Raw genomic sequence first — 144,179 nt, 5'->3', positions numbered from 1 at the left:
CTCAGTCTTTATCCAGCCATGTATGTTCAGCTCACACTGCCCAACAACCAGCCTCTCCTGCGCTGGGCACAGGGTTTCCATCACCAAAAATCTCTCCTGGCCACGCACATCGACGCTACCACCTAGAAAGCACAACAGCGCCTATACTTCTTCAGGAAACTAAGGAGATTTGGCATGTCCACACTGACTCTAACCAGCTTTTACAGATGCACCATAGAAAGCATCCGATCTGGCTGCATCACAGCCTGGAGTGGCAACTGCTCGGCCCAAGACCGCAAGAAACTTCAGAGAGTAGTGAACGCAGCCCAGTCCATCACACAAACCTGCCTCCCATCCACTGACTCTATCTACACCTCCCTCTGCCTGGGGAAAGCGGGCAGCATAATTAAAGACCCCTCCCACCCAGCTTACTCACTCTTACAACTTCTTCCATCGGGCAGGAGATACAAAAGTCTGAGAACACGCACGATCAGATTCAAAATAGCTTCTTCCCCACTATTACCAGACTCCTGAACAACCCTCTTATGGACGGACCTGATTAATACTACACTCCTGGACGCTTCACTCAATGCCTTTGTCTATATATTTACATTGTGTACCTTGTGTTGCCCTATTATGTTTTTTCTTTTTAGTTTACTTTCTTTTCATGTACAAATGATTTGTTTGAGCTGCTCACAGAATAATAATTTCACTGTACCTCGGTACACGTGACAATAAACAAATCCAATCCAAATCGAGGGAGCAATCTGCTTCTCTTGCGTTGGTGCACTGCATTTCCCTCATAACACTGATAAGTGCGAGGTGATTCATTTTGGTCGGAGAAATTTGAATGCAGATTACAGGGTCAATGGCAGGATTCTGAGTAATGTGGAGGAACAGAGAGATTTTGGGGTTCATGTCCACAGATCTCTGAAGATTGCCACTCAAGTGGATAGAGCCGTGAAGAAGGCTTATAGTGTGGTAGCATTTATTAATGGGGGGCTTGAGTTTAAGAGCTGCGGGGTTATGTTGCAACTATACATGACTCTGTTGAGACCACATTTGGAGTATTGTGTGCAGTTCTGGTCACCTCATTATAGGAAGGATGTTGAAGCATTGGAAAGGGTGCAAAGGAGATTTACCAGGATGCTGCCTGGTTTGCAGGATAGGTCTTCTGAGGAAAGGTTGAGCGAGCTAGGGCTTTTCTTTTTGGAGCGAAGGTGGATGAGAGGCGACTTAATAGAGGTTTATACGTTGGTGAGGGGGATAGATAGAGTGGACATTCAGAGACTATTTCCTCGGGTGGATGTAGCTGTTACAAGGGGGCATAACTATAAGATACAGGGTGGGAGATATAGATATAGAATTTACAGTGCAGAAGGAGGCCATTCAGCCCATCGGGTCTGCACCGGCTCTTGGAAACAGCATCCTACCCAAGCCCACACCCCCAGCCTATCCCCATAACCCAGTAACCCCACCCAACACTAAGGCAATTTGGACTAAGGGGCAATTTAGCATAGCCAATCCACCTAACCTGCACATCTTTGGACTGTGGAAGGAAACCGGAGCACCAGGAGGAGACCCACGCACACACGGGGAGAACGTGCAGACTCCGCACAGACAGTGACCCAGCGGGGAATCGAACCTGGGACCCTGGAGCTGTGAAGCAATTGTGCTATCCACAATGCTACCGTGCTGCCCTCGAAATATAGGAGGGATATCCGAGGTAGGTTCTTTACTCAGAGAATGGTTAGGGTGCGGAATGGACTGCCTGCTGAGATAGTGGAGTCAGACACTTTAGGAACCTTCAAGCGGTTATTGGAGAGGCACATGGATCACACCAGAATGACAGGGAGTGGGATATCTTGATCTTGGTTTCGGACAATGCTCGGCATAGAGGGCCGAAGGGCCTGTTCTGTGCTGTACTGTTCTATGTAACACAGTGGCATAGAAAGGTGACAGCACAAAACAAAGGCACTCAACAAATTGTATCTGTGCCAACTTTCTGCAACAGTCACAATCCCCTGTCATTGGCCCTGAACTCTGCAGATATTTTTCTCCTCAAAAGATACGAACAGATGGCCAAGGAGCTGGAGTTGGCTATTCAGCCGAGTCTGCTCCATCATTTAATAAGGTCATGGCTGATCTGATAGTAACAGATAGTTGTCCAATTCTCTTTTCAAGGCATCAATTGAATCTGCCTCCACCACATTTTCGAGCAGTGCATTCATGATCCCACATGCAGCACAGAATGTTTTTCTTCACATCGTAAGACATAGGAGCAGAATTAGGCCACTCGGCCCATCGAATCTGCTCCGCCATTCAATCATGGCTGATATTTTCTCATCTTCATTCTCCTGCCTTCTCCCCATAACCCCTGATCCCCTTATTAATCAAGAATCTATCTATCTCTGCCTTAATGACACTCAGTGATTTGGCCTCCATGACATTCTGTGGCAAAGAGTCCCACAGATTCACCACCCTCTGGCTGAAGAAATTCCTCCTCATCTGTTTTAATTCCTCCTCATCACCTGAGGAAGGAACTGTGCACCTAAAGCTAGTGAGTTGAAACAAACCTGTTGGACTTTAACTTGGTGTTGTAAGACTTCTTACTCTGTTTTAAAGGATCGCCCCTTTAGTCTGAGATTGTGTCCTCTGCTTCTAGTTTTTCCTACAAGTGGAAACATCTTCTCCATGTCCACTCTACCCAGGTCTCGCAGTATCCTGTAAGTTTTAATAAGATCCCCCCCTATATCCTTCTAAACTCCAACAAGTACAGACCCAGAGTCCTCAACCGTTACTCATACGACACGCTCTTCATTCCAGGGATCATTCTTGTAAACCTCCTCTGAACCCTTTCCAAGGCCAACACACCCTTCCTTAGATACGGAGCCCAAAACTGCTCATAATACTCCAAATGGGGTCTGATAAGGGCCTTATGTAGCCTCAGAAGTACATCCCTGGTCTTGTATTCTAGCCGTCTCGACATGAATACATTGCATTTGCCTTCCTAACTGCCGACTGAACCTGCACATTAACCTTTTGGTTTTACATTTTGTTTTTGAATTTAGAGTACCCAATTCATTTTCTCCAATGAAGGGGCAATTTAGCGTGGCCAATCCACCTACCCTGCACATCTTTGAGTTGTGGGGGCGAAACCCATGCAAACACGGGGAGAATGTGCAAACTCTACACGGACAGTGACCCAGAGGCGGGATCGACCCTGGGACCTCGGCGCCGTGAGGCTGCAGTGCACCTGCACGTCAACCTGAAGAGAATCTTGAATAAGGTCTCCCAAGTCCCTTTGTGCTTGTGATTTCCTCAGCATTTTCCCATTTAGAAAATAGTCTAACCTCCATTTCTCCTTCCAAAGTGCATAATCTCACACTGTTCCTCATAGAACAGTACAGCACAGAACAGGCCCTTCGGCCCTCGATGTTGTGCCGAGCAATGATCACGCTACTCAAACCCACGTATCCACCCTATACCCGTAACCCAACAACCCCCCCCCCCCTTAACCTTACTTTTTAGGACACTACGGGCAATTTAGCATGGCCAGTCCACCTAACCCGCACATCTTTGGACTGTGGGAGGAAACCGGAGCACCCGGAGGAAACCCACGCACACACGGGGAGGACGTGCAGACTCCGCACAGACAGTGACCCAGCCGGGAATCAAACCTGGGACCCTGGAGCTGTGAAGCATTTATGCTAACCACCATGCTACTCATTGTATTATTTGCCCACTCTCCTCACCTTGCTCAGCATTGCTTATTTTTCTAATCACTTTAAATGAATGCCTTCTGTTTCTAACTATGCCCTAAATATATGACTTGCTAGATCAAATGTCTATTGCAGATCCTTAGTTTTAATGTGGTCAAGTGCCTTTCCATTTGAGAACTGTTCAATAAAGTTATTAGAATTATTTTTAGCTAGAGTAACACGTGGAGCAGTGGAACTACGGCGCTGAGGACCCGGGATTGAATCCCGGCCCTGGGTCCCTGCCCGTGTGGAGCTTGCACATTCTCCACGTGTCTGCATGGGTTTCACCCCCACAACCCAAAGATGTGCAGGTTAGGTGGATTTGCCAGGCTAAATTGCCCCTTAATTGGAAAAATAAATAACAATAATTGGGTACTCTGACCCCCTGACCCTTCTCCTCCCCCCCCTGACCCTTCTCCTCCCCCCCGACCCTTCTCCATCGGGCCGGAAAGTGGAGCTGAGTCCACAAAAGATCAGCCATGATCTCATTGAATGGCGGAGCAGGCTCGAGGGGCCAGATGGCCTACTCCTGCTCCTAGTTCTTATGTTCTTATTTGTTGCTTCCTCACCAATCAGTTTTTTCCATTATCCTGAAGTGACCTTATTTTTATCGGGAGTTCACTGAAGTGTGTTCCTAACTTCTCATTATCTAAATTTCTATTCACCACTTTTCTGTACACCTGACCCAGTCCATGACTTTCTCCCTCATTGTCTAAAACACATCAGCAACTTCTGTATAATCCTGGTGTGTACATTTCAGTCTAAATCATTGATATATACCGGAAACTGTGGAGCCCCACTGGAAACAGACGTCCAGGCATCATTCAGTCCTGGATGTGACTAACAGCAGCAACAACAGCTGAATCCAAACCCTGCTGTTGCCTGTGAATTTGCTGATGTCTGTTCAGGTTGTTTGACTGAGTGAATCTCCTCCCACACACGGAGCAGTTAAACAGCCTCTCCCCAGAATCGCTCCCACGTGTGGGCCACACGGTACACAGTGGTTAGCACTGTTGCTTCAAATCTCCAGGGTCCCAGAATTCCCAGCTTGGGAATTCACTGTCTGTGCGGAGTTTGCACGTTCTCCCCATGTCTGCGTGGGTTTCCTCCGGGTGCTCCAGTTTCCTCCCACAGTCCATTAAATGTGTAGATTAGGTGGATTGGTCATGTTAAATTGCCTTGGTGTCCAAAAAGGTTAGGTGGGGTTATGGGTTAGGTTGGAGGTATGGGCTTTAGTAAGGTGCTCTTTGCAAGGGCCTGTGCACTCGATGGGCCGAATGCCCTCCTTCTGCACTGTAAATTCTATGATTCTGTTTCAGTGTGAACTCGCTCGTGTTTCTGCAGATTCGGTTTACCTTTAAATCTCTTTTCTCAGTCAGAACATTTAAAAGGTTTCTAATCAATGTGACCAAGTCGGTGTGTCATCAGGTGAGATGACTGAGTAAATTTCTTGTCACACACGGGGCAAGAGTACGGCCTGTACCCAGTGTGAACTCGCTGGTTTTGCAGAAGCTGGGATGAACATGTGAATCTCTTCTCATACACGGAGCAGGTGAATGGCCTCTCCCCAGTGTGAGTGCGTTGATGTGACAGTAACTCCTTTCTGCGTTTAAAGCTCTTCTCACAATCAGCACATTTAAACGGTCTCTGATCAGTATGAACAAGTTGGTGCTCCAGGAGGTGGTATGACTGAGTGAATCCCTTCCCACACACGGAGCAGGTGAATGGCCTCTCCCCAGTGTGAGTGCGCTGGTGTCTCAGTAAACTCATTTTACTTTTAAAGCTCTTCTCACAGTCAGCACATTTAAAAGGTCTCTGATCAGTATGAACAAGTTGGTGTCTCAGGAGGTCTGATGACTGAGTGAATCCCGTCCCACACACGGAGCAGGTGAATGGCCTCTCCCCAGTGTGAGTGCGTTGATGTAACAGTAAATCCTTTCTGCTTTTAAAGCTCTTCTCACAGTCAGCACATTTAAAAGGTCTCTGATCAGTATGAACAAGTTGGTGTGCCAGGAGTTGGAATGACAGAGTGAATCCCTTCCCACACTCGGAGCAGGTGAATGGCCTCTCCCCAGTGTGAGTGCGTTGATGTAACAGTAAATCCTTTCTGCTTTTAAAGCTCTTCTCACAGTCAGCACATTTAAACGGTCTCTGATCAGTATGAACAAGTTGGTGTGTCAGGAGGTATGATGACCGAGTGAATCCCTTCCCACATATGGAGGTGAACGGCCTTTCCCCAGTGTGAATACGTCGATGAGTTTCCAATTCAGATGGGTAATTGAATCCCATCCCACAGTCCCTGCATTTCCACGGTTTCTCCATGGGTATTGACAAGTTATCAGGTGCAGGTGGGATCCAGATTTGAGGTCACTGTCAGATCAGCCGTGATGTTATTAAATGGTAGAACAGGCTCACGGGGCGGAATGTCATATTGCTGCTTCTTTATTCCTTTGGTCCGAATGTCCTTATGTCTCTCCAACTTGGATCATCAGTTGAAGCCTGAGTACGGTGTCTCCCTGATGTATATGCTGCAATTTAATTTCATGCTTTGTGATTGGTTAAAGCTCAGTTCCAGCTAACGGTGGAAAATTACTTAGATGTCTGTGTCTCGGTGCTTTTCCAATCACAGTGATTTTCAAATTTTTTTCCAAAAGACAAAGCAGACAAACATTTCTCCTTCCACATTGAAAGGCCGGTCCTGATGAATCAAGTGACTGTCAGATCTCGACATGATGTTTGCATCTGCAAATATTCTGTAAAAGGAGATTACATTGAAATATTGTGAATATATAAGACACAAACAGGCCATTCTGTCACAGATTCTGCTGCTGTCAATACTCGGCACACATCTCCGACTGTCACACCTATCAAATCTCAGCCTTTCTCCTGATTTTCAATTCCATTTTCTCTCATGTGCTTGTCCTGTTTCCTTTTGAAAACATCTCAGCATTTTCCTCAACTCCTTTCCATGGTAATGAGTTGCACATTCTGAACTGTGATAAATAATTTTGTCCGTATTGTCCACTTGGACTTATTCGTAACTATCTTGTATTTATGACTTGTTTGTTGAAATGAAATGAAACGAAAATCGGTTTCAAATGAAGTTACTGCGACAAGCCCCTAGTCGCCACATTTCGGCACCTGGTAGGGGAGGCTGGTACGGGAATTGAACCGTGCTGCTGGCCTGCCTTGGTCTGCTTTCAAAGCCAGCCATTTAGCCCAGTGTGCTAAACCATGGTAATCTCTCACATTGCCCCCCTCCATTTAATCTTTCCTGGGAGCTTTAATATCTCATGTTACAAACGTCATCACTGTCAATGCAGGATAGAATTCGCAAAGAGACAAACCTTTCCGTTGGGTTCAGTTTGTTGTGTGCAAATTCTCCACTTCCAATATCCTGTAAAAGGAGTTTACAAAAGCCATCACTGTCAGTCCAGGATATAAATTCTGATCAGGCAATCGTAGTTTTTCTGGAACATTTTTTCCTTTCTTGTTCCCCCAAAGCTGTAAATCCCCATCCCACACACTCTCCCTCTTCCCTGGGCTGAAATCCAAACCCATCTCACCATCTGCACCATTTCCTTTTTTCCTCCCTCTCCTCTGCCTGGGTTCAGTTCTCCAGCTCCTGTCCGCTGACTGACAATAAAATCAATGGGTCTTATTGGGAGTTTGGGGCCTCCAGCGTGTGTTTTGTGAATCCTCCCGGCCCACCACCCAGGGTTTCCTTCCTTCCCACAGATCAGAGTCCTCACTGATTTGAGTGCAAAGTATAAGCTCTTATTTATTATCTCCCCCCCAAATCCTCCCCCCCCAAATCCCCCCCCAATCCCCCCCCCCCATCCCCCCCATCCCCCCCCCCCATATCCCCCCCACCCCCATCCCCCCCCCCCCCCCCTATCCCTCCCCCCCCATATCCCCCCCACCCCCATCCCCCCCATCCCCCCCCCCATATCCCCCCCACCCCCATCCCCCCCCTATCCCCCCCCCCCATATCCCCCCCACCCCCATCCCCCCCCATCCCCCCCCCCCCATATCCCCCCCACCCCCCCCCCATCCCCCCCCCCCATATCCCCCCATCCCCCCCCCCCCATATCCCCCATCCCCCCCCCCCATCCCCCCTCCCCCCCCCCATCCCCCCCATCCCCCCCATCCCCCCCCCCCATATCCCCCATCCCCCCTCCCATCCCCCCCATCCCCCCCCATCCCCCCCATCCCCCCCCCCATATCCCCCCATCCCCCCCCCCCATCCCCCCTCCCCCCCCCATCCCCCCCATCCCCCCCCATCCCCCCCATCCCCCCCCCATATCCCCCCATCCCCCCCATCCCCCCCCCCCATATCCCCCCATCCCCCCCCCATCCCCCCCCCCATCCCCCCCCCCCCCATCCCGTGATGTGAACCACCCTCCAGTGTGTGAAGCAGGATGGTGCCCGTTAACCTGGGCCTGTTCCCGGGAGGGAGGGAGAAGCTCCGCAGCTGCAAACCAGGGAGCTGACAATGATGGTGAAGGGTTTGCTCCAGCTCACAATGCCCGGGGACTGATTGACGGCGGATTCAGACCAATAGGAAGAGTGGGCGGGGCTGGAAGACCGAACAAGAGTGACTGGTCCTCCAGCCAATCAGAGTGAATGGGAGGCGGAGCAAAGCCGGGGCTCTCGCTCCCTCCGCATCCACCCGGCCCTGTCTCGGGGAAAAGCCCGAGCAGCTTTCGCCGGTTCAACTGCTGTATCCGAGTTTCGTGTTTGGGGCCAACACGGTGTTTTTATGAAGTTTCCTGACCCATCCGCCGCCTCCATTCCTCCCTCATGACTCACCCGATCGCGATGTGACCGACTGAGGGTTTCCGCCCAACTGCTGGAATCCTGAGTTCTCAACGGTACTGCGCATGCTAGAGCTCACGTGGGAGTCCGGGCTCAGCCCCGCCCCTCATTCACTCCGATTGCTTGGAGGACCGCCACGCACACCCCTTTCTTCCTATTGGTCCAGACCTGCCGTCAATCACTCCTTGTGCATCATGAGCTGGAGCATGCGCAGTGCCAATGCTGGACTCGGCCGGGTGGGTTCACTGAAACCCTGTGGAGGTGCCAAACCCCAATAAGAAGTTTCCGCACCCGGCTTTGCATCGAGCGGGGGGACAGCTGCAGCCTGCTCCCGGTTACAGGCCTGAGTTAACGGCCGCCGTCTTTATAGAGGCTGCAAACCTGCAGGGGGCAAAACATCAGAGATAAAGTTTGTTCTGAAACCAATGGGATATTGTAAAACAGGAGGTCAGGGTTACAGTCAACAACAACAACTTCTTTTATTTAACACCTTTAACATCATAAATCATCCCAGTCAACTTCACAGGAACATTATAAAACAAAGTGTTGGGTTACGGGTTACGTGGGTTTAAGTAGGGTGATCATTGCTCGGCACAACATCGAGGGCCGAAGGGCCTGTTCTGTGCTGTACTGTTCTATAATTCTATAAAAAGTGAGACACCCAGACACAAAAGGAGATATTAGACCAGGTGACCAAAAACCTGGTCAAAGAGGTGAGTTTTACAGAGTATGAAAGGAGGTACGTTAGGTGGAGACGGGGAGGTTTAGGGAGGGAATTCAGTGCTTGGGGCCGAGGGAACTTAAAACCATGGCGGGGTAATTAGAATCGGGGGTGTACAAGAGTCCAGGATCAGAGCTGTGCAGATATCTCAGGGGGTTGTGGAGCTGGAGGAGATGACAGACACAGGGAGATATGAGGCCATGGAGGGATTTGAAAACAAGGGTGAGAATTGACTGGGAGCGAATGCAAGTCTCGGTGTTGCTTTTATAAAAATTGTTGTTTTGAGAATGTTGGAATCAAATATATTTGATTCGATGTTCGAACTGTCCATTTATTAAATGTCCATTTATTAAAAACAAGGCAACATAGTCTAAAATGTTTCACCTTGTATAAGTTATGGAATGTGATTCACCCTAATCTCGAACGGCGTGAGAACAGGAGAACCTTCACTCCTGCCACCTCAGTGCCATGGATCCAGCCCTTGTCCTTGGAGAAATGTAATGAAAAGTGTTTGTCTTATCAGACTTCTGTGTTACTTTAAAACTATGTCAATGAATTTGCAGAATATGTGTTTTTTTAATGCTTAATTTTAAAACTGGGGCTTAATATTTACGCTTAAACAGCTATCTTTTACCTATATTAGGTATATTTGAAATACCTGGCTTCTACAGTTCGGCCCTTTGATAAATCGAAAGATCAAGTGAGATATATCAGAATATGATAAAAGACATTATTAATGTGACAGGATAGGTAAAAGCGCAAAGAATAACTCATTCATATTGTCATTGCAGTTTTAAACAATAGAATGGACACTTAGCATTGCAACAAGCATTTCAACAATAATCATTAAAATTCTTAAAGAATCATTATTACAAAATAACAATAAATTAATCAAATTTGATTCTACTGATTCAGTATTAATAAATTATAGAATATGTTAATAATACAGTCAAATAATTGATTGATCAGTAACATTTCAACAATAGTATTTCATCTCAAATTCATCAATTGGGGGTGCAGTAGAGTTAGTGTGAATCATTCTGACAGTTGGTCCCCTGTGTTTAGCAAATAGTTCTTTGATACACTTAGCCCATTGGTATGTTATGTAAATGATGAACACAGCTACACAGGAGAATAGATTTTTGGATGTGAATCTGGTACATTTACAAAGCCAGTCAAATAACTGAAAATGAGTATTACGGTTAACATTTTACAGATCTTAACATTGATATACTGATTTAAAATTGATATCATGATTACAAAATTCAGCAATAAACAATTAATAATAATTTCATGGATACAAATAAAATGATTATACAATAAGAAGTTGAACATATGATCTAGTAATAAATGGTAAAATGATGATCAAAATTGATTATGTAATTTATTAATAAATTATTAATAATAATTCACTAATAAATGATAATGAAACTTTGTATTGGATGTGAATTGTCAAGTCTTTGACATCTTTTGGATTATACATAAAAGCTGTTGAAAGGTTTAATTTTCTTGCAGAGACAAAAAGGGGCGTATAGGGTGGATAAATTGGAATGATGCCATTCTCATCTCTGAACTTTTTATTATATTTGTCACTCAAATGGACTGGGAGTAAAAGTTGGATTGCTGCCAAATTCCCGTTATCAAGTCTCTTAGAACAATATGTTCTCTCTATGGATTTGCTTTAATCAGAGTTACTTTTCTGAAGTTTTAATTTCCAAGCTAATTCTAAACATTTATTTTAAAATATCAAACACAATAACTTATTGAATATATAACTGAACCAGTTTTGTGCTTTATCTTGGTTTTCTGTAGATGAACTAGTCGATTCTGTTAAAGGAAACACAGCTAACAAGATATGTTAATTTCTTAAAATTAATAAAGCAACATTCAGATTAATAACAGTTTTCTCAAGTTGACAGTTCTTGGCAACTTTTTAGCGATACGTGACTTGTCCCGTATCCCTGTAGCCAGGAGGCTGGCCTTCATCGTAGACCAGTCTGCAACCGTGAAATCTGAAACTCGCAAAATGGCCATCTTCAACACGAGAAAGAAATCTTCTGGAATTTTTTTTTCAAGTGAATGCAAGGCTTGGATTTATCGTTAACGGAGGAGAGGCAACGATTGACATGCCTTTGTTAGCAATTGAGGTTTTGGACTGAGGTTTGGGTAGGATCAAGTTTAAAGCTGCAAACAGTTCTGGTGGCTGTTTGGTGCTTAATTGGATCATGGCCAGCAGCATTTTGTGGTCGGTCTCAGAGTAAGATAACAGTTTGTTCTGGGGTAAAAGTGTCCTTGAGAGATAGTTCATTTGGCCAGACCCCCCTTGTGGAACCTCGATCAGTGTATTCATTGTTTTCATGTCAGTAGCAGCTTGCAATAATGTAAGATTTGATTTATTTATCACTGGTACACCTTAGCTCTTAGTTAACATCATTTTGAATTGTCCGGTTAGTGGCGCTGTTTACTTTGGAGAGTTCAGCTCATTTTTTAAACACAGATTTGAAGTCTTTTGTGCTGTTAATTTGTCTGTCAGTAATTTGTTACGACATTCCATGGTGTCCATGTCAATTTCCAAAATACATTTTTCCTCAAGTAACTGGCAATTTTGACTTTTGATTTGCTCAGTTTCTGTTTGTAACTGTTGGTAGTTTGACTCTGATTCAACAACTTGATGTTGCAATTCTGCGATTTGAAAAGATAACTATTGAACCTTAAAGGTTTAATTTTCCAACAATGTTTTAATTTCATCATAATGCTCAAGTTTGGATTTTGCATCTCGTAATTCCTCAACAACTGCAATTAGTTGATCTTTAGTGGACTGAAGCTCACAATCGAATTTTGTTTTTGCATTTGTCTCTTGATGTTTTTGGAGCTGTGCCATTACTGCAAAAGACCATTTCATACATCTTCCACCGTTTAACCGTGTGGTCTTACCCCATGCCTTCTTGATATTATCAAGGGACCACTGTCCTTTGGGGCTATCATATTTTGATTCAATTTTTGTGGCAACTGCAGACAGTCCAAATTGTCTACAAATCAAAGATCCAAGATCATCAATAGAGACATCCGATACAGCACGACCTCCCTTGCACGTTGTGGGAAGTAGTTCTCTTCCATTTGAAGGTTCTGAATCTATTTTAGGAGCCATGTCCACCATAAACTCAGCCTTACACCCAATATTTTGGTCGTCAACTCCTTTTGCATATCTGTGTACACTACCGTGACTATTTTTTCAGTCCCATTTTATTTTAGATTCAATGACCGGCACCTGATTGAATTAACAATCTATAAAAAGGTCCTTTCTAAGGGGTCGAAGCACTGCTTGATGCGGCTATAAGAATGGGTCAAAAATATATTTCTTACCCCATTCTAGCTGTTTTCTTCCTGGCTGGTGCCTCCCCTGTTTGCCGAACTACACCAAATTGATGGATTTAACCATTCGGTTGTCAGCAGCACTTTGAGATTACTGGAACTCAGCAGAAATTTCAGTTAAAACTTCTCAGGTGCAAATAGGAATTGTTTATTTGTCTTCTATTGATTACAATTTGAAAGTTATTATGAAAGGCAACTCGTAGACAATTTGAAGCTTTCAAAGAATCACAGAAATTATCTTCTTGCTGAGGCAAACAGCTTGACAATAACTTTAAAAGTCAAAGTCTGAAAATGAAATATGAATACAGGAGGCAGTGAATAGTTCAGATCAAAGTATAGATGATTCAAAAAGAGAGAAAGAAATCCAGCTAATCTTCAGCTTCAAACCAACACCACTCACAAATGGCCAAACAAAACTTTTCAGTTATACTGTTTCATATCTGTCTGAAGCCATCTAATCACACCCCAATATAATCCTAATTGGTTTGGGTTAGACTCAAACACATCTGATTTTACGGCAAGCCGTCCATCTTTAATATGTAACATTAGTTCTAATTGTTTCGTATCTGCATACTTGTGTATGTTAAAGAATGCAATATTGTGCTTGATCAAGAACACAAAAACTGGTTTTCTGCTGGCTTAGCTATTATAACAATAAAGCTTTCATGTCTATGGCTGTTGCTACGGGTCCTGCTCTGTCCTTGGACACTGACTTGAAAAATGTATTCATTAAATCAGTTAAAGTGTTTGTTTTAATCTAGTAAAGTGAATTATGCTGGTTCTATGAAACAGTTATGTTTTGAGAGTGTTAAAATCCTTAATTTAAAATGGGTAAAACTGGGGCTTAATATTTATCCTAAATAACTATCCTCTACCTATTAGGTGTGTCAGGTAACAGTTGACTTCTACAGGTGGCATAACCGAGTGAATCCCTTCCCACATATGGTGCAGGTGAATGGCTTCTCCGCAGTGTGAACACACTGGTGCCGAAGCAGGTGGGATGAACGAGTAAATCCCTTCCCACACTCTGAGCAGGTAAATTGCTTCTCTCCAGTGTGAATGTGCTGATTCAGTTCAACAGGATAACTGAATCCCTTCTCATAGTACTCACATTTCCAAGGTTTCCCCACGTGTCCTTGTGTCTCTCCAGGTTAGATGAATAGTTGAAATCTTGTCCACACAGAACGAGCGTGTGGTTTCTCTGCAGTGTCAACGGTGCTGTTTCCTTCCGTGTTCAAATTCCAATGTTGATGTTCAGATAGTGACAAATTGGGCAACTCTATCAGATCCCAATGATTTGGTTTCAGTTCCCTGACGCTGATTTAAAACAGGGAAAAGGGAGTGAAGAGAACCCACAAAACCACAAAGGCAGGTTTCAAATTGAGCTGAATCAATCTGGTCATTTGTGGGGTTGTCAGTCGGAAATAGCAACCATGAAAGCTGCTGGATTGTTGTAAAATCACAACTGGTTCACTAATATCCTTCAGGGATTTGCACCTGCCACCCAGTCTGGGCCGACACAAGTCTCTGGCTTCTATGAGAGGACAGCGAGAGAGGGAGTAGGAGAGTGAGCGGGGCAAAGGACAGGAATCTTGTGTATCTACAACTCAACCAGAAATTCCCAAACCCTTGGCCCCCACAAAGATTATTGTTTAAGTAGCAAAATTTTAAAATTCTCACCCCTTTTTTAAAATCTGTCTCTGGCTGTGACCTCCATATCTCTGACAATGCCTGTGATTCCACAACCCTCCCAAATCTCTGCACTCCTCTAATCCCGGTCATTTAAGTATTCCAGATTTTAATCGCTTCACCACTGGGACTGTTCTTTCCAATCCTCAGAACCCAATCTCTGGAATTTCCCCTAAACCTCTCCAACTCTGAGCCTCACTTTTATCCTGTACGGTACTCCTTAAATCCAATCTCTTTAACCAAGTTTTTGAACATCTGTTCTAATATCACCTTATGTGGTGTTGCTCGTTCTGGGTGAGTGTGCTTAACACTCAATTTGGCTCTGTTTCATTCCTTAGCTCTGGAGTCGCCAGGTATCGTTAAGATACCGCCACAAGTTTCAAGTTCAAACCAATAACTCCATACACCAGTTAGTAAGTTCAAACAAGACACGTTTACTATAATAGTTATCTACTAATTATGCATATAAAACTACAAGACTAGGTTAATCCTACCACTAACAGGTCAATACTGGAATAAGGGAACTGCCGATCAGGGAACAACGGCCTCTAGCTTTGTCCTGGATCGCAGGCTTCCAATCGGTGTGGACTAAAAGGGTCAGGAGTGTCTACTCTCGTAGCGTGCGTTGTGTGACACTTACTTGGTGGTGGCTGCTGACCAAGCCTCCTCTTCTCAAGGTCTTCTGCTGCAACGGTGATCAAGGAGAGCGCTGGCTAAGAGGAGCTGGTCAAGATGAGGCTGGCTGAGAGAGCGAGCTGGGGTCGGGTCTCTGTCTTATACCTCTCCCAGGGTCTCGCGCCCACCTGGGCGGACCCTCTATACACCCGCAATCGATTGGGTCTCTTCCCAATCGATTGATTTGAATTTCCACAATAACGGGACAGTCCCTCGATCACTGGGCAGTTCTTGGGGCTTATTGTTTTGGACTTTTCTTGGCGCTGAGAAGTCTGGCCTTCTATTCACTGTAGCGATTTGAGTTAACTTGTTTCCATTGTACCTGGGAATCACCCGGTATCGCCTCATTAGTATGCTAACTTATTTTCTTTCACAGTGCTGCCTGGTTTCTGCAGCAGTCAGAATACACAAGTGCTTTTGCAACATTGATCATAGAATTTACAGTGCAGAAGGAGGCCACTCGGCCCATCAAGTCTGCACCGGCTCCTGGAAAGACCACCCTACCCAAGGTTAACACCCCCACCCCATAACCCAGTAACCCCACCCAACACTAAGGGCAATTTTGGACCAATCCACTTAACCTGCACATCTTTGGACTGTGGGAGGAAACCGGAGCACCCGGAGGAAACCCACGCACACACGGGGAGGATGTGCAGACTCCGCACAGACTGTGACCCAAGCTGGAATCGAACCTGGGACCTTGGAGCTGTGAAGCGATTGTGCTATCCACAATGCTGCCATGCTGCTCACTTTCCCTGCATTTTCCCTGCATTCTTTGTAATCTTCCATTTTGTGTTGGGCAGTGGCCACCCCAGGTGGCTACAGTGGCTAATATAATCATAGCAAATAGGAGGAGGAGGCCATTTGGCCCTTCGAGCCTGCTCCGCCATTCATTACGCTCATGGCTAATCATCCAACTCCTTGGCCTAATCCCACTTTCCCCCATATCCTTTGATCCCTTCGCCCCTCGTGCTAGCCGCAGTGTCAAATGTTGGTTTGCAATGTTCAAAGCGTGATAAAAGGGGCGGCACGGCGGTGCAGTGGTTAGAACTGCTGCCTCATGCCGCCGAGGACACAGGTTCGATCCCGGCCCTGGGTCACTGTCCGTGTGAAGTTTGAACATTCTTCCTGTGTCTGCGTGGTTCTCACCCCTACAACACAAAAAGATGTGCAAGGTAGTGGATTGGCCTCGTTAAATTGTCCCTAATTTGAAAAAAGAATTGCGTACACTAAATTTATTTTTAAAAAGTGCAATAAAAATAAAACTTGCCATTGATCTGAACAATCTGATGCGCTAATAGCTACACTAACAATCAATTTAAGATAATCAGTCCAGCTCGTAACATGATTCACTGTATTTTGCTAAAAGCGACATGCTTTCATATGCAGGCACCAGTTCTCTGTAAACAAAAGGAATATGATCAAGCCTGGCAACTTTATTTGAATTACCCGAAAGCTCAAGGAACCTGTAGATTCCTGTTGATTTCTCTAGTCATGTTTCAGCCAATGAGAGTGCACTTGCGAACCAATCAGCACTCTTGACTCCTGTTGTATTAATTACGATCATTTGAAATTTGGCATTTTTCAGCTTGTCCTGATGAGTACAAAATGAAAAGCTTCAGCAACATTTCTCTCTTTTCAACAATTGTAATTTCAGTGCTAATAAGTGACTTAAGTTCTTTTAAGTTCCTTGAGAATTAAATTTGATAGTGGTGGTGTCATTGTGAAGAATGTGTAATTCGGTAAGAATCAGCAAGGATTAATCACCACTTTCTAATTGGAGATGTGAATCAGCGGAATCTTAGAGACAGTGGGGCCAGTTTAGCTCAATTGGCTATACAGCTGGTCTATAATGCAGAGCAGGTCAGCAGTGTGGGTTATTCAGGAAGGTCCGCCTTCTCAACCTTGCCCTTGGCTGGAGGTGTCATGATCGTCAGGTTAAATCACAACCAGTCAGCCTGTGGTCATTTGGATGACTTTACCTTTTACCTGGAGACAGTGTATTGTAGAGTTTGCAGCAAAGGTCCATTTTGGATTGAAGGAAAAGTTCATAAGTTTATTATTAACAAGTTATTCTTGAAAGTTCCTGAATTAAAGCAAAAAAAAATCACAGATGGTGCTTTTTAAAAGGAGCATTGCAGCCCTGACAATTAGTGACAGATCCAGAATATTAAACTCCAGCCAGTTGTAGGGATTGTTAATTTCAGCAGAAACAAACCAAATATTGTCAGATTATCAATCCTGGATGTGATTAACAACAGAATCCAAACCCCGCAGACAGTTGTGAACTCGCTGGTGTGTCAGCAGGTGGGATGACCGAGTGTATCCCTTCCCACACTCAGAGCAGGTGAACGGCCTTTCCCCGGTGTGAGTGCGCTTGTGTAAATGCAGGCTGCCAGACTGAGTAAATCCCTTCCCACACTCGGAGCAAGTGAATGGTCTCTCTCCAGTGTGAGTGCGTTGATGTGCAGTGAGGATTGATAACTGCCTGAAACTCTTTCCACAGTACGTGCAAATGAATGGCTTCTCCTCTGTGTGAATTCGCTGGTGTGACTGGAGGCTGGATGAATTAGTGAATTCATTCCCACACATGGAGCAGGTGAATGGCCTCTCTCCAGTGTGAACCCGCTTGTGCGCACTGAGGTTGGATGAAGACCTGAACCTCTTTCCACAGGAAGTGCAGCTGAATGGCCTCTCCTCAGTGTGAATTCGCTGGTGTGACAGCAGGTTGGATGACAGAGTGAAGCCCTTCCCACACACAGAACAGATGAACGGCTTCACCCCTCTGTGAATTTGCTGGTGTGACCAAAGACCGGATGGACCAGCAAAATCCTTCCCACACAAGGAGCAGGTGAACGACTTCCCCCCAATGTGAACTCGCTGATGTGCATTGAGGTTGGATGAACACGAGAACCTCTTTCCACAGGTAAAGCAGCTGAACGGTCTCTCCTCTGTGTGAATACGCTGGTGTAACAGCAGGTGGGATGAGGTTGTGAATCCCTTCCCACACTCGGAACAGATGAAGGGCTTCTTCCCAGTGTGATTCTGTCGATGGTATTCAAGCAGGTATGGATAATTGAATCCTTTACCACAATCATCGCATTTCCATGGTTTCTCCATTTTGTTAGCCCCAATGTGACTGCGTTGATGAGATTCCAGCCGGGATGGATAATTAAATCCCTTCCCACAGTCCCCACATTTCCACGGTTTCTCCATAGTGCTGGTAGCCTTGTGTCTCTCCAGTTTGTACAATCAGTTGATGCTTCATTTACACACAGAGCACATGTACAATTTCTCCCCACTGTGAATGGTGATATATTTTCAGGCAGTGTAACTGGTTAAAGCTCTTTCCACAGTCAATTCACTGGAACACCCTCACTCGGGTGTGTGTGTCTCGGGGCTTTTCCAGTCACACTGTTGTTTCCACAATTAGTTCACTGGAACTCTCTCACTTGGGTGTGTGTTGTGTGGGTCTCGGGGCTTTTCCAGTCACACTGATGTTTGAAATTTTCATGCAAAGACAAGCAGACAAACATTTCTCCTTCCACTGTAAATGCCAACAGTATTTCGGTCCTGATGAATCAAGTGGCTGTGTCAGATCTCGATGTGAATTTCTGTAAAAGCAAAACTAACTCTGAACAGACAATTCAAGTTTCTCTGGAAGATTTTTCCTCTCTTGTTCCCCAAAGTTGTAAATCCCCGTCCCACACACTCTCCCTCCTCCCTGGGCTGAAATCCAAACCCATCTCACCATCTGCACCATTTCCAAGTCTCCACTCTCAGCGCACACAATGATGGTGAAGGGTTTGCGGATCCACAAAGTGTTTCCAAATCCTCCCACCCACCGCCTTGATGCTGCCTCCGCTTCTCCGTGACAAACAAGGGCCGAGGCATCAATCACACTGCGCATGCTCCAAGCTCTTTGACACTGCGCCTGCGCACTAATGTGCAGCCCACAGCCGGACTGCGCATGCTCTGTCTCTCAATGCACCCGGAAGTGATTGACGGCAGCTCCGGACCAATAGGAGGAGGGGGCGGGAGCGGCTGGTCCTCCAACCAATCACAGTGAATGAGGGACGCAAACTAAAGCATGCGCACTGCAAGTAATGGCGATTAAGATGTACTTCTCTGGCGAATCCACACACGCGAAGAGAGATTGTCGGTACGGAGGGTGAGAAGGATCGGACAGCTCGGCGGGAGATTTCTTAAACATGTTGTGTAAACCGAAAGGCAAAAAAGCGGACAAACCGGGTCAATTTTCCACGAACAGGGCCGCAGCGCCTCATATTCGGCCCATGTTAACGGTCACCATCGTTTTGGGGGCAACAAGCAGCAAGACGCATGCGCGATCGCCATCTTTTTTAGGGGCAATGTTTTGAATGACTGGGCGGAGCTTGTTACCCATTGTTCAGAATACAGACAGCCTGTCCATCAAACTGCATTACCCTTTGAGACCCAAGGTCTGATTTATGAAGCAGAGGAGGAAAGAGAAATAAACAAATCCTGCCCTCCGGATCCCAGTACCTCACGGGACGCCCTGCCCCTTGTGTTTAAAGATCTGTTCAGTCACATGAATACCAGGGGAGACACTCAACCCTGAACAAAGAACAAAGAAAAGTACAGCAGGGACAGGTCCTTCGGCACTCCAAGCCTGTGCCGATCATGATGCCCTGGTTTACTCCCTTATCGTGGGCAGGATTCTTCCAACCCTGGGTTGGTCTGGAGAATCCCCACGACCGGGCCATGCCCCCTTGGCGCCATTGGTGCTGACGTGGTTGGCCGGCGCGGGCCGCTCTACGCGGCGGCCCGACGATTCTCAATTTTTATTCCTGGACTGACAGTGATGAATTTTGCTTTACAGGACGTTGGAAGAGCAGAATTTGAAGGTGGAAAAGTCAAACCAAATATCAGATCAAAATCTGACAGTCACTCCATTCATCAGAACCTAAATGTAAGTGTCTTTCTTGGATAGTTAAATCTAGAGACAATAAAGGAATGTGTGTGAACATCAGAAACATGAGACAAGACTAAGTCGGGTGATGTGAATGAGATAGAAACTCATTCAAGGCCGTGGCAGTGATATGTGGTCGGAAACCGAGCTGTGGTTTCGGAAGAGTCATCTTCCTCCACAGATGCTGCCTGACCTGCTGAGTTTATCCAGCATTTTCTGTTTGTACTTCACATTTCCAGAGTTTTTTACTTTTATTTTAGTGAAATATTTTTCCATGGTTGTAAACAGTCTGGTTCAGCTCAGACTGTTGTCAGGGATAGGGATGGAGTCAATGCTTAGGGTATGGAACTTTTCGCAGGGACTGAAGACAATGATTTCAAACTTCTCATTATTTCATTGGGAGAAATTTCTGTTCATCCAGTACAGGATGTCAGATACAGTAAGAAGTCTTACAACACCAGGTTAAAGTCTAACAGGTTTGGAATCACTAGCTTTCGGAGCACTGCTCCTTCCTCAGGTGAATGAAGAGGTGGGTTCCACAACCACATATATAGACAAAGTCAATGATGCAAGATGATACTTTGAATGCGAGTATTTGCCGGTAATTAAGTCTTTACAGGTCCAGATGGCGCAACTGGAAAGAGGGATAATCACAGATTAAAGAGGTGTGATTTGTCTCAAGCCAGGTCAGTTTGTAGAGTTTCTCAAACTCAGGCCAGATGGTGGGGGGGAGGGGGGGGGGGTGTGAATGTAATGTGACATGAATCCAAGGTCCTGGTTGAGGCCGTACTCATGGGTACGGAACTTGGCTATCTTTGCTCTGAAAGTTAATGATTCGAAACAAACTTGTTGGACTTTACCCTGGTGCTGTAAGACTTCTTACTGCCCACCCCAGTCCAACACCGGTATCTTCACATCCGTGGCTGTCAGATAGATCAGGACAGTGTGTGTCTTGGACTGGAACTTGGAGGTGATGCATTTCACATACACCTGCGATCCTGATCCTTCTCAGTGGTGAAGGTTGAAGATCTGGAAGATTGTGTCAAAGTTCTAGCTGAGCTTTAGATGCATACAGTCAATCACCTTTACCCATTCTGCTCCCAGCTTTCTCTCTCCTCCAAAAGAGGCTGATGTCTAATCTACGCTCCGACCAGTTGACAGGTTCTCTTCCCTGAAGGACATGAGTGAACCAGTTGTGTTTTTATGACAATGCAGCAGTTTTCATGGTCACTTTCTCCCAGTGTCGGCCCCACAAATAACCAGATTCATTCAGCTCAATTTCACAACCTGCCTTTGTGTTTTTGTGGGTTCTCTCTCACTCCCTATTTTCTGTTTTTAAACAGTTACACAGGATATGAGAATGCAATGATTTCAGTGGGGAATCTGAAACCATTCATCACATCAGGATCAGACAGACGCCCAATTGATCGTAACGTGAATGAGACTGGAAATTGAAGATGGAAGGAAAAAACACCGTTCACATTGTGTAGAAATCGTGGAAATGTGGAGACTGTGGGAAGGGATTCATTTACCCGTCTGCACTGGAAACTCATCGACGCATTCACACCGGAGAGAGGCCGTTCATCTGCTCCGAGTGTGGAAAAGGATTCACTGATTCATCCACCCTGCTGACACACCAGCAAATTCACACTGACAAGACATCATTTAAATGTCCAGACTGTGGGAAGTGCTTCAAAAGTTCCAGGAATCTGATGCTGCATCAACGTATTCACACTGACGAGAGACCATTCAGATGCTCTCATTGTGGAACTGGGTTCAAGCGATCATCACAACTGACAGTACACCGGCGAATTCACACTGGGGAGAGGCCGTTCACCTGCTCCGAGTGTGGGAAGGGATTCACTCAGTCGTCTGATCTGCTGAGACACCAGCAAGTTCACACTGGGGAGAAACCATTTAAATGCCCAGTCTGCAGGAAGTGTTATAAAAGTTCTGAGGATCTAATGTACCATCAGCGCGTTCACACTGACGAGAGACCGTTCAGCTGCTCTCACTGTGTGACTAGATTCAGGCAATCGTTTGAGCTCACCGCACACCAGCGAATTCACACAGGAGAGAGGCCCTTCACCTGCTCCGATTGTGGGAAGAGATTCACTCAGTCATCCAACCTACTGAGACACCACCGAGTTCACAAGTAACTACAATGATTGAATTTTGTTGTTAATCACATCTAGGACTGAACCATGTTCATTGGGGTCTGTTTCTGCTGATGTTGTTAAACCCCAGCCCAGTTAACAGCCAAGTTACTATTCTAGATAAATGTTAAATAAATCAACTTTGTGTTAAGTACACTGCGTTGCGTCTTTTTAATATCTCTAACTCGCATTAATTCCTTTTTGAAGGGCTCTTGTTCTTCCCTGTCTCCCATTCTCACTTCCAACAAGTGTGAGGAACTCATGGAGCTACAGAGACAATCCGATCAGCTGCCTCTGCTGCTTCCCTCCCTTCCATGAGCCCACCAGGGTCAGACTTTTGTTTCTGAGCTCTGAACTCACACCTTTCTCCAGTTTCTCTGCCATCCTCTGTCGTGCCCTCTCAGTGCTCTTGTCCATGAGTTCCACCTTCTGCTGTATTGACCCTATTCTCAGGATTACTGATCACCCAACTTCCCCGTGTTAGCTGATAATGTCAACGGGTCTCTCTCTCTTTTGGTACTGTCCCTCTCACCTTTAAATCCACCGTCATTATCCACCTTAAAAAGGATCTATTCTCGGCCCCTCCTATTTCCCATCTACACGCTGCCACTAGGTGACATCATCCAAAAGTACCGTGTTAGTTTTCACATGTACACTGACAACACCCATTTCTACCTCACCCCCATTCCTCCACTGTTACTAAATGATCAAACTGCTTTTCCCATATCCAGTACTGGATGAGCAGAAATTTGGATTAAAAATTGGGAAGGCCAAAGTCATTGTCTTCAGTTACCAGTATAAATTCAGTTCCCTAACTACTGTGTCCATCCGTATGAAGTAATACTGGAATAGATTTCCCTCAGTTTGTCAAGCCAGGAATCTTTATTTTTGAGCAAGACAGAGAGACACACACACAGCTATTCTTGTAATATGGAATACATTTCTGATGATTTTATTAGGTTATTAGTCAGTGATTTCTGACAGATCTTCCCACCTTGAAGAGGGATTATCCTTATTAACGTCTCACAATCTGATTTCTGTTTCACCCAGCTCTTTCTAAACTACAAGCTTTTTTTCCTAATTTCTTGTTACATTCCATAGATAACATCTAAAGTTCCTGAAATGATCAGAAACAGCAACACAAACCCTTGAGCTGCAACCTAGACTACTTGTAAAAAGATTTCCAGCAAAATGTGATCATTATTGACTGTGATTTATCCTCCCCACCTGCACTCCATCTCTCACAATTCTAGATTATTGGCATCGGAAACACATCCAGTTCAAACAAAGGTTCAGGCACAAATTTCAAAGATTCTCCAGCCCCCTGTTCACCTGCATCCACCTTGTGAATATTTTCTAAATCCAGATCCTATATCCCTCTTCACTTTAATTTCACTCCCTCTGATAGATTCCAGTGAGTTTAATTCTGTCCTGATTGTTTTAAAGTCAGATTCTCTGTGCAAGATATGTCAATATCTTGATAATTTAAAATGCTCTCTCATTCTATGTTAAGCACTTCATGTTGTTCTGTAGTGGAATAGCTGAACATGTCGGGGACTGTTCTCCCGTGCAGGGTCACCATGTGTTTCCACATGTAACCTCACATCTGCACACACACATCTGTATCCCAAAAGGATGTTCCATGTACCATCTGATACAGCTCACTCATGGATTTTCAAGCGATGTTTAAAAGATGAACGTCTCTTAAAAGATGAAGGAGCCACTCTGTCTGGTTCCAATGCTTTCAGGTAGTGACCAGACTGTCAGATTCCATTACTGTTAAGTGCAGAAGCCAGGCTACAAACATCTCCAAGTGAAAACTATCACTCACTTGTCTCATCTACACTTTCCTGACTTCCACTAGAATGTACGCAGAAATACAGTTTGTCTGTTCCGTTGAATTAGACCCACAGAATTATTCCAATTCCCAATCGCTGGTGTGATTTTATTTTCTTAGATTAAAAATGGGGCTTCCAGGGCGGCACTGTGGCGCAGTGCTTAGCACTGTCCGTGTGGAGTTTGCACATTTTCCCCATGTCTGCATAGATCTTACCCCCACAACCCGAAGCTGTGCAGGGTAGGTGGATTGGACACGCTGAATTGCCCCTTTATTGGAAAAACATAATTGGGTACTCTAAATTTATTAAGAAAAAAGAAAATGGTGCTTCCCATTCTATCTGTTTCAGGACAGTGCGGAAACTTTACTGTCCAATTAAACACTCACATCATCCGGTATTTTTAGATCAGAGACAGAGATACAGATCGGTTTGGGGGTAACTCTCATTTCCCGTTTTCAGGCACTTTGTCTTGAACGATAACAAATGGGATGAAGCCAAATCTTTAAAAAACCTTTAAGCTTTAGTTTAAATTCTCACAGCGATGCTTGACTGTAAAAGGGTGAAGCAAACATTCACAAATGGACACAATAGTGTCAACTTTACATAACTATTTCCAGATTAAAGATGAACAAGACACCATTTTGATCTTTGTTTTTCCAATTATTTTGATATTTTTTCTCAGTCTTGCCAAGATGTTTTGTTTTCTTTCTTCAGGTGACTTTCCCGATCGCTGTATTATATCTCAGGAAAAATCAAACTAAAAAAATTAGCTTACGTGGGTAAACAAATGCTTCAACCTTCTTAGACCAAAAAGATTTAAAGAGAGTGGAGCTTCCCACAGCTTGTGAGCTCCGAAACATAACTTCAAGGCTGACGTTTATCTTCAGAGATTGAGACATTTTGGTGCCTTTTCCAATTGTCCCAGTAAATTGTGACTCACACTGAAAGGTTTATTTTCATTCAGTTATTAAAACATTTCACTTTCTCAGCATTGATACTATAGATCAAATCCCAATTGTTCACTTCTCTTGTAGCTGGTGTGTGGAGAAGATCATGTTCACTGTAGATTGGTCAGCACAGAAACCACACTGTGCTTCTGGACAAACTCAGCCTGCAAGTAGATGAATCTTCAAACATGACCTTAGTGAAGGTCTTCCCAGTGATGCTAAAGAGTGAGATGTCCCTGTAGTTGCTGCAATTTCCTCTGTCACTGCTGTTTTTGTAGATTGTGATATTTGTGTCAACGTTTCCTGTGAAATGAATCCTACCTGCCAAGAGGAGGAGATTATGCAGGTGTGGCAGTCGATGGAACTCTCCGTGTTTGAGCAGTTCAGCTGGAATTCAAGCGTTTCTGGGTGCCTTTCTGCTTGCTCAGCAACGAATGGCTTTTTCCAGCACAAGTGATGGCATTTTGTGCAACTCAACCATGACAGGAAGCTGCAGGAGAGTCAAACAGAGACTGGGAATTGTCCGTCTCACAGGGGTACAGCTCACAGCCATGTTCAACGCAGCGGGACATCTGTTTAGATCTGTCAGTGAGAACTTCAGCATCTGCTGATTTCAGTTGGCCACATTGTTGAAGGAAGAACCAAGTGTCCTCTTAATCACATCAAATCCAGTAGTTTTCAGAGGCAATTCACATTCTGTGATGTCGGCTGATCCAGTGATTATTTCACATGTTCTCCCCGTCTTTTCCACAACTGTCTTGGTTACTTTCACATGATGCAGTGTTCTCGGTGTTGGGTTTATGTTGTTCATCAAGTCGGCTTTGCTTTTTGCTTCAATGACAGATGACATCTCTGCTGAGTGGCTCTCAAAACAGTCTTTGTTGTGGGTTCCACCTTTACCAAATGTTGCTGCTGCTGTGTCAGAAATGATTCAACTCAGCAACTTCCAAACTTCATCAATATCAATGTTGATTGTTGAATCTTGTGTCTGTGAAATAATTCACTGTTTTGTTTCAGATTCCTTGATAATTTATGTGGACGTCAGCAAGAATTGTCAGCAAGGATTAATCAGCACTTTCTAATCGGAGATGTGGAAAATTGGAACAAGGTGTAATTTCAATGGAGGAGGTGGGCAAATTCTGCCCATCAAAACCCCCCAATATGCCAATTAAAATTCACCACTGGGGTGACCATTGAAAATTAACTCTCTCTTGAATGTGGGAGAGACAGAATGTGTGAGAAACAGCTCCTCCCATCAGATTCAGTCTCTCTCAATCTGGCTGCTCCTCCTGTTCAGGCCTGGATGTGATTTACAGGAAGGTCCACTCATTGCAGTTACTTGTGAACTTGCTGGTGTCTCAGCAGAGTGGATGACCGACCAAACCTCTTCCCACACACAGAACAGGTGAATGGCTTCTCCCCAGTGTGAACTTGCTGATGTCTCTGAAGGGTACATGTCTGATTGAATCTCTTCCCACACACAGAGCATGAGAACGGCTTCTCCCCAGTGTGAGTGCGCTGGTGTACAGTGAGGTCAGATGATTGCTTGAACCCACTCCCACAGTGAGAGCATCTGAACGGTTTCTCGTCAGTGTGAACACGTTGATGGGACATCAGCTCCCTAGAACTTTTATAGCCTTTCCCACAGTCTGAGCATCTAAAAGGTCTCTCGTCAGAGTGAACTCGCTGGTGTCTCAGCAGGTGGGCTGAAATGGTGAATCCCTTCCCACACTCGGAGCAGATGAATGGTCTCTCCCCAGCATGCATTCGCTGGTGTGTCAACAGGTTGGATGACTGAGTGAATCCCTTCCCACATTCTGAGCAGGTGAATGGCCTCTCCCCAGTGTGAACCCGCTGGTGTATCAACAAGTGGGACGAGGTAGTGAATCCCTTCCCGCACTTGGGGCAGATGAACGGTCGCTCCCCAGTGTGAATTCGCCGATGAATTTCCAGCCTAACTGGATAGTCAAAACCCTTCCCGCAATCCTCACATTGCCACAGTTTCTCCTCAGTGTGACGTTGTTTGTTGTTCGACCGGTCGGATCGGCTGAAGCCTCGTCCAAACATATAACACGTGGACAGTTTCTTCTCACTGTGATCGGTGCTTTTTCCTTCCATGTTCAAAATCCGATCATATTCAGGTTATGATAAATTAGGCGATTCTGTCAGATCCTGATGTGATGTTTGGTTTCAGTTTCCCGACAGAAAGTCTCCCCTTCCAATACCCTGTGAAATTGAGTTAAAACAGAAAAAAGGGAGTGAGAACTCACAAAAACACAAAGACACCTTATGAAATTGTGTTGAACCAGGTCATTGGTGGGGTCGAGGCAGTGGCCAGGGAGACAGATTTTACATATCTACAATTGATCAGAACCTCCCAAACTCTCCCCCTCCACCACCTCGATGGACTGGGGTGGCAGGTATATGTGAACACCTTCACCTCCAAATTCCTCTCCAAGTCACACACCATCCTGACTTGTCTGACATTCAGGCTGAAAGAGCAGAAACTTCCTCCAGTTAAACATGTAGAATGAGGCCATTGTCTTCAACCCTCACTGCAAACTCCATTCCCTACCCACTGACTCCATCCCTCTTCAATCTCCACGACAATCTCCATTCCCTACACACGGACTCCATCCCTCGTCAATCCCCACTCCGAACTCCATTCCCTACCCACTGACTCCATCCCTCTTCAATCTCCACGACAATCTCCATTCCCTACACACGAACTCCATCCCGCTCCCTGGGAACTGTCTCAGGCTGAACCCTGGCTCACACCCAACACAAAATATTTCACCCCAAGCTGAGTTTTCAACTATATATCCACAAGACTATTTTCACCTCAGTAACATTGGCCGACTCCACTTAATGCGAAAGGACAGAACCTAACCGTCTACGTTTTTGTGAAAAAAGTGCCTCATTGCATTTCTTATGTTCAAACTGGATTTTATGTGTGAACAGCAACCAATAAGACGGCCAACCCTCTGCCTATGAGTCAGCAGAATAAAAATATTCACTTCTCCGATTTGGAAATGTCTGACTCATATGGTCCATCTGAAGAGCTTTTATCAGACCATCCGTGAACTGCACTGTCCAACATCAGAGGGAGCTACCGGAGGCCATTTGACAAACTGCTGCTAACGGAGTCTGTGAGTGTCTTCCCAAACACCAAACCCTGAACAGACAGCACCTCTTTCTACCTATAATGTCAGAGAAGATATCAGCCTAGAACAGAAAGGCAACTGTCAGACACTCATGATGAATGAAGGAGATGTTTATACACATAGAGCTAGAATCTCCACCACTCACAGGGGGGTCCCTGATGCAGTGGAACATCGGTATTGGTGTTGGGCGCCGATCCAAGCGTGATGCTCTGACAGCCACCCTGCTGATGGCGGGATTGGGCCTCATGCCTGCGCGCTATCAAGAGGATTAAATAATACAAATGTGTCTTAATGACCGATTAGAGTCAATGGTTGACACTCAGTCAGCAAGAAGTTAGAGTCTTTTAAACATGACCCTATGAAGATCTTCCCAGTGATGTTAAGGACTGAAATGTCTTTATAGTTGTTGTAAAAGGGGCTGGTTTAGCACTTGGCTAAATCGCTGGCTTTGAAAGCAGACCAAGACAGGCCAGCAGCACGGTTCAATTCCCGTACCAGCCTCCCCGAACATGCACTAGAATGTGGCGACTAGGGGCTTTTCACAGTAACTTCATTTGAAGCCTACTCGTGACAATAAGCGATTTTCATTTTTCATTTTCATCTCCTCCGTCACTGCTGGTTTTAATTATTGTGATGATGTTTGCATCACGCATATGGAATGGTTCCTGTCACCTACCAGAGATGAAGGAAGTGATGAAGGTGTGGCAGTCGATGGGACTTTCCGTGGTTGAGTAGTTCAGCTGGAATCCCATCCTTGCCGGGCACCTTTCTGCTTGCTCAGCAATCAATGGCCCTATTCGGCTCAAATGATGAGGGTTCCTTGTCCAACTCACTGTGACAGGATGCTGCAGGAGAGTCAAACAGAGACTGAGAGATGTCCGTCTCACAGGGGTACAGCTCACAGTCATGTTCAACCCAGCGGGACATCTGGTTACTTCTGTCGGTGAGATCTTCACCACCTGCCAATTTTAGCCGGGCAACTTTGGTGATGGTCGGATGAAGCGTCCTCTTGATCTAATCACACAGAGATTTCCATTGTCACAGGCAGTCTGGAATCACTGACACCAGCTTATCCAATGTGTATTTACAGAGTGTGTCCCTGATTTTTACACATCTGTCTTGGCTACTTTCACATGATGCAACTTAATTCCCTAATGGACAGAAGTCAGCAGGAATTGTCAGCAAGGATTAATCTGCACTTTCTAATTGAAGTTGACTACCAGTGGAGCATTTGCTGACACTGATTTGCATCAGAGATCAATTTAGGATTGAAGTACAAATTCATAATTTTACTGTAGAGGTGTTCCGATTGAGAGTTTTTGAATTGAGGAAGATCACAGCTGGTGCTTTTAAAAAGGGGCATTGCAGCCCCAAAAATCAGTGACATCTCCAGAATATTGAACTGCAACCAGTTATAGGAACTGTCAACATCAGCAGGATCAAACCAGATATTGTCAGACGATCAATCCTGGATGTGATTAGCAGCAGCCAAACAGCAGATACCAGTCCCTGCACTCACTTGTGAACTCACTGGTGCCTCAGCAGGTGTTGTGACTGAATGATCCCGCTCCACACAAGGTGAACCGTCTTCCCCTGGTGTGATCCCACTGATGTGTCAGCAGTTGGGATGACCAAGGGAATCCCTTCCCACACACGGAGCAGGTGAACAGCTTCTCCCCAGTGTGAGTGCGTTGGTGCTCACTGAGGTCAGCTGACTGACTGAAACCCTCTCCACAGGTGATGCACCTGAATGGATCCTCGTTTGTGTGCATTTGGTGATGTGTCTGGAGGGTGAATATCTGAGTGAATCCCTCCCCACACACAAAGCAAATGAATGGTTTCTGACCCGTGTGAATTCGCTGATGTTCAGTGAGCATGGATAAAGACTTGAATTTCTCTTCACAGGTTGTGCAGCTGAATGGCTTTTCCTCAGTGTGAACTCGCTGGTGTGATCGAAGGGCAGATGACTGAGTGAATCTCCACTCACACACAGAACAGATGAAAGGCATTTCCCCAGTGTGAACACGTCGATGGATTTCCAGCTGGGATGAAGAATTGAATCCTTTATCGCATTCCTCACATTGCCACCATTTCTCCATGGTGCCAGTTTTCTTGTATCTCTCCAGTTTCGACAATCAATTGAAATGAAAATCGCTTATTGTCACGAGTAGGCTTCAATGAAGTTACTGTGAAAAACACCTAGTTGCCACATTCCGGCGCCTGTCCGGGGAGGCTGGTACAGGAATTGAACCGTGCTGCTGGCCTGCTTTAAAAGCCAGCGATTGAGCTTAGTGAGCTAAACCAGCCCCTTTGAAGCCCAATTGAAGCTTTGTCCACACACACAGAACACAATTACGCTTTTTTCCCTCTGAGAATCGTGTAATGTTTTTTACAGGCTGTTTAAAGCTCTTTGTACAGTCCGTGTACTGGAACCTCTCACTCCAGTGTGTGTCTTGATGCTTTTCCAGTCACAGATGTTTCAACTGGTGACGTACAGACAGAACACACAAACATTTCTCCTTCCAAATCAATTATTGATGATATTCAGGCCGTGGTGAGTCAGTGACTCTGTCAGATAATGCTGTGATGTTCAGTTTGAGCTTCCTGTTCGTAAATCCACCATTCTCATGCCCTGGAAAAGGAGTTTACAAAATTTTAAATAGAGAAGTTCTGAATGTACAATTCTTTAGCACACTGGGCTAAATCGCTGGCTTTTAAAGCAGACTAAGGCAGGCCAGCAGCACGGTTCAATTCCCGTACCAGCCTCCTCGAACAGGTGCCGGAATGTGGTGACTAGGGGCTTTTCACAGTAACTTGATTGAAGCCTACTTGTGACAACGCAATTAATATTATTATTATTGATGCCACTGTCGAGGTGACAGAGAATTGCAATTTAAAAAAAAAATTTAGAGTACCCAATTTATTTTTTTCCAATTAAGGGCCAATTTAGCGTGGCCAATCCACCTACCCTACACATCTTTGGGTTATGGGGGCGAAACTCACGTAGACACGGGGAGAATGTGCGAACTCCACACGAACAGTGACCCAGAGCTGGGATCGAACCTGGGACCTCGGCTCTGTGAGGCAGCAGGGCTAACCACTGCACCACCACGCTGCCCTGAGAATTGCAATTTGCTGTGAAATTGGTGCCTGCCACAATTTCAGAGTTGGAACCGATTTGCCACCCAATCTCGTTTCGCGATTCCGGTGTCGGCTGACAAAGAGAATCCCGCCCTGTTCAAAATTGTACAAAAATAACTGGTTGTCTTCACAAAGGAGGTAGATACTACCCAGGCCAGACTAAAAAGCCCTGGCCCTAATAGGTTTAAAATTGATAATGAGAAAGTGGTGAAGTGAAAATGTATATTTCAGGGGTCCTGAAATGATTCCCCAGTCTTTCGTGGAGGTACCAGACTGGAGAATTACAAATCTTATGCCTTTATTCAAAAAGGGTTGTAAGGATAGCTCCAGCATACAGACTAACTAGTTTAACACCAGTTGTTAGGTCTGTTTCACAAATCAATTATTCCAGATAGAATTAATAGCCATGTGGAAAAATGAGGGCTAATTTGGAAGAAGCAGCATGGATTTCTAAACAGGAAATTATGTTTAATTAATTTGCTGGAGTTTTTTTGTGGAGGTAACCAAAAGGATTGACGAGGGTATTCTGTTGATGTCATGTACATGACTTTCAGTCGGCATTTGATATAATGCAACACAACAGACTTGTGAGAAAAATTGCAGTGCATGGAACAAAAGGGACAGTAGCAAAGTGGATACAAAAGTGGTTGAATACTAGGAAGCTGAGAGTAACAGTCAATGGATATTTTTCAGGCTGGAGGAATGTTTGTAATGGTGTTCCCCTGTGGTCGGTATTTGGATCCTTGCTTTTCCTGGCATATATTCATGATCTAGATTGATGTTCTGCAGGGGACAATTTCAATACTTGCAGATGACACAAAACTTGGAAGTATTACAAACTTTGAAGAGTACAGTGTAGAGTTTCAAATTGGACAATGGCAGGTTGGTGGAGTGAGCAGATGGGCGACAGGTTGAATTCAATGTGGAAAAATGTAAGGTGATACATTTTGGGAGGAAGAACATGGAGAGACAATATAAAATAATGGGTAAAATTCTGAAGGGGGTGCAGAAGCAGTGGGACCTGGGTGTATATGTACAGAAGTCAGCAAAGGTGACAGGATAGATGAAGAGGGCAGTTGAAGCATATACTATTCTGAGCTTGATTGATAAGGGCATAGACTACAGGAAAAAGCTGGTTGTTCTGAATTTGCACAAGACACTAGTTAGACCTTAGCTGGAATATTGTGTACAGTTCTGGGCGAATGACTTCTTCCAACTAACCAGGGGAGACCCAGGAATAGGTAATAACAGTTTAATCACAATTCAAGCATTGAGAGAACTATCATAGAGAAGGTTCTGGAGTAGCACCTTCCCTGATACTCTTTGGCTTTCCCATTTCAATGTTAATATCACCTGGCTGGAGTGGGTGGGGTAGTGGGTGGGGATCATATGTCAAGAACCAATTTTCAGCCTGGACACAGTCCATAAGCACGGCGACCATCAACATCGAGTTCCAGTTGGGAAAAAAATCAAGCACAGTATTTATTCATTAATTTTCATTTTGTACCTGACACATTTATCTCCATGGTAACACAGATACTGTGCTTCCTTCCCTCATTTGTGAATAAAAGACTTGTTCCTCCAAATTTATCCAGATCATCATGTGGAACTTCCCAATTAGTCTTCCTGTCGCATGGTGGGATGAGTTTGGACACAGGTTCAGGTGTTGACGAACATCCTGGGGGTTCCTCAGCCATCAGTAGTAATTATGAACATATGGAGGACATGAAGGAGCAACACTCCCCAATCTGATCCTGAAACAAAATTAATTATTTTGCAAGTCATCAAGATGTAATGCATGTCAAATTAGAGCTACGTTGTGATAGAAAACCTCATCATGTAGGAGGGTGAGACCTTACTTGCTGTGAGGACTGAAGGAACATCTTTGCGATGGTGTACCACCTCTGCACCATCACATCAGGGTCCGGGTCCTGACAAGTTTTAAAATCAGGTTCAACTGAAGTCGGTCATACCGGTGCCAATGATTGTGTTTTGACTTTTGGGTGGATCCCATGAATATCCTCTGGAGCAGATTTCCTGGTGTGTCAGCCTGCCTGTTTATTAGCATCACCCTCTTCACTAACTCCTGCTGCTGATGTACCTTCACCTTACAAATAACAATTTGTCCTGGGCACTTACCAGCAACATCCCAAATCATTCAGAGTTTGAATTGCAGCGTGAGTGATTTCCTTTTGGCTGTGCAGACGCTGTGTGGTTTTTTGCTAGAAAAGTATGTTTTCAGCAAGGGAGTTACAGCTAATGGAGCTTTCAGAATAGTTGGTAATTTTTATCAGGAACGATTTCAATGACAGTGATTATGATGATGTCCTGAGATTTCTAGGCTAAATACTGTCATGGGTATTTAATGAGGATACTACATCTGTTATTGGGAATCAAATACACAACAACCATACTGATCATCATAATACCCAGATTTATTCACAGACCTCAGGCAGTCTAACAGTGGTGTGGCTTTGGTAGGTCTATTGGACTCGGCCTCTTCCCTCTGATAGGAGTATGAAAGGGCCTTTCATACTGCAACATTCCAGCCAAGTGAGAATTGTGAAATTGCAGGATATTAATGCCTTTATTTTGTAACCCCATATTTCATCTACTCTATCACACCAGGATTCTCCCTTAACTTGACCTATTGTTAATAATGTCACTGTGGTTTGTGTGGTCTGTCAATTGTTGAATTAATTCAATCAGGTGCTCTGTGTGCATAACTAATGGTGAACACTTCATTGGATAATAAATTGGACAATCAATTTTTCCACAGGGGTGAATGTGACTGTGAACTATCCAACTGGAAAACTATTTCCATTAATCACTCGGATTACTACAGCAGATATACATTGCTCTGACTCTGCCAGCAGGGCTGTGTGAATAATTGGATAGATCTTCCAAAGAGCCAGTCGAGGTATAATGGGCCGAATGACTTTTACTTGTGCAGTATGATTTTGTAAAACAGTGAGTATTCAGAATCAGAGATGGAGAAGGAAAAAGAGGAACCAGTGACTGCGATTGAACCCAGTCAGAGTCAGCAACGTCGGAGGAGGGATGAGAGAGGAAATAGTATAAAAGCTTTAAAAACTGCATGGTCGCACAGGAGAACTTTGACAAATGGAGCATAGCAGATCACCAATTCAAAATGTATGACATTTTTAGATTAATTTATCTCAAATGGTAACAAAGTTATATTGTATTAACTGTAATGTTGCAATGGTGCGGATATTACCCAGCAATCCCCTTGATGTGAATGTGCTCTATTCACTCCGCATGAGCACAGTACGCAGGCGTAGAGCTCTATTTGGTGCATGCGCAGTGCCATTTTGCCCGGAGCCCTGCGAGTGCGGAAGCGGTTGTTTGGGCGGGTGAGGCGGCGGGGAGGGAGAGGAAGCTTCATAAACGCCCGGTGAAGGCCCACGGCCGAAATAAAACCCTTCAGGTCCCGAGTTTGCAGCTGCGGGGCTTTTATCCGGATGAGGCCCAGTTCCATTGCCGCCATCTTCGTTCAGCGGGGAGCAGAGCGCATGCGCGGCCATCCTGGCATCCTTGATCACGGAATCCCTGGAGCGCAGAATGAGGCCATTCGGCCCATCAAGTCTGCACCGACCCTTCGAAAGAGCAGCCTACCTCGGCCCACTCTTCACTTTATTCCCACCTGACCTGTGCAAGGAAACCAGAGCAGCCGGAGGAAGCCCACGCAGAAACGAGGAGAATGTGCAAACACCACACAGTCACCCAAGGCCAGAATTGAACCCGGGTCGCTGGTGCTGTGAGACAGCAGTGCAAAACACTCTGCCACTGTGCCGGGTTTCCAGGGGCCAGGAGAGAAAATGTATGACTCATTGATTGAAAGGTCTAGTTTACGGGCACCCTCTTTAGATGCGGAAAGGTGCTGCAGGGCACACAATAATAATTTTAAAAAATTTATTGTCACAAGTAGGCGTACATTCACACCGCAATGAAGTTACTGTGCAAATCTCCTTGTCGCCACATTCTAGCGCCTGTTCGGGGACATGAGGGAGAATTCAGAATATCCAATTCATTTAACAAGCACGTTCTTCAGGAAACCGGAGCACCCGTAGGAAACCCACGCAGACATGGGGAGAACGTGCAGACTCCGCACAGACAGTGGCCCAAGCCGGGAATTAAACATGGGACCCTGGCGCTGTGAAGCAATAGTGCTAGCCACCTTGCCCAACATTTCCTCTTGAAACCAACTCCCTTCTAGCCAGGAATCAGCTCGGTGAACTTTGTCTGAACTACGTCCAATTAAGTATATCTCATTTTAAGTAATCCTATACCAGGAAACAGAAGGAGGGAATGTTATAAATTGGCATCCTGGACTGACTGATGGATTTTGCAAACTTATTTTACCGGAGGTCAGAAGGAGAGTATTTACACAGCAATCTCAAATCAAGAAAAATGTTTATCTCTTGATTTAAACCACTATTGACACATGACTCTTGTAATCACCTTTTACAGTGAGTTAGAACATTTGAAGACTGCAATTTTTCTCTGATTTGAGTGCTGCTGAATTATTTCAAGCTGCAATTCCAGCAGAAGGTTTCAAATTTGAAAACTGAAATAGTTCCAGAGGTGAGTGTTATTGAGCATCCATCTATAATTTAGAGTTTTTAGTGTTGTGCTTTGTTATCTGTGCTCTGGTTCCAGGGCTCTGGGGCAGGTTTGGCTCCTTCACTGTGGATCTGAATCCATGTTCACCCATTGCTCTGTTTCAACTCTGCCCTCCCTCATTACCTCTCTGCCATCCCTCATCACCTCTCTGCCATTGTCTCATGTCTTCTGCCTCTAATAGTGGATTTATTTTAACCAGTTTTGGTATTTTACTGTTATTTCTTCCAATGTGTCTGAATGAAGTTCACTGCTGCCCATCCCTTGGCTTTGTGCTGCTGATTTGCCATCTTTATCATCCCGAGGTCAGGAATTGTTTTTCCTGCATCAAAGATCATTTTTCTTCTGCTCATCAGCTAATATTAACCATCAAATTCTGCTCCATATTTATTCTCTGTAATTGAAGATTTGAGATTACTATCGGACCAGCCATGACCTTATTAAATTGTGGAGCAGGCTTGAGGGGCTGAATTGCAACTCCATTCTGAAAAGTGATGGAATCTTGAATATTCAGGTACCAGCCTGCCCTTCTCAAAAGTGATGGAATCCTGCAGCCGTGTCTCTGTAATGGCTCTCAGATCATAGCATCGGGAGTACGGTGCACACTTTCAATCTCCTTAACTGAGGAGGATGATTCTTGCATTGGGAGCAGTTCAGAGAAGGATCACCGGGCTAATTCCTGGGATGAATGTGTTGAGTTGTGAGGAAAGCGTCTGGACTCATTGGAGTTTAGAGGTGATCATATTGAAACATAAGATTCTGAGGTAACATGATATGGGAGCTGAAGAGAGGATGTTTCCCCTCATGGGGGATTCAGGAGCTAATGGGCAGATTGTCAAAATAAAGGGTCACATTTCTGATGGAGATGATGAGAAATGTCTTCCCTCAGAGGGGGGTTAGTCTTTGCAATTCTCTTCCCCAGAGAGCAGTGGAGGCTGCATCGTTAAATATATACAAGGCCCAGTTAGAGTTTTGATAGAAAAGGAAGTCGAGGGTTATGGTGACAGGAAGAAAATGAAATTTAGGGTCACAATCCGATCAGCCATGATCTTGTTAAATAGAAGAAGAGCTTTGATGGGCTGAATGGCCTACTCCTGCTCCTATTTCTTCGGATGTTATCACTTGGTTGAGAACAGGAAACTGAGTATTAATCTGTCGATCAGCGTGACTTAGCACCTTCAGAAGGATAGGGAGGGTTTATATTAGATAGAGCAGAGTGAGAATGGAGGGAGGGAGCAGAGTGAGAATGGAGGGAGGGAGCAGAGTGAGAATGGAGGGAGGGAGCAGAGTGAGAATGGAGGGAGGGAGCAGAGTGAGAATGGAGGGAGGGAACAGAGTGAGAATGGAGGGAGGGAGCAGAGTGAGAATGGAGGGAGGGAGCAGAGTGAGAATGGAGGGAGGGAGCAGAGTGAGAATGGAGGGAGGGAGCAGAGTGAGAATGGTGCACGTGTGCACCGGGGAGATGGACCATCCAAACCGCCGACCAAATCTCAAGGGGGTGGGGTGGGGTGGGGGGGGGGGGGGGGGAATAGGATCCCCCCTCCACCCGTGTCCCCCACCACCCGTGTCCCCCACCACCAGCTAAATGAAAGTAATGGTAAATAACGCAAACAACCCTGGCAATAACAGTAAATACTGATGTCAAGTTGTGTATAATTCTTATGATCAAACATTAAAAGTCCCAATAAGAACATCTTTTTTTTAAAAAACTGTTTAATACACAATGTAACAGAGGGAGGGATTGATAGCACGGGTATGACTGTCACAGACACGGCAGCAGCATGTGATACCTGTATTGACGTTGTTATCGGTTTGGTTACTATTATTGTTTTTATATTTTTCTGCAATGTTTTGATATTAAATGCAAAATTCCAATAATATTTTTTTTTAAAAAGGAAATTTACAGCTTTTGGGGAACGAGAGGGGAAAGCATGTTCCACAGCAACTAGAATTGTCTGTTCTGAATTTCTGAGCTGTACTGACCGTGATGACATTTGTAAACTCCTTTCACAGGATATTCAAAGGGGACGATTTGCAGCAAGAAATCTCGAACCAAACTTCACATCGAGATCTGACAGTCACTCGATTCATTAGGACGGGAAAACCATCGGCTATTTTACCATCAGTGTGACTGGAAAAGCATCAAGTCACAGACACCCGCACCATGGGGAATCCGTGGAAATGTGGGGATTGTGGGAAGGAATTCACTTTCCCATCTGCGCTGGAAACACATCGACGCAGTCACACCGGCGAGAGACCGTTCACCTGCTCAGTGTGTGGGAAGAGTTTTAGATCTTCATCCAACCTGCGGACACACCAGCAAGTTCACACCGGAGAGAGACCATTCACCTGCTCCAAGTGTGGGAAAGGATTCAGAGATTCATCCTGCCTGCTGGCACACCAGCGCGTTCACACTGGAGAGAAGCCGTTTACCTGCTCAGTGTGTGGGAAGAGATTTACTAATTCATCTGACTTGTTGAGACACCAACAAGGTCACTCTGGGGAGAGACCATTCACCTGCTCCAATTGTGGGAAAGGATTCAGAGATTCATTCTGCCTGCTGAGGCACCAGCTAGTTCACACCGGGGAGAAGCCGTTTATCTGCTCCGTGTGTAGGGAGGGATTTACTACTTCATCTGACTTGTTGAGACACCGGCGAGTTCACACTGGAGAGAAGCCATTCACCTGCTCCATGTGTGGGAAAGGATTCAGAGATTCATACAGCCTGTTGACTCACCAGCGAGTTCACACTGGGGACAAGCCGTTTACCTGTTCAGTGTGTAGGAAAGCATTCGGAGATGCATCAGACCTGCGAACACACCAGCAAGTTCACATCGGGGAGAAGCCATTTACTGCTCCATGTCTGGGAAAGGAATCAGAGCTTCATCCAACCTGCTGACTCACAGGGGAGTTCACTCTGGGGAGAGACCATTTACTGTGACCTGTGTATGGTAAAGGATTCTGAGATTCATCCAGCCTACTCACACACCAGTGAGTTCACAACGGGGAGAGATCATTTATCTGTTCTAACTGTGGGAAGGGATTCACTCAGTCATCCCACCTGCTGAAACACCAGCAGGTTCACAAGTTACAGGGGTTGGATTCTGCCGTTTTTGCTGCAGTGAATCACATCCAGGACTGAACCATGTTCACTCTGACAGTTGGTGATGTGGGAGGTCGGAGTGTTTCCCTCTGGACTGGCCGGTCTTCCAAGTTTCATTCCAGGGGACTGATTCTCTTCGAGCGAGGGCACATTTCCACTGCAATGATCTGCAAAGGCAGATATGGTACATTAATTTTATCCTGTTTAGTAAATAGTCTTTTTTCCACCACTACAGATGTCTTGTCTTTCATCCGTCCTCATTCCGAGTGTTGGCTGCTCTTTAGGCAATCTTTCTCACTGATTTCTCCGCTGCTCTCACTGCCTGTCCCATCGAGAGGCCAGTCCACATTCCGATATTATCCACCCAGAACATCTTGGGCCTTCCTTGTACACAGTTTCCAGGTGCCTGGCATTACCTTTGTCCAAACGCTCCCTTCCTATTCACAACACATGTCCAAAATGCGTGAGCTTCCTCGATATCACTGCCTCAAACAGGTTCCTCTGAACACCAGCTTTCTCGAGCATACGTTCATTCGTCCACTTTGCCGTCCGTGACACACGGAATATCCGTCTGAGTCCTTTCAATTCAAACACTTTTATTGGAGCCTCGTCCGGCTTCTTGATGCTGCAGCTTTCACAGCCGCACATTGTCACCGGCCACACAAGGGCTTTCAGAAGATGAATGTTCATTGTAACCCAGATGCTGCGACTGCTCCACACTCTTTAAGTGAGATCACAACACCATGACGCTTCAGTCTGGCCTGAATTTTAAAAGAAATTACAATTTAGTGTACCCCAATTCTTTTTTTTTCTAATTAAGGGGCAATTTAGCGTGGCCAATCCACCTACCCAGCACATCTTTGGGTTGTGGGGGTGAAACACACGCAGACATGGGGAGAATGTGCAAATTCCACACAGACAGTGACCAGGATCGAACCCGGGTCCTCGGCGTCGCGAGGCAGCAGTGCTAACCACTGGGCCACCGTGCAGCCCTTTGGCTTTAATTTATTTGATGGATTCTGCATCTACTACTGCTGGTAGATCTAAAATAAATACATTTGTCTCTGTTCCATTGAGTCTACAGCACAGGGCCAGGCCAGTCGGAGCAATTGGTCTGTGTCAGTATTTATGCTCCACATGAGCCTCCACCCACCCCTCTTCATCTCCCCCATCAGCATCTCCTTCTATTCCTTTCTCCCTCATGTATGTATCTAGCTTTCCTTTCAATGGATTCATGCTGTTCACCTCAACCACTCGCTGTGGTAGTGAGCTCCACATCTTACCACTCGCTCGGTAAAGAGGTTTCTACTGAAATCCCTATTGGACAATTGAACATCTTCACCATTTTAAAGACTTCCATCAGGTCACCCTTCAGCCTTCTCTTCCACCCTGGGTAAAAGCTTCTGACGATCCACTCTGTCCATGCCCCTCATAATTTGGTAGGCATCTAGTCAGCACGGATTTGTGAGGGGTAGGTCTTGCCTTACAAGTCTTATTGACTTCTTTGAGGAGGTGACCAAGCATGTGGATGAAGGTAAAGCAGTGGATGTAGTGTACATGGATTTTAGTGAGGCATTTGATAAGGTTCCCCATGGTAGGCTTATGCAGAAAGTAAGGAGGCGTGCGATAGTGGGAAATTTGGCCAGTTGGATAACAAACTGGCTAACCGATAGAAGTCAGAGAGTGGTGGTGGATGGCAAATATTCAGCCTGGAGCCCAGTTATCAGTGGCATACCGCAGGGATCAGTCCTCAGCTGTTTGTGATTTTCATTAACGACTTGGATGAGGGAGTTGAAGGGTGGATCAGTAAATTTGCAGATGATACGAAGATTGGTGGAGTTGTGGACAGTGAGGAGGGCTGTTGTCGGCTTCAAAGAGACATAGATATAATGCAGAGCTGGGCTGAGAAGTGGCTGATGGAGTTTAACCCTGACAAGTGTGAGGTTGTCCATTTTGGAAGGACAAATCTGAATGCAGAATACAGGGTTAACGGTAGGGTTCTTGGCAATGTGGAGGAGCAGAGAGATCTTGGGGTCTATGTTCATAGATCTTTGAAAGTTGCCACTCAAGTGGATAGAGCTGTGAAGAAGGCCTATGGTGTGCTAACGTTCATTAGCAGAGGGATTGAATTTAAGAGCAGTGAGGTGATGATGCAACTGTACAAAACCTTGGTCAGGCCACATTTGGAGTACTGTGTGCAGTTCTGGTCGCCTCATTTTAGGAAGGATGTGGAAGCTTTGGAAAAGGTGCAAAGGAGATTTACCAGGATGTTGCCTGGAATGGAGAGTAGGACATACGAGGAAAGGTTGCGGGTGCTAGGCCTTTTCTCATTAGAACAGAGAAGGATGAGGGGCGACTTGATAGAGGTTTATAAGATGATCAGGGGAATAGATAGAGTAGGCAGTCAGAGACTTTTTCCCCGGGTGGAACACACCATTACAAGGGGACATAAATTTAAGATAAATGGTGGAAGATATAGAGGGGATGTCAGAGGTAGGTTCTTTACCCAGAGAGTAGTGGGGGCATGGAATGCACTGCCTGTGGAAGTAGTTGAATCGGAAACGTTAGGGACCTTCAAGCGGCTATTGGATAGGTACATGGATTAGGGTAGAATAATGGAGTGTAGGTTAACTTCTTAAGGGCAGCACGGTAGCATTGTGAATAGCACAATTGCTTCACAGCTCCAGGGTCCCAAATTCGATTTCGACTTGGGTTACTGTATGTGTGGAGTCTGCACATCCACCCCGTGACTGCGTGGGTTTCCTCCGGGTACTCCGGTTTCCTCCCACAGTCCAAAGATGTGCAGGTTGGGTGGATTGGCCATGAAAAATTGTCCAAAATTCTATGATTAATCTAGGACAAAAGTTTGGCGCAACATCGTGGACCGAAGGGCCTGTTCTGTGCTGTATTTCTCTATCACTGTCTGTGTGGAGTCTGCACGTCCTCCCCGTGTGTGCGTGGGTTTCCTCCGGGTACTCCGGTTTCCTCCCACAATCCACAGATGTGCAGGTTAGGTGGATTGGCCATGATAAATTGCCCTTAGTGTCCAAAATTCTATGATTAACCTAGGACAATAGTTCGGCACAACATCGTGGGCCGAAGGGCCTGTTCTGTGCTGTATTTCTCTATCTATCTCTATCTTAGGGTAGACATCTTGTAGGATCTTGGGTGTTTGCCCATAGACCCCTGAAGGCGGCAGGACAAGTGAATAGGGTAGTTAAGGCATACGGGACACCTGCCTTTATCAGTCATGCAATAGACTATTAAGAGCAGGGAGGTAATGTTGGAGCTGCAGAGGATTTTGGTTCAGCTGCAGCTGGAGTACTGTATTCAGTTCTGTTCACCGCACTATAGGAAGGAGGTTATTGCACAAGAGAGGGTGAAGAAGATTCACCAGGATGCTACTTGGAATGGAGCATTTTAACTGTGAAGAGAGGCTGGATAAGATAGGGTTGTTTTCTTTGGAGCAGAGAGGCAGGGAGGGGACCTGAATAAAGTGCAAAGAAAAGTTCAGCACAGGAACAGGCCCTTCGACTCTCCAAGACTGTGCCGATCACGATGCTCTAACTACAAAAAAAAACTTCTGTGCTGACTCGGTGCGTATCCCTCTGTTTCCTCCCTATTCATGTACCCATCCAGATGCCTTTTAACTGTTGCTAATGTGCCTGCTTCCACCACATCCTCTGGCAGTGCGTTCCAGGCACCCCCCCCCCCCCCCTCCTCTGCATGAAACACTTACCCCACACATCTCCCTTAAACTTTTCCCCTCTCACGTAGAAAGTGTGCCCCCTTATAATTGACACTTCCACCCTTAGAAAAAGCTGACTAACTTTAAGTCTCCTATTTTCTAATAACCATCTTTAAGGAAAATTCAATTTTTCTATAATGTCCCCTCAATTCTCCCAGTGACAACCCTCAGTCCATCTTCCAATTCAACGAATGTCTTGAAAACCCAAATAACCTCATATTTTAATGTTTAAAATGAGAATGGATGTGAATGTAATGCTGAGACCGGCAGCAATCTGTGTGGTTGTCCTTGATGTGTTCAGAGTGAGTTCACCCTCACAGGCAGGAAGACTGTTCAGGGTGATAACATGAAACTGATGCCTGCTGTTTCATTCTCAGGAAACACAACTTCCTGTTTCTCTGCTGCCGATTCCAAACCACACATCTCACTTCTGAGCAGAAAATAAATGCAGGGACCACAATCTGGTGAGAACATCTGTCAGTGCGGCCTATATCTGTCCACAGAGTCAGGGCAGAGTCACACAGATCACATTGTGGTGACATTTACAAATGAGCCGGTTATTTCTGTTCAGAGTCTCCATTCCCGGACAGAACCGGCTGTGTTTGTGGATCAGTCACTGAGTTCCCTCTGCTCTCTGTAGCTGGGAACTGATAACCTGCTCCCTTATATTTTACATCATTCTTTCTGTGTTACTTGTTTCCTCTATTTCTCAGCTTTTATCTCTCGCCACCTCATCTTTCTGTTTTTTAAAACCTCTGTCTGTCTCTCTCCTTTCCTCCATATCTCTCTCAATCTCTGTGTGTCCCTATTTAATAGAGGTGTTCAAATCATGATGGGTTTTTGATCAATTAAAGAAGGATAAAGTGGGAGAAAAACAGTAAATATTGGAAAAACTCAGCAGTTCTGGCAGCATCGGTACTGAGAGAAACAGAGTTAACATTTTGTGTCCTTGTGACTCAGAGCAGGAGAAACAGATTGTCCTTCTGAGATCAGGGAAGGTGAAGGGGAGATTTAACAGAGGTGTTTAAATTAAAATGAGGAAGGATTTGTGACAGTGTCGATGGGGAGAAACTGTTCCCCAAGAGCAGGAGCGTTTGTAACCAGAGGACACAGAGATTTAAGATATTTGAGAACAGAACCCAAGGGGGTGATGAGGAGAATGGTTTTTACACAGTGATGTGATGTGATCTGGAATTCACACTGACAGGCTGGTGGAAGCAGATTTACAGTAACTTTCAAAGATAATTGGATAAACACTTGTAGAGGGTAAATTGGCAGAGTTATGGCGAATGGGATGAATTGAACAGTTCACTCATAGAATCCCTACAGTACAGGAGGCCATTCGGCCCGTTTAATTTGAACTCTATCCAGGCCTAATCCTTCATCCTATCCCCATAACCCCATCTAACCTACACATTCTTGGACATTAGGAGGAAATTGCTCACGGCCAATCCACCTAACCTGCACATCTTCGGACTGTGGGTGGAAACAGGGGCACCCGGAGGAAACCCATGCAGACACTAGTAGAAAGTGAAAACTCCACACAGTTACCCAAGGCCGGAATTGAACCAGGGTCTGTGAGACACCAATGATGTCTGTTGTGACATTCTTAATTTTCCACTCCTGCGGTTTTCACATTTGATGTTTTCAATCACAATGTTCCTCAAAGAGAAGATTAAAATGTTGTTTTTTATGAGCTGTCAGGTACATTTCCTGTGTGACTGTGTAACTTGAGCACCACGAGAAGGAACTGAATATTTTCAGTTCCTCTACAGATGCACAGCAGATACCAGAAATCTCTGGAGTTGTGTCATTTGTGTCTCTGTAATGATGTTTCCATTCCTATTTTATCACACATCTCCCAATGACACTCACTATAACACAGAAACATCAAAATATCATTGCTACCTTGCATCTTGCCCCCCTATTATTGTCAAATGATAACAGTGACAGAGTAACACACACCAGAATTGGAAGAGCAGGCAAGGTATTGTCTAATAATAACAGGGACATAGTAACACACACCAGAATTGGAATAAGACAGGTTATTGTCTAATAGAACATAGAAAGTACAGCACAAAACAGGCCCTTCGGCCCTCCATGTTGTGCCGAGCAAATGATCACCCTACTCAAACCCACGTATCCACCCCATACCCGTAACCAAACCTTAACCTTAACCCCCACTTAACCTTACTTTTTAGGACACTACGGGCAATTTAGCATGGCCAATCCACCTAACCCGCACATCTTTGGACTGTGGGAGGAAACCGGAGCACCCGGAGGAAACCAACGCACACACGGGGAGGACGTGCAGACTCCGCACAGACAGTGACCCAGCCGGGAACCGAACCTGGGACCCTGGAGCTGTGAAGCATTTATGCTAACCACCATGCTACCGTGCTGCTATAATGATAACAGTGACAGAGTAACACACACCAGAATTGGAATAGCAGGCAAGTTATTGTCTAATAATAACAGGGACACAGTAACACACACCAGAATTGGAATATGACAGGTTATTGTCTAATGATAACAGTGAATGAAAATTGCTTATTGTCACAAGTAGGTTTCAAATGAAGTTACTGTGAAAAGCCCCGAGTCGCTACATTCCAGCGCCTGTTTGGGGAGGCTTGTACGGGAATTGAACCGTGCTGCTGGCCTGCCTTGGTCTGCTTTCAAAGCCAGCGATTTAGCCCTGTGCTAAACAGCCCCTGTAACACATACCAGAATTGGAATAAAACAGGCAGGTTATTGTCTAATGGTAACATTGACAGAGTAACGGAGCTGCACGGTGTCACAGTGATTATCACTGTTGCCTCACAGTGTCAGGAACTTGGGTTTCATTCCGACCTTAGGTCACTGTGTGGAGTTTGTACATTCTTCCCGTGTCAGCGTTGATTTCCTCCAGATGCTCTGGTTTCCTCCCACAGTCCAAAGATGTTTATTATTAAATTGGCTAGGCTACATAGTCCGCGGGAGGGGTCCAGGGACAGGGTGGGGGATTGGGTTAGATTGGGTGATCTTTCAGAGGGTCGGTCCAGACTCAATGGGCCGAATGGCCTCCTGCACTGTAGGGATTCTATGAGCCAACATTGGATCCACTCACAAACTGCAGTCTGACTTATTCTTGGAACAGACACTGTGTTTGTTACTCTGAAAGTGAATGAATCCTTTGCTGTTTCTCCTCTGGGCCCCATCTCCACTATTATTGTCTGATTGTCCCACTGAGACTCTCACTGTTATTATTGGACAATCAGCGAGTCAGCCTGAGCCTGTGGCCGCTCTCTCCATCTGTAAGAAGTCTTACAACACCAGGTTAAAGTCCAACAGGTTTGTTTCAAACACGAGCTTTCGGAGCACGGCTCCTTCTTCATTCACCTGAAGAAGGAGCCGTGCTCCGAAAGCTCGTGTTTGAAACAAACCTGTTGGACTTTAACCTGGTGTTGTAAGACTTCTTACTGTGCTCACCCCAGTCCAACGCCGGCATCTCCACATCATGGCTCTCCATCTGTAACCGTCACAATGTCCCGGTGATTGACGGCAGCTCCGGACCAATAGGAAGAGGAGGGGCGGGACTGGAGGACCGATGGGGAGCTGTTGGTCCTCCAACCAATCGGAGTGAATAAGAGGCGAGGCCAGGCTGTGATTGAAGCATGCGCAGTGTGGGTAATGGCGAAGCAGAAGGGCGTCTTCTTCAGATCCGAAATTGGTAAGAGGCGTTTAACAATATTGAGGGAGCGAGAGATCGCGGGGGTGGGCGGAAACGTTATGTAAAGCTGTTGTGAGGCGCAATACTCGGAAAACAGCTGACTGGACCCAGTTCCGAGAGGAACTGCAGCTCCTCCTGTTTGGCTCGGGTTAACGGCCGCCATTTTTATTGGATGTGCATCAGAGCGCATGCGCGTTTCTCATCTTTGTCGGGGCGATGTTTCAATGAGTGGGAGGGGCTTGTTCCCCATTGTTCAGAATGGAGACAACTTGTCCATCAAACTGGATTAGTCTTTGACTCCCAATGTCTTATTGATGATGCAAAGCGGTGGCAGAGATGGAAAGAAATGAAACAAATCCTGCTCTCCGGATTTCACTATCTCATTGCCCATTCTGTCCCATGTGTCCAAAGCTCTTTTGTTGATTGATTTTGATTTGAAAATGAAATGAATGAAAATCGCTTATTGTCACGAGTAGACTTCAATGAAGTTACTGTGAAAAGCCCCTAGTCGCCACATTCCGGCGCCTGTCCGGGGAGGCTGGTACGGGAATCGAACCGTGCTGGTGGCCTGCTTGGTCTGCTTTAAAAGCCAGCGATTTAGCTGAGTGAGCTAAACCAGCCACTAATTTATTGTCACATGTACCGAAGTACAGTGAAAAGTATTTTTTCTGCGGTCGAGGAATGTACACAGTACATACATAGTAGACACAAGAATAATCAACAGGGAACATTGACAAATGGTACAGCGACAAACAGTGAGTGATTGATTACAAGGGGCCAAACGAAGCAAATACAAAAGAAAGAGCAGCATAGGGCGTCAGGAATAGCGTTCTTACAGGGAACAGATCGGTCCGAGGGGGGAGTTGTTGAGGAATCTTGTAGCTGTGGGGAAGAAGCTGTTCCTATGTCTGGATGTGCGGGTCTTCAGACTTCTGTACTTTTTGCCTGATGGAAGGGTCTGGACGAAGGCAATGCCTGGGTGGGAGGGATCTCTGATGATGCTGTCTGCCTTCCTGAGGCAGCGAGAGGTGTATACAGAATCAATGTGGGGGTGGCAAGTTTGTGTGATGTGTTGGGCTGAGTTCACCACAGTCTGCAGTTTCTTGTGATCGTTGACTGAGCAGTTGCAGTACCCGGCTGTGATGCAGCCGGACAGGATGCTCTCTATCACACATCTGTAGAAATTTGTGAGAGTCGATGCAGACATGCCAAATTTCTTTAGCTTCCGCAGGAAGTAGAGACGTTGTTGGGCTTTCTTGACTGTTGCATCAATATGAGTGGACCGGGACAGACTGTTGGTGATGGTGACCCCCAGGAACTTAAAGCTATCGACCATCTCCACCTCGGAGCCTTGATGTGGATGGGAGTGTGTTGTGCTGCGCTTCCTGAAGTTGATGATCAGTTCTTTGGTCTTTCCAACATTTAGGGAGAGGTTGTTTTCGATACACCATGCAACCAAGTGATTTATCTCCCTCCTGTAGTCTGATTTGTTGTTGTTTGAGATGCGGCCCACCACAGGCGTATGATCTGCAAACTTCGATTGAGTTGGAGTTAAATCTTACCACACAGTCATGGGTGTATAGGGAGTACAGTAGAGGACTGATCACACAACCTTGCGGGGCTCCGGTGTTGAGGACTATGGTGGAGGAGGTGCTGTTGCCTATCCTGACAGATTGCGGTCCGTTGGTGAGGAAGTCGAGGCTCCAGCTGCACAGGGAAGGGTCAAGTTCAAGATTGCGGACTTTGGTTATTAGTCTTGTTGGGATAATGATGTTGAAGCTCTGAGGCTTCTTTTACAGGGGATTAGAAGCGGAGGATTTGCACACAGCAAACTAACCAGGAGAAATGTTTATCTTTCCTGAATTTCATTTCTGGACTGACAGTGATGCCTTTGTAAACTTCTTTCACGGGGGCTTAGAAAGGGATTCGCAGACAGGAAACTCAAAACCAATCCTCACATCAAATTCTGACAGCACCATTCAGGTTATCGGGACCTGGAGATTATCGACCTTTGTGTGTAAGCATTGAGTTCAGATCATTATCACTCACTGTGTAAAATTTCTTCCTCCTATCTCCCTTGTAGATCTTGCTCAAAATCTTAAATCTGTGTCCCATAATCCTTTTACACGCTACTGATGGGAACAGATTTCTTTATCTTTTGCCGGGTTTGCTGTTGTCATTTCCGATGCCTGGGTCGATGCCGGGTGGTCCGTCCAGATTTCATTCCATTTTTTGTTCTTGTAGTGGTTGAATCAGCTTGGACCAGTCCATTTAGGATCCAGTACACAATTTACCCCAAGAATCAATTGATGTGTATCCAGGTCTGGGATGGATCCCAACAATTTATTTACAAATGACACATCGTCCCAGTTAGAGGTTTAGCCATTCATCAGCACCCAGAGACCCACTGACCACCTCGTATCTCCCATTAGTGTCCGCAATGATCCCAGTGACTGAAAGAGGGGCCGGTTTATTGATTAGAATTGCAGCACCTCAAACCCTCCGTCAAAGCCCGAGTGAAACACTTGGCTCCCCGCTCCGCAGCCCGGTCTGATCTCTAACCCTTAGTCAAAGCCCGAGTGAAACACTTGGCTCCCCGCTCCGCAGTCCGGTCTGATCTCTAACCCTTAGTCAAAGCCCGAGTGAAACACTTGGCTCCCCGCTCCGCAGTCCGGTCTGATCTCTAACCCTTAGTCAAAGCCCGAGTGAAACACTTGGCTCCCCGCTCCGCAGTCCGGTCTGATCTCTAACCCTTAGTCAAAGCCCGAGTGAAACACTTGGCTCCCCGCTCCGCAGTCCGGTCTGATCTCTAACCCGCAAGTGACTCTCCTGCAAGAACATCACACCAGCATTTAGATTCTTTAGGTGAGCGAAAACCCTCCACCTCTTCACTGGTCCAAATCATCTGCTAATGCTCCAGGTGACCAGCTGAATCAGGGGTCTGCCACCCCCCCCCCCCCCTCCCCATTACGGAATCAGCCATGAGGGACTATCCAGTAAATCTTCAAAATGTACAGGCCAAGAGTCCACCCAAGATGGCTGCCTCACACGCACCCATACACTCGCAGAGTAAAACACAAACAGTTCTTTAGTCATCAGGTAGCTCACCCATCTTCCCACCCCCCCCCATATGTCTACATTGTGCTTCATAAAGAAAATCTCCCTTCATCCCCGAACAGAAAAACAGATTTTATCACAAAATATCAAAAACTATATAGAGGATATCACAACACCCACTGTAAACGTAGATCTTGTCCGATACAGATAACTGGACCCCAGTCCATGCTTTACAGTGTTTGCCTCCTGCGGTCTATCAAAATGGAAGTCTTTGGACTCATATATGAGCTGCAGCTTTGCCGGGTATACCACCCTGAATCAAACTCCTTCCTTACACAGAGCAGCCTGAACCTTATTAAAGGCCACTCGCTTCCTCACCAGCTCGGCTCCCACATCCTGGTAAATCCTCACTCGGATAACTGAGTGAGTCCCTTCCCATATTTAGAACAGTTGAATGGTCTGTAGCCGGTATGACTATGGTGATGAATCTCCAGCTCACATGGGGATCTGAATCCCTTCCCATTGTCCCCACATTTCCATGGTTTCAGCATGCTGCTGGTGTCCTTGTCCCTTTCCACGTTTGACGATTAGTTTCTGTCTTGTCCCCACAGAGAGCATGTGCACGATCTCTCCCTGCTCTGAATGGTGTGATGTTTTTTTCAGACTGTTTAACTGGTAAAAGCTCTTTCCACAGGCAGTTCACTGGAACACTTTCACTCGAGTGTGTATCGGGTATTTTTCAGTCACACTGATCATGAAAATCTTTTCCTGCAGAAAGACCAGACAAACATTTTGCTGAAATAAAAGCAAATTTCTGCGGATGCTGGAATCACGGGCCAATGATATTCAGGTCCTGATGAATGGAGTGACTCTGTTAAATCTTGATGTGAAGTTTGATTTGAGTTTCCATCTGTAAATCCTCCCCTTGTAATATCCTGTAAAAGGAGTTTATAAAAGTCATTAGGGGCAGGTACGGTGGCTCAGTGGTTAGCCGAGGACCCGGGTTTGACCCTGGCCCCGGGTCGCTGTCCGTATGGAGTTTGCACATTCTCCCCATGACTGCGTGTGTCTCACCCCCACAATCCAAAAAGATGTGCAGGGTAGGTGCATTGGCCACGCTAAAAGTACTCTTTAATTGGGGGAAAAAAAGAAATGGGTACTCTAAATTTATGTTTTTTGTAATTAAAAAAATAAAAGTCATCACTATCAGTACACAATAGAAATTCTGAACAGACAATTCTAGTTTCTCTGGAACATTTTTTCCCGTCTCTCACACTCTCCCTGCACTGAAATCCAAGCCCATCTCACCATCTGCACCATTTCTTTCCTCCATTCCCAGTTTTCTCCCTCCCTCTCCTCTGCCTGGGTTCAGTTCTCCAGCTCCTGTCTGCAGACTGACAATAAAATCAATGGGTCTTATTGGAGGTTTGGGGCCTCCAGCGGGTGTTTGTGAATCCTCCCCGCCCACCTGCCAGGGTTTCCTTCCTTCCCACAGATCAGAGTTCTCATTGATGATTTGAGCCCAACCTGGAACCACGCTAATTTGGCCCTTAATTGGGAAAAAAAAAATTCCAATAAGATTCGCGGCTTCACAAAGTGGTTCCAACTCCTCACACCCATCTTCTTAACACAGGCATTGTCAAAGTCGAGGGCGCGACCAGTGTTGAGTCACTGAACATTGACATCACGTGCTTTGGGCGCGATTGAGATTCCTCCATGTTGTCAGCAGCAAACAAGATAAGAGGAAATAGTGGGTCGCGAAGGTCAGCCGGCTTCGGCTGCGAAGGTCGGCCGGTGTAGCTCACGAAGATCGGCCGGGTTGGATCCCGAAGGTTGGCCGGTTGTAAAAATGGGTTCCCGGAAAAAAAAGTTTGAACAATATTGCCTTAACAGGTTGACACATTTATTTGACTGACAAAAAGCATGGTGCTTAGCACTGCTGCCTCACGGCGCTAAGGACCCGAGTTCGATCCCGGCCCCGGGTCACTGTCCATGTGGAGTTTGCACATTCTCCGTGTTTCTGCATGGGTCTCAGCTCCACAACCCAAAGATGTACAGGGCAGACGGATTCGCCACGCTAAATTGCACCTTAATTACTGTAAATTTATTTCAAAAAAGTTCCTTAAGTTCCTAATGTTCACAATTAAAGGGATGGGTTCCCCAGGAGATGGCTGACATTTAAGGATGATTAAATTAATAATGGACAGAGATATGTCTAGTGTTGTTACATGGTACAGATTGGATATATTATTTACAGTTTGTAATAAAGTAAATATTATTATTTCTTGTCTTGTAATACAAGACTGTAGCTACGTTATAGATTTCCAGTCATCTTTGCTCCGATTCTAATCTCTGTGTCCTGGTCAGGAAGCAGTGAGCTGAGCTTGGATCTGTCAATCAGCATGAATCAGCACCTTCAGGAGAATTGGGAGGGTGAATATTAGATACAGCAGAGTGAGAATGGAGGGAGAGTGGGATGGAGATTTACAGCTTTTGGAGAACGAGAGAGGAACTCGAATTGTCAGCTCTGAATTTCTATCCTGTACTGACTGATGACTTTTGTAAATTGTTTTTAAAGGATATTGGAAGAGGAGGAATTATTGACAGAAATCTCAAACATCACGTCTCGATGTGACAAACTCACTCGATTCCTTCTGATCTGAATATCATCGGGCTCTGAATATCATCGGCGAGAAGGAGAAATGTTTGTCCAATCTGTCTACTTCAAAAGATTTAAATGTGAGCGTGACTAGAAAAGCACCGAGACCCACACAACACACACCCCAGTGAGAGTGTTCCAGTGAGCTGACTGTGGAAAGAGCTTAAACCAGTTACACAGCCTGAAAAAACATCACACCATTCACAGTGAGGAGACAAGGTGCACACCTTCTGTGAGCAGATAAGGCTTCCACTGATTGTCCAACCTGGAGAGACACGAGGAGACCCAAAATATGGAAAAACCATCGATATGCGGGGACTCTGGGAAGGGATACAGAGTCCCATCAGAGCTGGAGACTCATCGACGCAGTCACATTGGGGATAGGCCGTTCACCTGCTCTCAGTGTGGGCAGGGATTCACTCAGTTATCCAGCCTGCAGAGACATCAACAAATTCACACTGGGGAGAGACTATTCACCTGCTCCGTGTGTGGGAAGGGATTCACTCAGTTATCCAGTCTGCAGACGCACCAGCGAGTTCACACTGGGGAGAGGCCGTTCACCTGCTCTCAGTGTGGGAAGGGATTCATTGATTTATCCACCCTGCGGAGACATCAGCGAGTTCACACTGGGGAAAGGCCATTCATCTGCTCTCAGTGTGGGAAGAGATTCATTAATTCATGCAACCTGTGGAAACATCAGCAAATTCACACTGGGGAGAGGCCATTCACCTGCTGTCAGTGTGGGAAGGGATTCACGCAGTTATCCACCCTGCAGAGACATCAGAGAGTTCACGCTGGGGAGAGGCCATTCACCTGCTCTCAGTGTGGGAAGGGATTCATTGATTCATCCACCTTGCTGAGACATCAGCGAATTCACACTGGGGAGAGGCCATTCACCTGCTCTCGGTGTGGGAAGGGATTCATTGATTCATCCACCCTGCTGAGACATCAGCGAATTCACACTGGGGAGAGGCCATTCACCTGCTCTCAGTGTGGGAAGGGATTCACTCAGTTATCCAGTCTGCAGACACACCAGCGAGTTCACACTGGGGAGAGGCCATTCACCTGCTCTCAGTGTGGGAAGGGATTCACACAGTTAACCAACCTGCAGACACACCAACAAGTTCACACTGGGGAGAGGCCATTCACCTGCCCTCAGTGTGGGGAGGGATTCATTCATTCATCCAACCTGCAGTCACACCAGCGAGTTCACACTGGGGAGAGACCATTCACCTGCTCTCAGTGTGGGAAGGGATTCACTTGGTTATCCAGTCTGCAGAGACATCAGCGAGTTCACACTGGGGAGAGGCCATTCACCTGCTCTCAGTGTGGGAAGGGATTTATTCATTCATCCAACCTTCGGAGACACCAGCAAGTTCACACTCGGGAGAAACCATTCACCTGTTCTTAGTGTGGGAAGGGTTTACATAGATAATAGGAGCAGGAAGAGACCATTTTGCCCTTAGCACCTGCTCTGCCATTCATTATGATCATGGCTTATCATCCAACTCAATAGCTAATCCCACTTTCCGTCCATATCCTCTGATTCCCTTAACCCTAAGTGCTATATCTAACTGTTTCCTGAAAACATACAATGTATTGGCCTCAACTATTTCCTGTGGTAACAAATTCCACAGACTCACCACTCTCTGGTTGAAGATGTTTCTCCTCATCTCTATCCTAAATGGTCTACCCCGTATCTTCAGACTGTGACCTCTGGTTCCCACCATCAGGATAATCTTTCCTGCATCTACCCTGTTAAGTCGTGTTAGAATATTATAGGTTTCTATGAGATCCCCCATTCTTCTGAATTCCAGCGAATACAATCCTAACTGATTCAATCTCTCGTACGTCAGTCCCACCATCCCAGGAATCAGTCTGGTAAACCTTCGCTGCACTCCCTCTGGAGCAAGAAGATCCTTCCTCAGAGAAGGAGACCAAAACTGCTCACAATATTCCAGGTATGGTCTCGCCAAGGCCCTTTAGATTGCAGCAAGATATTCCTGCTCCTGTACTCTAATCTGCTCGCAATGAAGGCTAGAATACCATTTGCCTTCTTTGCCACCTGCTGGAGCTGCTGTTTTCCTTCAGTGACGTGTATGAGGATACCCAGGTCTTGTTGCACATTCCCCTCCTAATCTGGTTTCACATTTCACAAGGAGTGAAAGGGTGTTTGGAGGTTAGAAGATGTTTCATTACCATCTCTGTTTGGAAACCCCCAAAATCATGCCACATTGCCATGAAGATGGGCTGTGGTGGTTACATGGGTCTTTTGTTTAATTAATCTTGGTGCCTCACAGAAGAAATTTATTAGGGTATGAGGGGCAAGTTGTCTGAGGTGCACAGGGAAACTACATTAAATAGTACGGTGGGAGACTGGCAATCACTAATCTTTAAGGAATTATTACAGATTTACACAGGGATTGGTTAGCTCAGTTGGCTGGATGGCTGGTTTGTGCTGAGTGACACCAACAGCACAGGTTAAATTTCCATACCGGCTGAGGTTAGCCATGGTCTGTGTCAGTATTTATGCTCCACATGATCCACCCACCCCTCTACATCCCCCCCCTCAGCATCTCCTATTCTTTCTCCCTCATGTATGTATCTAGCTTTACGTTCAATGGATTCATGCTGTTCATCTCAACCACTCGCTGTGGGAGTGTTCCACATTCTCACCACTCGCTGGGTAAAGAGGTTTCTACTGAAATTCCTATTGGATTATTGAGCTTCTTCATAATGTTAAAGATTTCCATCAGGTTACCCATCAGTCTTCTCTTTTCCAGAAAAAAGCAGCCCCAGCCTTTCCTGGGTGTTAAATGCTCTCAATTCTGTATATTATGAATCTTTGTTGCACCTTATCCAGTGCCTCTCTTTCCTTTTTCCAAATGGAGATCACCAATGTTGACAGTGCTCCCAGTGCAGGCTAACCCTGGTTCTAAACAAGGTGAACATTTCCTCCATGCTTTTCAATTCTATCCCTCTTGGAAGGACCCCTATATATGGGCCCCACACTTTAGGAAAGATGTGAAGTTCTTAGAGACGATATTGAGAACATTTATGAGAATAACACCAGAGATGAGGGACTCCAGTTAGTTGCAGTGACTGGAGCAGCTGAATTTCTCTCCTGCGATCACAGCATCTGGAGGGAGGGTTTATTTATCTCAGTGCCCATCCAATTTCGTATTGAAATCATTCCATCATCTCTGCATCTCCTACCCTCATAAGCAGTAGGTTCCAGGTCATTACCATCACTTTTCATGTACACAAGGCTCCTGGAGCACAGAGGAGTCTATTTGGCCCATTTTCCCCATTCCAGCTCTTTGTTCAGCGACCCATTTAATCCCATAGTTCGGCTAGGTTGTTTTCTTTTTCAGAATGCATGAAATTCCCTTTTGGAAGTTACAGCGTATTGAGATTCTGGCACCATTTATCGACAGTGCATTCCAAATCACAACAACTCGCTGTGTTTTACAACAAATAATTGTGCATATGGTGTGTCTGGGGTTTCACAGAGTATTCAAAATGGTGTCAATGCCGTGGTTATTACACAAAATTAAGACTCAATCTTTATCAGTGATTTTGGTGAGGACACCTAGTGTAATATATCCTCGTTTGCGGACAATTAGAACAAATGTACATTTCTATAAAACCTCTCACTACCACTAGACCTCAAATATGGAATACTTTAGAAACATATTCACTGTTGTAATGTAGGAAACTGTAAGTACGCATGTGTAATCACATTTTGTTTTAAAATTGTTATTTCCATAGTGTATTCACTGTCATTGGTAACAAGGTCAAGGAAGCCCTTTTATACCTCTAACACGTGGCATCCTGCATCCATTTCCCCTTCTGTACCTTTTCTATATTAACTATGCATTGGTTTCACAGCAAAAAACAACAATTAAATTCATGATTATTCAGTAGTGAACATTGATTATCATTAGTGAATTAGTGTATCAGGTAATTATATTGCAAAGACTAGATATTTATTTTAAAAATTAACACTATCAACCAAAATGTTTCCAGAAACTGCAGAGCTATCAGAATTTGTTTGAAAAAATAAATTACTTTATAATTTTGAGAAGTTACAAGACATCATATTCTGCCAAGACTATGTGGCTGGGCAGTGGCGTAATGGTATTGTTACTGGGCGAGTAATCCAGAGACCCAGGTTAATGTTTTGGGGATCTGGGATTGAATCTGCCTATGACAGATATTGAAATTGAATAAAAGTCTCAAATTAAAAGTGTAATGTTGACATTGTTGATTGTTGTAAAAACCCGTCGGGTCCTTCAGGAAATCTGCTCTCCTTATGTGGCCTGGCCGACACGTGACTCCAGACCCACAGCAATGTTGTGGTTGATTTGTAAGTGCCCCCTGAAATAGCCTCACAAGACACGCAGTTCAACGGTAATTGGAATGTGCAGTAAATGCTGGTCCAGCCAGTGACCCCCACCTCCCATGAGTGAATAATTTTTAAGGCGGCTCATTGTTCAATCTGAAGACTAGTAAGAAACTGTCTCTTTGATTGGATTTGGTTTGTTGTCACGTGTACCGAGGTACAGTGAAAAGTATTGTTCCATACATGAGAAAACATAAGACATACAATAAATATACAATGTAAATACACAGAAGCATATGGAGTGTAGTACTACCCAGTAAAGAACCAGTGTATCTTGTATTAACCAAATGTATTAATTACAAATTACTGTATTAATTATTTTGTAACATGATTAAATAAGTAGTGATCCTTAATTGAGTTACAATTAATGAAACAATTTTTTAAAAATTCATTGGACGTGGGCGTCGCAGGCTGTGCCAGCATTTATTACCCATCCCTAATTGCCCTTGAGGGCTGGTAAGAGTCAACCACATTGCTATGGGTCTGGAGTCACATGTAGGCCAGACTGGGTAAAGACGGCAGATTTCCCTCCCAAAGTACATTAGTGAACCAGCTGGTTTCATAGACTTTTAATTCCAGATATTTTATTGAGTTTAAATTCCAACACCTGTGGTAGTAGGATTCAAACCCGGGTCCCCAGATCATTATCCTGGGTTTATGAATGACTAGTCCAGCGACGATACCACTACACCACTGCCTCCCCACTGTGTAACTGGTTAAATCTCTTTCCACAGTTAGTTCACTGGAACTCTCTCACTCGGGTGTGTGTTGTGTGGGTCTCGGTGCTTTTCCAGTCACACTGATGTTTCCACAGTCAGTTCACTGGAACTCTCACTCGGGTGTGTGTTGTGTGAGTCTCAGGGCTTTTCCAGTCACACTGATGTTTGAAATATTTTCTCACAAACCGAACAGAGAAACATTTCTCCTTCCACATTCGAATGACAATATTCAGTTGCTGATGAATCAACTGACTTATGTCTGGTTTTTAATGCAATATCTAGTCTGAATTTCCTGAATGCAAACTTCTATTACCCTGTAAATGGAGTTTTAAAAATCATCACTGTCAGGACAGGATAGATATTCACAACACATAGTGCTCGTTTCTATGGAATATTCCTTCCTCTCCCATCCCCAAAACCTGTATCTCACCATCTCACACACACTCCCTCCATTCCCTCTGCTGTGCCTAATATATACCATTCAAATTCTTCTGAATGACAATTCATGCTGATGAACAGATCCATGTTCATTAATTTCTGTACAGGGCAAAGAGACCTGAAAAGGATCATATAGGCAGGATAGATGTATATATTACTGGATTTAAAATGTGTGTAATGTACACTGCATCACTCGGTGAGGCGATGGCATATTGTTAATATCTCATGACGAGTATGGGCAGCATGGTGGCGCAGCGGATAGCACTGCTGCCTCATGTGCCAAGGTCCCAGGTTCGATCCGGCTCTGGGTCACTGTTCGTGTGGAGTTTGCACATTCTCCCCGTGTTTATGTGGGTTTCACACCCACAACCTAAGATTTTCAGGGTAGGTGGATTGGCCACGCTAAATTGTCCCTTAATTGGAAGAAAATATTGGGTACTTTAAATTCATTAAAAAAAAATTAAAAGTCACATGACTAGTGATCCAGGCCCTGAGTAATTCTCTGGGAATTGGGGTACGAATCCCACTATGGCAGATGGTGACATTTCAATTAAATAAAAATCTGGAATTAAAAGTAATGGTGATCATGAAAACGTTGTCAATTGTTGTAAAAGCCCATCTGGTTCACTAATGTCCTTGAGAGAAGGAAATCTGCCCTCCTTGCTCGTCTGGCCTATATGTGACTTACATAGAAAATAGAAGCAGAAGTAGGCATTTGGCCCTTCGAGCTTACTCCGTCTTTCATTATGATCATGGCTGATCATCAAGTTCAATACCCTGATCCAACCGAATCCTGACAGTGCAGAACATAGAACATTACAGCGCAGTACAGGCCTTTTGGCCCTCTATGTTGAGCCGTCCTGTGAAACCCCTCTAAAGCCCATCTACACTATTCCCTTATCATCCATATGCCTATCCAATGACCATTTGAATGCGTTTAGTGTTGGCGAGTCCACTACTGTTGCAGGCAGGGCATTCCACGCCCGTACTACTCTCTGAGTAAAGAACCTACCTCTGGCATCTGTCCTATATCTATCTCCCCTCAATTTAAAGCTATGTCCCCTCGTGCTGGACATCACCATCCGAGGAAAAAGGCTCTCAATGTCCACCCTATCTAAACCTCTGATGATCATGTATGCCTCAATTAAGTCACCTCTTAACCTTCTTCTCTCTAATGAAAACAGCCTCAAGTCCTTCAGCCTTTCCTCATAAGATCTTCCCTCCATACCAGGCAACATCCTTGTAAATCTCCTCTGTACCCGTTCCAATGCTTCCACATCCTTCCTATAATGTGGCGACCAGAACTGCACGCAATACTCCAAATGCGGCCGCACCAGAGTTTTGTACAACTGCAACATGACCTCATGGCTCCGAAACTCAATTCCTCTACCAATAAAAGCTAACACACCGTACGCCTTCTTAACAACCCTCTCAACCTGGGTGGCAACTTTCAGGGATCTATGGACATGGACACAGAGATCTCTCTGCTCATCCACACTACCAAGAATCTTACCATTAGCCCAGTACTCTGTCTTCCTGTTATTCCTTCCAAAATGAATCACCTCACACTTTTCTGCATTAAACTCCATTTCCCACCTGTCAGCCCAGCTCTGCAGCTTATCTATGTCCCTCTGTAACATCCTTCTGCACTGTCCACAACCCCACCGACTTTAGTGTTATCTGCAAATTTACTCACCCATCCTTCAACGCCCTCCTCCAGGTCATTATAAAAATGACAAACAGCAGCGGCCCCAAAACAGATCCTTGTGGTGCACCACTGGTAACTGGACACCAGTCAGAACATTTCCCATCAACCACCACCCTTTGTCTTCCATCAGCTAGCTAATTTCTGATCCAAACTGCTAAATCACCCTGAATCCCATTCCTCTGTATTTTCTGCAATAGCCTACTGTGGGGAACCTTATCAAACGCTTTACTGAAATCCATATACACCACATCAATTACTTTACCCTCATCCACCTGTTTGATCACCTTCTCGAAGAACTCAATGAGGTTTGTGAGGCATGACCTACCCTTCACAAAACCATGTTGACTGTCTCTAATCAAATTATTCCTTTCCAGATGATTACACATCCTATCTCTTATAAACCTTTCCCAGACTTTTCCCACAACAGCAGTAAGGCTCACTGGTCTATAGTTACCGGGGTTATCTCTACTCCCCTTCTTGAACAAGGGGACAACATTTACTATCCTCCAATAGTGTATAGTGAATAGTGTCTTCTGGCACTATTCCTGGAGACAAAGATGACTTAAAGATCAAAGCCAAAGGCTCAGTAATCTCCTCCCTAGCTTCCCAGAGAGTCCTAGGATAAATCCCATCCGGCCCAAGGGATTTATCTATTTTCACACTTTCCAGAATCGCTAACACCTCCTCCTTATGAACCTCAAGCCCTTCTAGTCTAGTAACCTGTATCTCAGTATTCTCCTCGACAACTTTGTCTTTTTCCTGTGTGAATACAGACGAAAAATACTTATTTAGCACTTCTCCTTTCTCCTCTGACTCCACGCACAACTTCCCACTACTGTCCTTGGCTGGCCCTACTCTTACCTTGGTCATTCTTTTATTCCTGACATATCTATAGAAAGCTTTAGGGTTATCCTTGATCCTACCTGCCAAAGACTTCTCATGTCCTCGCCTGGCTCTTCTTAGCTCTCTTTAGAGCCTTCCTAGCTAACTTGTAACTCTCAAGCGCCCTAACTGAACCATCACGTCTCATCTTTACATAAGCCTCCTTCTTCCTCTTGACAAGTGTTTCAACTGCTTTAGTAACCCATGGTTCCCTCGCTCAACCACTTCCTCCCTGCCTAACAGGTACATACTTATCAAGGACACGCAGTAGCTGTTCCTTGAACATGCTCCACATTTCCATTGTGCCCATCCCCTGCAGTTTTCCTCTCCAGCCCATGCATCCTAAGTCTTGCCTCATCGCATCATAACTGCCTTTCCCCCAGCTATATCTCTTGCCCTGCGGTGTATACCTATCCCTTTCCATCGCTAAAGTAAACGTAATCGAATTGTGGTCACTATCACCAAAGTGCTCACCTACCTCCAAATCGAACACCTGCCCAGTACCAAATCCAATACGGCCTCGCCTCTCGTTGGCCTATCTACATACTGCATCAGGAAACCCTCCTGCACACATTGGACAAAAATAGACCCATCTAAAGTACTCAAACTATAGTGTTTCCAGTCAATATTTGGAAAGTTAAAGTCCCCCATAACAACTACCCTGTTACTTTCGCTCCTATCCAGAATCATCTTTGCAATCCTTTGCTCTACATCTCTGAAACTTTTCGGAGGCCTATAGAAAAGCCCTAACAGGGTGACCTCTCCTTTCCTGTTTCTTAACTCAGCCCATACTACCTCAGTATTCGAGTCCTCATCAAATGTCCTCTCAGCCACTGTAATACTGTCCTTGACTAACAATGCCACCCCTCCCCCTCTCTTACCACCTTCCCTGAGCTTACTGAAATATCTAAACCCCGGCACCTGCAACAACCATTCCTCGCCCTGCTCTATCCATGTCTCCGAAGGTGACCATTCGGCCTATCGAGTCTGCACTGACCCTCTGAAAGATTACCCTGCCTAGGTCCATTTCCCTGCCCTTGTCCCCGTTATCCCACTGCACACTAAAGGGCAATTTAGCATGGCCAATCCACCTAAGCTGCACATCTCTGGACTGTGGAAGGAAACCGGAGCACCCGATGGAAACACACGCAGGCATGGGGAGAAGGTGCAAGCTCCACACAGACAGTCAAGGTCGAAATTGAACCCGAGTCCATGGCACTGAGACAGCAGTGCTAGCCATTGTGCCGCACTAACAGTCGACTCTGGTGGGATTTGAACCCACAAACTTTGAATCCCTTACTTGCCATTAAGTAGAAGTCCAACGGGCAGCTCAGAGTCGTAATGGATAGCATTGCTGCCTCACGGTGCTGAGGTCCCAGGTTCGATCCCAGTTCTGGGTCACTCTCCATGTGGGGTTTGCACATTCTCCCCATGTTGCATGGGTTTTGTTCCCACAACCCAAAGATGTGCAGGGTAGGTGAATTGGCCACGCTAAATTGCCACTAAATTGGAAACAATGAATTGGGTACTCTAAATTTATTTTTAAAAAGTATACGCCCAACACACTATCCATTGCGCTACAGAGCCATACATATCCTTTGATTCCCTTTCGCCCCAAGAGCTATATCTAACTCCATGAAATTTCACAATGTTTTGGCCTCAATGACTTTCTGTGGTAATGAATTCCACACACTCATCACTCTCTGGGTGAAGGATTTCTCCTCACCTCAGTTTTACCCCTTATCCTCAAACTATGACCCCTTAGTTCTGGACTCCCCACCAGCAGGAACATTCTTTCTGAATCTACTCTGTCTACTCCTGTTAGAAATTTATACGTTTCTATGAGATCCCCTCTCAGACCTACAACAATGTGGTTGATTCTCAAATGCTCTCTGAAATGGTCCAGCACATCAACCCAGTTCAAGGGCAATTAGGCAATAAAGGCTGACCCAGCCAGCGATGTCTAGATATCATGAATGAATGAAAAAAAATCACAACAAAGAAGAGCTTTATTTATGAGTGAATGCACATGACCAGGAACTTGTTACCTATCAGATTAATGAGTTCTAAATGAAATTGGATCAGCACTTGAGGAAATAAACTTGCTGGGGAAAGGGGTACAGGCGGGGGATATAGACCGGGGAATGGACTGACTGGATTGATCTAAAGAGAGTCAACGTGGACACAAGTTGTTGAATTTGACTTTGTGTGCTTTAATGACACTACGACTGGAAAAATAACACAATTAGAGTAATATATTACAAGATTAGAAATAATTATGAATAATGATAATTATGAAATTTATTACAGGCCAATAAATATCTAAAACATACCAGATAACATCACGAGAAATATCTCTATGCTCTCTTAATTTACTGTCCCCTTAAATGTCAGTCGCCTCCTGGGGAAACCAGCCCTTTAATTGTGAACATTAGGAAAGAGACCATCCTTTTAGCCAGACAAATAAATATCATGCTCAGGGTGCAAAGGATGTTAATATCTTTAAGAGAGAGTGAGAGGAAGGCATGGTGGCTAACACTGATGCCTCACAGCTCCACAATCCCGGGTTCAATTCTGGCCTTGGGTGACTGTGTGGAGTTTGCCCTTTTACCTTGTGGCTGCGTGGGTTTCCTCCGGGTGATCCGATTTCCTCCCTTGCGCAAGTGTGCAGGTTAGGTGGATTGCTAAATTGCCACTATTGTCCAAAAAATGGTTACTGGGATAGGGTGGAGGTGTGGCCTTAAGTACTTACCTGCCCTTCAGTAGGGTGCACTTTCCAAGGGCCCGTGCAGACTCGTTGTGGCAAAATAGCCTCTTTCTGCAATGTAGGGATTCTATGACCTGGACCAACCTTTCCAGAGTCTACACCCTCCCTGGATTCACTTCCTTTCCCTTCAGTTCCGGCAAATCAACAAATAAAAATAAATAAATAAATAAATAAATCACTTATTGTCACGAGTAGACTTCAATGAAGTTACTGTGAAAAGCCCCTAGTCGCCACATTCCGGCACCTGTCCGGGGAGGCTGGTGCGGGAATTGAACCGTGCTGCTGGCCTGCTTCGTCTGCTTTAAAAGCCAGCGATTTAGCCTTGTGAGCTAAACTAGCCCCTGGTTTAATAAAATCCAGAATTAGAAAATAAATGGAAAGGCGGAAGTAAGGAAAGTGATTTTCTCACAGATGTTTGAAACAGGAGGAAGTTTCAGTCTGTGTGAAGCTCAATCTTCATTCAGACAAAGCCTGCCCTCTGATTGCCTGGAGGTCCAGAGTCCTTCCGGTCCTCCAGAACTCCCCGTTGGCCGGTTACCGGGAAACCTTGGCTGGAGGGAGTCCTGGGTAGGGAACGGTCACAATGACGTCACTGCGAAGCAGAGTGATTTTTACTGGCTGATTCAGGCAAGACTCCGTTGTGGCGTCACAATGGCTCAGAGTGTTTCCCCAGCACACATTGGGAGTCCCATTGGGAGAATATCACTGGTTCCTGCAGTAAAACACTGCGGATTGGACAACAGCTCAGCGCATCAAAGTGTCTCCCAGCCCCACGAGGGGTCGGATTGCGCTCCGCGGGAGTTGACCAATGGGACGAGTCAGCGCACCGGAAGCGTCTGAATGCGGAAGTTGGACAATGGGGTCTGTGAACTTGTTCATTGCTGCGCAGCAAAGCTGCTGTTGCTGCTCCATATGTGAATGAAGATTCAGATTCACACAGACGAAAACCGCCCCCCCCCGGTGTCCAATATCTGTGAGTAACACACTTCCTTTTCTCCGCATTTCTAATTTTGAATTAATTTGTTGACTTGTAGGAGGTGAATCCAGGAAGGGTGCAGACGCTGGAAAGATTGGCTTCGGTCTCTCTCCTTCTCAGAGTCATTGACATAATTTGCTCCCTCAGCTTGAAACATTTATTTCTAAGATAAAAGCAAACTACTGTGGATGCTGGAATCTGAAACAAAAACAGAAAATGCTGGAAAATGTCACGGCTCGAGTCTGGATGGCTTTGACAAAGAATCATCCAGACTCGAAACATTAGCTCTGTTCTCTCTCCACAGATGCTGTCAGACCTGCTGAGGTTTTCCAGCATTTTCTGTTTTTGTGACATGTATTGTCTGGCTAAAAGGATGGTGCTTTCTAATGTTCATAATTATAGGGATGGTTTCCCCAGTAGATGGTTGACATTTAAGGAGACAGTAAATTTATATAGGATAGAATGTATCTTGTGTTGTTATATGGTACTTATTTTATCTAAATTATTTTGATTATGTGAAAAACTGCATTTATTATTATTTCTATTTTAAATATATTACTATATATATTCCCAGTCACAGAGTCATTAAGGCACAAAAAGAGTCCATTCAGTAACTTGAGTCCATGCCGAGACTCTCTAGGGCAATCCAGTGAATCCCTTCCCCCTCTATAATCCAGTTTCTGTGTTGGTTTATTTTCTCCAATTGCCTATCGAATTTAATTTTGAAATTATTTGTCTCCACTTCCACCATCCTCAGAGATGGGGATTTCCACATTATGACCACTGGCTGTTTAAATAAAGCTCTTCCACACATCCCCTTCCAATTGTATGTCCCTCCAATTAAGAAATACATTACTGTATCTCACACACGCATACATACGAGCAGTCTCTATAAAGATTTTTAATCCACTGTCCTGGACAGAAAGCAGTGACCGTGGATCTGTCACTCAGCATGAATCGCTCATTCAGAAGAATTGGGAGTGTGAATATTAAGTACGGCAAAGTGCAAAAGGGAGTCTGTCTGGGATGACTTTAGGCGAAAGAGCGATGAAAGAATAATCCATTGAAACTAGATTTGTCTGTTTTATATTTATGTACTGTATTGACACTGATGACATTTGTAAACTCTTACAGGATATTCAAAGGGGAGGATTTGCAGTAAGAAATCTCAAACCAAACTTCACATTAAGATCGGACAGAGTCACTCAATTTGTCAGGACAGGGAAAACCGTCGGCCATTTTACTGTCAGTGTGACTGGAAAAGCACCGAGTCACGGACACCCACACCATGGGGAAACCGTGGAAATGTGGGGATTGTGGGAAGGGATTCGGATCCCCGTCTGAGCTGGAAACTCATCGACGCACTCACACTGGGGAGAAACCGTTCATTTGCTCTCAGTGCGAGAAGGGATTTAGTACATTATCCAACCTGCGGACACACCAACGAGCTCACAGCGAGGTGCCACTGTTCATCTGCTCTGAGTGTGGGAAAGGATTTACTACTTCATTCAACCTATGCACACACCAGCAAGTTCACACTGGGGAGAAGCCGTTTACCTGCTCCGTGTGTTTGAAGGCATTCGGATGTCAATACAACCTGCAGAGACACCAGCAAGTTCACACTGAGGAGAGACCATTCACCTGCTCCGTGTGTGGGAAGGGATTCACTCAATTATCCCACCTGCAAAAACACCAGCGAGTTCACACTGGGGAGAGACCATTCACCTGCTCAGTGTGTGGGAAGGGATTTACTGATTCATCCAACCTGCTCGCACACCAGCGAGTTCACACTGATGAGAAGCCGTTTATCTGTTCCCTGTGTGGGAAAGGATTCAGAAGTACAGCCCACCTGCAGAAACACCAGCGAGTTCACAAGTCATTACAGGGTTTGGATTCTGCTGCTGTTGCTGCTGTTAATCACATCCAGGACTGACCCACGTTCATTCTGACAGTTAGTGGTGTGAGGGTTGGAGAGTTTGTTTCTGTTGCACTGGCTGGTTTCCCAATTTTCATTTCAGTGACTAAATCTCCTTGAGTGAGGGCACATTTCCACTGAAATGATTCACAGAAGCAGATGCAATGTATTAATTTTATCTTGTACAGTTGTGATGAATGTTTATTAAATATATTGTATTGTAGGAACATAGGAACCGGAGTAGGCCATTCAGCCCCTTGAGCCATTCAGCCCCTCGAGCGTTTCCCGCCATTCAATGAGATCATTGCTGATCTGTGGCCTAACTCCATATACCTGCCTTTGGCCCATGTCCATGAATATCTTTGCTTAACACACATCTATCGATCTCCGATTTAAAATTAACAACTGATCCAGCTTCAACTGCTGTGTATGGGAGAGAGTTCCAAACCTCTCCCACCCTTTTTATGAAGAAGTACTTCTTTTTTTTTTATAAATGTTTTTATTCAGTTTTCATATTTTATATTGAACAAATTACAAATTGTTAGGAGAGAAAAAAAAACAAACACACAAAAATTAACATACATATTTACAGGTAAGCATCTTCGTAGTAGTAACTGCGCCCCCCCCCCCCCCCCCCCCCCTCAACATGTTTATTTAGTTTGGTTTTGGGCCTTAGCTAGCCATTGAACCCCCGTAACGAACCTGTAGCCCCCCCCCCCCCCCCCCCCCGCTACCTTCCCCCGACTATTCTTCCTCTTGTACATTGGCCACAAATAGGTCCCGGAACAGTTGCATGAATGGCTCCCACGTTCTGTGGAAGCCTTCGTCCGACCCTCGGATGGCAAATTTGATTTTCTCCATTTGGAGAGATTCCGAGAGGTCGGACAGCCAGTCCGCAGCTCTGGGCGGTGCTGCTGACCGCCAGCCAAACAGGATTCTATGGCGGGCGATCAGGGAGGCAAAGGCAAGGGCGTCCGCCCTCCTCCCCAGGAATAGATCTGGCTGTTCTGAAACCCCGAAGACCGCCACTATCGGGCATGGCTCCACCCTCACTCCCACCACTTTGGACATAACCTCGAAGAAGGCTGTCCAGTACTCCACGAGTCTGGGGCAAGACCAGAACATGTGGGCGTGGTTGGCCAGGCCTCTTTGGCACCGTTCACATCTGTCTTCCACCTCCGGGAAGAACCTACTCATACGGGTTCTTGTTAAGTGGGCTCTATGTACCACTTTTAGTTGCGTCAGGCTGAGCCTTGCACACGTGGAGGTGGAGTTGACCCTATGCAGTGCTTCGCTCCAGAGTCCCCACCCTATCTCCATCCCCAGGTCGTCCTCCCATTTCCTTCTTGTTGCGTCCAGTACGGTGTCGTCCCTATCTACCAGTCGGTCATACATGTCACTACAGTTCCCTTTCTCTAGGATACTTGCGTCCAGTAGGTCTTCCAGTAGTGTCTGTCGTGGCGGTTGTGGGTACGTCCTTGTCTCCTTTCGTAGGAAGTTTTTGAGCTGCAGGTACCGTAGCTCGTTCCCCCCAGCTAGCTGAAATTTCTCTGTCAGTTCGTCCAGTGTTGCGATCCTGTCGTCCGTGTATAGGTCCCTGACTGTCAGTGTCCCCCCGTCCTGCCTCCACCTTTTGAAGGTGGCGTCAGTCAGTGCTGGTGTGAACCTATGGTTGTTGCAGATGGGAGCCCTGTTCGACATTTTGGTCAGGCCAAGTTGCTGCCGCAGTTGGTTCCAGGATTGGAGGGTGGCTGTCACCACTGGGCTGCTGGAGTGTTTTTTGGGTGGGGATGGGAGTGCTGCCGTGGCGAGGGCCCGGAGGGAGGTTCCCATGCAGGAGGCCTCCTCCGCACGCACCCACTCAGCTTCTGGCTCCTGGATCCATCCCCTTACTCGCTCGGCTGTTGCTGCCCAGTGGTAGAATTGTAGATTCGGGAGGGCTAACCCTCCCCTGGTTTTTGTTTTTTGTAAGACCTTCTTTGGGATCCTAGCATTTTTACCCCCCCCATACGAACGTCATGATGAGTTTGTCCAGCGCTTTGAAAAAGGCCTTGGGGATGTAGATCGGAATGGATCTAAACAGGAAGAGGAACCTGGGCAGTACGTTCATTTTGATCGTCTGAACTCTCCCCGCGAGGGAGAGCGGGAGTGTGTTCCATCTTTGCAGGTCCTTTTTAACTTCCTCCGTCAGGCTGGTGAGGTTCCATTTGTGGATCCCTTTCCAGTCATGGGCTATTTGGATCCCCAGGTAGCGGAATTTATGTCGGGCTTGTTTGAACGGCAGCCCCTTTAGTGCTGCCCCCCCCCCCCCCCTTGCGGGTGTACTGGGAAGATCTCACTTTTGCTCATGTTGAGTTTGTAGCCCGAGAAGGCTCCAAACTCTTTCAGGAGCGCAATGATTCCGTCCATGCTGCTTTGTGGGTCCGAGATATAGAGGAGCAGATCATCCGCATAGAGTGAGACTCTGTGCTCTCTACCTCCCCTTCGGATCCCCCTCCAATTTTTTGCTGCCCTGAGCGCGATTGCTAGCGGTTCAATTGCTAGTGCGAACAGCAGCGGGGACAGTGGGCATCCTTGTCTGGTGCCCCTGTGCAGCTGGAAGTATTGGGAGTTGGTATTGTTGGTCTGTACACTCGCCATGGGAGCGTTGTACAGGAGCTTTACCCAAGCGGTGAACCCTGTTCCAAGCCCGAACCGCTCCAGTACCTCTATGAGGTATTTCCACTCGACTCTGTCGAAGGCCTTTTCTGCGTCCAGGGAGACGATCACCTCTTGTGTTCTCTCCCCGGAGGGGGTCATTATCACGTTCAGCAGGCGCCTGAGAAGAAGTGCTTTTTTTTTTTTATAAATTTAGAGTACCCAATTTTTTTTTTTCCAATTAAGGGGCAATTTAGCATGGCCAATCCACCTAACCTGCACATCTTTGGGTTGTGGGGGCGAAACCCACGCAGACACGGGGAGATTGTGCAAACTCCACACAGACAGTGACCCAGGGCCGGGATTCGAACCCGGGTCCTCAGCGCCGTAGGCAGCAATGCTAACCACTGTGCCACCGTGCTGCCCCAAGAAGTGCTTCTTAACATCTCTCCTGAACGTCTGGCCCTAATTTTCAGATTATGCCCCTAGTTTTAGAGTCTCCAACCAATGAAAATAGTTAACCTTTATCGACCTTATCTTCTCCTGTTAATATCTGCAAGACTTCGATCAGATCCCCCCTTAACCTTCTATATTCCAGTGAAAACAGGTTTCATTTGTGTAATCCCTCTTTGCACCTTAACCCTTATAGTCCAGGTATCATTTTTGTAAATCTCTGTTGCATTCCCTCCAAGGCCAATATATCCTTCCTAAAGTGTGAGGCCCAGAACCACTCATAGTGACTCCAAGTGGGGTCTAACCAGGGTTTTTAACCAGGGTTTTGTATAGCTGCAGCATAACCTCTGTGTTGGTATGATAGAACCCTCTAGATATAAATGCTAGCATTCCGTTAGCCTTGTTGATTATTTTCTGCACTTGTTCGTGGTATTTCAGAGATCTGTGCACCTGAACCCCAAAGTCCCTTTGGACATCCACTGTACTTAGCCTCTTACCATTCAGAAAGTACCCTGCTCGGGGCGGCCCAGTGGTTAGCACTTCTGCCTCACAGCGCCAGGGACTCCGGTTCGATTCCAACCTTGGGTGACTGACAGTGCGGAGTTTGTACCTTCTCCCCGGATTTCCTCCAGGTGCTCCGGTTTCCTGCAGATCAAAGATGTGAAGGTTAGGTGGATTTGCCATACTAAATTGACCCTTAGTGTCCAAAGGTTAGGTGGGGTTACGGAGATAGGGCGGGGGAGTGGGCCTAGGTGGGCTGCTTTTTGGAGGGTCGGCGCAGACATGATGGGCCAAGATGTGTAGGTTAAGTTTTAAAAAAAATAATTTTTATTCTTTTTCACATTTTCTGCCAAATGTACACCCACAATAATAAACAATAAGCAGTAACGAATACAATGTCAATCCCCATCTCAACAACAGCAATCCCATCCTCCCACCAAACATTAGCCCACATGTTAACATAAACACATAATAAAAAAGAATCAGGAATCACCCATAGTCACCATTAACACATACCGTCCCCCAAGCCCCCCCTCTTCAATGTTATCCAATTCTTGAAAGTGCATAATTAATAACGCCCATGAGTTGTAGAACCCCTCATCCTTCCCCTCGGTTCAAACTTAACCTTCTCAAGAGTTAAGAATTCCAACAGGTCCCCCCGCCACGCCAGGGCACAGGGTGGAGAGGCAGCTCTCCAACCCATCAGGATCCGCCTTCGGGCTATCAATGAGGCGAAGGCTACAACATCTGCCTCCATATCCGTTTCCACCCCGGCTGGTCCGACATCCCGAATATGGCCTCCCGGGGGCCCAGGTCCAGTTTCCTGTGCACCACTTTCTTTACATTACCAGAAGGACGTGGATGCCTTGGAGAGGGTGCAGAGGGGGTTCGCCAGGATGTTGCCTGGTATGGAGGGGGCTAGCTATGAAGAAAGGTTGAGTAGATTAGGATTGTTTTCGTTGGAAAGACGGAGGCTGAGGGGGGACCTGATTGAGGTATACAAAATTATGAGAGGTATGGACAGGGTGGATCGCAACAAGCTTTTTCCAAGAGTGGGGGTGACAGTTACAAGGGGTCACGATTTCAAGGTGAGAGGGGGAAGGTTTAAGGGAGATGTGCATGGAAAGTTTTTTACGCAGAGGGTAGTGGGTGCGTGGAACGCTTTACCAGCAGAGGTGGTAGAGGCGGGAACGATAGCATAATTTAAGAGGCATCTAGACAGATATATGAACGGGTGGCAACAGAGGGAAGTAGACCTTGGAAAATAGGAGACAGGTTTAGATAAAGGATCTGGATCGGCGCAGGCTGGGAGGGCCGAAGGGCCTGTTCCTGTGCTGTAATTTTCTTTGTTCTTTGTTCTTTACACTCTAGAGATTACCCAGGTGTACCGATTCCTGAAATACCACGAACAAGTGCAGAAAATAATCAAAAAGGCTAACGGAATGCTCTTTCCAGTAATTCTCCAGCTTTGGACGGGGCCAGAACATATGAACGTGATTCGTGCACCCCCCCCCCCCCCCCCCCCACCCCCCTCCCAGCCGCATGACGTTCAACCACATCTTCTACCTCCTCAAAGAGTCGGCTCATCCTCACCCTTGTGTGGTGTGCTCTATATACCACCTTCAGCTGTATCAGCCCCAACCTCGCGCACGAGGTGGAGGCTGTAAAGTAAAATGGGAAAGATGTCATTTGAAACAAGAAGGTCTGTCAAAACCCAAAGGAATATGAGAAAAAGCAAGCATAAATCCCACAAAGGGTTAACAGCATGCAGAAAAGAGGGTTTGAAATGCACATAGCCTTTATCAGCTTGAAAACCAGCTTGAGACAGCTCATGTTGTAATCTGATGCTGTCCTTTCAAGTTAAAGAAATAATAGCGATTTAAGTTTTTAGTTACATAGAGGAAAAAATACCTCACACTTTCCTAGAAGTTAATTATTTTAGCAAGCAGTTGATAAGAATTGCCAGAGTCTAATAAGGCATAAATTAACACCAAGAAGGAAGGACGGTATAAAGAGGGAAAATCGACCGTGGATATCTAAGGAAATAAGGGAGAGTATCAAATTGAAGGAAAAAGCATACAAAGTGGCAAAGATTGGTGGGAGACTAGAGGACTGGGAAATCTTTAGGTGGCAACAGAAAGCTACTAAAGCTATAAAGAAGAGTAAGATAGAGTAAACTTGCTCAGAATGTTAAAACAGACAGTAAATGTTTTTACAAATATATAAACAAAAAAGTGTGGCTAAGGTAAATATTGGTCGTTTAGAGGATGAGAAGGGAGTTTTAATAATGGGAGATGAGGAAATGGCTGAGGAACTGAACAGGATTTTTGGGTCGGTTTTCACAGTGGAAGACACAACTAACATGCCAGCGACTGATAGAAATGAGGCTATGACAGGTGAGGATTGTTATCACTAAGGAGGTAGTGATGGGCAAGCTAATGGGGCTAAAGGTAGACACGTCTCCTGGCCCTGATCAAATGCACCCCAGAGTGCTAAAAGAGATGGCTAGAAATTGCAGATGCACTAGTGATGATTTACCAAAATTCACTAAACTCTGGGATGGTCCCGGTGGATTGGAAATTAGCAAACGTGACACCACTGTTTAAAAAAGGAGGTAGGCAGAGAGCAGGAAATTATAGGCCAGTGAGCTTAACTTCGGTAGTAGGGAAGATGCTGGAATCTATCATCAAGGAAGAAATAGCGAGGCATCTGGATAGAAATTGGGCAGACGCAGCATGGGTTCAGAAAGGGCAGGTCGTGCCTAACTAATTTAGTGGAATTTTTTGAGGACATTACCAGTGCAGTAGATAACGGGGAGCCAATGGATGTGGTATATCTGGATTTCCAGAAAGCCTTTGACAAGGTGCCACACAAAAGGTTGCTGCATAAGATAAAGATGCATGGCATTAAGGGTAAAGTAGTAGAATAGATAGAGCATTGGTTAATTAATAGAAAGCAAAGAGTGGGGATTAATGGGTGTTTCTCTGGTTGGCAATCAGTAGCTAGTGGTGTCCCTCAGGGATCCGTGTTGGGCCCACAATTGTTCGCAATTTACATAGATGATTTGGAGTTGGGGACCAAGGGCAATGTGTCCAAGTTTGCAGATGACACTAAGATGAGCGGTAAAGCGAAAAGGGCAGAGGATACTGGAAGTCTGCAGAGGGATTTGGATAGGCTAAGTGAATGGGCTGGGGTCTGGCAGATGGAATACAATTTGGACAAATGTGAGGTTATGCATTTTGGTAGGAATAACAGCAAACAGGATTATTATTTAAACAATAAAATATTAAAGCATGACGCTGTGCAGAGAGACCTGGGTGTGCTACTGCATGAGTCACAGAAAGTTGGTTTACAGGTGCAACAGGTGATTAAGAAGGCAAATGGAATTTTGTCCTTCATTGCTAGAGGGATGGAGTTTAAGACTAGGGAGATTATGTTGCAATTGTATAAGGTGTTAGTGAGGCCACACCTGGAGTATTGTGTTTAGTTTTGGTCTCCTTACTTGAGAAAGGACGTACTGGCGGTGGAGGGTGTGCAGAGGAGATTCACTAGGTTAATCCCAGAGCTGAAGGGGTTGGATTATGAGGAGAGGTTGAGTAGACTGGGACTGTACTCATTGGAATTTAGAAGGATGAGGGGGGATCTTATAGAAACATATAAAATTATGAAGGGAATAGATAGGATAGATGTGGGCAGGTTGTTTCCACTGGCGGGTGAAAGCAGAACTAGGGGACATAGCCTCAAAATAAGGGGAAGTTGATTTAGGACTGAGTTTAGGAGGAACTTCACCCATCGGGTTGTGAATCTATGGAATTCCTTGCCCAGTGAAGCAGTTGAGGCTCCTTCATTAAATGTTTTTAAGGTAAAGATAGATTTTTGAAGAATAATGGGATTAAGGGTTATAGTGTTCGGGCCGGAAAGTGGAGCTGAGTCCACAAAAGATCAGCCATAATATCATTGAATGGCGGAGCAGGCTCAAGGGGCCAGATGGCCTACTCCTGCTCCTGGTTCTTATGTTCCTATGTTTAAACATGACTAGAGCCAGAGGAATCACTCCTCTAAGGTTAAGAGACAAACATCAAAGCATTTTTACCAATGCTTACCATTGAAGCATCTTCTTGTCAGACATGATGGAAACTAGGTGTGTACAACGGACAAATAAAATTACATAAATGAGCAGAAGATATTACTTGAAGATAAGAAAATGTAACCAGCATGGCTGTGAGAAGGAAATAAATATCCTGAATCGCTGCAGTCATTCACTTCCAGCTCTCGGAACTGTTTTGGTAGATGGGAATGATTGAATGCAGGAGTCGAACAAGGGATCAAAGCTACTGAGAACACCCACAGATAAGAAGAGAGATTGTCAAGGGGACCACGAAGGTCTGATCAACTCGAACGGAAAATCCAGAAGCAATATCTTTTTTACTTGTTGTAAAGGCAGTCATGTTATCTTTTGAAGTAAAATGAAATAACTAAAAAATTTAATGTAACCTGAAACAGTGGTTATTACAAAATATCGATAAGTCTACTGTACTTTCTTAGCAAGGTGGGACCCAGGATTGAAGCTATTAAGTGGTAAGTAGATAAAACCTTCTTTGAAGATATAGATTATATCTTATAACTTGAAACACTAGTTTGACCTGAATAGCACCTACTTAAATCTATGAAGGAGTCAAGGAGTGAAAATCCTTGTTCACCATTTAGAACATCTTTTTTGACCCTTTTTGGTTTAGAGGGAGATTTCTAAGAATAGTGGTGATTTTAACTTCGAGGCATTCACTCTCCGGAGCACCTCACATCAGAACCCCTCATCCATACTCTCTCCCAACTCTTCCTCCCACTTTACTTTGATCTCTTCAAGTGGTGCCTTCTCCTCTTCCAAAATAGCTCCATAAACCGCCAACGCTATCCCCTATGTGTAGGTTAAGTTAAGGAGTTATTGGGACAGAGCAGAGCAGTGAACTTGGATGTAGTACTCTTTCAAAGGGTTGGTGCAAACTCAATGGACTGAATGGCCTCCTTCTGCACTGTAGGAATTCTATGATTCTGTCATTTATTGGTCCAAAATGAATAACTTCACACCTGCTAACATTGAATTCCATCTGCCACAATTTTGTCCATCCTCGTCTGTCAATATCTTCCTACAATTTTTTTGTTTTTTTATACATTTAGAGTACCCAATTATTATTTTTTTCCAAGTAAGGGGAAATTTAGCTTGGCCAATCCACCTAACCTGCACATCTTTGGGTTGTGGGGTGAAACCCATGCAGACACGGGGAGAATGTGCAAACAACACATGGACAGTGACCCAGGGCTGGGATTCGAACCCAGGTCCTCAGTGCCGCAGTCCCACTGCTAACCACTGTGCCACATGCCGCCCTATCTTCTTGGAATTTTATGCTGTAATCTAGCCTGTCTACAATGTCAACTAACTTTGTATCATCTGCAAATTTGGATACATGACTTTCTATGCCATCATTCAAGTCATTAATGAATAATTGAGGTCCCAACAAAGATCACTGTGATACACCACTAGTCACATCCTGCCAATTAGAGTACTTCCCATTATCCCCACTCTGTCGCCTGCCACTCGACCAATTCCTAACCATGTTACTGATTTTCCCACAACTCCATGGGCTTCCACATTAGTTAACGGACTCTTATGTGGGACTTGGTCAAATGCCTCTGGCAGTCCAAGTTAATAACATCAATAGACATTCTCCTGTCCACTAGCTCATTCACCTCTTCAAAATATTCACTGAGATTTGTCAGCATAAACTTCCCTTCACAAATCCATGCTGGCTCTCCCTGATCAATCGAAATCTTTCGAGCTGTTCAGTTACCCTTTCCCTGAGTAAAGAATCTGGAGATTTCCCCACCACAGACGTTAGGCTAACTGATCTGTAATTCCCTGGTTTCCCCCTTTCACCCTTCTTAAAAAGTGGAGTGACGTGCAAATTTTCCAATCCAGGTGTACTACTCCTGAATCTAGGGACTCTGAAAGTTCATAGTTCGGGCATCTACAATGTGCTCCCCTACTTCCTTTAACACGCTCGCTTGGAAACCATTAGATCCTAGTGATTTGTCACTCTTTAGTGCCATTAATTTCCTAGTTACTTGCGTTAATTGTATTAAGTTCCTGTCCTCGATCGACTATTACATTTTCAGGACTACCGGAAAGTTATCCTCCTTTTCAACTGTAAACACTGAGGCAAAGTAATTGTTCAACATGTCTGCCATTTCCCCATTATCACTGACTTCACAGTAACTTCATTGAAGCCTACTCGTGACAATAAGCGATTTTCATTTCATTTCAATCTCTCCATTTTCAGTTTTTAGTGGTCGACGCTACTTTTGTCCACCTGCTTTCACTTGATATAACTGCAACATTCCTTCTTATTGATTTTCATGTCCCTTGCAAGTTTCCTTTTATAATCCCTTTTAGTAGCTCTTATAATCTGCTTTGTGACCCTTTATTGGTCTTTGTATCTATTCCATTTGTCCGGTTCTGGTATGTTTTGCATTTTTGTATGCCCTCTCTTTTAGTTTTATGCTGTCCTTAACGTCTTTAGTTGTCCAGGGCTTTTTTTTTTGTGAAGTGGAGCCTTTTCCTCAGTGACGTATACACTTGCTCTGTATCTCATTAAATGTTTCTTTAAATATTCTCCACACATCTTCAGTTGTTTGACTCGTTAACAGATGTTCCCAGTTTACCGGGGGCGGGGCGGACCGAGGGGGGGGGCCGCCATTGGGGAGGGCGGCCACCGCGCATGCGCTGGTTGGCACCGGCCCAACTGCGCATGCGCGGGACCCGAGTCTCTGGCGCCCCCTAGCACATGGCGCCCCGGGCGAGTGCCCAAGTTGCCGGTGCCTTGAGCCGGCCCTGGAGATGAGAAAATTAGGGTAGTAAACACGTGGCTAAAGGAGTGGTGTGGGAATGAGGGATTCCATTTCATGGAATACAATCGGTAACACCTCAGAACTGCCACCAGGGGGTGATACACAACACCCATTACAGTTTTAGATCTTTTTCTGTTCCTCAGTTCCACCCATCTGGTCTCCGCTGGATGCTTTCCCCTCATTATATCCTCCCTCATCATTGAGGTGATAGGATTTCTATTCAGTAAGGCCACTCCACTCCCTTGGCCATCTTCCCTGTCCCTCCTGTAAATGTTATAACCGGTATATTTAGTTCCCAGTCCTGACCATCCGGCAGCCATGTTTCTGTAATAGCAACTACATCATAATCTTTAATTTGAATTTGCACCTGCAGCTCATCTTGTTTATTCCTTACACCCCGTGCATTAGTTTATAGAACTCTGACTTGGGCTCATTGAAGCCTACTCGTGACAATAAGCGATTTTCATTTCATTTCAATCTCTCCATTTTCAGTTTTTAGTGGTCGACGCTACTTTTGTCCACCTGCTTTCACTTGATATAACTGCAACATTCCTTCTTATTGATTTTCATGTCCCTTGCAAGTTTCCTTTTATAATCCCTTTTAGTAGCTCTTATAATCTGCTTTGTGACCCTTTATTGGTCTTTGTATCTATTCCATTTGTCCGGTTCTGGTATGTTTTGCATTTTTGTACGCCCTCTCTTTTAGTTTTATGCTGTCCTTAACGTCTTTAGTTGTCCAGGGCTTTTTTTTTTGTGAAGTGGAGCCTTTTCCTCAGTGACGTATACACTTGCTCTGTATCTCATTAAATGTTTCTTTAAATATTCTCCACACATCTTCAGTTGTTTGACTCGTTAACAGATGTTCCCAGTTTACCGTGGACGGTCTCTGTCTCATTCCGTTAATGTCCGCCTTACCCAGTCTGAAACTCCAGTATCTGAATCGTGCTTTTCACTTTCAAACGCTGCATTGAGTTCAACCATGTTGTGATCACTATTTGATAAATGTTTGTGCACACGTAGGCCACTAATAGAATTTGGATCATGATTCATAATTAAATCTATTACTGATCCCCTTGTTACATCTCGAACATGTTGCTGCAGGAAACTACATGTTCCAGAAATTCACTACCTTTCTAACAGCTGTTTGTCTGCCTCTCCCAATCTTGTGTAAGTTAAAATCCCCATTAATACTGCACTGCCTTTGTCACACATGTGCCTAACTTCTGCATTAAGCATTCTCCTGCCCACTACCTCAGTCACCTCTTCAAAACATTCAATGAGATTTGTCATACATGACCATCCCTTCACCAATCCATGCTGGCTCTCCCTGTTTGACCAAAATTTTGATATATTACCCAAGCCACGTCCAAATTGGCATAGAGATGAGCAGCGCCGGCCCTAGGGTTGCTGGCGCCCCGGGCAAGCTGAACTTCGGCGCCCTTGGGGGGGGGGGGGGCGGGGCCCGGGGGGGGGCCGGCGGGGGTGGGGCCGAGTGGGCGGGGCGGGACTGATGGGGCGGGGCCGAGAGAGGGGGGCGGGACCAAGAGGGGGCGGGGCCGAGAGGTGGAGGACGGGGGGGGACCCGAGGGGGGGGGGCGGACCTTAGGGGGGGCGGGGGAACGGACCCGAAGGGGGGGGCGGGGGGGAGCGGATCGAGCGGGGGAGCAGACCGATGGGGCTGACCGGGGGCGGGGCGGACCGAGGGGGGGGGCCGCCATTGGGGAGGGCGGCCACCGCGCATGCGCTGGTTGGCACCGGCCCAACTGCGCATGCGCGGGACCCGAGTCTCTGGCGCCCCCTAGCACATGGCGCCCCGGGCGAGTGCCCAAGTTGCCGGTGCCTTGAGCCGGCCCTGGAGATGAGAAAATTAGGGTAGTAAACACGTGGCTAAAGGAGTGGTGTGGGAATGAGGGATTCCATTTCATGGAATACAATCGGTAACACCTCAGAACTGCCACCAGGGGGTGATACACAACACCCATTACAGTTTTAGATCTTTTTCTGTTCCTCAGTTCCACCCATCTGGTCCCCGCTGGATGCTTTCCCCTCATTATATCCTCCCTCATCATTGAGGTGATAGGATTTCTATTCAGTAAGGCCACTCCACTCCCTTGGCCATCTTCCCTGTCCCTCCTGTAAATGTTATAACCGGTATATTTAGTTCCCAGTCCTGACCATCCGGCAGCCATGTTTCTGTAATAGCAACTACATCATAATCTTTAATTTGAATTTGCACCTGCAGCTCATCTTGTTTATTCCTTACACCCCGTGCATTAGTTTATAGAACTCTGACTTGGGCTCCTCCCCCCCCCCCCCCCCCCCCCCCCCCCAACCTGTCCCTCAGTATTGATGCTTTATTCGCTTGTTTATTATTTTCCTTTTCTGGTTTAACCAGTATATTTCTCGTAGTTTTGCCATTAACAGTTTCTGAATTGGTTCCTAACTATTTATTTACTCTCTGCCCTGCTAATTGTTTTTGTAACTATATTGATCCCCCCCCCCCCCCCCCATTTACTAGTTTAAAGTCGTTATGACAACCTGATTTATCTTTTCCACTCGGACACTGGTCCCAGATCATTTTGGGTGGAAACGATCCCAATACAGTTCCTACTTGTCCCAATGTTGATCCCAGTGCCCCATCAAATGGAACCCCTCTTTCCCACACCACACCTTTAGCCACGTATTTGCTTCCCTAATCTCATCCTTTTTCCGTCTATATGCCAATTCGGACGTAGCTTCAGTAATACATCTTTTTTAGTAATATGTTTTATAATCCTTGTTTAATACACAGGCAGGTGTGCCTGCAAAACATGCAGTTAAAAACATGCAGTTGTAGAAGTGGGATAATCATTGATTCCAACCATTTAATTGTCTACCTACATAGGGCTAATGGAATTTTATTTATAGCAAGAAGGTTCCCTGAGGTTTAGATAATTGAGGGTTTTTAGCCTTAGTAAAATGGTCGTAAGACATTTAGTGGGATAGAAATTATGTAATTAATGGGAGGAGCCAGGTCTGTAGCAAGTAGTTTAGCTTTTAGCCTTCCAAAGACACAATGACCTACAGGTAGTGTCTGAAATGGTATCTCGCCTTTTACTAACTCTCTACACAGAGGACAGTAAGTATCACTGTGTTTGCTAACTTTATTTACAAGTGGCTTTTGACCTGTAATGGGCTTTGCTTAATTGGAGGTAGAGAAGAAATAAGTTAGGAGTTTAAATGTTTCCTGTTATTGTTAAGAATTCTTTAACTGTTAATTGTAAACTATTTTCAGGACAGCACTGTGGCACAGTCGTTAGCATTACTGCCTCACGGTACTGAGGTCCCAGGTTCGATCTTGGCCCTGGGTCACTGTCCGTGTGGAGTTTTGCATATTCTCCCCATCTTTGCACAACCCAAAGATGTGCAGGGTAGGTGAATTGACCACATTAAATTGCCCCTTAATTGGAAAATATTAGTTGGGTACTCTAAATTTATGTTCTTTTAACTGTAAACTATTTTCTGTGATGTCAGTATAGTTGGTACTGTGTTAACAATAAAGTTTGGTTTAATATAAAAGATCGCTATTAGTCAGTGGAATCACTCCTGGGGTGAAGTATCCTTTCCTCACAGTTTTACAAACTGAGAAATTCTTGGGGTTCCCTCTGGTTTCCTGACACACATTGGGGTCTGATCCGGTATCTGTAACACAGCAAATAGTCTTTTTCTACCACTCTGTGTCCTGTCTTTAATCCGTCCTAATTCCGAGGATTGGGCCCACTCTGAACAATCTTTCTCCATTGATTTATAATCAATAAATTCATACATTTAATTGATTAAATAGTTGGTTTTGGTGAACTTTCATGATTAGATTAATGCACTTTAGAGAAAGTTTGTGAGTGGGGTTGGCAGATTCTTAAACAGAAAGTCAGTCCCTCAAAGGTCATTGACAAAGGAGCCAGAGGGGGAGATGAGATTTTATTTTTCAGTGAATTGTTCCGATCTGCCTGAAAGCAGATCCGATAGTATTTTCCACCGGGCAAATACTTGATATGGAAGAATTTGCAGGGCTGTGGGGGAAGAGCAGAGTAGTTGGATGTATCCGAGTCCTTTCAAAGAGATAACAGGCGGATGATGGGTAGAATGGACTCCTGCACCCTGTGAATCTGAGCCTCCTGATTTTGTGCAGGTTAAAAGGGACAGATTTCATTGCAGCCTCTTCCCTGTTTATGTGTTTAAAGAGAATGGTTTCTCGTCAACTCAGAATAACAGGGAGAAAACATAACATTTGTCCAACTTCAATGGTAGAGGTACATGGACCAGCCCCAATGTCTATTCTCAGCCAGCATTACACAGCGGGAACATGGCTGTGTGTTTAGACCAGCAAGTCAAGGCACCCTCTTTAAATGACCAGTTTCTGCAATGTATTCAGTGGCCTGTGAAGGGAAGCAGTCGCAGTCCACACTGGGAGTTCCTGCCCTCGCGCTGTCAGCTGCCATGTGCTGGCTCAAGCTCCTGCTCCTCGATCTGCCTGTAAGGATGGGAGCGTGTTGATTTACAAATAAACTAGCATTTAAATACACCTTTTACCACCTCAGGGCAGCTCAAAGTGCTTCACGGCCAGAGAACCCTTTCTGAAATGTGGTCACTGTAGGAAAAGTGAAGCAATGCTGTAAGACCGGCCAATCCAGCAGAAGGAAACTCTGACCCTCCAACTGTCAGAATAGAAAAGGATCATAGAATAGAATCCCTACAGTGCAGAAAGAGACCATTTGGCCCATTGAGTCTGCACCGGCCCTTGGAATGAGAACCTTACTTAAGCCCATGCCTCCATGATATCCCCGTAATCCCAGCTAAAGTTTTGTACACTCGGGCAATTTAACATGGCCAATCCACCTAACCTGCACTTCTTTGGACTGGGGAAGAAACTGGAGCACCCGGTGGAAACCCACGCAGACACGGGGAGAATGTGTCACAGGCAGTCACCCGAGGCCGGAATTGAACCCGGGTTTTATGATGGTCCTTCCATTATCTTTCCACAAAACAAACCTCAATCTTCAAGATCTCAAAACTGCAGACTGCTCAGTCCAAGTGTGGCTTCACTGTCTTCTTAGTGATTTAAACATTAGGAACACTCCTGGTTCCAAATTGCCCTCTGGGTTTCTGGTCCCACAGCTGGTTCACTGCACCTGCCCCCACAGCTGGTTCCCAGCTCCTGGTCCCACGGCTGGTTCACAGCTCCTGGTCCCACAGCTGGTTCACAGCTCCTGCTCCCACAGTTGGTTCACAGCTCCGGGTCTCATAGCTCCTGGTCCCACAGCCGGTTCACAGCTCCTGGTCCCACAGCTGGTTCACAGCTCCTGCTCCCACAGCTGGTTCACAGCTCCTGGTCCCACAGCCGGTTCACAGCTCCTGGTCCCACAGCTGGTTCACAGCTCCTGCTCCCACAGCTGGTTCACAGCTCCTGGTCGCACAGCCGGTTCACAGCTCCTGCTCCCACGGCTGGTTTCACAGCTCCTGCTCCCACAGCCGGTTCACAGCTCCGGGTCCCACAGCTGGTTCACAGCTCCGGGTCCCACAGCTGGTTCACAGCTCCTGGTCCCACAGCTGGTTCACAGCTCCTGCTCCCACAGCTGGTTCACAGCTCCTGGTCCCACAGCTGGTATCACAGCTCCGGGTCCCACAGCCGGTTCACAGCTCCTGGTCGCACAGCTGGTTTCCCATCTCCTGGTCCCACAGCTGGTTCACAGCTCCTGGTCCCACAGCTGGTTCACAGCTCCTGGTCCCACAGCTGGTTCACAGCTCCTGGTCTCACAGCTGGTTTCACAGCTCCTGGTCCCACAGCTGGTTCACAGCTCCGGGTCCCACAGCTGGTTCACAGCTCCGGGTCCCACAGCTGGTTTCACAGCTCCTGCTCCCACCGCCGGTTCACAGCTCCTGCTCCCACAGCTGGTTCACAGCTCCTGGTCCCACAGCTGGTATCACAGCTCCGGGTCCCACAGCCGGTTCACAGCTCCTGGTCGCACAGCTGGTTTCCCATCTCCTGGTCCCACAGCTGGTTCACAGCTCCTGGTCCCACAGCTGGTTCACAGCTCCTGGTCCCACAGCTGGTTCACAGCTCCTGGTCTCACAGCTGGTTTCACAGCTCCTGGTCCCACAGCTGGTTCACAGCTCCTGGTCGCACAGCTGGTTCACAGCTCCGGGTCCCACAGCTGGTTTCACAGCTCCTGCTCCCACCGCCGGTTCACAGCTCCTGCTCCCACGGCTGGTTTCACAGCTCCTGGTCCCACGGCTGGTTCCCAGCTCCTGGTCCCACAGCTGGTCTCACAGCTCCTGGTCCCACAGCTGGTTCACAGCTCCTGGTCTCACAGCTGGTTCACAGCTCCTGGTCTCAGCTGGTTTCACAGCTCCTGATCCCACAGCTGGTTCACAGCTCCTGGTCTCACAGTTGGTTTCACAGCTCCTGGGTCCCACAGCTCCAGGTTTCACAGCTCCTGGTCCCACAACTGGTTCACAGCTCCTGGTCCCACAGCTGGTTCACAGCTCCTGGTCCCACAGCTGGTTTCACAGCTCCTGGTCCCACAGCTGGTTTCACAGCTCCTGGTCCCACAGCTGGTTTCACAGCTCCTGCTCCCACAGCTGGTTCACAGCTCCTGGTCCCACAGTTGGTTCACAGCTCCTGGTCCCACAGTTGGTTCACAGCTCCTGGTCCCACAGCTGGTTCACAGCTCCTGGTCCCACAGCTGGTTTCACAGCTCCTGGTCCCACAGCTGGTTTCACAGCTCCTGCTCCCACAGCTGGTTTCACAGCTCCTGGTCCCACAGCTGGTTTCACAGCTCCTGGTCCCACAGCTGGTTCCACAGCTCCTGCTCCCACAGCTGGTTTCACAGCTCCTGGTCCCACAGCTGGTTCACAGCACCTGCCCCCACAGCTGGTTCACAGCTCCTGGTCTCACAGTTGGTTTCACAGCTCCTGCCCCCACAGCTGGTTCACAGCTCCGGGCCCCACAGCTGCTTCCAAGCTAACTGCAGATTATCTCCTTTTGTGAGAAACACCCAGAATCCCAACCAAGGCTCCAGCCGGAATCACTTATCCCCATGGTAACAGAGACCAGTTTGAATGTCTAATTGATATTTAAATTATTTAACTTAGTTTCAAGACTAAGGTCTGCCTGAAGAATTCATCTCTCTCACAAAGACAGGACAACAATTATCAAACCCAATGTATGTGGGTAAAAGAGCCCAGCAGCCCTTTTGCAGTTCCTACCCTTCCAGCTTTGATTTAAGTCAATATGAGCCGCCCCTTCTGATAACCTTACATTAAAACAATTCCGAAATTAATTCACAAACAATTCAGGGGCTGGTTTAAAGGAATAACTGGGCAGACGGGGATGTCACCGTTAGAACAGGGAGTCTCCCTGGTGAAGAGAAGGATTCAGACAGGTTAGGGAGAAGGTTGCTACTGTCATCATTGAGAAGAACACAATCTATAAAGGAACAACTGGTCCCAAACACAATCTGTTGCAGCTTGTGTGGAGGGAGTGTTGAATCAGATTTACAGGGGTTAAATTAGATATGTTTTCTGTTTTGGACAATCATATTTAAATCTGGGATTCAGGTGATGATATGAATTTGAGTCAGGTGACAAGATAGAGATCCGAGTATTACTCCAGGAAGCCTTAAACCCAGAGTGATAGTATTTCAGAACCAGGTGTGAAGCACAAATTCACCCTCAAAAGGCCAATGGAAATTCTACCATGGGAGCTTCCACTGAAAGAATATTTGCCCGTGTGTGGGAGCGACAGACTGTGCAGAACAACTCCTCCAATCACAGATTCTGTCTCTCCCAATGCCGTTGCTTCTGCAGAGACAGAATCTGTGACTGGAGGAACAGCTTGTCACCCATTTTGAGGAAGGAAGCTGGCTGACGTGCTGCCTGAGTCAGTGCTGTGTGGAGGAGCCGTGTCTCCCTGGGACAGAACTAGAGGGTTTCACAGCAGTGGGAGTCTGGTAACGGTCCAACCATCGCAGACACGTAGAGCTTTCCCCGTTCTGAGCAAGATTCGATTATTTTTATATATCCCAGGAGGTGGGATGCACAGCGCAGGAATTGGACTAATCGGGTATTGTGAACTTACTCATTAATCACATGGGTCAAACTAGAAGTTGAGATCCAGATTTACATACTTCACTGCTGTTATTTGCAGTTGAACGCTCACAGACAATATACAGAACGCCAAGTCTGAGCTGATCTCAGTGGGTGGAGTGAGGTTATCGATGGGTTTTGAATGTAAATCCACACAATGAAGATCAGAATTGGGTGAGTTTTTCCTGCTCCACCGTCTGATCCAATAAACACTCGGCACCTGTTCAGTTACCTTGAGTCAAATAGTTCGAATTCTCATTTTGGAAATGGAGTAAGGGGTTTCCTTTCCAAATAAATTAACCAAAACATCTTATTTATAGATTCCAATTTAAAACATTTAATATGTACACAGTCTTTGGTATTTATGCTATCTTATCTACTGAAAGAAGCAAACTCAAAAAATACTCAGCACAAATACAGACAGTAATGTGATTACGTGACTACATCACTTAATAAAGGAGTCAGTGAGAGTGGAAAAGGAGACCCTGGAAACCAAAAATTAACTCCCGAAAATCATCAAAGCAGCTCTCGAGAAAATCTCAAGAAGAGCCATTGAAAAAATATATTTTGAGCTCTGCAGTTGGATCTTTCAGACGCTGAATTGTAGATTTTACATCAAAGATTGGTTTAGAATTGAAGCAAAAGTTCATAAATTTATTTTAAACAGGTTTCTGCTGAGAGTTCTTGAATTAAGAGCAAAGATCACAGATGGAAATAGACATTGTAGCCCCCACAATAAATGACATTTTCAGCATATTAAGTTCCAGCAGTTATAGAGGTTCACACCAGCAGGAACAAAATATTGTCAGACCGTCAACACTAAACAACAGCAACAACAGCAGAATCCAACCCCTGCAGTCATTGATGAACTTGCTGATGTCTCTGGAGGCATCGTGACTGAGTGAATCCCTTCCCACACACACAGCAATTGAATGGTCTCTCAGTGTGAGTGCGTTGGTGTGCCAGCAAGTTGAAAGACTTTGCGAATCCCTTCCCACACACTGAGCAGGTAAACGGTTTCTCCCCAGTGTGAACTCGCTGGTGAGCAGTGAGGTTGGACGACCGATTGAATCCCTTCCCACACACGGAGCATGTGAACGGTCTCTCCACAGTGTGAGTGCGTCGGTGAGCAGTGAGGTTGGATGACTGCCTGAAACTCATTCCACAGGAGGTACAGCTGAATGGTTTCTCTTCAGTGTGAATTTGCTGGTGTCTCAGAAGGGTGGGTAAAACTGTGAATCCCTTCCCACACACAAAGCAAGTAAACGGTCTTTCCCCAGTATGGAGCCGCTGGTGTACAATGAGGGAGGATGCCTGTCTGAAACTCTTTCCACAGGAATTGCAGCTGAATGGTTTCTCCTTAATGTGAACTCGCTGGTGTGACAGCAAGTGGGATGATCCAGTGAATCCCTTCCCACACACAGAGCAGGTGAATGGCCGCTCACCTCTATGAACACACTGGTGCGACAGCAGGTGAAATGACTGAGTGAATCCCTTCCCACACTCTGAGCAGACGAACGGCTTCTCCCCAGTGTGAGTGCGTTGATGTACAGTGAGTGCTGAAGAATGCCTGAACCTCTTTCCACAGGAGGTGCAGATGAATAGCTTTTCCTCAGTGTGAATCCGCTGGTGAGACCAAAGGCCAGATGACTGAATGAATCCCTCCCCACACACAGAGCAGGTGAACGGCCTCTCCCCAGTGTGACTGCGCCGATGGTTTTCCAGCAGGCAAGGATAACTGAATCCCTTCCCACAGTCCTCACATTTCCATGGTTTCTCCATGATGCCTGTGTCCTTGTGTCTCTCCAAGTTGGATGAACAGTTGAAGTCTTCTCCACATACAGGACACGTGTACAGTTTCTCCTCGCTGTGAATGTCTTGATGTTTCTTCAGGCTGTGTAACTGGTTAGAGCTCTTTCCTCAGTCAGTTCACTGGAACCCTCTCACTCGGGTGTGTTGTCTCAATGTCTTTCCAGTCGCACTGATATTTAACATTGTTTCTCACAGACAGAAGAGACAAACATTTCTCCTTCAACATTCAAAGTCTGAGGATTTTCAGGAGCTGATGAATTGAGTGACTGTCAGATGATGTTTGGTTTCAGTTTCACATCTGTAAATCCTCCTTTCTAATATCCTGTAAAATGAATTTACAAACATCATCACTGTCAGTGATTGATATAAATTCAGAATAGACAATTCTAGTTTCAATGTACCATTATTTCCTCTCTTTCCTTCCGTGTAATTCTATCAAAATGTATTTTGGAACACCTTGGTAGCTTGAAACACTCAACGGATATACTTGTTAATTAAACAATGCTGTATTCTATAGCAATGTTGGAACAACGACTGCTTAACAACTAATTTCTCCTGGAACCTACCTCCCTTTAGTGTCCCGCATTGGAAATTTCCAGACCCAACAAGTCCACTGCGGTTTGGACCCGTGGGAAAGACTAGAATGAGGTGATACACTTTAAGAATGAGACATTGGGTGGGTGGGGGGGGGGGGGGGGGGGCAGCACGGTGGCACAGTGGTTAGCATTGCTGCTTACGGCGCTGAGGACCCAGGTTCGTATCCCGGCTCTGGGTCACTGTCCATGTGGAGTTTGGTAGTTCTTCCCGTGTTTGCGTGGGTTTCACCCCCACAACCCAAAGATGTGCAGGCTAGATGGTTTGGCCACACTAAAAAGGATACACAAATTGATTTCCCTCTCATTAGATATCTATTTTCCAATATTAGATGGATAGGGTTTCCCACATCGATGCTACGACCAAGAAAGCATAACAGCGCCTATACTTCCTCAGGAAACTATGGAAATCCAGCATGTTCACGTTGACTCTTATCGGTTTTTACAGATGCAGCATAGAAAACATCCTTCTGGCTGCATCACAGCCTGCTGTGACAACTGCTCAGCACAAGACCATCAGAAACTACAGAGAGCCATGAACACAACCCAGTCCATCACGCAAGCCTGCCTGCCATCTATTGACTCTGTCTACATCCCATGCTGTCTTGGGAAAGTGGCCAGCAGAATCAATGACTCCTCCCATCGGGCAGGAGATACAAAGGTCTGAGATCACGCATTAACAGATCCAAAAACAGCTTCTTGCACGCTGTTATCACACTCCTGAATGACCTTCTTATGGACTGATCTGATCTCTCCACGAACTTCTCGACTGAGTAGTGCTTCACCCGGTATTTGTTTCTATGCATTTACATTATGTATCTGTTGTATGTCCTCTATTTTTCAACTACGGAATGACCTGTCTGGATTGTACGCAGAACAAGGGACTGGATTCTCTGATCCCTGACACGGAAATCGTGCTCGGTGACGGGGCGGAGAATCTGTTTTGACTCCGAACTCGGGGTCGGCACCGGTTTTCGGAAGCTCTGCCCTCTGAAAATCGGTGTATTCTAGGAGTACGCTGCATGGTCTGAGGCCATTGCCTGAGGACCGCCCCACGGTGCTCCGTCTCCAACTGGCTGAGTTCCCGACGATGCGAATTCTCATGGTCCCAGCCGTTCGGGAAACTTGCATCATATTCAGTCAGGGGAGGGCCAATCCGCGGGCAGTGGGGGCTTCAATTGGGAGCACTGTGCAGGCGGTCTGCAGCATGCGAGCGGCCAAAGGGGATACTACTTTTGCGGTCCGGGGCCGCAGGCATAGTCTGCCTTGAAGCACAGCAAGGCTGCTGATGGCCTCACCCTGCACATGCGTGGCCACTGACCTAGCAATCCTCCAGGCCGTATCAGAAGCTAGAGATGGGAGCTATACGCTGCTTCCGTGCTGGCCCCCACCCTCCCTCCTTCGGAGCAGGAATCAGTGGCTGTTTTGTGCCAATTTTCCTGGCGTAAACCACCAACACTTACACACCGGTGTGGGGACTTTGTCCAGCCGAATACTTTTCATTGTACCTCAATGAAAATTAATTTGTAACCCCCTTTCATTCTGAAATGAAATTCGTTTATTGTCACAAGTAGGCTTCAAAAGAAGTTACTGTGAAAAGCCCCTAGTCGCCACATTACGGCACCTGTTCAGGGAGGCTGTTACGGAAATCGAACCGTGCTGCTGGCCTGCCTTGCTCTGCTTTCAAAGCCAGCGATTTAGCCCTGTGCTCAACAGCCCCTGGTTTATAATTGAGGGCCTGCTCACTTGGATTTATGTATAATTTTTATCCCATCCACCCAATCTTCACAACATAGCAAACAAAAATCACTATTCACTAATTGGGATGATCAATGGCGCGTTAATTACCCGGCATTCCCCGCGGTGATGACTGTCCCCTTTTGACACCGCAGGACAGCAGTGCGCAGGCGCATTGCCTGGGAGTAGTTAGAGCATGCGCAGTGTGTGATGGCGCCTGGGAAAGAGACGCTTCTTTGTCTCCTGGGTAGCGGGAAAAGATGTAGAAATCCGAACGAAGCGATAGAGCCAGCTCTGGAGGGAGAGAGTTTTTAAACACCGCGTGAAGGCCCTAAACCAGGAACACGTACCTGTAGGTCCTGCGTTTGCACCTTCGGACCTTTTTCCCGACAACAGGCCTAGTTTAACAGCCGCCATCTTGATTCAGATGGAGCGGTACGCACGCGCGTTTGCGGTGACGTCAATAATGGGCGGCGCTTCATAGTTCATAGTCTGTTCCGGACCAGGTCCTAGTGCCCCTTACCACTTTAACCGAGACAACAGTCTCCCTCAGCTTGATTCATTTATTTGTCAAGTTAAAAAGATGATCTCTTTCCAAATGTTCCCAATTAAAGGGCTGGTTTCCCCAGGACATGGCTGACATTTCAGGGACAGTAAATTAATATTGGGCAGAGATATATCTAATGTAGCGGTACAGTTGCACAGTGGTTAGCACTGCTGCTTTACAGCGCCAGGGGCCTGGGTTCGATTCCCACTGGGGTCACTGTCTGTGCGGAGTCTGCATGTTCTCCCCGTGTCTACATGGTTTCCTCCCGGTGCTCCGGTTTCCTCCTACAAGTCTGGAAGATGTACTGTTAGGTGATTTGGACATTCTGAATTCTCCCTGTGTACCCGAACAGGTGCCTGAATGTGGCAACTCGGGGCTTTTCACTAACTGCATTACGATGTTAATGTGAGCCTACTTGTGACACTAAAAAAGAATATGATGTTCTGAAGCTAAGTCTTTGCATTTCTCTACCACAGGGAGCAGCGAAGTCTGGGGGTCATTGATTATATTCAAACACGGGTTCGACAGGTATTTGATGAACAATGGAGTTAAGGGTTAGAGAGAGAAAATAGAGAGAATGCTGAGCTGAGGAGGGATTTCTTCACTCAAGGATGTGGTGAAGCTTTGGAATTCTCTATCCCAGAAGAATGGGGAGCCTCAGTCATCAAGTATGTTCAAGACAAATATTGATAGGTTTCTAGATCTTGAAGATATTGAGGGATATGTGGATCGTGTGAGGAAAATGGTGCTGAGGTAGATCGGCCAAGGATCTCATTGAATGGTTGAGCAGACTCGGTGGGCCGAATGGCCGACTCTTGCTGCTATTCTAATCTCTGTGTCCTGTTCAGGAAGCAGTGAGCTGAGCTTGGATCTGTCAATCAACATGAATCAGCACCTTCAGGGGAATTGGGAGGGTGAATATTAGATACAGCAGAGTGAGAATGGAGGGAGAGTGTGTGGGACGGAGATTTACAGCTTTTGGAGAACAAAAGAGGAAATAATGTTCCATCGGAACTAGAGTTGTCTGTTCTGAATTTCTATCCTGTGCTAACAATTATGACTTTTGTAAATTGTTTTTAAAGGATATTGGAAGAGGAGGAATTATAGACAGAATCTCAAACGTCATGTCGCAATGTGACAAACTCACTGGATTCCTTCTGATCTGAACATCATCGGACTCTGAATATCATCGGCGAGAAGGAGAAATGTTTGTCCAAGACCGACACATCACACACCCGAGTGAGAATGTTCCAGTGAATTGACTGTGGAAAGAGCTTCAACCAAATACACAACCTGAGAAAACATCACACCATTGACAGTGAAAGAAGACAGTGCACATGTTCTGTGTGTAGACAAGGCTTCCAGTGATTGTCCAATCTGGAGAGACACGAGGAGTCCCAAAACATGGAGAAACCGTGGAAATGTGGGGACTGTGGGAAGAGATTCAGAGTCCCATCCGAGGTGGAGATTCATCAACGCATTCACACTGGGGAGAGGCCATTCACATGCTCTAAGTGTGGGAAAGGATTTACTCAGTTATCTAACCTTCAGGCACACCAGCGAGTTCACACTGGGGAGAAGCCATTCACCTGCTCTCAGTGTGGGAAGGGATTCACACAATTATTCAACCTGCAGACACACCAGCGAACTCACACTGGGGAGAAGCCATTCACCTGCTCTCAGTGTGGGAAGGGATTCAGTGATTTATCCAACCTGCGGACACACCAGCGAGTTCATACTGGAGAGAGGCCATTCACCTGCTCTCAGTGTGAGAAGGGATTCAGTGATTTATCCAATCTGTTGAGACACCAGCGAGTTCACACTGGGGAGAGGCCATTCATCTGCTCTCAGTGTGGGCAGGGATTCACTTGGTTATCCAATCTGCAGACACACCAGCGAATTCACACTGGAGAGAGGCCATTCACCTGCTCTCAGTGTGGGAAGGGATTCAGTGATTTATCCAGTCTGCGGAGACATCAGCAAGTTCACACTGGAGAGAGGCCATTCACCTGCTCTCAGTGTGGGAAGGGATTCAGTGATTTATCCAGTCTGCGGAAACATCAGCAAGTTCACACTGGCGAGAGGCCGTTCACTTGTTCTCAGTGTGGGAAGGGATTCACACAGTTAGTCAATCTGCAGACACACCAACGAGTTCACCTGCTGTAAGTGTGGGAAAGGATTTATTAATTCCTCCACCCTGCTGATACATCAGCGAGTTCACACTGGGGAGAAGCTGTCAACCTGCTCTCAGTGTGGGAAGGGATTCACTCAGTTATCTCACCTGCAGAAACACCAGCGAGTTCACACTGGGGAGACGCCATTCACCTGCTCTCAGTGTGGGAAGGGATTACATAGAAACATAGAAACATAGAAAATAGGAGCAGGAAGAGATCATTTGGCCCTTGGCACCTGCTCTGACATTCATTATGATCATGGCTTATCATCCAACTCCATAGCTTAATCCCACTTGCCCCTCCATATCCTTTGATCCCCTTCGCTCTAAGTGCTGTATCTAATTGCTTCTTGAAAACATACAATGTAGTGGCCCCAACTATTTCCTGTGATATGAATTTCCACAGACTAACCACTTTCTGGTTGAAGAAATTTCTCCTCATCTCATTTCATACCCAGAACAAAGAGGGTAAAATATAATAAACTTATAATTCTTTAATCTCCTACCTGTGAAGGTATTTGATTGTGTTTAAAAACTGACGTGGCCAATCTCAAATGAACTCAACAGAACTTATATTACTCAGTGACTCGATTTATTTTCTTTGTCTGTTATGTTTGCAATTCAATGTTGTATATTTCATAGAGTCTCAATTTGAGATGAGGACATAAATATCAAATAATATCACTTTTTGAGTAATGGAACAAATACTGAGTAAAATTGTTTGATGTTTTTCGAAGGAACGCAAGAATTGTGTTATTACTGAATGAGAGGAAATCATTTTGCCCGTAGATATTTGCTGGGCGGTCATTTCTACATTTCATAGTTCATTTGAAATCTAATAAAGTAAACTACTTCAGCAAAATAATCTCTAGAGGGCTTTGTTAAGCTTTACAAATCATTTCCCTCTCTAATAGACAGACTCTGGAAACAGGATGTAGATCAAATGTAATTAAATTCTGTCATCAACTCAGAAATAATAACAAGTTGCTTCAGCAGAAAAATACACTTTTGTAAATTCAATATGAAACCAATTGCATGATTACATAATGTTTATATCGTAAACTATGCCATCTTCATGTCCAAATCTACTGGTCATTGGACCAGGGGAACGTTCTCATTAAATCAAACTGAGCAAGGATTCTGCAGAAACTCCGTTTTCAAAAGCAAATTGGAAGAATAATTGGAAAAGAGAAACTTCAAGTTCACAGAAAGAGAGAAAGACATTGAGACTAATCGATTTGCTCTTTTTCAATCTATATATTTATTCGACTTTTATCATTTTTACAGATAACACAACATATTTTCCAAACACCAGTCCAATGGGCTCATTGCCAATCAGCTGTTTTTTCAGTGTACTGGTTATCACGTTCCCCTCACACACCAAATGTCCCTCATTATTATTATTCAAAACATTATTGACGTTACTCATCTAAATTTGCAGATAAGTTGTATCATTGTTATTTATTGTTCAATAGTTAAACAAATGCATTACCTTACACAAAGTTCCAAATGATACCCTGCAAAATACTCTGTGATGGAGAATGGCAGGAATCGCAGTCAGAGTTCACACGTGTTAGTTGTGAATGATTTTCTAATGTGCTGTGGCATTTTATGATTCTAATCTCAGATCAATTTCTCCACAATTGCCTAATTTTCAATCAAATTGTACTCTCACAATAGAAGGTTCTTCAGGGCAATAAGGACACACAGTTTACTATTCTCGGTCAGTGCGCTAAGCGCTGTTCCCTGTTTCTGTAGTGTAGTGCTGATCATGTTTTCTCAAAGGTCCTCGGTTTAAAACCGCACAGAAACATTATCAAACACCATTAATTTCTGTGTGTGGAAAAGTTACATGACTGACGTTTTCATTATTCATTTACACCCATCCTGAATTGCCCTTGAATTGGGTTGCTGAGTTGATCTGCCGTGTGGAACCCCGGTCCCCAGAGCTTCCACCTGGTTCTCTGCTTTACTGGTCTAGATGTGGAGATGCCGGCATTGGACTGGGGTGGGCACAGTAAGAAATCTTAAAACACTAGGTTAAAGTCCAATAGGTTTGTGTTGAATCACTAGCTTTCAGAGCACAGCTCCTTCCTCAGATGAATGAAGAGGGGGTTCTACACATATAGACAAATTCAATGATGCAAGATGATACTTTGAATGCGAGTCTTTGCAGGTAATTAAATCTTTACAGGTGCAGACGGTGCAACTGGAGAGAGGGATAATCATAGGTTAAAGATGTGAATTGTCTCAAGCCAGCACAGTTGGTAGGATTTCGCAAGCCCAGGCCAGATGGTGGGGGGTGAATGTAAAGCAACATGAATCCAAGGTCCCGTTTGAGGCTGTAGCCATAGAACATTACAGCGCAGTTCAAGCCCTTCGGCCCTTCATGTTGCGCCGACCTGTGAAACCACTCTCAAGCCCATCTACATTATTCCCTCATCATCCATATGTCTATCCAATGACCATTTTTATGCCCTTAGTGTTGGCGAATCCACTACTGTTGCAGGCAGGGCATTCCACGGCCTTTATACTTGGCTATCAGTTTCTGCTTGGCGATACTGCGTTGCCACACATCCTGAAGGCTGCCTACCTGAGCCCACACCTCCACCCGATCCCCATAACCCAGTAACCCCAGCTAATCTTTTTGGACACCAAGGCAATTTAGCATGGCCAATCCACCTAACCTGCACATCTTTGGATTCATGTCTGTGCTATCACTAAGACTTCCCGTTTCCACCTACGTTACATTATCCGGTCTCTCTCCTGTGTCTGTGCGCCTGGGGCTGAAACCTCGGTCATGCCATCGTCACCTCCCAATTCGACAATTCCATTACACACCTGGCTGCTCTCCCACATTCTACCTCTGTAAACTTCAAGCCATCCAAAAGTCTGCTACCCATGTCTTAATTCACAGCCAGTTCCTTTCCCCTATGATCCCTGTGCTCCGAGACTTGCATTCGCTCCCAGTCAATTCTCACCCTTGTTTTCAAATCCCCCCATGGCCTCGTCTCTCCCTGTGCCTGTCATCTCCAGCCCCACAACCCCCTGAGATATCTGCACAGCTCTGATCCGGCACTCTTGTACACCCCCGATTCTAATTACTCCGCCATGGTTTTAAGTTCCCTCGGCCCCAAGCACTGAATTCCCTCCCTAAACCTCCCCATCTCCACCTCACTTACATTCTTTAAGACTCTCTTTAAAACACATCTCTTTGACCAAGTTTTTGGTCACCTGCCCTAATATCTCCTTTTGTGTCTGGGTGTCTCACTTTGTTTTATAATGTTCCTGTGACGTTGACTGAGATGATTTATGATGTTAAAGGTGTTATATAAATAGAAGTTGTTGTTGTTGACTGTAACCCTGACCTCCTGTTTTACAATATCCCATTGGTTTCACAACAAACTCTATCTCTGATGTTTTGCCCCCTGCAGATTTGCAGCCTCTATAAAGACGGCGGCCGTTAACTCAGGCTTGTCACCGGGAGCAGGCCGCAGCTGTCCCCCCCTCGGGGCAAACCCGGGCCCGGAAACTTCTTATTGGGGTTTGCAGCCTCCACCGGTTTCAGTGAATCCGCCCGGCTGAGTCCAGCATCAGCAATGCGCATGCTCCAGCTCACAATGTCCCGTGAGTGATTGACGGCAACACCGGACCAACAGGAAGAGAGGGTTGGGCCTCGAGGAACGAATGGTGCAGCGGGTCCTCCAACCAATCGGAGTGAATGAGGGGCGGGGCTGAGCCCGGTCCGCATGTCAGCTGGAGCATGCGCAGTACCGATGACAACCAAGGTTTCAGGGGGTCGGGTGGAAATATTCAGCCGCGGTCAGAAGTGGAGAATTTACACATAAATTCAGTCGGGTGAGTCATGAGGGAGGGATGGAGCCGGCGGATGGGTCGGGAGGCTTCATAAACACTCCGTGTAGCCCAAGCTCCGAATATGAAGCTCGGATACGGCAGCTGAAAAGGCGAAAGCTGCTCGGGCTTTTCCCCGAGACAGGCCCGGGTGGCCGGGCGTATGCGGAAGGAGCGAGAGCCCCGGCTTTGCTCCGCCTCCCATTCACTCTGATTGGCTGGTGGACAAGCCACTCTCGTTTGGTCTTCCAGCCCCGCCCACTCTTCCTATTGGTCCCAACCCGCCGTCAATCAGTCCCCGAGCATTGTGAGCTGGAGCAAACCCTTCACCATCATTGTCAGCTCCCTGGTTTGCAGCTGCGGAGCTTCTCCCTCCCTCCCGGGAACAGGCCCAGGTTAACGGGCACCATCCTGCTTCACACACTGGAGGGATGGTTCACATCACAGGATGGGGGAAGGGGGGATAATAAATAAGAGCTTACAGTTTGCACTCAAATCAATGACGACTCTGATCTCTGGCAAGGAAGGAAACCCTGGCAGGTGGGTGGGAAGGATTCACAAACACCCGCTGGAGGCCCCAAATTAAGACCCATTGATTTTATTGTCAGTCTGCAGACAGGAGCTGGAGAACTGAACCCAGGCAGAGGAGAGGGAGGGAGAAAACTGGGAGTGGAGGAAAGAAATGGTGCAGATGGTGAGATGGGTTTGGATTTCAGCCCAGGGAGGAGAGCGAGTGTGTGGGACGGGGATTTACAGCTTTGGGGGAACAAGAGAGGAAAAAATGTTCCAGAGAAACTAGAATTGCCTGTTCAGAATTTCTATCCTGGACTGACAGTGATGGCTTTTGTAAACTCCTTTTACAGGGGATTAGAAGGCGAGAATTTACACTCAACAAACTCAATCCAACAGAAAGGTTTGTCCCTTTGCGATTTCTGTCTTCGAGTGACTGTGATGACTTTTGTAAAATGACAGATTACAGCTCTCAGGAAGGAATAAATGGAGTGGGCATTTTTTCTGTCGTAAACAAGGAATAAACATTGAGTCATAAATACAAGAGTTACGAATAAATCAAAGGGGGCAATACTGACACATGTATTCATCACATGTGTAGAATGTGTTATTCATTACATGGAAATGAGCTGAAGAAAGTGCTGAGATGTTTTCAGAAGGGAACGGGGCAAACGCATGAGAGAAAATGGAATCGAAAATCAGCTGAAAGGCTGAGATAAGATCGGGGGACAGTCGGAGATGTGTGCCGACTACGGACAACAGCAGAATCTGTGACAGAATGGCCTGTTTATATATTCACAGTATTTCAATGTATCTCTTTTTACAGAATATTTGCAGATGGAACATCATGTCGAGATCTGCCAGAGTCACTTGATTCATCAGGACCGGCCTTTCAACGTGGAAGGAGAAATGTTTGTCTGTTTTGTCTTTGCGGAAAAGATTTCAAAAATTACTATGATTGGAAAAGCACCGAGACACAGACATCTACGTAATTTTCCACAGTTAGCTGGAACTGCGCTTTAACCAATCACACAGCATGAAAATAAATTGCAGCATTTACATCAGGGACACACCGTACTCTGGCTTCAACTGATGATCCAAGTTGGAGAGACATAAGGACATTCGCACCAAAGGAATCAAGAAGCAGCAATAGGACATTCAGCCCCGTGAGCCTGTTCTACCATTTCATAACATCACAGCTGGTCTGACAGTGACATCAAATCTGTATCCCACCTACACCTGATAACTTGTCGATAACTATGGAGAAACCGTGGAAATGTGGGGACTGTGAGATAGGATGTAATTCCCCGTCTGAATTGGAAACTCATCGACGCATCCACACTGGGGAAAGGCCATTCACCTGCCTTGTGTGTGGGAAGGGATTCACTCGGTCATCACACCTCCTGACACACCGATTTCTTCATACTGATCAGAGACCTTTTAAATGTGCTGACTGTGGAAAGAGCTTTAAACGCAGAAAGGATTTACTGACACATCAACGTATTCACACTGGGGAGAGGCCATTCATCCTGCTTCGTGTGTGGGAAGGGATTCACTCGGTCATCCCACCGCCTGACGCACCAACTTGTTCATACTGATCAGAGACCTTTTAAATGTGCTGACTGTGAGAAGAGCTTTAAAAGCACAAATAGTTTGCTGTTACATCAACGCACTCACACTGGGGAGAGGCCATTTACCTGTTTGGAATGTGGGAAGAGATTTAATGATTCGTCAAACCTCTGGTCTCACCGTCAGGTTCACTCTGACCATGGACCGTTTAAATGTGCTGACTGTGCAAAAAGCTTTAAAAGCAGAAATGATTTACTGATACATCAGTGCCATCACACTGGAGGGAAGCCATTCACCTGCTCCATGTGTGGCAAGGGATTCACTCAGTCATCAATCCTCCAGGAACACCAACTTGTTCATTCTGATCAGAGACCTTTTAAATGTGCTGACTGTGAGAAGAGTTTTAAAACTAAAAAGGATTTATTGAGACACCAACGCATTCACACTGGGGAGAGGCCATTCACCTGCTCCGTGTGTGGGAAGGGATTCACTCGGTCATGGCACCTCCTGAGACACCAAGTTGTTCATTCTGATCAGAGACCTTTTAAATGTGCTGACTGTGAGAAGAGTTTTAAAGCTAAAAAGGATTTACTGAGACACCAAGACAATCACACTGGGAAAGGCCGTTCACCTGCTCCGTGTGTGGGAAGAGATTCATATGTTCATCCCAGCGTCTGCAACACCAGCGAGTTCACACTGGGCAGAGGCCGTACTCTTGCCCCGTGTGTGACAAGAAATTTACTCAGTCATCCCACTCAATGACACACCGACTTGTTCACATTGATCAGAAACCTTTTAAATGATCTGACTGAGAAGAGATTTAAAAGTGAACAGCATCTGCTGAAACACCAGCGAGTTCACACTGACACAGAATCATAGAATTTACAGTGCAGAAGGAGGCCATTCGGCCCATCGAGTGCACTGGCCCTTTGAAAGAGCACCTACTTAAGCCCATACCTCCAACCTAACCCATAACCCCACCTAACCGTTTTGGACACTAAGGGCAATTTAGCATGGCCAATCCACCTAATCTACACATTCTTGGACCTGTGGGAGGAAACTGGAGCACCCGGAGGAAACCCACGCAGACATGGGTGAACGTGCAAACTCCGCACAGACAGTGAGCCAAGCCGGGAATTCTGGGACCCTGGAGCTTTGAAGCAACAGTGCTACCCACTGTGCTACAATGTGGCCCACACGTCGGAGCGGTACTGGGGAGAGGCTGTTTAACTGCTCTGTGTGTGGGAGGAAATTCGCTCAGTCAAACAACCTGCACAGACATCAGCAAGTTCACAGGCAACAGCAGGGTTTGGATTCAGCTGTTGTTGCTGCTGTTAGTCACATCCAGGACTGAATGATGCCTGGACGTCTGTTTCCAGTGGGGCTCCACAGTTTTCCGGTATATATCAGTGATTTAGACTGAAATATATGCACCAGGGTTATACAAAAGTTGCTGATGTGTTTTAGACAATGAGGGAGAAAGCCATGGACTGGGTCAGGTGGACAGAAAAATGGTGAATGGAAACTTAGATAATGAGAGGTTAGGAACACACTTCAGCTAACTCCCGATAAAAATAAGGTCACTTCAGGATAATGGAAAAAACTGATTGGTGGGGAAGCTACAAATAATCCTTTTTAAAAAAAATAATAAATTCAGAGTACCCAATTATTATTATTTTTTTTTCCAATTAAGGGGCAATTTAGCCTGGCCAATCCACCTAACCTGCACATCTTTGGGTTGTGGGGGTGAAACCCATGCAGAGACGTGGAGAATGTGCAACCTCCACATGGACAGTGACCCAGGTCCTCAGCGCTGTAGTCCCACTTCCCACTGCTAACCACTGCTCCACGTGCTGCCCTAGCTACAGTTCTCAAATGGAAAGGCACTTGACCACATTAAAGATAAGGATCTGCAATAGACGTTTGATCTAGCAAGTCATATTTAGGGCAAGATTATAAACAGAGGGCATTCATTTAAAGTGATTAGAAAAAGAAGCAATGCTGAGCAAGGCTAGGAGAGTGGGCAAAGAAGTGGCAGATGGAATACAATATGGAAAAGTGTGAGGTTATGCACTTTGGAAGGAGAAATGGAGGCATAGACTATTCTCTAAATGGGAAAATGCTGAGGAAATCACAAGCACAACGGAAATTGGGAGACGTTGTTCAAGATTCTCTTCAGGTTAACGTGCAGGTGCACTGCAGCCTCACGGCGCCGAGGTCCCAGGTTTGATCCCAGCTCTGGGTCACTGTCCGTGTGGAGTATGCACATTCTCCCCGTGTTTGCATGGGTTTCTCCCCCACAACCAAAAGATGTGCAGGGTAGTTGGATTGGCCAAGCTAAACTTACCCTTAATTGGAAAAATGAATTGGGTACTCTAAATTTTAAAGAAAGGTTAACGTGCAGGTTCAGTCAGCAGTTGGGAAGGCAAATGCAATGTATTCAGGTCGAGTGGGCGAGAATACAAGACCAGGGATGTTCTTCTGAGGCTATATAAGGCTCTAATTAGACCCCATTTGGAGTATTAAGAGCAGTTTTGGGCCCCGTATCTAAGTGGATGTGTTGGCCTTGGAAACGGTCCAGAAGAGGTTCACAAGAATGATCCCTGGAATGAAGAGCTTGTCGTATGAGGAATGGTTGAGGACTCTGGGTCTGTACACGTTGGAATTTAGAAGGATGTGGGGGTATCTTATTAAAACTTACAGGATACTGCGAGGCCTGGGTAGAGTGGACATGGAGAAGATGTTTCCACTAGTAGGAAATTATTCCTTAAAACTCTCCAAAAAATGTTTTTGGCAGGAAAAGCGGCAGGCATTGGAAAATAAACAGAAATCGCGGCAACATGTTCATTTTAACCGACCCTCCAGTGACCCCCCTCCCCAATCGCAAGCAACCTGCACCCCCAGATATCTAAAGTGAACCCCTGCCCTACGGAATGGCAGCCCCCCCACCCCTGCCCCCACTCCCGGCCTGAACACCACTAATTACTCACTCTTGTCTAGATTTAATTTGTACCCCGAGAAAAACCCAAACACCCGAAGCAGCTCCAATATTCCCCCTCCTGACACACTTGGTTCCAACACATATAATAACAAGTCATCGGCAGACAAGGGCACCCTGTGCTCTAGTCACCCCCCCCCCCCCCCCCCCCCCCCACTATCCCTTTCCATACCCCAAACGTCTTAATGCAATGGCTCAATCACGAGTGCAAACAGCAGGGGGGGGGGGGACATAGGACATCTCTGCCTAGTCCCACGGTGGAGAGAAAAGTATCTCGAGTTGATGTTTTTTGTGCGGACACTGGCCCCAGCTCCTTATTCAGTAGCTTTACCCAGTCCACAAATCGTGGACCAATCCCAAACCGCACCAGAACTGCTATCAGTGCCCCCATTCTACTCGGTCAAATGCTTTCTCGGCATCCAATACCACAACCACCTCTGTTTCCTTCCCCTCTGCCGGCGCCATAACCACGTTCAATACCCTCTTAACGTTTGAAAAGAGCTCCCTCCCTCACACAAACCCCGTCTGAACTTCACCTATCACCTTCAGGAGGCACTTCTCCAGCCTACCTACCAGTACCTTCACTAATACCTTTGCGTTCACGTTTAAAAGTGATATGGGCCTATACGACCCACACTCCATCGAATCCTTATCTTTTTGAGCAACAGGGAAACCGATCCCTGCCCCAAATTTTTTTGTAACACCCCCTTCCCTATCGCCTCCTTAAACATCTCCACCATCAGGGGTGCCAGCATATCCTGCAGACTCACCAGCGAGTTCACACTGTGGAGAAGCCGTTCACCTGCTCTCAGTGTGGGAAGGGATTACATAGAAAATAGGAGCAGGAAGAGGCCATTTGGCCCTTAGCGCCTGCTCTGCCATTCATTATGATCATGGCTTACCATCCAACTCCATAGCCTAATCCCATTTTGATTCCCTTCGCTCTAAATGGTATATCTGTTTCCTGAAAACATACAATGTATTGGCCTCAACTATTTCCTGTGGTAACAAATTCCACAAGCTCACCACTCTCTGAAGAAATTACTCATCTCTGACCCAAATGGTCTACCCCGTATTCTCAGACCACGACCTCTCGTTCTATACACTCCCACCATCGGGAAAATCTTTCCTGCATCTCCCTTGTCAAGTCCCGTTATAATATTATAGGTTTCTATGAGATCCCCCCCCCCCACCACATTTTTCTGAACTCCAGCGAATACATTCCTAACTGATTCAATCTCTCATACGTCAGTCCCACCATCCCAGGAATCAGTCTGGTAAACCTTCGCTGCACTCCCTCTAGAGCAAGAATATCCTTCCTCAGATAAGGAGACCAAAACTGCTCACAATATTCCAGGTATGGCCTTGCCAAGGCCCTGTATAATGACAGCAAGATATTCCTGCTCCTGTACTTGAATCCGCTCGCAATGAAGGCGAGCATATAATTTGCCTTCTTTGCCTGCATGTTTACTTTCAGTGACTGGCGTATGAGGATAAACAGGTCTCGTTGCACATTTCCCTCTCCTAATTTATGACAATTCAGATAATAGCCTGCCTTCTCGTTTTGCTACCAAACTGGATAACCTCGCATTTTTCAAATTATACTGTATCTGCCATTCATTTGCCCACTCACTCACCTTCTCTAAATCACACTGAAGGATCTCTGCAACCTCCTCACAGCTCACCCTACCAAGCAACTTGTGTCATCTGCAAATTTGGAGATATTGCATTTTGTTCCCTCCTAAATCGTTAGGTGACGCAGTGGTTAGCACTGCGGTCTGACGGAGCTGAGGACCAGTGTTCAATCCTGGCCCCAGGTCACTGTCCGTGTGGAGACACGTTCTCCCAAGTGTCTGCATGGGTGTCACCCCCATAACTCAAACATGTTCACCTCTATTTACACAATTCACTCGGTTATGCCGTCTGCAGTCACACCAGGGAGTTCACACTGGGGAGAGGCCATTCACCTGCTCTCAATGTGCGAAGGGATTTTGTCATTCATCGCATTTCCTGAGACACCAACAAGTTCACAACTGATTACAGGGATTGGATTCTGCTGTTATTGTTTCTGTTCTCAATTACATCGAGGACTGCATTTTGTTCATTCTGTTGGTCAATGGGGATGGTCAGAGGATTTCTTTCTGCTGGACTGGCCGGTCTCACGGCTTCGTCTCCCAGTGGGCTGATTCTCTCTGAACCTTCTTGCGAATATCTGGTTGCACATTTCACAAGGATCAAAGAGTGAAAGGGTGTTTGGAGGTTGGAAGATGTTTTATTACCATTTCTGTTTGGGAACCCCAAAAATCATGCCATATTGCCATGAAGATGGGCTGTGGTGGTTACATGGTTTAATTTAGTTTGGTGCTTCTCACAGAAGATAACTATAAGGGTATGAGGGGCAAGTTTTCTGAGCTGCACTGGGAAACTCCATTAAATAGTGTGGTGGGAGACAGACAATCGGTAATATTTAAAGAATTATTACAGATTTACATGGGGATTGGTTAGCTCAGTTGGCTACATGGCTGGTTCGTGCTGAGTGACACCAACAGCACAGGTTAAATTCCCATACCGGCTGAGGTTAGCCATGGTCTGTGTCAGTATTTATGCTCCACATGAGCCTCCACCCACCCCTCTACATTTCCCCACCTCCCCCCAATCAGCATCTCCTTCTATTCCTTTTTCCCTCATGTATGTATCTAGCTTTACGTTCAATGGATTCATGCTGTTCACCTCAACCACTCGCTGTGGTAACGAGTTCCACATTCTCACCACTCGCTGGGTAAAGAGGTGTCTATTGAAATTCCTATTGGATTATTGAATCCTTTCATAATCTGAAAGACTTCCATCAGGTCACCCATCAGTCTTCTCTTTTCCAGAAAAAAGCAGTCCCAGCCTTTCCCGAGTGTTAAATGCTCTCAGTTCTGTATATTATGAATCTTTAGAACATAGAACAGTACAGCACAGAACAGGCCCTTCGGCCCTCAATGTTGTGCCGAGCCATGATCACCCTACTCAAACCCACGTATCCACCCTATACCCGTAACCCAACAACCCCCCCTTAACCTTACTTTTATTAGGACACTACGGGCAATTTAGCATGGCCAATCCACCTAACCCGCACATCTTTGGACTGTGGGAGGAAACCGGAGCACCCGGAGGAAACCCACACACACTGGGGGAGGACGTGCACACTCCACGCAGACAGTGACCCAGCCGGGAATCGAACCTGGGACCCTGGAGCTGTGAAGCATTTATGCTAACCACCATGCTACCCTGCTGCCCCGGATACCTTTGTTGCACCTTATCCAGTACCCCTATTTCCTTTTTCTAAATGGAGATCACCAATGTTGACAGAGCTCCCAGTGTAGTCGAACCATTGTTTTAAACAAGTTGAACATTTCCTCCGTGCTTTTCAATTCTATCCCTCTAGAATGGAACCCAATATAGGGGCTGTTTAGCACACTGCACTAAATTGCTGGCTTTGAAAGCAGACCAAGGCAGGCCAGCAGCACGGTTCGATTTCCGTACCAGCCTTCCCGAACAGGCACTGTAGGGGCTTTTCACAATAACTTCATTGAAGCCTACTCGTGACAATAAGCAATTTTCATTTCATTTCATATATAGGCTCCACACTTTAGGAAAGATGTGAAGTTCTTAGACAGGGTGTAGAGGACATTTACAAGAATGGCACCAGAGATGAGGGACTCCAGTTAGTTGGAGTGACTGGAGCAGCTGAATTTCTCTCCTGAGATCACAGCATCTGGAGGGTGGGGAATGGGGCCATTCAGCCCTTTGGGACTATGTCGGCTCCCTGTGGAGGAAGCCAGTCTGTCCATTGCCTCGTTCTATCCCAGAATCCCTGTGGGTTTATTTCTCTCAGTGCCTGTCCAATTTCCTATTGAAATCCTTCTGTCATCTCTGCATCTCCTACCCTCATAGGCAGTAGGTACCAGGTTGTTACCACTCGTTTTACACACACACAAGGCTCTTGAGCACTGAGGAGTCTATTTGGCCCATTTTTCCTGTGCCAGCTCTTTGCACAGCGACCCATTTAATCCCAGAGTTCAACTATTTTGTTTTATTTTTCAGAATGTACCAAATTACCTTTTGGAAGTTACAGTCCAATCAGATTCCAGCACCATTTATAGACAGTGCATTCCAATTCACAACAACTCACTGTTTTTACAACAAATAATTGTGCATATGGTGTGTCTGGAGTTTCACAGAGTACTCAAAATGGTGTCAATCACGTGGTTATTCCACAAAATTCAGACTCAACCTTTATCAATGATTCTGGTGAGGACACCGAGTGTAATATATCCGAAATTTGTGGACAATTAGAACAAATGTACATTTCTATAAAACCTCTCACGACCACTGAACCTCCTAAAGTGTTTTAAAGCCAATGGAGTACTTTTGAAATGTATTCACTGTTGTAATGTCGGAAGCTGTAAGTCCCATGTGTGATCACATTTAGTTTTTAAATTGTTATTTTCGTAGTGCATTCACTGTCATTAGTAACAAGGTCAAGGAAGCCCTTTTATACCTCTCACATGTGGCTTCCTACATCCATTTCACCTTCTGTACCTTTTCTATATTAACTATGTATTGATTTCATAGCAAAAAACAAGAATTAGGTTCATGATTTTTCAGTAGTGAACAGTGATTATCATTAGTGAATTGGTGTATTGGGTAATTATATTGCAAAGACTAGATCATTATTTTTTTAAATAACACTATCAACCAAAATGTTTCAGAAACTGCAGAGCTGTCAGAATTTGTTTGAAAAATAAATTACTTTATAATTTTGAGAATTTACAAGACATCATATTCTGCCAAGTCTATGTGGGCTGGGCAGTGGAGTAATGGTATTGTTACTGGGCTAGTAATCCAGAGACCCAGGTTAATGCTCTGGGGATCGAATGTGGCTGTGACAGATATTGAAATTGAATAAAATCTCAAATTTCCATACATGAATGTGGCAACTAGGGGCTTTTCACAGTAACTTCATTGAAGCCTACTCGTGACAATAAGCGATTTTCATTTTCATTTCATTTTTCAACATTTGAAACTGTATGAATAAGGAATTGTGCAGAATTAGGTAAAGGGATAGTATGAAACTGTTCGATTGTATTCCTGTCTAAGATAATGAGAGAAGGTGGTATCAGTAATTGGAGATCCAATTCAATTAAAAGCTCAAAGGCGCCGGAATGTGGTGACTAGGGGCTTTTCATAGTAACTTCATTGAAGCCTGCTCGTGACAATAAGCAATTTTCTTTTTTTTTCATTAAAAGTCTAATGATGACATTGTGGGTTGGTGTAAAAACCCAACTGTGTCACAAACGTCCTTCAGGAAATCTGCTCTCCTTACGTGTCCTGGCCTACACGTGACTCCAGACCCACAGCAATGTTGTGGTTGATTTGTAAGTGCCCTCTGAAATAGCCTCACAAGACACGCAGTTCAAGGGTAATTGGAATGAGCAGTAAATGCTGGTCCAGCCAGTGATGCCCACCTCCCATGAACGAATAATTTTTAAGAAGATTTGATTTATTGTCACGTGTACCGAGGTACAGCGAAAAGTTTTGTTCTGCGTACAGTCCAGAAAGATCGTTCCACACATGAAAAAACTCGGACATACGATAAATACACAATGTAAATACATAGACACAGGCACCAGGTGAAGCATGCGGAGTGTAGTACTACTCCGTAGAGAACCCATGTATCTTGTATTAATCAAATGTATCAATTAAAAATTGCTGTTAATTAGCTACCAGTCTGTAACAGATGATTAAATAAGCAGTAATCCTTAATTGATTTACAATTAATTAAATAATAATGAATCCGTAGTTATAGTGAAAGTCTGAGTTTTATTTGTTCTAAAAATGTAAAAGCTTCATTACTGTGTATATAAAGAATGTGCAATGAGGATAAATATAGCAGCAAGAGAGACCTTCCAACTCTGATTAGCCTCAACTGGTTTAGCTCACAAGGCTAAATCGCTGGCTTTTAAAGCAGGCCAGCAGCACGGTTCAATTCCTGTACCAGCCTCCCCGGACAGGCGCCGGAATGTGGCAACTAGGGGCTTTTCACAGTAACTTCATTGAAGCCTACTCGTGACAATAAGCGATTTTCATTTTCATTTCATTTTTCAACATTTGAAACTGTATGAATAAGGAATTGTGCAGAATTAGGTAAAGGGATAGTATGAAACTATTCGATTGTATTCCTGTCTAAGATAATGAGAGAAGGTGGTGTCAGTAATTGGAGATCCAATTCAATTAAATTAGTGCCTAATTAACCAATGGTCATGTTACAACAGGCCCAACTCTGACATGAGGTAAGGGTCACTTTGGGGGTAAAAGTCGACATTCTGAAGTTCTTCCTTGCTGACCAAGAACTGAAGACTCTCGAGGCCAAGTTCCGAGGAAATTACTGTCAAGAAGGAGCCAGGGAGAGTTACGCTTCTAGAGACTGATCACTTACATGAAGTAAACGTCAAACCCAGCCATGTCGCTCACCCAGATCTCTGATTTTGGAGGCTTTGGGTCCCTCCACGCCAGCAATATCCGTCTCCGGGCTACCGGGGAGGCAAAGGCCAAGATGTCAGCCTCTCTCGCCCCCTCGACTCCCGACCCTCCAAAATTTGCTACCTCTGGATTCGGCCCCCATGTTTTTAGTACCGTGGACATGACATCTTCAAAACCCTGCAAGAATCCCCCAAGCTTCGGGCCTGCCCAGAACATATGGACATGATTTGCTGGCCCCGCTGCACACCTGTCCTCTACCCCAAGAAACCTGCTCATCCAGGTCACCGTCATGTGTGCCCGGTGAACGGGGCAGCACGGCTGCACAGTGGTTAGCATTGCTGCCTCATGGCGCCACGGTCCCAGGTTCAATCCCAGCTCTGGGTCACTGTCCTTGTGGAGTTTGCACATGTTTGCGTGGGTTTCGCCCCCACAACCCCAAGATGTGCAGACTAGGTGGATTGGCCACACTAAATTGCTCCTTAATTGAAAAAAATTAATTGGGTTCTCTAAATCTTTTTTAAAATGACCCCGGTGAACAACCTTAAATTGTATCAGGTTGGGCCTGGCACATGATGAGGACACGTTGATTCTACTCAACGCATCAGCCACAGACCTGCCTCTATCCCTCCCCATAGCTCCTCTTCCCATTTGCCCTTTAGCTCCTCTATCTGAGTTACCTCTGACTCCATGATTTCTTTGTAGATATCCGATACCTTTCCCTCTCCCACCCCCGTTCTAGAAACTACCCTGTCCTGTATCCCCATGGCTGTAGGAGCGGAAAGATCTAAACCTGCCTTCGCAAAAAATCCCGTACCTGAAGATCCCTGAATCCGTTTCCTGCCGGCAATTCAAATTTCTCCTCTAAATCTTTCAGACAGGGGAATCTCCCATCTATGAATAAATCTCCCATCTTTATCCCTGCTCTCTGCCATCTCTGGAACCCCCCATCCAGCCTTCCCGGTACAAACATGGTTGTCAGAAATTGGGGCCCAGACCGATGCTCCCTCCACTCTCGTGCTTCCTTCACTGCCCCGAGACTCTCATGGCCGCCACCACCACCGGGCTTGTGGAGCACCGGGCTGGCAAGAACGGCAGAGATGCCGTTACCAATGTTCCCAGACTCGTGTCCTTACATGTTGCCACCTCTACTCGCTCCCACAACCAACCCCCCCCCCCCCCCAACCCACTTTCTAATCATGGCTATATTTGCCGCCCAGTAATAGTTGCTAACATTCGGCAGTGCCAGACGACCCTCCCCTCGACTATGTTCCAGCAACACTTTCTTCACTCGCGGGGTTTTATCCGCCCACACAAAACGCCAAATCACCTTATTTACCCATTTATAAAAGACCTTTGGGATAAAGGTGGGTGGCACTGGATAACAAACAGAAATCTCGGGAAGACCGTCCCTTTCACAGTGTGTACCCTCCCCGCCAGTGACAGCGGGAGCATGTCCCACCTTCTAAAGTCCTCCTTCATTTGCTCTACTAGCCAGGTCATATTTAATTTATGTAATGTCTCCCATTCCCGTGCCACCTGGATTCCCAAATAACGGAAACTCCACCCCCCCCCCCCCCCAACATTCTGAATGGCAGCTCTCCCAGTCTCCTCTCCTGCCCCCTCATCTGGATCACGAACATCTCACTTTTCCCCATATTCAATTTATACCCCGTAATCGGCCGAATTCCCCAAGGATCCGCATAATCTCCCCCCCAACGGGTCGGAAATATACAGGAGCAGGTCATCAGCATAAAGCGAGACCTTGTGTCTCTCTCTTCCCCCCCCCCCCCCCCCCCCCAAGACCAGCCCTTAGATACTCTTTATCGCCATCGCCAATGACTCTATGAACAGAGCAAACAACAGCGAGGAGAGGGGACACCAATGCCTCCTCCCTCGGTGCAGCTTAAAATAACGCGACATCAGCCGATTCGTTCGTACGCTTGCTACTGGTGCCTGGTACAGCAGCCGAACCCAATCAATGAAGCCCTGCCCAAACCCAAACCTTCCTAACACCTCCCACAAATAATTCCACTCCACCTGGTCACAGGCCTTATCCACGTCCATCGCAACCACCACCTCCATCCCCCACCCCCCGACCGAGGGGATCATAATAACATCTAAGAGCCTTCTGACATTGGCCGTAAGTTGCCTGCCCTTCATAAACCCGTCTGGTTTCCCCTCATTACCTCAGGGACACAGCCCTCTAGCCTTGAGGCCAATATTCTGGCCAACAGTTTGGCGTCCACATTCAATAGGGAGATTGGCCCATATGACCCGCATTGCTCAGGGTCCTTCTCCCGCTTCAGGATCGAGGCCTGTGACATTGTTGGGGGAAGGGCACCCTGCTCCCTTGCCTCATTAAATACCCTCACCAGCAGCTGGCCCAGCATCTCCGAGAACGTCTTATAAAATTCCATTGGGTAGCCATCCGGTCCCGGGGCCTTACCTGACTGCATGGCCCCCAGCCCCTCTGCTATTTCTTCAATTCCAATCGGGGCTCCCAACCCCAGTCCTTCCTCCACCTTCGGGAACTTCAACTCACCCAGAAACTGCCTCACCCCTCAACCCCAGCTGGGGGTTCCGGCTCATATAACTTGCTATAAAACTCCTTAAACATCCCTTTCACCCCTGCTGGGTACAAGACCGCGTTCCCACCTCTGTCCTTCACTCTTCCTATCTCCCTGGCCGCCTCCCTTTTCCTCAGCTCATGCGCTAGTATCGTACTGTCCTTCTCTCCACACTCATATACCGCCCCCCCCTCACCTTCCTCAATTGCTCCACCGCCTTCCCTGTAGATAACAGCTCGAACTCCATTTGTAGCCTCTGCCGCTCCTTCAATAACCCCGCCTCCGGGGCCTCCGAATATGTCCTGTCCACCTGGAGTATTTCCCCAACCAGCCTATCCCTCTCTGCTCGCTCCACCTTTTCCCTATGGGCCCGTATCGAGATGAACTCCCCCCTAACCACTGCCATCAGCGCTTCCCAAACCGTTGCTGCCGAGACTTCCTCAGCATCATTTATTTCCAAATAGTTCTGGATGGACTCCCTCACCCGCCCACACACCCCCTCATCCGCTAACAGTCCCACACCCAACCTCCATTGCGGGCGCTGCCCTCCCTCCTTACTCACCCGTAAATCCACCCAATGTGGGGCATGGTCCGACACAGCAATTGCCGAATATTCAGTATCAACCACCCCGCCAGTAAAGCCCTGCTCAGAATAAAACAGTCGGTCCGGGAGTACGCTTTGTGCACATGGGAGGAAAAAGAAAACTTCACTCTTGGCCGTCCGAACCTCCATGGGTCTACCACCCCCCCACCCCATCTACTCCATGAACCCCTTCAAGTTCCTTCACTACTGTTGGTACCCTCCCTGTCCTTGACCTCGACCAGTCCAACCTTGGGTCAATGACCGTACTGAAGCCCCCCCCCCATGATCAGCTTATGCAACTCTAGGTCCGGGATCTTACCCAACACCCTCATGAATTCCACACTGTCCCGGTTTGGTGCATATATATTCACAAGTACCACCAGCATCCCCTCAAGTTTCCCACTCACCATGATGAACTTTCCCCAACGTCCACCACTATTCTCCCTGCCTCAAATGCCACCCGTTTGTTGATCAGGATAGCGACCCCCCTAGTCTTAAGAGTCCAGCACTGAATGAAATACTTGGCCAACCCATTTCTTCCTCAATCTGGTCTGATCTATTGCTCTCAGGTGTGTCTCCTGTAACATTGCCAAGTAAATTCAGAACAGAAATGCGGAGACATTTCTTCAGCCAGAGAGTGGTGGGCTTGTGGAATTCATTGCCGCGGAGTGCAGTGGAGGCCGGGAAGCTAAATGGCTTCAAGGCAGAGATAGATAAATGCTTGATGTCGCGAGGAATTAAGGGCTACGGGGAGAATGCTGGTAGGTGGAGTTGAAATGCCCATCAGCCATGATTGAATGGCGGAGTGGACTCGATGGGCCGAATGGCCTTATTTCCACTCCTGTGTCTTATGGTCTTATGGGTATGCCTTCAATCCCTTCAAATGTGTGAACATGTGAGCCCTCTTAACCAGCCCATTCAGCCCTCTAACGTTCCATGTGCTGATCACCCTTCTTAGGCCAGCCTCCAGCTCGCGTCCCTCACCTCCATTGGCCCGCCTTCGGGCAGCCACTGTCCTCGACCTCCCCTTTTGTCTCTCAGCAATAGTTTCTCCTCTGTCAGCAGAGCAGCTCCCTCTTCCCCCTCCGCCCCACTATTAGCAGCAGAAGAATCCCAACCCCCCTTAACAAACTTACCACCTGCTCACTACCCCCTTCCCCACTGCACTTCCATGATTTAGCCCACCTAGCCTGGTAACCCACCCATGGCGCCAGACATCCCTCCACCATCTACCTACTGAAATAAAGTTAACTTACAAATCTAAGCAACGGCCTAAAAAACTGTTACACAGAGAGCACTGCATGTACAGATCAAAACTAAGGAAACTTTAACAGAATCGATACCGCAATACCCTCCCCCAAGGTTCAATGCCCTCAAACACCTGCCAGCCTTTTGTCTTTGATAAAGTCCATCGCTTTGTCCGGCGATTCAAGGTAAAGTTCTTGGCCCTCAAACGTGACCCACAGACGCATTGGGTATAACAACCCAAACTTCACCCCCTGCTTGAAGAGGACCGATTTTACCCTATTGAATCCAGCTGGTCTTTTGGCCAGTTTCACGCCCAGGTCCTGGTAGATGCGCAGCTCACAGTTCTCCCACTTGCAGCTCAGTGTCTGCTTTGCCCACCGCAAAATCCGCTCCTTATCCAGGAACCGGTGCATTCGCACCCGGATCACCCTCTGAGGTTCATATCGCTCGCGGCTTACTCCCAAGCGCTCTATCTACGTCCAAGGGTCGAGAAAACGCTCCATCTCCCATCAGCTTTTCCAGTATATTTGTCACACATGCCCTTGCGTCCGACCCTTCACTGCCCTCCAGGAGGCCGACAATCCTCAGGTTCTGTCTCTGGGACCAGTTCTCCAGGTCCTCCTGCAACTTTTTCTGGTGGTCCCTCATCAGCCCCACCTCCACCTCCAAAGCGGTTAAATAGTCCTCGTGCTCGGCCACCTTCTGGATCGCCGGTCCATGGGCTTCCAGCCCCTGTTCCACCCAATCAATCCTTGCCTTAATTAGGTTGCCTTCATTTGCTTGGCGAAGCTCCTGAATGAACTCCACCCGCAGTAACATTGACCACTGTGCCACCAAACCGGGATCCTGCGCCTCTGCCATGCTTTCCCGTGCTGCAGGTTCTACAGTCAGCTTCGCTGCTCAACTAATTCTTCTTAGACGACCATTTCTGGTCCACGGCTCCACATACTGGTGGGGGATTTCTCCTCACTGTCTCACTCTCCACCGATGTTTCTAATAGAATTCCGAAAATAATCGGGAGAAAGGTTCAAAAGGTCCATCACGAGCGGGAGCTCCCAAATGCGCGACCTCCTACTCCATGGCCGCCACCAGAATTCAAAAGGATGAAATTTAGAGACAGTTTGGTCTGGTGGGCTCGTGGAAGGGAGGGAAGCAGCAGAGGCAGCTCATCGGATTGACTCAATCTCAGTCACAATGAAGCTCCACAAACTCCTCACACTTCTTGTTGGAGGTGAGGATGGAAGAGACAGGGGAGAGCGAGAGTACTTCAAAAGGAACTAACTTGTGTCAGAGATATTAAAAAATTTCAACACTGCGTATTTAACATAATTCTAATTTATTTGACTTTTAGCCAGAATATTAGCCCCTGTAAATGCTGGAGTTTGTCATCAGCAGAAAGAGACCCAAATGAACATGGTTCAGTCCTGAATGTGAGTTACAGCAAAATCCAATCACTGTGGTTACTTATGGCCTCGTTGGTGTCTCAGCAGGTGGGATAACTGAGTGAATCCCTTCCCACACTTGGGGCAGGTGAATGGCCTCTCCCCGGTGTGAATTCGTTGATGTGCAGTGAGGTAAGAGGATTGTCTGAACCCAGTCCCGCAGTGAGAGCACCTGAACGGTCTCTCGTCTGTGTGAACACGTTGATGACACATCAATTCCCCAGAACTTTTATAGCTCTTCCCACAGTCTGGACATTGAAACGGTCTCTCATCAGTGTGAACTCGCTGGTGACTCAGCAGGTGGGATGACCGAGTGAATCCCTTCCCACACTCGGTGCAGGTGAACGGTCTCTCCCCAGTGTGAACACGCTGGTGTTTCCGCAGTGTGGATGACTCAGTGAATCCCTTCCCACAGGTGGAGCAGGTGAACGGTCTCTCCCCAGTGTGAACTCGCTGGTGACTCAGCAGGTTGGATGACTGAGTGAATCCCTTCCCACACGTGGAGCAGGTGAATGGTCTCTCCCCAGTGTGAACACACTGGTGTTTCCGCAGTGTGGATGACTCAGTGAATCCATTCCCACACGTGGAGCAGGTGAACGGTCTCTCCCCAGTGTGAACTCGCTGGTGACTCAGCAGGGCGGATGACTGAGCAAATCCCTTCCCACATGTGGAGCAGGTGAATGGTCTCTCCCCAGTGTGACTGCGTCGATGAGTTTCCAGGTTGGATGGGTAAGTGAATCCTTTCCCACAGTCCCCACATTTCCACGGTTTCTCCTCAGTGCGGCTGCATTTCTGTCTCATGGGGCCTGATGACGTGTACGGTTTCTCCCCACTGTGAACGATGCTTTTTCCTTCCATGTTCAAAACCCGCTGATATTCAGGATATGATAAATTGAGGGCTCTGTCAGATCCTGATGTGATGCTTGGTTTGAGTTTCCGGACTTTGAAGCCTCCCCTTCGAACACCCTGTGAAACTGATTGAAAACAGAAAATAGGGAGTGAGAGAGAACCCACAAAAACACAAAGGCAGGTTGTGAAATTGAGCTGAATGAATCTGGTCATTTGTGGGGCCGGCACTGGGAAAAAGTGACCATGAAAACTGCTGGATTGTTATAAAAACCCAACTGGCCTCTTTGGGAGAAGAGAGAAAGAGGCGAAGAGAGATTTTGTACATCTACAAGTCATATTAAAGAGAATAGATGGCAAAGCAAATTCGATCTTGAGCTTCATAAACATTAACCGAAGAGATAATGCTGGAACATCTCAGCACGTCTGGCAGCATCTGTAGGGAGAGAAAAGATCTCATGTTGAGTCCAGATGGTCCTTTGTTAGCTCTTTTCTCTCCCTACAGATGCTGCCAGACCTGCTGAGATGTTCCAGCATTTTCTCTTTGGCTTCAGATTCCAGCATCCGCAGTAATTTGCTTTTATTCATAAACAGTAATATTGATCCCAAAACTATGCTTCTGGTGGCACGACTATTAGCACTGCTGCCTCACAGCGCTAGGGACCTGGGTTCAATTCCGGCCTTGGTGACTGTGTGTGTGGAGTTTGCACTTTCTCCCCATGTCTGCGTGGGTTTCCACCCGGTGCTCAGGTTTCCTCTAACAGTCCAAAGAAGGGAAAGTTAGGTGGATTGACCTTGATAAATTGCCCCTTAGTGTCCAGGGATGTGCAGGTTAGGTGGGGCTATGGGGTTACAGGGACAGGGTAGGAGTGTGGGCCTAGGCAGGGTGCCCTTTCAGAGAATCACTGCAGACTTGATGGGCTGAATGGCCTCCTTCTGCACTGTAGGAATTCTATGGCTCCAATTCTATTCTATGAATCTTTATAAAGCTCTGGTCACCACTCTTCAGGAAGGATGTGAAGGTTCTTGGAGAAGGTGCAGAGGAGATTTACCAGAATGGTTCCAGCAAAGGAGGCTGAGGGGAGATTTGATTCAGGGACACAAGATTATGCCAGATTTCCATCAGGTGGACAGAGAAACTCTGTTTCCATTCACTGATCGTACAAGCAGTCGGGACACAGATTTAAAGTTTTGGGTAAAACCTGGATTGAACGATATAAGGTCCTGAGGGGTCTTGACAGGGTGGATGTGGAGAGGATGTTTCCTCTTGTGGGAGAATCTAGAACAAGGCGTCACTGTTGCAAAATAAGGGGTCACCCATTTCAGATGGAGATGAAGGTATTTTTTTCTCTTGAGGGTTGTAAGACAGGAGGTGGCACAGTGGTTAGCACTGCTGCCTCACAGCACCAGGGACCCAGGTTCAATTCCGGCCCTGGGTGACTGTGTGGAGTTTGCACGTTCTCCCTGTGTCTGTGTGAGTTTCCTCCGGGTGCTCCGGATTCCTCACAGAGTTCAAAGATGTGCAGGTTAGGTGGATTGGCCAGGTTAGGTGGATTAGCCAGGTTAGGTGGATTGGCCGGGTTAGGTGGATTGGCCGGGTTAGGTGGATTGGCCGGGTTAGGTGGATTGGCCGGGTTAGGTGGATTGGCCGGGTTAGGTGGATTGGCCGGGTTAGATGGATTTGGCCGGGTTAGGTGGATTGGCCGGGTTAGATGGATTTGGCCGGGTTAGGTGGATTAGCCGGGTTAGGTGGATTGGCCAGGTTAGATGGATTAGCCAGGTTAGGTGGATTGGCCAGGTTAGGTGGATTGGCCGGTTAAGGTGGATTGGCCGGGTTAGGTGGATTAGCCAGGTTAGGTGGATTGGCCAGGTTAGGTGGATTGGCCAGGTTAGATGGATTAGCCAGGTTAGGTGGATTGGCCAGGTTAGATGGATTAGCCAGGTTAGGTGGATTGGCCGGGTTAGGTGGATTGGCCAGGTTAGGTGGATTAGCCAGGTTAGGTGGATTGGCCGGGTTAGGTGGATTAGCCAGGTTAGGTGGATTGGCCAGGTTAGGTGGATTAGCCAGGTTAGGTGGATTGGCCAGGTTAGGTGGATTGGCCAGGTTAGGTGGATTGGCCAGGTTAGGTGGATTGGCCAGGTTAGGTGGATTGGCCAGGGTAGGTGGATTGGCCAGGGTAGGTGGATTGGCCAGGGTAGGTGGATTGGCCAGGGTAGGTGGATTGGCCAGGTTAGATGGATTAGCCAGGTTAGATGGATTTGGCCTTTCTAAATTGCCCCTTCGTCTCCAAGGACGTGGGTGTTGGGTGGGGTTATGAAGATGGAGTGGGCATGGGTGGGGTGCTCTTTCAGAGGGTTGGTGCAGACCTGATGGGCCGAATGGGCTCCTTCTGCACTGTCGGGATTCTATGACTTTGGAACTTCCGTCCTTAAAATGCAGTGGAAGCAGAGTCCTTAAATATTTTTTTAAAATAAATTTGAAGTGCCCAATTCATTTATTAATAATTAAGGGGCAATTTAGCGTCACCAACCCGCCTACTCTGTACATCTTTGGGTTGTGGGGGGCGAAACCTACACAACCACAGGGAGAATGTGCAAACTCCACACAGACAGAGACCCAGAGCCTTAATCGAACCTTGAACCTCGGCGCAGTGAGGCAGCAGTGCTAACCACTGCACCACCGTGCTGCCCCGTCTTTGAATATTTTTAAGGCAGTGATGGATAGACTCATGATAAGCAAGAGGGTGAAAGGTTATCGGTGTCGGCAGGAATGTGGAGTTGAGGTTACAATTTTTGATTGATGGAGCAGGCTCGAGGGGCCGACTCCTAGTTTGTATGTAAGGAGCAGGCTCGAGGGACCGACTCCTAGTTTGTGTGTAAGGGGCAGGCTCGAGGGGCCGACTCCTAGTCTGTATGTAAGGAGCAGGCTCAAGGGGCCGACTCCTAGTTTGTGTTTAAGGAGCAGGCTCGAGGGACCGACTCCTAGTTTGTATGTAAGGAGCAGGCTCGAGGGACCGACTCCTAGTTTGTGTGTAAGGAGGCTCGAGGGGCCGACTCCTAGTTTGTGTGTAAGGAGCAGACTCGAGGGGCCGACTCCTAGTTTGTATGTAAGGAGCAGGCTCGAGGGGCCGACTCCTAGTTTGTATGTAAGGAGCAGGCTCGAGGGGCCGACTCCTAGTTTGTATGTAAGGTGCAGACTCGAGGGGCCGACTCCTAGTTTGTATGTAAGGAGCAGACTCGAGGGGCCGACTCCTAGTTTGTATGTAAGGGGCAGGCTCGAGGGGCCGACTCCTAGTTTGTGTATAAGGAGCAGGCTCGAGGGGCCGACTCCTAGTTTGTGTGTAAGGAGCAGACTCGAGGGGCCGACTCCTAGTTTGGATGCAAGGAGCAGGCTCGAGGGGCCGACTCCTAGTCTGTATGTAAGGAGCAGGCTCGAGGGGCGACTCCTAGTTTGTGTGTAAGGAGCAGACTCGAGGGGCCGACTCCTAGTTTGTGTGTAAGGAGCAGACTCGAGGGGCTGACTCCTAGTTTGTGTGTAAGGAGCAGACTCGAGGGGCCGACTCCTAGTTTGTATGTAAGGAGCAGACTCGAGGGGCCGACTCCTAGTTTGTGTGTAAGGAGCAGGCTCGAGGGGCCGACTCCTAGTTTGTGTGTAAGGAGCAGGCTCGAGGGGCCGACTCCTAGTTTGAGTGTAAGGAGCAGGCTCGAGGGGCCGACTCCTAGTTTGTGTGTAAGGAGCAGGCTCGAGGGGCCAACTATTTTTTCAGAGACCCAAAAATCTTTTTTACTGTTCTAATGATTTTAGAGACCAATGCATGAATCTCACCAAGGCCGAAGGTAAAATTTTAATTCATTGGAAGTCTACTGATGACCATAATGGCATGCGCTGCAAGCCTGGACCGGATGCCAACTCTCCCGGATTGACTGACTGGAGACTCCAGGGTTCTATTTTATGATTTGTGGGAGTCACTGGCTGGGCCAACATTTATTGCCCATCCCTAATTTCCCTTAAACTGAGTGGCTGGCTCAGCCAATTGTTGATTGTTATAATGACCCATCTGGTTCACTCATGTCCTTCAGTGAAGGAAATCTTCTATCCTTACCTGGTCTGGCCTTCATGTGATTCCAGATCCAGTCAGCTGGTTGACCCTTAAAATGCTCTGACATGCCCTCAGTTCAAGGGCAATTAGGGATGGGCAGTGAATGCTGGCCCAGCCAGCGACTCCCACATCCCGAGAATGAACTGAAAAGAAAATCTGCCGTCCTTACCTGGTCTGGCCGACATGAACATAGAGTGCAGAAGGAGGCCATTCAGCCCATCGAGTCTGCACTGACCCACCTAAGCCCTCATTTCTACCCTATCCCCGTAACCCAATAACCCCTCCTAACCTTTTTGGACAATAAGGGCAATTTAGCATGGCCAATCCACCTAACCCGCACATCTTTGGACTGTGGGAGGAAACCGGAGCACCCGGAGGAAACCCACGCACACACGGGGAGGACGTGCAGACTCCACACAGACAGTGACCCAGCCGGGAATCGAACCTGGGACCCTGGAGCTGTGAAGCATTGATGCTAACCACCATGCTACCGTGAAGCATTGATGCTAACCACCATGCTACCGTGAGGCCCCACAGTTGTGGGGGCGAAACCCATTCAAAAACGGGGAGAATGTGCAAGTTCTACACAGACAGTGACCCAGAGCCGGGATCGAACCTGGGACCTCGGCGCAGGGCTAACCCACTGCGCCACAATGCTGGACTTAGCATTTGCAATATTAATCACTATTACTGGTGCCTGTTTTTTCAGTTGCCTGAGCGCCAAGCTGTGGAAATTCTTCCTTAAACCTCTCCTGCTCACTCCTTCACTTTCCTATTTTCAGAATCTCCTTAAAACCTACCTTGCAGACAAGCTTTTGTCCACCTGCTCTGATATTCCACTGTGTGGCTCAGTGACAAATGTTGCTGAGAATTGAGCGACACCTCGATGCCTCATAACAAAAATGCATCAAATTGGGGCATGTTTCTCGCTTTCAAATCCTCGACATGTTGCATAATTACTCTCGGTGGCTGAGGATGCACCAGGATGTCCATCACCATCTGAGTCAGTGTCGCCTCTGCGTCCACCTGAATCCAGCTCTGAGAACAGAAAGGTCGCAAAGGAGACTCTCCCCTGGTAACCGGAACCCTGAGGCCCCGCCCACACTATTGCGTCACATAACGGCGCATGCGCTTCACCCCACTGGTCCAAGGTGGCGGCCGGCCACCTGGGCCTGCCCCTGGGGAAAAGCCTGGGTGTTACAAACCCGGGGCCTCCAGTTCCTATTGAGGTTGTGAGACCGGCACTGGGTGTTTATGAAGCATCGGCTCCCTCCCCACCCCCACTCCCGGCTCCATTCCTCCCTCCGGCCCACCGACTCTCACCCGTTCAGAAAAGCATCTCCCGCACGCACAGGACCCCGAGAAAAGTGACACTGCGCATGCTCCACATACAGCCCAGCATTGCGCCTGCGCGGTTGGCTCCTGTGGAGTGAATAGGGCACTTGCACATACAAAGGGAATACTGGGTAATTACAGCGCCATTGAACCGTGACACTGCAGTGAAAATAAATTTGTTACCCAATTGAGATCAATTGCTTTTCAAAAAAAATCACACCCATTTTTGTGAATAGGTGCTCGCTATATACATTTTTCCAATTAAAGGGCAACTTAACGTGGCCAATCGAGTTAACCTACATATATTCTTGGGATGTGGGGGTAAGACCCATGCAGACACTGGGAGAATGTGACCCGGGGCCAGGATTGAACCCAGGATCTGGGAACCATGAGGCAGCAGTACTAACTACTGCACCACCGTTCCGTCCCGGTACTCTCTTATATTTCATTTCTGGGAATAAGGAGAGATTTTTAAGCATTTCCAACCTTGTTTTCAGCTCCCCGGATTCTATTTGGACTGGGTTCTGTCTCGGAATCATTGCTTTCCCTCTCTTTTTCTCTCTATTCCCCTCTCTTTTTCTCTCTATTCCCTGATATTGACTGTTCATTCCATTATCGATGGAAATAATTTGGCCCTTCACCCCTGTGCTTGCTGATGATACGACCATAGTGGGCCGGATCTCAAATGACGATGAGTACAGAAGGGAGATCGAGAGTCTAGAGGAGTGGTGCAGCTGCAACAATCTCTCCCTCAATGCCAGCAAAACGAAAGAGCTGGTCATTGACATTAGGAAGCAAAGTACTGTACACACCCCTGTCAGCATCAACGGGCCGAGGTGGAGATGGTTAGCAGTTCCAAATTCCTAGGGTACACATCTCCAAAAATCTGTCCTGGTCTGCCCACGTAGACGCTACCACCTAGAAATCACAACAGCGCCTATACTTCCTCCCGAAACTATGGAAATTCGGCATGTCCACATTAACTCCTACCAGCTTTTACCCGATGCCGGTGTTTATGTAGTTACATTGTGTACCTTGTGTTGCCCTATTATGTATTTTCTTTTACTTCCTTTTCTTTTCATGTACTTAATCATCTGTTGAGCAGCTCGCAGAAAAATACTTTTCACTGTACCTTGGTACACATGACAATAAACAAAATCCAATCCAATCTTTGGATATTCAATCAAATTATTTACACCAGGTGGCACTGTCAGAACAATATCTATCTGATATATCAGGAAATGAAATGAAATGAAAATCGCTTATTGTCACGAGTAGGCTTCAAATGAAGTTACTGTGAAAAGCCCCGAGTCGCCACATTCTGGCGCCTGTTCAGGAAGGCTAGTACGGGAATCGAACCATGCTGCTGGCCTGCTTTCAAAGCCAGCGATTTAGCCCTGTGCTAAACAGCCCCAGGATGTGAACAGGATGTGAAGATGCCGGCATTGTACTGGGGTGGGCACAGTAAGAAGTCTTACAACACCAGGTTAAAGTCCAACAGTTTAGTTTCGAATCACCATCTTTCAGAGCGCAACTCCTTCATCAGGGAAAAAGGTGAATGGAGAAGGTCTTTCCAACATATCAGAACTAAGATCTGCAGTCCTGCCATATCCAATCGTGAATTGTGGTGAAATTAAACAACTCACTGGAGGAGGGGGCTTCACAATATCCCCATCCTCCATGATGGAGGAGCTCAGCACATTTGTGCAAAAGACAAGGCTGAAATATTCACAATAATCTTCAACCAGAAGTGTCGAGTGGGTGACCCAGCTTGGTCTCCTCCAGAGGTCCCCAACATCACAGATGCCAGTCTTCAGCCAATTTTATTCACATCACGTGATATCAATAAATGGCTGAAGGCAGTGAATACTGCAAAGACATTGGGCGAGATTCTCCCATCGGGAAACTAAGTCCCAACGGCGGAGTGAAAACCAGAGTGTTTCACTCCGACATCGGAGGCCGCTTCTCGCCCCCTATTCTCCCACCCCCGGGGGGCTCGGAGCGCCGCCGCATCATTTACACAGGCCGGTCATTGGTGCAGTGTAAAAGCGGCGCCGCATAAATTATGCAGCCGTCACCCGCGCATGCGCAGGTTGGCCAGCGCCAACCCATGCATGCGCGGTTGCCGTCCTCCCCTCGGGTGACCCGCAAGAAATGTCGGATTGATATTGCGGGGTGGGGGAGGAAAGGAGGTCCTCCTTCAGAGGGGCCGGCCCGCCGATCGGTGGGCACCGATCGCGGGCCAGACCCCTTTTGAGCCCACCCCCGGTGCTGCATCTCCCCCCACTGTTCCCGCCGGCAGCAAACAGGTGTGGACAGCGCCAGTGGGAACCCGTCATATTGGGCCTGCCGCTCGGCCCAACAAATCGCCGCTTGCTCATTACAAACGGCGAGCTGCGATTCTCCCAGCAGCCAGCCGTAAATCGCGCCACGCCGGTTTAGGGGGCTGGGAGAATCATGTGCGGGTGCCGGGGTGGGACTCACGTGGCACCCCCGCGATTCCCCCACCCTGCGTGGGGGGAGGGGGGGAGAATTCCACCTATTATTCTGGCAATAGTATTAAAGACTTGTACCATACTCCTAGCCAAGCTGTTCTAGTACAGCTAGAACACTGACATCTACCCGGCAACTGGAGGATAGCCCAGTGGTTAGCACTGTTGCTTCACAATGTCAGGGTCCCAGGTTTGATTCCCACTTGCAGCACTGTCTGTGTGGAGTCTGCAGGTGCTCCCGTATCTGCGTGGATTTCCTCCGGGAGCTCCAGTTTTCTCCCACAAGTCCTGAAAGATGTGCTGTTAGGTAATTTTGCATTTCTGAATTCTTCATCTGTGCACCCGAACAGGCTCTGGAATGTGGCGGCTCGGGGTTTTTCAAAGTAACTTCATTATAATATTAATGTAAGCCTAAGTTGGTATGAAGTGTGTAGTGAGGAGTGATGACTGAATGAATTTTTTTTACCACAGATGGAACAGGTGAATGGCCTCTCTCCAGTGTGAGCTTGCCTGTGTGTCCGAAGATCAGATGAATTTGTGAAACCTTTCCCACAAATAGACCAGGTCTACGGTCTTTCCCCAGTGTGAAGTCGCTTGTGTATCAACAGGTGTGATATGCGATCTGGAGGAGCATGCTCCACACTCCAAACACACTCAGAGCAGATAAATGGTCTCTCCCCTATGTGAACTCGCTGGTGTGTCAGAAAATCAGATGAATTAGTGAATCCCTTCCCACATACAGAGCAGGTGAACTGTCTTTCGCCAGTGTGATTGTGTTGATGAATTTGCAGTGTGAATGGATAACTGAATACCTTCCCACAGTCCCTACATTTCCACGGTTTATCCATGCTGCAGGTGTCTCTCCAGTTTGGATGATCACCTTGATTCTTGTTTACACACAGATCACCTGCATGGTGTCTCCCCACTGTAAACGGTGCAATGTTTGTTTCAGGCTGTGTAACTGGTTAAAGCTCTTTCCACAGTCAGTTCACTGGGACACTCTCACTTGGTCTGTATGCATCTCGGTGCTTTTCCATTCACACTAATGTTTAAGATCCCTTCCCACAGACAGAACAAACATTCTCCTTCCACATTCAAAGGCTGATGATAGTCAGGTCCTGGTGTCAGATTTCCTGTCTGCAAATTACACAGAATATACAGAACATTGATAGATCTACCATGCGGTTTTAGCAGCACTTTGCGATTATTAGAACTCGGTAGAAATTTAAGTTAAAACTTCTCAGGTGCAAATAAGAATCGTTTAATTTGTCTTCTATTGATTACAATTGAGAGTCATTTAAAAGGCAACTTGTAGACAATTGAAACTTTCAAAGAATCACATAAATGATTTTCTTGCTTAGGCAAACAGCTGGCAATAATTTCAAAAGTCAAGTCAAGTGAAATATGAAAGACAGCGAATAGTTAAGTCAAAGAATAGATTGAGTCCGGAAAGAGAGAGAGAGTAATCCAGCTAAAAATGGCCGAACAAAACTTCACAGTTATACTGCATCATATCTGTCTTTAGCCATCTAATTAAACCCTAATGTAATCCTAATTGGTTTAGGTTAACATCAAATAAATTTGATTCGAGGGTTAGTTGTCACTCATTTAATAGAAAACATTCTTATCTGTATTGGCTGTTAGCCACCTCGTTGTCATGGAGCTTCCCCTTGCCCTTGGAGAAATGTATTCATTAAAGCACATGCTTTATCAGAAACTATGTATTTAAAGTTGTGTTTGAACAATGGCATGCTATCTTGTAAGCTGTATGTTTTAAAATGAATTGTGCTGAATGTGTGTTTTGCTATGACTGAGTTTAAAAATGGTATTTAATTCTAGGGTATTAATGCTCACTTTTACCCATCATAGATTATCAGGTGCACTAGAAAATAGCTGGCTTCTACAATTCGGCCCTTTGATAGTTTGAAAGGATAAGTGAGATATTATCACAATAAGATAAATGCGATAGGATAAGTAAAAGCGCAAAGATTAACTCATTGTCATTGCAGTTTTAAGCATCGCATCAGGCATTTCAGCAATAATCATTATAATTCTCAAGAATAACAATTAATAAATTAATCAAATTTGATACGACTGATTTAGTATTAATAAATTGTACAATATGTTAATATAGTCAAATAATAATTTCCGTGTACAAATAAAATGATTATACAGTAAAATGTTGAGTATATGCTTTAGTAATAATGGTAAAATTATCAAAGTTGATAATGTGATTTAGTAATAAATTATTAATAATAATTCACTAATAAATGAATAATAATGCAGTAAATAATACTTCAGCAAAACCTTCCATTTTGATGTTATTGGCTAGTGGTGTATTTGAATAAATATGAACCATGTGGATTGGTGGGGCACTATGGGTAGGCATGCATTAGCTAAAGTATCTGATCAGCAGCATTAGTAAGTAAATGATAAGTCCAAATATGCAAAATAGGAAAAGTCCCTAAATGATGTTAATTCCTGTGCTACCCAACCAATTGGAAAGTCAACCCCAACAAGTGTAATCAAAGGGTTGGTCAAGTTTTTTTAAAACTTTGTATTGGATGTGAATTGCTAGGTCTTTGACATCTTCTGGATTATACACAAAAGCTTGTTGAAAGGGTTAATTTTCCTGCAGAGACAAAAAGGGCGGACAGTGGGTGGATAAATTGGAATGATGCCATTTGCATCTCTAAACGTTTTTCATATATGTCACTCAAATGGACTGGGAGTAAAAGTTGGATTGCTGCCAAATTCCCGTTATCAAATGTTCTAGACTGATGTGTTCTTTTGGAATATAGATTTGCTTTTAATCAGAGTTTTGTTTTTAACAAAACAACTTCCTCATTGTCTGAAGTTTTAATTTCCAGGCTAATTTTAAACATTTATTTTAAAATATCAAATACAATAACATATTGAATATATGACTGAACCAATCTTGCGCTGAATCTTGGTTTTCTGCAGATGAATTCATCAATTCTGTTAAAGGAGGCACAACTAACAAGATATGTTAATTTCTTAATTTTGTTTTATAAATTTAGATTACCCAATTATTTTTTCCAATTAAGAGGCAATTTTAGTGAGGCCAATCCACGTAATCTGCACATTTTTGGGTTGTGGAGGCGAAACCCACGCAGACACGGGGAGAATGTGCAAACTCCACACAGACAGTGACCCAGAGCCGGGATCGAACCTGGGACCTCAGCGCTGTGAGGCAGTTGTGCTAACCACTAGGCCACCGTGCTGCCCTTAATTTCTTAAAATTAATAAAGCAACATTCAAAATAATGACAGTTTTCTCAAGTTGACAGTTCCTGGTAACTTTTTAGCGATACGTGACTTATCCCATATCCCTGTAGCCAGGAGGCGGGCCTTCATCGTAAGAGTCCAGTGTGTAATCCTGAAATCGGAAACTCGCTAAATCAGGGGTGGGCAAACTTTTGCATGCAAGGGCCACATTCAGAAATTCACAATTTTAAAGGGCCGCATAGTATATTAAGTAAAATAATTACTTCACCCGGTTATGATTCTGGGCGCCTCATATAGAACATAGAACAGTACAGCACAGAACAGGCCCTTCGCCCCTCGATGTTGTGCCGAGCAATGATCACCCTACTCAAGTCAACGTATCCACCCTATACCAGTAAGTAACCCAACAGCTCCCCCCCCCCCCCCATTAACCTTTTTTTAAAAAAAAAAATTTTTAATTTTTTTTTTAATGACTTGGTGGGCCGCATAAAGACCTTTGGCCGCGGGCCGTAGTTTGCCCACCCCTGCGCTAAATGGTCGTCTTCGCAAAATAGTCGTCTTCAACACGAGAAAGGAATCTTCTGGATTTATTTTTTTAAGTGAGTGTAAGGGCTGGATTTGTCATTAATGGAGGAGGAGAAGCAACGATTAACGTGTCTTTGTTAGCAGTTTAGGTTTCGGACTGAGGTCAGGGTAGGATCAAGTTTAAAGCTGCAGACAGTTCTGGTTTTAAACCAGTGACAAAAACAACTCCAAGCTGTTTGGTGCCTAATGGGCTAAGTTGTATTACACTTTGTTTGCCATTAGGCTCGTCGCTTAACTGAACAGGCTTTTCTTGTTTAAAAATCTCACAGTCTATTAAAACTGCCATGAGAGGCTTTTGGATCGGGGCCAGCAGCATTTTGTGGTCGGTCTCAGAATAAGATAACGGTTTGTTCTGGGGTTTACAAGTTTGAACTTCTCTCCAAATTTCATCATCATATGGTTGAATACATGATTCTAACCATTTCCATTTTTCTTCCATTGTACAAACATCCTGCATTTCACATAAATCATGTAATAAGGTGGTTACTCCCAATTTGTAAATGTGACTGAGTTCTTGATGCCATTGAAAGGCACAAAGGGAGGCAGCTTCCCTTGCTGCTTGGTCCGTAAGAGCATTTCCTCTTGCTTCCATAGTGTCCTCATGAGTAGGGGCTTTACATTTTAGAACTGATACTTCTTTGGGCAAGGTCATAGCTTCTAGAAGATCTCGTACTTCCTTTGCATTTCGCATAGGTGTACCCGCTGTTGTGAAAAATCCTCTTTTTCTCCCCAGATGGCCAAAATCATATGCTACTCCAGAACCATATCTGGAGTCAGTATAGATGTTAGCAGTTCTATCTCTTGCCATATGGCATGCTTCTGTTAGTGCTTTTAATTCGGCCTGCTGAGCTGATGTACCTGGGTTCAAACTTCCTTTAGCTAATACTTTGTGTGGGCTTGTGACTACCCACCCAGCTTTTCTGATACCCTTGTCAATAAAAGAGGAACCATCAGTGAACAGGATTAAATCTAGGTTCTGCAGTGGCTCTTCTTCTACTAAGCATATTTCTTCCATTTCCTCGATTATTTTCACACAGTCATGCCCTTCTCTCTCCCCTCCCTTTTGTTCCTCGGGAAGCAGGAGCAAAGATTTACAGGACTGGCTTTGCATAAATGTAGGTTGGGAGCTTCCAGAACTGCTGTCCATCTAGCTCATGTAACTTGTGACACTGTTCGTGGATAATAGAGAATGGACTGAGTGTGCACATTTAATGGTTAACTTTTAGTTCAGGACAAGCCCCGATGTTGCCATTACAGCTCGACATGTGGCTTCCATGGCTCGTAAACAACTGCCAAATGCTAGTGCCACATTGTCAAGTTTAGTATCCAACCGGTCTTAACTGATCACCATGTTCCTGAGCTAGTACTGCAGTAATGTAACCATCTCTTTCATGAACAAACATGGTAAAAGGTTTTCCGTTGTTTGGAATACCTCAGGCTGGTGCTGAACACGGGATCTTTTTCAAATTCAGAAATGATTGTTTTTGTTCAGAATTGAGTTTAACTCGATCTTTTGATTTTCTGTTTCTTTTTAAAAGATCATTCAATGGCTGGCATAACTGAGTATAAGAATCAATCCAATTTCTGTTAAAATTACAGAGTCCCAAGAAAGATCTGACTTCCTGTACAGTTGAGGGTTCTTTAGCTGCTTTGATGGCAGCTGTTCTATCCTGAATAAGTTCCCTTTTGCCTTTGGAAATTTTCTGACTCAAGTAAACAACTTCTTGATGGGCAATTTGTACTTTGGTAAAGCTAAGTTTGTGACCATTAGTACTGAGGTGGTCCAAAACCACCCGTAGATCTTTCTCATGATCATCTTTATTGATGGAGGCTATCAGAACATCACCTACATACAGGATAATGGTGGAAGGCAGATCAGGCAGTTCCCTGAGATGATTCTGCAGAGCCATGTGGTAGATAGATGGGCTATTGTGAAAACCTTGCGGTAGTCTAGTCCATGTGTACTGTTGCTGATTAACTGTAAAAGCAAACCATGGTTGTACTTGCTTAGCTAGTGGTACTGACCAGAAGCCATTTGCCATATCAATGACTGAAAACCATTGAAGGTCAGGAGTTAAAGAGTTAAAAATAGTAGATGGATCTGCCACTAAAGGAGCTTTTCTCACAATGAATTGATTTGCTTTTCTGTAGTCAATAGTAAGGCGCCATGTGCCATTAGCCTTTTTTACAGGCCTGTTTGATGAACTGTGAATGCACACTAAAATACCCCTTTCTTCAAGTTGTTTTATTATAGGTAGAAAGCCTTGAATTGAAGTTCTATTAATAGGGTATTGTTTGGTATAAGATGGAGCAGATCCCATAAAAGTGACTGGTTCCATTTTCAAAAGACCACAATAATTTTTGTCAATTGCCCAAATTGGATGATTTTGTATTTCATTTTTTTGATGTGTCTAATGGACCAGGTGATTTTTCCATTATTGAAATTGAGTGAAGAATTTAGTTGTGATAAGATGTCCATACCTAGAAGTGCTTGTGTTACTGGACCTACCCATATTGATGTCATCAGTTGATGTGGTCCAAATTCTAAAATCAGTGGTTTAGTCTTCCGAAGAGTAATAGAATCTCCTCCTGCAGCAAAAGCTTCAATTTTTCTGCAGTTAGGGGAAAGAAAGCAGCATTCTGTTCAGTAACACAGGTAAGTTCAGCTCCAGTATCAAATAATAAATCGATATGAATACCTCCCACTCTTAGTGAAATATATAGTCCATAATTTTTCTGTTCCACGAGTGCATGTAGAGAAAAATGGAGAGAATCATCAAGAGTGGGGTCGAGTAGTTTTTTGAATTATCATACAGAGAATGTCTTTGAACTGGAGGACAGTTGTTTAACATTTCATTCACAGCATTGTCGTCATCGTGTATGTCCCTACGTGGGTAAGGCTCCCCCTACATGGAAACAGCTGGGAGGGTCTAGAATCCCTGTACGCAAGTCTGGGTGCATCTTGTTTGTGTGCGTTACGTGATTGACCACGAGGTGGAAACGTATTGTAGTGAACATTGTCTACTTCATTATCATCTCGCGAATCCATCCGTTGTTTGATAGCATGTAGTCATCCAGTGTCCGACTCTACCGCAGAAAATACATTGTGGTATTTTTTGACCTGATTTTAATGGAGCAAGGGTACATGTTTACCCTGACACTTGTGGTGAAATTAGTTATTGCTGATATTCCTGTAGGTGCTGCAGCAGCCGCCGTTGGAGCAGTGGGTAGAGCAACAGTCGCTGCTGGAGCAGCAGATAACACAGGCTGAAATTGAGCAATGGGTAACATCGGCTGAACTTGAGCAAAAGGTACCATGGGCTGCATTTGAGCAGCTGCAGTGTTTAAGATTGCCTGGTTGTGCAAATCACGATCTATCTGAATGCATCGGTCAACTATGTCCCGATATGTACCAGCTGTGGCCCAAGCCGGTAAAACCAAATTCAAGGCAGCAGAAACTTCAGGTTTAACACCGGCTAGAAAAGCCGTTTTAAATGGACTTAAAGTGCTTGTGTCCCATGTGTCAGTTTCATGTCCGAGTGTCATTCCGGAGTGTTCTATCCAAGTATGTAAAAATCTTTCTTCAAAATCCTGTACATCTTCATTATATTTTGAATGCAAGATGTGATCTTAGACCAATCAATTCTCGAGGGGCGAAATTTTAATAGCCAATTTTTGATCGCCAGCCAACCAGCTTCTAAATTTTGCAAATCCTCTCCGAGGGCAATTTCTACCTCTAGTCCAAGAGTTGCACTGGCACGAATGCCTACTACAACAGTCAGAATTTGTACTCCATCAAATGGGTGGAGATGATAAACGGATTGTAATCTGTGAAGTTGAAGGGTGTTGAAGATCTTTGGACCAATTGTCAGTTTTTCAGGGTCTGCTGGTTCATGAATCCAATGGTGGTCAAATATGTTTTTAGTGACAGTTTCACCTTCCTCTTCTACTTTCTTGCTTCCAACTCTAATCCGTTTGCATTTCAAAGGGGCTAGTCAAATTAATTTAGTATTTTGCATTGTAGGAAAACATGTTGCATCACTATCTTCATCTGATTCAACTGGCAAATGAATTTTAGATTTTAATTTAGTCCTGACACTTGATCTCGGCTGTGCTATTGCCAATTGTGCCACTGGGGCTGCTTGCTGAATTTGAACTGTTTGTTCAGCTGCTTGTTGAATCTGAGCTGTGCTTTGGTTTAAATTATGAGCTGCAAGACTGTCAATCAGGATTTTGCAGTGTCCTTTTAAATTGTTCATTTCTCCTTCTAAAACACACCTTTCTTCGATTAACTTGCAATTTTCAATTTCAATTCGCTCATTTTTTGATGGCAACTGTTGGTATTTTGACCTAATTTCAAGAACTTTATGTTGCAATTCTTCAATTTGAAAAGATAGTTGCTGGACTTTAAAGGATTTGTTTTCCAATCCTGTTCTAATTTCATCATAATGCTTAAGTTTGGATTTTGCATCTCGTAATTCCTCAACAACTGCAATCAGTTGATCTTTAATGGACTTAAGCTAATGATCACTTTTATTTTTAATAGTTATTTCTTGCTGTCTGCATATTTGTCCCATAATTGCCAGGGACCATTTTGCACTTTCTGCACCATGCAATCGTGTGTATTTTCCCCATGCCCTCTTGATATTATCAAGGGACCACTGTCCTCTGGGGATATCATACTTTGATTCAATTTTTCTTCAGATTTCACATGGTCTAAATTGTCTACAAATGAAAGATCCAAAATCTCCCAATATATCTTCAATAGAGATCGGTCCTGCACTACCTCACTTGGACGTTGCAGGAAGTAGTTCTCCACCATTTGAAGGTCCTGAATCTATTTTGGGACTCATGTCCACCATAAACGCAGCCTTACACCCAATGTTTTGGTTGTCAACTCCCTTTCTGTATCTGTGTACACTACCATGTCTATTTTTTTTTCCAGTCCCGTTTTATTTTAGTTTCAACGACCGGCACCTGATTGATTTAGCACAGTCTATGAAAATATTCTTTCCAGGGGTCGAGGCACTGATTGATGCGGCTTTAAGACTTTTAATGGGTGAAAAAGATGTTTATTACCCCAGTCTAGCCGTTTGTCCTTGGATCTTCTGTCCTCGTGGGCCTCCTCCGATTATTCCTGAAGGTTCCTGAACCTCTCCAATTTTGTCCAAACTCGTTTCAGAGCGCCCCCAGCTTTTGTCGAACTACGCCAGGTTGTTAGATCTACCCTGCGGTTTTAGCAGCACATTGCGATTACTAAAACTCAGTAGAAATTTAAGTTAAAACTTCTCAGGTGCAAATAAGAATCTGCTTCATTTGTCTCTACTGATTACAATTGAGTGTCTTTTAAAGTCTTATTCTCTCATAAGTCCAGGCAGCATAGGACTAACAGGGAGGCAATCTGTAGACAATTCAACTTTCAAACAATCACAGAAATGATTTTGTTGTTCAGGCAAACATCTCGCAATAACTTCAAAAGTCAAAGTGAAATATGAAAAAAAAACAGAGAGACAGTGAATAGTTAAGTCAAAGTATAGATTGATTCCGGAAAGAGAGAGAGATGGCCAAAACTCCATCACGGTTATACCAAATCATAGACTTTAGCCATCTATTTACACCCCAATGTAATTCTAATTGGTTTGGATTAACATCAAATGAGTTTGATTTGAGGGTTAGTTGTCACTCATTAATAGGCAACATTACCCTAAAATGCATTCTTGTATGAGCTTATGGAATGCGATTCGGCTTCCTTATCGAAAGCTGCTTGAACTGGATTCTTGCTGCGGACAATAGCACCTTTAGGTTCCTGCCCCATTGTGACGGAGCCTGTCCTGTCCTTGGTCACGTTATCTTGCAAATGTATTTGTTAGCTGAATAAGAATGCTGTTTTAATTCATCAGTTTCTGTGTTCTGTTGAAGCTATGTTTTGAAATGCTGAATGTGTGTTTTGAAATGAGGTTATGAGTGAGTTTTAAAATAGTATTCAATAGACTCGGGGCTTAATGCTAAATAGCTATCTTTTACCTATAGAAAACAGCTGGCTTCGACACGCTCCCACGTATGGGCGACACGGTAGTACAGTGGTTAGCACGGTTGCTTCACAGCACCAAGGTCCCAGGTTTGATTCCTGGCTTCGGTCACTGTCTGTGTGGAATCTGCATGTTCTCCACGTGTCTGTATGGGTTTCCTCCGGGTGCTCCGGTTTCCATACTCCAAAGATGAGCAGGTTAGATGGATTGGCCATGCTAAATTGCCCTTAATTTCCAAAAAGATGAGGTGGGGCCATGGGTTAGGTTGCAGATATGGGCTTAAGTAAGGTGCTCTTTGCAAGGGCCGGTGCACTCGATGGGCAAAATGCCCGTCCTGCACTGTATATTCTATGATTCTGTTTCAATGTGAACTCGTTGGTGTTTCTGCAGATTCTGTTTACTTGTAAATCTTTTTTCACAGTCAGAACAGTTAAAAGGTTTCTGATCAGTATGAACAAGTTGGTGTCTAGTCAGATCGGATGACTGAGTGAATTTCTTCTCACACACGGGGCAAGTGTACGGTGTCTGCCCAGTGTGAACTCGCTGGTGTTTCAGAAGCTGGGATGACTCAGTGAATCCCTTCCCACACACGGAGCAGATGAATGGCCTCTCCCCAGTGTGAGTGCGTTGATGTGACAGTAAATCCATTCTGCGTTTAAAGCTCTTCTCACAGTCAGCACATTTAAATGGTCTCTGATCAGAGTGGACCTGATGGTGTCTCAGGAGGTATGATGACAGAGTGAATCCCTTCCCACACACGGAGCAGGTAAACGGCCTCTCCCCAGTGTGAGTGCGTTGATGTATCGTTAAACACCTTTTATTTTTAAAGCTCTTCTCACAGTCAGAACATTTAAAAGGTCTCTGATCAGTATGAACATGTTGGTGTGTCCGGAGGTTCGATGACTGAGTGAATCCCTTCCCACACATGGAGCAGGTGAATGGCCTCTCCCCAGTGTGAGTGCGTTGGTGGAACAGTAAATCATTTCTGCTTTTAAAGCTCTTCTCACAGTCAGCACATTTAAATGGTCTCTGGTCGGAGTGGACCTGATGGTGAGTCCGGAGGTTTGATGAAGCATTAAATCCCTTCCCACACACAGAGCAGGTGAACGGCCATTTCCCAGTATGAGTGTGTTGATGTGTCAGTAAATCCTTTCTGCTTTTAAAGCTCTTTCCACAGTCAGCACATTTAAACGGTCTCTCATCATTATGAACAAGTTGGTGTTTCAGGAGTTCGGATGACTGAGTGAATCCCTTCCCACACACGGAACAGGTGAATGGCCTCTCCCCAGTGTGAGTGCGTTGGTGTATCAGTAAATCCTTTCTGCTTTTAAAGTTCTTCTCACAGTCAGCACATTTAAATGGTCTCTGGTCAGTATGAACAAGTTGGTGTGTGATGAGGTTGGATAACATAGTGAATCCCTTCCCACACACAGAGCAGGTGAATGGCCTTTCTCCAGTGTGAATACGTCGATGAGTTTCCAATTCAGACGGGTAATTGAATCCCATCGCACAGTTCCCACATTTCCACGGTTTCTCCATGGTTATTGACAGGTTATCAGTGTAGGTGGGATGCAGATTTGAGGTCACTATCAGATCGGCCGTGATGTTATTAAATGGTGGAACAGTCTCAAGGGGCTGAATGTCCTATTGCTGCTTCTTGATTCCTTTGGTACGAATGTCCTTATGTCTCTCCAACTTGGATCATCAGTTGAAGCCTGAGTACGGTGTCTCCCTGATGTAAATGCTGCAATTTAATTTCATGCTTTGTGATTGGTTAAAGCTCAGTTCCAGCTAACTGTGGAAAATTACTTAGATGTCTGTGCTTTTCCAATAACAATTTTTGAAATATTTTCCCAAAGACAAAGCAGACAAACATTTCTCCTTCCACGTTGAAAGGCCGGTCCTGATGAATCAAGTGATTCTGTCAGATCTCGACATTATGTTTGCACCTGCAAATATTCTGTAAAAGGAGATTACATTGAAATATTGTGAATATATAAGACACAAACAGGCCATTCTGTCACAGATTCTGCTGCTGTCAATACTCGGCACACATCTCCGACTGTCACACCTATCAAATCTCAGCCTTTCAGCTGATTTTCAATTCCATTTTCACTCATGTGCTTGTCCCGTTTCATTTTGAAAACATCTCAGCACTTTCCTCAACTCCTTTCCATGGTAATGAGTTGCACATTCTGAACCTGTGGGTAAGTACATTTGTCCGTATTGCTCGCTTGGATTTATTCGTAACTATCTTGTATTTATGGCTCATTGTGTATTGATGGTCCCTGGTTTTGGACTCTCTCACATCACCCCTCTCCAAACTACTGATAATTTTAAAGATCTCTACCAGGTCAATGCTTAATTTGTTGTTTTCGATAGAAAAAAGGCCCCATTCCATTTTATCTTTTCTGAGAGCTGTAATCTCTAATTTTACAAAGTTATCACTGTCAATGCAGGATAGAATTCGCAAAGAGACAAACCTTTCTGTTGGGTTCAGTTTGTTGTGTGCAAATTCTCCAATTTAAAAAAAATAAAAAAATTTTTATTGAAAAATTTTGAATTTATACAACAACATCAAACCATACTAAAATACCAATGATAACAGTAATGGCAACAATCATGAACCTTCGCCCCTCCTCAATGAACAACCCAACATATTAACAACAACTTAAGTTGACACACTGTTAAGTTACATAACTGTAGCGAAAAAATATAGAAACTATAATAAGGAACACCCCCCCTTGCCCCCCCCCCCCTCCCCCCCGGGTTGCTGCTGCTATTGACCAAGATACCTACCGTATATACTCGCGTATCATGCAACTTTTGAAGACCTAAATTGTAACCTAAATTTGGGGGGTTGCATGATACGCGAGATACAAAATTTGCGGGTGTGAAGTGCTGGCCAAGGTTAGGCTGTTAGGCTGTTAAGCAGACCGTATCCATTTACGGTAAGTCAAATAGTACCCAGTAGTTAATGAAATTATTATATTTATTTTTGGACATAATGAAATATAAAACAGGAATACATATGTAGTTTAATTAATTTTCATGCCCTGTAGTTTTGATAAAAATACTTTTCTCGCCGACTTTATTAACGGTTGAGTTTGATGGCATAGGACTTCCGGTTGCGGCTATGCGGAGCTAAGCCGCACGTTCGGCAGCTCCCGCTATTTAGGGACTTTTGGGCCGTTTCGAGGGCCCCAAATGGCGCTGTTTCTAAGCATCCCGGTGGGGGAAGGTGCCTGGAAGAACTTGCCCCACACTATATGGTGCTCACCCAGAGTGGGAAGAAGAAAAAGGCTGCAGTAACTCTCCCAAAAAAACGGGAGAAGAAAAACAAAATGGCGGCCAGCGCTCCCGCTATTTAAGGACTTTTGGGCCGTTTTGAGGGCCCCAAACGGCGCTGTTTCTACGCATCCCGGTGGGGGAAGGTGCCTGGAAGAACTTGCCCCACACTATATGGTGAAAAAGGCTGCAGTAACTCCGCAAAAAAAGGGGGAAGAAAAACAAAATGGTGGCCGGCGCAACACCCGAGGACTGGTGGAAGTGGGCGCAGGAGCAACAGGCCTCGCTCCTATGTTGTTTTGCTGAGCTGAAGGCTGAGCTGCTGGACTCCATGAATGCAACTACAACCAAGCTGCTTGGGACCCAGGCGGCCCTGGAGGCGTCTATTCGGGAGTTGCAGCGGCAGGCCGCTTGAAGAGGAGGAGGAGGCCGTGGTCCTCGTTGGGAAAGTGGAGTTGCACGAGGCACTTCATAAAAAGTGGCAGGACCGCTTGGAGGAGCTGGACATTCGCACGAGGCGAAAGAATCTGAGGATCCTGGGCCTGGCGGAGGGGCTGGAGGGGTCGGATCTCCCGGCGTATGTGACCACGATGTTGAGCTCGTTGATGGGAGCGGGGCTCCTTCCATTTGCCCCTGGAGCTCGATGAGCGCACAGAGTGATGGCCAGGAGGCCCAAGGCAGGTGAGCCCCCGAGGGCGGTGCTGGTGCGGTTCCACCGATTCAGTGACCGGGATTGTGTGCTGCGCTGGGCCAAGAAAGAGAGGAGCAGTAAATGGGAGAATTCGGTAGTGAGGACCTACCAGGACTGGAGTGCGGAGGTGGCTAAGCGGCGGGCCGGGTTCAACCGGACGAAGGCGGTGCTTCATGCTAAGCAGGTCAGGTTTGGAATGCTGCAGCCTGCGCGCCTGTGGGTGACATACAAAGACCGGCACCATTACTTCGAGTCCCGGAGGAGGCGTGGGCCTTTGTACAGGCGGAGAAGCTGGACTCGAACTAGGGCATGGGGACATACTTTGGCCGGCGTTGTTTCCGCTGTGGCTGTTTTGTTCCAACTGTTTCAACTTCGACATGTGTGTTATGTATGCTGGTTTTCTGTTTGCTCTGGTTACGGGTGGGTTTGTTTGTTGGGCATGGTTGTGGGTTAGGTGGGGAGTGTTGGGGGTTTGTGTTCTATATGTTCTCTTCTGTACGGGGCTGGGGATTGAGGGGAAACTGGATTTTGGGGAACTGCGTCAGAAGGGTGGGGTGTGGCAGTGTGAAAGCACGGGCTTTCCTCTGGTTTCCCGCGCTGCGGGGCAGGGGGGGTGGAGCTTGCGGTGGGGGCGTGGCCTTCACTGGTTTTCTTTCCCGCGCTGAAGCGGTGCCAAGGAGGTGTGGCAAGAGGGGGATGACCCCATGCCGGGAGGGGATGGGTTTTGGCGGGAGCTGCCGGGGTCAGCAGAAGTCAGCTGACTCACGGAAGTACCATGGAGGGTGCATCGCGGCTAGGAGGGGTCCTAGCCTGAGGGGGGATGGGGGTGGGGGGGGGATACCGGGTCGCTGCTGGAACGACTAGGAAGGAGCCGATGGGGGCTGGGGGGTAGAGGAGAGGCGCTATCGCCATGGGGAACGGGTCGAGCGGGGTGTGCTGGCCTGGGGCGAACATCTGCCAAGCTATGGCTAGTCGGCGGGGGAGGGGGGCGGGTTGCCCTCTGATCCGGCTGATTACCTGGAACGTGAGGGGGCTGAACGGGCCGGTTAAGAGAACCAGGGTGTTTTCTCATCTAAGGGGGTTGAAGGCGGACGTGGCTATGATCCAGGAGACCCACTTGAAGGTGGCGGACCGGGTTCGTCTGAGGAAGGGGTGGGTGGGGCAGGTTTATCATTCAGGATTGGACGCGAAGAACCGGGGGGTGGCGATTCTAGTGGGGAAGAGGGTGGCGTTTGAGGCGGCTGAGGTGGTGTCGGACAAGGAGGGCAGATATATCATGGTGAGGGGTAGGCTGCAGGGAGAGAAGGTGGTGCTGGTGAATGTATATGACCCGAATTGGGATGATGCTGGCTTCATGAGGCGAATTGTTGGGCCGCATCCCGGACCTAGAGGCGGGGGGCCTGATCATGGGGGGAGATTTTAACACAGTGCTGGATCCCACACTGGACCGGTCCAGTCAAGGACGGGCAGGAGACCGTCGGCGGCCAAAGTGCTGAGGGGATACATGGACCAGATGGGAGGGGTGGATCCCTGGAGGTTTGGGAGACCGAGAGCGCGGGAGTATTCCTTTTTCTCTCACGTCAATAGGGTTTATTCCCAGACAGACTTTTTTGTCCTGAGCAGGGGATTGATCCCGAGGGTGCAGGATGCCGAGTATTCGGCCATAGCGATTTCGGACCATGCCCCGCACTGGGTTGATCTGGAGATGGGGGAGGCGCGGGACCAGCGCCCGCTCTGGCGCCTGGATGTGGGGATGCTGGCGGAGGAGGAGGTGTGTAAGAGGGTTCGGAGAAGCATTGAGGGGTATCTGGATACCAATGATATGGGGGAGGTCCAGGTGGGGATGGTCTGGGAGGCTCTGAAAGCAGTGATCCGGGGGGAGCTGATCTCCATCCGGGCCCACAGGGAAAGGAGGGAGAGGAAGGAGAGGGAGAGACTGGTGGGAGAGCTTCTGGAGGTGGACAGGAAATATGCGGAGGCACCGGAGGAAGGGTTGCTGGGAGAACGATGCAGGTTGCAGGCCAATTTTGACTTGTTGACCACCAGAAAGGCGGAGACACAGTGGAGGAGGGCGCAGGGCGCGGTATATGAGTATGGGGAGAAGGCGAGCAGGATGTTGGCGCATCAGCTCCGCAGGCGAGATGCGGCTAGGGAAATTGGGGGAGTGAAGGATGGGGGTGGAAATGTAGTGCAGAAGGGGACAGAAGTAAACGGGGTCTTTAGAGACTTTTACGAGGGATTGTACCGGTCGGAATCTCCGAGGGGGAGAGAGGGGATGGAGAGCTTCATGAACAGGCTATGTTTCCCAAGGGTTCAAGAGAGGCTGGTAGAGGGGCTGGGGCGCCGATAGAGTTGGAGGAGCTAGTCAGGGGGATCGGGCAAATGCAGTCAGGTAAGGCCCCGGGGCCGGACGGGTTCCCGGCAGAATTTTACAAAAAATATGCGGACCTGGTGGGTCCCCTGCTGGTGCGAACTTTCAATGAGGCGTGGGAGGGGGGGCTTTGCCCCTGACGATGTCGCGGGCACTGATCTCTTTGATCCTAAAACGGGATAAGGACCCCTTGCGGTGCGGATCATAGAGGCCTATCTCGCTCCTTAACGTAGACGCTAAGTTGCTGGCGAAGATCCTGGCTACCAGGATAGAGGATTGTGTGCCAGAGGTAATTCATGATTTGTCAAGGGGCGGCAGCTCAACACGAATGTGCGGAGACTGCTCAATGTTATCATGATGCAGTGGAGGGGGAGGCGGAGATAGTGGTGGCGCTGGACGCAGAGAAAGCGTTTGATAGAGTTGAGTGGGGGTACCTGTGGGAGGTGCTGGAGAGGTTTGGATTTGGGGAGGGATTCATCAAATGGGTGAGGCTGCTTTACGCGGCACCGATGGCGAGTGTAGTCACAAATGGAAGGAGATTGGAGTATTTTAGGCTTTATCGTGGGACCAGGCAGGGGTGTCCCCTGTCCCCCCTGCTCTTTGCACTGGCGATTGAACCGCTGGCCATGGCGTTGAGGGAGTCAGGGAAGTGGAGGGTGACCAGCAGCATCATGGGATTTGTTTGGGCGCATGGCACCCCGAGGGTGAAGAGGGTCTTCTTGGAGCGGAGTAGAGATGGGGGGGAGGCTGGCGTTGCCCAACCTCTCGGGGTACTACTGGGCGGCCAATGTGTCGATGGTGCGTAAGTGGGTGATGGAGGGGGAGGGGGCAGCATGGAAACGGATGGAGAGAGCGTCCTGTGGGGATACAAGCCTGGGGGCCCTGGTAACGGCGCCGTGGCCGCTCCCTCCCACGAGGTATACCACGAGTCCGGTGGTGGCGGCTACCCTCAAGATTTGGGGGCAGTGGAGGCGACATAGGGGAGAAGTGGGGGGCTCGATGGAGGCTCCGTTAAGGGGGAACCATAGGTTCATCCCGGGGAACATGGATGGGGGATTTCAGGGATGGTATAGAGCGGGCATTAGACAGCTGAGGGACCTGTTTATCGACGGAAGGTTTGCGAGCCTGGGGGAGTTGGAGGAGAAATTTGGGCTCCCGCCGGGAAACATGTTTAGATATCTGCAGGTAAAGGTATTTGCTAGACGGCAGGTGGAGGGATTCCCTGCGCTCCCCGCGAAGGGGGTGAGTGACAGGGTGCTCTCGGGGGTCTGGGTCGGGGAGGGGAAGATATCCGATATCTACAAGCTTATGCAGGAGGTGGAAGAGGCGTCAGTAGAGGAGCTGAAAACGAAGTGGGAGGGGGAACTGGGGGAACAGATCAAGACGGGACATGGGCCGATGCCCTGCAGAGGGTAAATTCTTCCTCCTCGTGTGCGCGGCTTAGCCTCATTCAATTCAAGGTGCTGCATAGGGCCACCATGACTGGGACGAGGATGAGTAGGTTCTTTGGGGGTGAAGATAGGTGTGTCAGGTGCTCGGGGAGTCCAGCGAACCATGCCCATATGTTCTGGGCATGCCCGGCATTGGAGGAGTTCTGGAAGGGGGTGGCGAGGACGGTGTCAAGGGTGGTGGGATCCAGGGTCAAGCCAGGATGGAGACTCGCGATCTTTGGGGTTGGGGTAGAGCCGGGAGTGCAGGAGGCGAAAGAGGCCGGTGTGCTGGCCTTTGCGTCCCTAGTAGCCCGGCGAAGGATTTTGCTACAGTGGAAGGACGTGAGGCCCCCAAGCGTGGAGACCTGGATCAATGACATGGCGGGCTTCATTAAGCTTGAGAAGGTTAAATTCGCCCTGAGAGGATCGGTGCAAGGGTTCTTTAAACGGCGGCAACCTTTCCTCGACTTTCTGGCTCAATGATAGGGTACTGGGACAGTAGCAGCAGCAACCCGGGGGTGTGAGGGGAGGGGGGGGGGGGAACGTTGATTATGTTTGCTTATTTTATTTAAATTTGATTTATTTAATTTTAATTTATGGTTAAGTTCTCTTGTTGGGGGGGGGGTTGGGGGGAGTGTGATACATGTGATGTTACGGTATGGGGGGAATTGTGGGTGTTATGGGGCTGTTAGTTGCATATTACTGCTTGTTGCTATACTTGTTATATTTTTATATTTTCTGTAAAAAATTCCAATAAAAATTATTTAAAAAAAAAAAAGAGTTTGATGGCATATCAAAATTCACGGGTGTCTCATTCATGTTTCCAATGCACGATAACTTATAGCTGTTAGCTTTGCGATGTTGCAGATCTTTTCTCCATAGTGGCTAAGGGTAGAATGTGTTTGATCGTTGTTATGTGTTACGGTACTTGTTACGTGTTAGGTAACTGTTTATTATCGTGATTAGAAACAGCAAAAGAGCTGTTTCTCATTCGGTTGTTTACGGCGGAAAGCCTAGCCTAGTGTCATCTGGTATCGCAAAAAAGTGACTCGCATGATACATAAGATATATGATAAAATCATGTTTCGGGAACAAAAATTTAGGGGTCGCATGATACGCGAGATCGCAGGATACACGGGTATATACGGTATCTTTGAGCCAGGAAGTCCAGAAAAGGCTGCCGCCATTTATAGAACCCTTGTACTGGTCCTCTCAGGGCAAATGTGACCCTTTCCAACTTTATAAATCCCGCCATGTCATTGACCCAGGTCTCCACACTTGGGGGCCTCGCATCCTTCCACTGCAGCAAGATCCTCCGCCGGGCTACTAGGGACGCAAAGGCCAGGACACCGGCTTCTTTCGCCTCCTGCACTCCCGGCTCCACCGCAACTCCGAAAATCGCGAGTCCCCACCCTGGTTTGACCCTGGATCCAACCACCCTCGACACCGTCCCCGCCACCCCCCTTCCAGAATTCTTCCAGTGCCGGGCATGCCCAGAACATATGGGCATGATTCGCTGGACTCCCCGAACATCTGGTGCACCAGTCCTCACCCTCAAAGAACCTACTCATCCTAGTCCCGGACATGTGGGCCCGGTGCAGCACCTTAAATTGGATGAGGCTAAGCCTCGCACATGAAGAGGAAGAGTTGACTCTCTCCAAGGCATCCGCCCAAGTCCCATCCTCTATCAGCTCCCCAAGTTCCCCCTCCCATTTAGCCTTCAGCTCCTCCACTGACGACTCCTCCACCTCCTGCATTACCTTATAGATGTCAGACACCTTCCCCTCTCCGACCCACACCCCCGAAAGCACTCTGTCCATCGTCCCCCGCGAGGGCAGCAAAGGGAATCCCTCTACCTGTCGCCTAGCAAACGCCTTTACCTGTAAGTATCTGAACATGTTCCCTTGGGGAAGCCCAAATTTATCTTCCAGTTCCCCCAGGCCCGCAAACCTCCCGCCAATAAACAGGTGCCTCAGTTTACTGATGCCCACCCTTTGCCACCCCCTAAATCCCCCATCCTTGTTCCCCGGGATGAACCGATGATTGCCACCCAATGGAGCCTCCATCGAGCCCCCTGTTTCCCCCTATGCCGTCTCCACTGTCCCTAGATTCTTAGGGTCGCCGCCAACACCGGGCTCGTGGTAAACCTCTTAGGGGAGAGCGGCAACGGCGCCGTTACCATGGCACCCAGGCTCGTACCTCTACATGACGCCATCTCCATTCTTTTCCACGCCGCCCCTCCCCCCTCCATCACCCATTTACACACCATTGACACATTGACCGCCCACAAATTCTCCAATTCTAACCCTTGTAAAAGGAGTTTACGAAAGCGATCAGTCAGTCACGGATAGAAGGGACAGCAAGGTAGCATAGTTGCTTCACAGCTCCAGCGTCCCAGATTCAATTCCCCACTGGGTCACTTTCTGTGCAGAGCCTGCACGTTCTCCCTGTGTCTGCATGGGTGCTCTGCTTTCCTTCCACAGTCCAAAGATGTGCCGGTTAGGTAGATTGGCCATGCTAAATTGCCCATCGTGTCCAAAAAATGTTAAGTGGGGTTACTGGGATAGGGTAGATACGTGGGCTTCAGTAGGGTGCACACGGCTAAATCGCTGGCTTTGAAAGCAGGCCAGCAGTACGGTTCAATTCCTGTACCAGCCTTCCTGAGCAGGCGCCGTAATGTGGCGACTAGGGGCTTTTCACAGTAACTTCATTTTTCTCGTCGGGCTCGTTGGTCTAGGGATATGATTCTCGCTTTGGGTGTCTCGCTGTCGGAATTTGCGAGAGGTCCCGGGTTCAAATCCCGGATGAGCACTTTGATGAGGTTTTCCGTTGTTCAAGCAACAAGTTTTCTTCATTCATGGGCTGTTTAGCTCACTGGGCCAATCACTGGCTTTGAAGGCAGACCAAGGCAAGCTAGCAGCACGGTTCGATTCCTGTAACAGCCTCCCTGAACAGGTGCCAGAATGTGGCAACTAGGAACTTTTCACAGTAACGTCATTTGAAGCCTACTTGTGACAATAAGCCATTTTCACTTTCTATAGGTATATCGGGAAAAAAAGAATGACTAGAGTAAGATTAGGGCCAATCAAGGATAGTAGTGGAAAGTTGTGTGTGAAATCAGAGGAGATAGGGGAAGCGTTAAATGGATATTTTTCGTCAGTGTTTACACTGGAGAAAGACAATGTTGTCGAGGAGAATACTCAGGTACAGTCGACCAGGCTAGATGGGATTGAGGTTCACAAGGAAGAGGTGTTAGCAATTTTGGAAAGTGTAAAAATAGATAAGTCCCCTGGGCTAGATGGGATTTATCCTAGGATTCTCTGGGAAGCCAGGGAGGAGATTGCAGAGCCTTTGTCCTTGATCTTTATGTCGTCTTTGTCGACAGAAAGACTGGAGGATAGAAAATGTTGTACCCTTGTTCAAGAAGGGGAGTAGAGACAACCCTGGTAATTATAGACCTGTGAGCCTTACTTCGGTTGTGGGTAAAATGTTGGAAAAGGTTATAAGAGATAGGGTTTATAATCATCTTGAAAAGAACAAGTTGATTAGCGATAGTCAACACAGTTTTGTGAAGGGTAGGTCATGCCTAACAAACCTTTTGAGTTTTTTGAGAAGGTGACCAAACAGGTGGATGAGGGTAAAGCGGTTGATGTGGTGTATATGGATTTCAGTAAGGCGTTTGATAAGGTTCCCCACGGTAGGCTATTGCAGAAAATAAGGAAGTATGGGATTGAAGGTGATTTAGCGGTTTGGATCAGTAATTGGCTAGCTGAAAGAAGACAGAGGGTGGTGGTTGATGGCAAATGTTCATCCTGGAGTTCAGTTACTAGTGGTGTACCGCAAGGATCTGTTTTGGGGCCACTGCTGTTTGTCATTTTTATAAATGACCTGGAAGAGGGTGTAGAAGGATGGGTTAGTAAATTTGCAGATGACACGAAGGTCGGTGGAGTTGTGGATAGTGCTGAAGGATGTTATAGGATACAGAGGGACATAGATATGCTGCAGAGCTGGGCTGAGAGGTGGCAGATGGAGTTTAATGCGGAAAAGTGTGAGGTGGTTCATTTTGGAAGGAGTAACAGGAATGCAGAGTACTGGGCTAATGGCAAGATTCTTGGTAGTGTAGATGAACAGAGAGATCTCGGCATCCAGGTACATAAATCCCTGAAAGTTGCCACCCAGGTTAATAGGGCTGTTAAGAAGGCATATGGTGTGCTAGCCTTTATCAGTCGGGGGATTGAGTTTCGGAGCCACAAGGTCATGCTGCAGCTGTACATAACTCTGGTACGGCCGCTCCTGGAGTACTGCGTGCAGTTCTGATCACCACATTATAGGATGTGGAAGCTTTGGAAAGGGTTCAGAGGAGATTTACTAGGATGTTGAGTGGTATGGAGGGAAGGTCTTACGAGGAAAGGCTCAGGGACTTGCGGTTGTTTTCGTTAGAGAGGAGAAGGCTGAGAGGTGACTTAATAGAGACATATAAGATAGTCAGAGGGTTAGATAGGGTAGACAGTGAGAGTCTCTTTCCTCAGATGGTGATGACCAACATGAGGGGACATAGCTTTAAATTGAGGGGTAGTAGATATAGGACAGATGTCAGAGGCAGTTTCTTTACTGAGAGAGTAGTCGGGGTGTGGAACGCCCTGCCTGTAACAGTAGTAGACTCGCCAACTTTAAGGGCATTTAAGTGGTCACTAGATAGACATGTGGATGAAAATGGAATAGTGTAGGTCAGATAGGCTTCAGATGGTTTCACAGGTCGGCGCAACATCGAGGGCCTAAGGGCCCGTACTGTGCTGTAATGTTCTATGTAAGGGCTGGTGCAGACTTGATGGGCCGAATGGCCTCCTTCTGCACTGTAAATTCTATGTTAAATTCTGAACAATCAATTCTAATTTATCGAGAACATTTTTTCCTCAAAGCTGTAAATGCCTGTCCCACACACTCTCCCTCCTCCCTGGGCTGAAATCCAAGCCCATCTCACCATCTGCACCATCTCTTTCCTCCACTCCCAGTTTTCTCCCTCCCTCTCCTCTGCCTGGGTTCAGTTC

General features: G+C 46.3%; 4 protein-coding genes, 1 long non-coding RNA gene and 1 pseudogene across 5 annotated transcripts; 4 read left to right on the top strand and 2 right to left on the bottom strand.

The window, feature by feature from the left end:
- LOC119961611 overlaps positions 1–39,185 on the top strand; it is a 51,071-nt pseudogene extending 11,886 nt beyond the window's left edge.
- A 9,176-nt stretch (positions 39,186–48,361) lies between these two features.
- LOC119961610 (gastrula zinc finger protein XlCGF26.1-like) lies at positions 48,362–66,142 on the top strand. Its single transcript, XM_038788904.1, has 3 exons — positions 48,362–48,430; positions 52,049–53,528; positions 65,280–66,142. The coding sequence occupies exons 2-3, from the start codon at positions 52,422–52,424 to the stop codon at positions 65,955–65,957; spliced, it is 1,785 nt and encodes a 594-aa protein (XP_038644832.1). The 5' UTR covers positions 48,362–48,430; positions 52,049–52,421; the 3' UTR covers positions 65,958–66,142.
- Positions 66,143–85,026: 18,884 nt separating this feature from the next.
- LOC119961624 (zinc finger protein 2 homolog) lies at positions 85,027–89,128 on the bottom strand. The gene is made up of 2 exons (XM_038788919.1): positions 89,050–89,128; positions 85,027–86,691 (listed from the first exon to the last, which is right to left on the bottom strand). The coding sequence occupies exon 2, from the start codon at positions 86,337–86,339 to the stop codon at positions 85,416–85,418; it is 924 nt and encodes a 307-aa protein (XP_038644847.1). The 5' UTR covers positions 86,340–86,691; positions 89,050–89,128; the 3' UTR covers positions 85,027–85,415.
- LOC119961625 lies at positions 88,871–90,523 on the top strand. The gene is made up of 3 exons (XR_005459689.1): positions 88,871–89,051; positions 89,723–89,914; positions 90,329–90,523. It is a non-coding gene; the product is annotated as an uncharacterized LOC119961625 (long non-coding RNA).
- A 52-nt stretch (positions 90,524–90,575) lies between these two features.
- LOC119961617 (gastrula zinc finger protein XlCGF7.1-like) lies at positions 90,576–91,571 on the top strand. Its single transcript, XM_038788907.1, has one exon. The coding sequence runs from the start codon at positions 90,651–90,653 to the stop codon at positions 91,410–91,412; it is 762 nt and encodes a 253-aa protein (XP_038644835.1). The 5' UTR covers positions 90,576–90,650; the 3' UTR covers positions 91,413–91,571.
- A 21,138-nt stretch (positions 91,572–112,709) lies between these two features.
- On the bottom strand, positions 112,710–113,484 carry LOC119961612 (gastrula zinc finger protein XlCGF8.2DB-like; the record flags this gene model as incomplete). Its single annotated transcript, XM_038788905.1, has 2 exons — positions 112,710–112,861; positions 112,928–113,484. Coding segments are annotated over 2 exons (684 nt in total), but the record flags the coding sequence as incomplete, so codon positions are not given.
- Between the last annotated feature and the right edge of the window lie 30,695 nt (positions 113,485–144,179).

Source organism: Scyliorhinus canicula, unplaced genomic scaffold, assembly GCF_902713615.1.
Source record: "Scyliorhinus canicula unplaced genomic scaffold, sScyCan1.1, whole genome shotgun sequence".
NCBI classification, from domain to species: Eukaryota; Metazoa; Chordata; class Chondrichthyes; order Carcharhiniformes; family Scyliorhinidae; genus Scyliorhinus; species Scyliorhinus canicula.
The sequence above is the reverse complement of the archived record's forward strand: the minus strand, read 5'-3'. Positions and strand labels throughout refer to the sequence as shown.

Coding starts and splice junctions, on each gene's coding strand:
- LOC119961610 (XM_038788904.1), top strand. CDS start 52,422: ATGGAAAAACCATCGATATGCGGGGACTCTGGGAAGGGATACAGAGTC. Junction 53,529..65,279: donor ACACTCGGGAGAAACCATTC/ACCTGTTCTTAG, acceptor CTGTCAGTGTGA/CTGGAAAAGCACCGAGTCAC.
- LOC119961624 (XM_038788919.1), bottom strand. CDS start 86,339: ATGGAGAAACCATGGAAATGTGAGGACTGTGGGAAGGGATTCAGTTAT.
- LOC119961617 (XM_038788907.1), top strand. CDS start 90,651: ATGGAGAAACCGTGGAAATGTGGGGACTGTGGGAAGAGATTCAGAGTC.